At 43.2% G+C, this 144,179-nt stretch overlaps 1 protein-coding gene across 1 annotated transcript; it reads left to right on the forward strand.

Moving 5' to 3' along the window:
* Positions 1 to 51,477: 51,477 nt before the first annotated feature.
* On the forward strand, positions 51,478 to 113,758 carry smad6b (SMAD family member 6b). Its single transcript, XM_060923878.1, has 4 exons — positions 51,478 to 53,037; positions 71,419 to 71,475; positions 72,229 to 72,306; positions 112,530 to 113,758. Exons 1-4 carry the CDS (start codon positions 52,251 to 52,253, stop codon positions 113,075 to 113,077), a joined length of 1,470 nt encoding a protein of 489 aa, XP_060779861.1. The 5' UTR covers positions 51,478 to 52,250; the 3' UTR covers positions 113,078 to 113,758.
* Positions 113,759 to 144,179: the final 30,421 nt, after the last annotated feature.

Here is a 144,179-nt window from a genome sequence, read left to right on the forward strand (position 1 = left end):
GGCTGACACATAGACACAGACAACCATTCACACTCACATTCACACCTACGGTCGATTTAGAGTCACCAGTTAACCTAACCTGCATGTCTTTGGACTGTGGGGGAAACCGGAGCACCCGGAGGAAACCCACGCGGACACGGGGAGAACATGCAAACTCCGCACAGAAAGGCCCTCGCCGGCCCCGGGGCTCGAACCCAGGACCTTCTTGCTGTGAGGCGACAGCGCTAACCACTACACCACCGTGCCGCCGCAGTAGTTAATAAAGGAGAAAAACTAAAACAGAAAGCACAGGATAAAACAATATAAAGCATCATTTAACTGCCATATAAGTTGCAAAAAAAAATGTTCAAAATGCAAAGGACCCTGAGGTGTGCATAATATGTTAAAGGTAGACTGCCTTTCAGATTTTTCAAGTGTAGGTCATACAAAGAATTTTCCCTGACACCCAATTATTTTTGTTTAGTGGACCGAAAGCTACTGAATTCGAATCACAGACTTCCAATTTCATTCTTTTTTTTTAATAGAACAGTTAATGAATTTAGAGCCACATGACCCTAAATTCTCCGCTATTTCTTTTTCTTGCTTCACCATGACCCAATTCAAAATACTACGTCATGCATCACGTGGTGGGCTTTCCCCATTCCCACAAGTCATTGTGGGATACAAATTTGAACCAGGAGAGGAAAATGGAGGATGCGAATGAAACGTCAAAGACCAACTACAGTAACGAAAAGTAAGAAGAAAAGATGTTATGTTGCGAAGGAAAGGAAACATAGGACCAAATTAATAAATATCGGCGGTCAGCGAGCACCTCGGTGTGATCAGCTGTTCGTTTAGCGACAGAATGATGGAACTGTCAGTGCACAGTCAAAGGTAAACCTGTAGATGGCAGTAATGCAACACTGTGGATGCCAGCTGCTGTAAAACCCAAAAGAAGAAGAAGAAACCTTTATTCGTCACATGCACACTTCAAGCACAGTGAAATTCATCCTCTGCATTTAACCCATCTGAAGCAGTGAACACATGCGCACACACCCAGAGCAGTGGGCAGCCCAGAGCACCCGGGGAGCAGTCAGAGGTTCGGTACCTTGCTCAAGGGCACCTCAGCCCAAGGCCGCCCCACATCAACCTAACTGCATGTCTTTGGATTGTGGGGAAAACGGAGCACCCGGAGGAAACCCACGCAGACACGGGGAGAACATGCAAACTCCACACAGAAAGGCCCTCGCCGGCCGCTGGGTTCGAACCCGGAACCTCCTTGCTGTGAGGCAACTGTGCTAACCACTACACCACCGTGCCGAAAAAGAAGGAGGAGGAGAAGAAGAAGGTAAACCTGCGCATGCGGACATGGACTTTCTCTTTCTGCTTGACTGCACAAAGCGAGCAATTTCATGCACATTATTTGCTCAGGAATCTCCTCAAATTAAATAACTTCCCAGCCACAGAATGGCCTGGGTTTTTTTTTGAGATACTGCAGAAATAAACATATATCACAATGACCAAATTTCAGAGGGAACTAAATTTCACTGATTTTATGAAATCGAAAGGCAGTCTAGCTTTAAGAGTAATTGAAATCCTAAAGTGCAACTGACATACACTTTTCACAGTACGAGTATTTCCACAGTATAGTTTATAGTGTGGAGAGAAGGGGTCCAGTTGTGTATGAGAGTAAATCATGCCTTGGGATATGTTATTCCTGCTTCTGTGTCCTTTGCCATCAGTCTGCCTCTGATCAGGCCTAACAGCTTTCAAAACTGAGCTGTAATCCAAAATGGACATACATACAGTACCAATCAAAAGTTTGGACACACCTTCTAATTCAATGTTTTTTCTTTATTTTTATTAACTAAAAGACATTTCATATCGGGGCAGCACGGTGGTGTAGTGGTTAGTGCTGTTGCCTCACAGCAAGAAGGTCCGGGTTCGAGCCCCATGGCTGGCGAGGGCCTTTCTGTGTGGAGTTTGCATGTTCTCCCCGTGTCAGCGTGGGTTTCCTCCGGGTGCTCCGGTTTCCCCCACAGTCCAAAGACATGCAGGTTAGGTTAACTGGTGACTCTAAATTGACCGTAGGTGTGAATGTGAGTGTGAATGGTTGTCTGTGTCTATGTGTCAGCCCTGTGATGACCTGGCGACTTGTCCAGGGTGTACCCCGCCTTTCACCCATAGTCAGCTGGGATAGGCTCCAGCTTGCCTGCGACCCTGTAGAACAGGATAAAGCGGCTAGAGATAATGAGATGAGATGAGATGAGACATTTCATATCTTAAAGTAACGATGGATATTGTTTCTCTTTACTTAGTTGAGCGGTTCTTGACATAATATGGATTACTACAGTTGTGGAATAGGGCTATTTACTGTGTTGTTATTATTTACTATTTTCTGTTTGATCTTAAACGCATTAAGAAGGCAAGAAATTGCACTAATTAACTTTTGAGGAGGCACACCTGTTAATTGAAAAGCATTCCAGGTGATTACCTCATGAAGAGGGTTAAGATAATGCCAATAGTGTGCCATGCATTATCAAGGTAAACAGTGGCTTTGAAGAATCTAAAATATGAAACGTTTTGTTTTTTAACACTTTTTTTGTTTACCACATAATTCCATATTTGCTCCATATGTTATTTCATAGTTTTGATGTCTTCAGTGTTGTGCTACAATGTAGAAAATAGTCAAAATACAGAAAAACCTATGAATGAGTAGGAGTGTCCAAACGTTTGACTGGTACTGTATATACATATGCATTCCATCCATCCATCCATCCATCCATTATCTGTAGCCGCTTATCCTGTACAGGGTCGCAGGCAAGCTGGAGCCTATCCCAGCTGACTATGGGCAAGAGGCGGAGTACACCCTGGACAAGTCGCCAGGTCATCACAGGACTGACACATAGAGACAACCATTTACACTCACATTCACACCTACGGTCAATTTAGAGCCACCAATTAGCCTAACCTGCATGTCTTTTGACTGTGGGGGAAACCGGAGCACCCGGAGGAAACCCACACAGACACGGGGAGAACATGCAAACTCCGCACAGAAAGGCCCTTGTCGGCCGCTGGGCTCGAACCCAGGACCTTCTTGCTGTGAGGCTTACCACTACACCACTGTGCCGCCCCATATGCATTCCTATTGGGTAAAATGATGGCCACCATATCATCCACCTTTTTTGGCTGTAGGTGAAGTGCAGGGGGTCTCTGGTTATAATGTTGGTGCTGTGTCCATGCACTAGCGCAACTGGTCAGTAAACACCCTGTGTGCCTCAACAGGTGTCAACAGGAATGGAAAAACTAATTGGAGGGTCAGCAAACAACCCCCTATTCCTCAACACATATATACAGTAGATACACACATATAGTGGGCACGCTGCTCTAGCTGCTTGGGCAGTTAACATCATCTCCACACATAAAGCTGTCATACGATTTTGCATGATCAGCAGTTCAAGAAGATGCAGTGGCTTTCTTGATTTATCTCAGAGGGAGCAAGGGTAGCTACCAAGGTGGGTCTTATCAGGAAACTAACTGGTGGATGGGAATTGAGAAAAATGGGGTCATAAAAAAGAAATAGGTAATACAGGTAATACAGTAGTGCTATCCTGTGATGTCTGTCCAGACACAAACAGCCTCGGGGCCACAGGCTTTATCGCCAAGATCTAGACCTCATTCCTGAGTGGTCAAGTGAAAGAAAATCCTTCTTTATCTCAGAGGAGAGGCATCCTGATGAAAAAACATAGACTGAGAGATGGACTACATAGAGGAATCACTCTTTGTATTTTTAATAAAACCAATTAAAGAAAAAGAACCAGAGAAAATTCAAAGGATACTTATCTGAAAAGCCTATGCCTGGGAAAAAAGAACAGCTATCAGTCCTCACTGAAAACGCAATAAAAGCACTCTTGGCTTTAAGTATTATATAAATCCTTCTTCTTCCTTAAAGCATGTCAGAGGCATGGACAATATCTTTGTTTTGGCTTATGCTCTCTTGACTCCAGGCCCATCACATTTATTTAAGAGGCATGACAGGCAGTTGCTGTTCATTCATTTGACTTCAGTGCCAATGCCCCTCTGGGTGTTGGGGATGAGAGTCTGCCTGGAATGCATCCATATCACACACTCCAAATACCTCACAGTGGAAGTGAGATAATGGTAGTGGTGCTTAGACTACTTCAAGAATTTATGGTCAACACATTGTTGGCAGCTATGAACTCATAATATTTTAGGCACTTATTATTACCACATGGTCTTCACCTTCACATCCAATAACCATATGCTTCAAAAATGTATAACAAATAAACTGTCTGAAAATTTGCTTCTTAGTTGTTTAAATGTGTAAGAGTACAAAAATCAACTGTAGCATTTATTTACAGAAGAATGTATTTGAGGATGTTTGCGCATGGACCTCATTTATGAAATGAACATACAACAGAAAACTGGGCATACGGTCATTTCCGTGCAAAGTTCAGCATTTATCAGTGTGGATGTGAGCAGAGGCCACGATCAAATCTCAAATTAAGTCTCACCGCATGTATGCAAGTTTTCGAGTTAGCGTGGATGTGTAGTGATCTGGCTGAGTGAAAAATTGTGAAGCTTTTATATTCTGACTGGTATCTCAGCAAATGCAGCCAGATGTTCATCACTTAAAAATGTGTAGCCTATGGCAAAATATTATACACTGCCTGGCCAGAATAGTTGCCATTTGGTTTTAAATAAGCAAATACTTAAAAACCTTTGAGTAGAGACTTACTGCAGTGATTAATATGTTTAATCTGGGAACAATCCTTTCAACCCTAAGTAATGCAGTCAGTATCTTCTCATTTCTTATACCACCACATTGGAAAAGATGTTACTCTGTTTCAGTAGGGTCAATATATTGGCCTGTATCAAGCAAAGAAAACAAATACACTGCAACCCCGCGATGACAAACTGCTTGGGGGACGTTCAAATAGGTTGTTATACCGAAAAGTTCGTAATACTGAAATGGACCCACTTTTCACACGAAACACTCACTCTTGGGTAAAACAAGACCAACTGTGTTTAATTTATCTCATCTCATCTCATCTCATCTCATCATCTCTAGCCGCTTTATCCTGTTCTACAGGGTCGCAGGCAAGCTGGAGCCTATCCCAGCTGACTACGGGCGAAAGGCGGGGTACACCCTGGACAAGTCGCCAGGTCATCACAGGGCTGACACATAGACACAGACAACCATTCACACTCACATTCACACCTATGGTCAATTTAGAGTCACCAGTTAACCTAACCTGCATGTCTTTGGACTGGGGGGGGAAACCGGAGCACCCGGAGGAAACCCACGCAGACACGGGGAGAACATGCAAACTCCACACAGAAAGGCCCTCGCTGGCCACGGGGCTCGAACCCGGACCTTCTTGCTGTGAGGCGACAGTGCTATCCACTACACCACCGTGCCACCCATGTTTAATTTATATTTATGCTTAATTTTCTTACATATTTACAAAGTAAAAGAAATAAGTCACTCTTAAGTAAAGGCGGTAAGTCACACTTGCTGTCGTTTGCTTGTCACATCTTTTTTTTTCAGCCCATCATACTGATTACAGTAATGGATGAAGTCTCTGAGCTCTTTTTCTTTTGCTTTAAAAGTTGAAATTGAATTTTTTGGGATACCATATTCTTTACACAAATGCATTGCTTTCTCACCGCACTTTATACAGTCCAGGATATCAAGTTTCTCTTCAAGGGATAGTATCTTAAAGGTCCCATGGCATGGTGGTTTGTTGATGCTTTAAACGGGCTCGTGGAGGTTTCCGGATGTTATATCCGCAGCCTTTCTCGAAATGAACCCTCGGCACGTAGATATAGCCTCCTGGGAGAAAGCCCCATTTCAGCGCTTTTCCCAGTGCGTCGTTTTGCTAATGAGAAGCAGGAAGCAGGGAAGGGTAGAGGGTGAGGGCGGATCTTATCATTAATATTCATGACATGTAAACGTGTTACCTCTGATTGGCTAACAGCACTGTGACGCTACCTCCAGTGGGTCAGAACAAGCGGATGTGGGTGTCTTACTATGGCGAGAGAGAAGGAACAAACCGCAAAGGGAAAAATACCGCGTGCTGACGTCATTAAGGTGCGACGCGAGGAAATAAAATAAATTCAACAAATGTGTGGATTTTTACTGAACAAACAAACAAATAAAATGAACGAGTGACTTTAAAAAAAGAATGTGGGTGTCTTTGTAAAAACTGTTTTGATTGGCTATTATAACAGAGCATGCTGCATGCTTTTTGGTTTTGTAGCGCAGAGTACTTGGCTAACTGCAGGAAGCGTTTAGCTGCACAGCTAATGTAGCCATTGCAAGGCTAACGTGGCACCGATTTTAAAACACGGCAAAACATAAGCTCATAAGTTACAGTCAATTTCCAGACTAAACTCAGTTTAACAGAGCATGCTGCATGCTTTTTGGTTTTGTAGCGCAGAGTACCTGGCTAACTGCAGGAAGCGGTTAGCTGCACAGCTAATGTAGCCATTGCAAGGCTAACGTGGCACCGATTTTAAAACACGGCAAAACGACTTAACAGTTATACACTTACTTGTTCGGTGTTTGTGGCTGATGCGGCAGTGATGCTTGGTATGGACCCAGGCTTCAGTGACAGTTGATGTGCAAAACCTGCCCTGTACTGTCCCAAGTTGTGGAAACATTCCTCAGGAAAATGCTTCCGACAAACATACACCGTCTTAGGTAGACTCGACGGCGTATTATTGAAGTAAATAAAATTAAGCCACTGCGTCTTCAGGGGCTCTCCCGTCAGCAGTAAAAACAGACTCTTTTCTGTGTTGTCACATCCATGTACAGCGCAATTTCCATGTTTCGCTCGCTTAGGTGGTGCCATGTGTCCTCTATGGTCTCCTCACTACAACTGGGCGGGCAATTCATACAGTGGGTGGGAATCCAGAGGGGGGGCGTGGGGATCATCTCCCTTGCTGATGTAGGCAAGGGAAGAGTTTATCAACGCGCTGTTTTGACGCGCCATTCTCAAATATTGGGCATAGTTTGGTTTACACATTATGAAATTTCTAGCCACTGGGGTGACTTACAGTGGTGCTTGAAAGTTTGTGAACCCTTTAGAATTTTCTATATTTCTGCATAAATAGGACCTAAAACATCATCAGATTTTCACACAAGTCCTAAAAGTAGATAAAGAGAACCCAGTTAAAAAAATGAGACAAAAATATCATACTTGGTCATTTATTTATTGAGGAAAATGATCCAATATTACATATCTGTGAGTGGCAAAAGTATGTGAACCTTTGCTTTCAGTATCTGGTGTGACCCCCTTGTGCAGCAATAACTGCAGCTAAACATTTCCAGTAACTGTTGATCAGTCCTGCACACCGGCTTGGAGGAATTTTAGCCCATTCCTCCATACAGAACAGCTTCAACTCTGGGATGTTGGTGGGTTTCCTCACATGAACTGGTCGCTTCAGGTCTTTCCACAACATTTTGATTGGATTAAGGTCAGGACTTTGACTTGGCCATTCCAAAACATTAATTTTATTCTTCTTTAACCATTCTTTGGTAGAACAACTTGTGTGCTTAGGGTCGTTGTCTTGCTGCATGACCCACCTTCTCTTGAGATTCAGTTCATGGACAGATATCCTGACATTTTCCTTTAGAATTCGCTGGTATAATTTAGATTCCATTGTTCCATCAATGATAGCAAGCCATCCTGGCCCAGATGCAGCAAAACAGGCCCAAACCATGATACTACCACCACCATGTTTCACAGATGGGATAAGGTTCTTATGCTGGAATGCAGTGTTTTCCTTTCTCCAAACATAACGCTTCTCATTTACAACATAAAGTTCTATTTTGGCCTCATCCATCCACAAAACATTTTTCTAATACCCTTCTGGCTTCTCCACATGATCTTTAGCAAACTGCAGACGAGCAGCAATGTTCTTTTTGGAGAGCAGTGGCTTTCTCCTTGCAACCCTGCCATGCACACCATTATTGTTCAGTGTTCTCCTGATGGTGGACTCATGAACATTAACATTATCCAATGTGAGAGAGGCCTTCAGTTGCTTAGAAGTTACCCTGGGGTCCTTTGTGACCTCGCCAACTATTACACACCTTGCTCTTGGAGTGATCTTTGTTGGTCGACCACTCCTGGGGAGGGTAACAATGGTCTTGAATTTCTTCCATTTGTACACAATCTGTCTGACTGTGGATTGGTGGAGTCCAAACTCTTTAGAGATGGGTTTGTAACCTTTTCCAGCCTGATGAGCATCAACAACACTTTTTCTGAGGTCCTCCGAAATCTCTTTTGTTCGTGCCATGATACACTTCCACAAACATGTGTTGTAAAGATCAGACTTTGATAGATCCCTGTTCTTTAAATAAAACAGGGTGCCCACTCACACCTGATTGTCATCCCATTGATTGAAAGCACCTGAGTCTAATTTCACCTTCAAACTAACTGGTAATCCTAGAGGTTCACTTACTTTTGCCACTCATAGATATGTAATATTGGATCATTTTCCTCAATAAATAAATGACCAAGTATAATATTTTTGTCTCATTTGTTTAACTGGGTTCTGTTTATCTACTTTTAGGACTTGTGTGAAAATCTGATCATGTTTTAGGTCATATTTATGCAGAAATATAGAAAATTCTAAAGGGTTCACAAACTTTCAAGCACCACTGTAAGAAGGTCAGAGGAACTCATTTTAACGTTAAAAAACCTCAGAAAGTGAAAATTTCATGCCATGGGACCTTTAAGTTTACGAGTAGCTATGACAATAGTGCTTATGGAGTAAAGACTCAAGTAAACCTACAACCCCGATTCCAAAAAAGTTGGGACAAAGTACAATTGTAAATAAAAACGGAATGTAATGATGTGGAAGTTTCAAAATTCCATATTTTATTCAGAATAGAACATAGATGACATATCAAATGTTTAAACTGAGAAAATGTATCATTTAAAGAGAAAAATTAGGTGATTTTAAATTTCATGACAACAACACATCTCAAAAAAGTTGGGACAAGGCCATGTTTACCACTGTGAGACATCCCCTTTTCTCTTTACAACAGTCTGTAAACGTCTGGGGACTGAGGAGACAAGTTGCTCAAGTTTAGGGATAGGAATGTTAACCCATTCTTGTCTAATGTAGGATTCTAGTTGCTCAACTGTCTTAGATCTTTTTTGTCGTATCTTCCGTTTTATGATGCGCCAAATGTTTTCTATGGGTGAAAGATCTGGACTGCAGGCTGGCCAGTTCAGTACCCGGACCCTTCTTCTATGCAGCCATGATGCTGTAATTGATGCAGTATGTGGTTTGGCATTGTCATGTTGGAAAATGCAAGGTCTTCCCTGAAAGAGATGTCTTCTGGATGGGAGCATACAGTATGTTGCTCTAGAACCTGGATATACCTTTCAGCATTGATGGTGTCTTTCCAGATGTGTAAGCTGCCCATGCCACACACACTAATGCAACCCCATACCATCAGAGATGCAGGCTTCTGAACTGAGCGCTGATAACAACTTGGGTCGTCCTTCTCCTCTTTAGTCTGAATGACACGGCGTCCCTGATTTCCATAAAGAACTTCAAATTTTGATTCGTCTGACCACAGAACAGTTTTCCACTTTGCCACAGTCCATTTTAAATGAGCCTTGGCCCAGAGAAGACGTCTGCGCTTCTGGATCATGTTTAGAAAAGGCTTCTTCTTTGAACTATAGAGTTTTAGCTGGCAACGGCAGATGGCACGGTGAATTGTGTTCACAGATAATGTTCTCTGGAAATATTCCTGAGCCCATTTTGTGATTTCCAATACAGAAGCATGCCTGTATGTGATGCAGTGCCATCTAAGGGCCCAAAGATCACGGGCACCCAGTATGGTTTTCCGGCCTTGACCCTTACGCACAGAGATTCTTCCAGATTCTCTGAATCTTTTGATGATATTATGCACTGTAGATGATGATATGTTCAAACTCTTTGCAATTTTACACTGTCAAACTCCTTTCTGATATTGCTGCACTATTTGTCGGCGCAGAATTAGGGGGGTTGGTGATCCTCTTCCCATCTTTACTTCTGAGAGCCGCTGCCACTCCAAGATGCTCTTTTTATACCCAGTCGTGTTAATGACCTATTGCCAATTGACCTAATGAGTTGCAATTTGGTCCTCCAGCTGTTCCTTTTTTGTACCTTTAACTTTTCCAGCCTCTTATGCCGCTTTTCCACTACAAACGCGGCTGAGTCGGGCTGAGCCGTGCCGTGCTGAGTCGGGCTGAGCGGGGCTGTTGGAGTTGCATTTCGACTACAACCGCGCTGAACCGTGCTGGCTGGAAGTGGGTGGACACATTGGGTGGAGTTAGCGAAAGTGGGTGGACGTCAGGTGATGTCATTAAGCAGCGCAAACAGTGACATCAGTGAGCTTTTAAGCGGTAGTCTCACGACCCGAATAGTAAACAATAAACATGGAGGACATGGAGTCGTTAGTGTTGCTGGTCTTGGTGCTGTGGCTTGTTGTCACCGACAACGCCAACAGATACTGGCAAGAGCGTATAGATGAGGCGAGGCGCATAAGGCTTCAGAAATTCTCGTAATTCGTAATTCTTCTCCTTCCGGGTTTGCGGTGTTTACAGATCCCAGTGCGCTCGCGGGGCATGTGAGGACACTCCTCCTCACCAATCAGTGCACAGGGGAGTGTCTGCTCATGCCCCCAGCCTCACTCGGCTCGGTTTGGCTTGCTTCAGCCCCACTCCAAAACGGTGCGAGTTTTAGGGGCTAAGCAGGGCTGAAGCGAGCTGAGTCGTGCTGGTTTTTGGTAGTCGAAACGCGAGCCGTGTCGGGCTGAAGTGAGCTGAAGCGAGCTGAAGTGAGCTGAAAAAGGGTAGTGGAAAAGAGCCATTATTGCCCCTGTCCCAACTTTTTTGAGATGTGTTGCTGTCATGAAATTTCAAATGAGCCAATATTTGGCATGAAATTTCAAAATGTCTCACTTTTGACATTTGATATGTTGTCTGTGTTCTATTGTGAATACAATAGACCCCTTCGCAGTAAACGTCATTCATACGTAAGAGGAAATTGCGCGCGCAGCCTGGACCCAAAAAAGACTCAGCGACGGTAGAGACGAGAAGAAATATTTGGAAGAAATGCCTAGTTGTTGTGTTGTCGGGTGTCAGAATCGTAGCAGTGATGGGGTTAAAATGTACAGAATTCCAGCAGGATCTCACCCATTCCAAAAAAATCGCCGACATCTATGGCTACAAGCCATCAAACATGTAGACTGGGATGAAAGCACTATCAAAAATGCGTGGGTTTGCAGCGCCCGCTTCATCACAGGTAAGATCAGGCTATTTATTAAATCTTTCTTTTTTATTCTTTCTAGTCTTCATTTATTGATGTAGCAAAATACTTTGGTAACGTTTGTCTGATTAGCTGGGTCATAGTTACACAATGTAATGAATACTGTTAACATGTTAACTTAGCTTTGCATGCAATTTTGTTTGTAGGAGAGGTCTCACTTGACTCAAGCAGTCCAGATTTTGTGCCATCATTATTTGTGTATGCCGAAAATCACAATTTTAAAGCAAGGATGGAAAGGTAAAATTGTGTGCCCTCACTCTAAATGCCAACTTACGTTGACTGCTCTAACCTAGCTCCCGCCCCGTTCAGTTTCATTTCTGCTCTCTGCCTCTCGCTTTTTACGCAGCTCTGATTTCTCTTAGCTGCACTCTTTACACCATCATTCCTTTCATGCCATTACCTCCTGCAAATTGCTGTTTAGTGTTGGTATTTGCTGTTGTAGCTAAAGCCACATTGCAATCACATCACTGGCATAATTTGATTAAAACAAAATGAATATGAATGTCCCACTGTTAATCAAGTTGTAGTCTCGCTGTAACCAGAATGTTGATGGCAGGCTACTTTTGTAAATAAGGGTTTTTTTTTGAGTTTGACATTTTTTGTAAATAGTATGACTGCCTTCAGGTATCAGAGGAAAACTTACTAACATCGTCCGTCCACTCTTTAATTAAATACGGATCCGGTAGGCGATGTCCACTTGTTAGAGTTAACTTATTTATGTAGCATTCTCGATCTTGTAACGACAATTGTTTTGCATAATCTGACAGCTGTTTAATGCCAGTCTATGGGCAGCGCCATTGTTTCTGAGTCCAGGCTGCGTGCGCATCCTGGCAACGGTCGGTTTGTTTACAAACATGTCGGTCGGTTTGTTTACAAACGGTCGGTTTGTTTACAAAAATTATTGCATTCCGTTTTTATTTACAATTTGTACTTTGTCCCAACTTTTTTGGAATCAGGGTTGTACTTTTAGCTCATAAAGTCCTTTAAAGGGATTTTTTTTAAGTCAGTGATCGCCGTTCTTGAGAATTGTTAGCAATCGACACTTAAGCTTGGCTAGTTAAGCCTTTGTTTTATGGCATTAACACATATTGTTAACTTGAATGGAAACTTGAGTACTTATTGTTTGCCTCTGGTGGAAAGAGGAGCGCATGGCTCAGTGACGTTTTTTTTTTTAACGATTCTGAATCATTGTTACTAAAGTCAGGTGACAAAAATTTAGTTCGTTATATGTGAAAGTTCGTAGTAAAAGAGTTCGTTATAGCACAGGTGCAGTGTATGGAGATTGCTGAAATTACTTGAATTGGGTTAAGAACAGTCCAATGCATTATAAAAAACTGGAAGGATAGTGGTGAACTGTCAACTTCGCGGAAGAAATGTGGTCAGAAAAAAATCTTGACTGACGATGATTAGAGATCATTTAAACACTTGAAGTCAAATCATAAAAAATCAACAGTAGAACCCACAGCTACTGTATGTTTAATAGCCTTTTTTTTCATCTACAGTACCAGTCGAAAGTTTGGACACTCCTACTCAATCACGGGTTTTTCTGTATTTTGACTATTTTCTACATTGTAGAACAACACTGAAGATATCAAAACTATGAAATAACATATGGAATATATATGGAATTATGTGGTAAACAAAAAAGTGTTTAAAAAAATATGTTCCATATTTTAGATTCTTCAAAGCCAGTGTTTACCTTGTTGACACTTTGCACACTATTGGCATTATCTTAGGCCCTGTCCACACGGCAACGGATTCAGGTGACTCCGATACAATTGCTTATCGTTTAGGTCTGGCGTCCACATGGCACCGGCGTTTTGGGTGCCCAAAACGCAATCTTTTTGAGAACGGGTTCCAGAGTGGAAAGATCTGGCAACGTTGCCGTTGTGAAGTCGTCTGGATGAGTAGAACGGATTTGTTTACGATGACGTCACAACCACATGACTGTCAGTGCTTCACACCGGGTAGAAGTGTAACGAATATCACCAGGATATCACCAGGAAAAAGCCTTACAGAGCACTAGTGAGAGTGAAACACGAGCTTGGATATTATTATTATTATTATTATTATTATTATTATTATTATTATGTTCAGTGTTAGTTCACAGTAGTAATGCAAGAAGCAGAACAGTGACAGTAATAGTGAAGCAAAAACATGCAATTGTGCAAACACTGCAGCTCTACAGCAAAATATTCATTTATGAAATGGTCTGATTCTTAACACCAGTAGTGCCAATGATCTTCTCATTGCGATGCGATGCGAGTTGTCAACAAATCCTATAACTTGGTTCATGAAACGCGCTTACAAAATATTTTCACTGTGAATATTTATTGTGTAATGGTGCAAAGTGAGAGAGAGAGTGAGAGAGAGAGACTCTGCCCTTAGGGCAGAGTCAATCCCGCCAGCAAAAATAGGGAAAAAAAAGGAGCGATCTCACCTCTTCAGATGTTGGTTTTAGTCCTACAATACATTCCTCAAAAAGGGCGTAGAGGAGCAAATTAATCCATCAACGTGTAGCATTCAATTTATTCCGGACCATTAAAGATGCCGCCTTCCGCGTAGAATCATACGTCATCCTCGCCGCCATATTGGATAGGTCAAAGCGGAGAATAAAGATTCATGCGCTGCCTTTAACTGTACCAACAGGTTTACCGTCCAAACGAGATCACATGGGATTACCTTTCACAGGTGAGAAACAACAAATTAATCCATCAACGTGTAGTATTCAATTTATTCCGGACCATTAAAGACGCCGCCTTCCGCGTAGAATCATACGTCATCCTCGCCGCCATATTGGATAGGTCAAAGCGGAGAATAAAGATTAGCTGCGTTTAACTGTACCAACAGGTTTGCCGTCCAAACGAGATCACATGGGATTACCTTTCACAGGTGAGACTGGAAAAATACTTTTCATTGTATTTGGTCATTATAAATGTAATTTTACGAACAGATTTTCCTGACTTTGTGGCTAATATGAAGTCTCACGCATAATAGTTTATGCGCATGCGTTCTTACTTCTATTGTTCTGGTGTCTCCGAAGGGACCGTCTTACAGCGCCCCTAGAGGTGTGGCATGTGTATTGCATCGTTTTCAGCAAGCGTTGCATTGGCATATGGACCTGATATTTTACTGATCGTTGCCCATTTGGACGCGATATATTTTTAAATAACATCTCATTGCCGTTGTCGTGTGGATGTAGCCTTAACCAGCTTCATGAGGTAGTCACCTGGAATGCTTTTCAATTAAGAGGTGTGCCTCGTCAAAAGTTAATTAGTGCAATTTCTTGCCTTCCTAATGCATCTGAGATCAAAGTAAATAATATAAATACAGTAAATAGCCTATTCCACAACTGTAGTAATCCATATTATATCAAGAACCGCTCAACTAAGTAAAGAGAAATTACATCAATCATTACTTTAAGACATGACGTATCTTTTAATTAATAAAAAGAAAGGAAAACCGTTGAATTAGGAGGTGTGTCCAAACTTTTGACTGGTGCTACGCATGTAAATATTTGCAATATAACTTATTACTATTATATCCAGTATATAGGCTATACATATCACGGATGTATAAATTAAATCTTCAAACATCAGCGTGAGTTTGACTGTCAATGGCAACACTGTTGTTCACAGCAGTAATTTCTTTCCATACTGCATTTTTCTTCCTATAATACTACATTTTAGGATATTTTTCAGGCTGACAAAGAGAAATAATTTATTCAGTTGGGTTTGCACTATTACAACTTCTATTTTGAAGGTGGAAACGTTTCAGTTTTTGGCCGTATTACACTTCTCCAAGTCATAAAGTCTGGAGTGTGGCCTCTAAACCAAAAGTATTTAGGGGCGTGCTATTTAAATAATGATGGTTTTCAGCCACCTCATTTATCAACGTCTGATCATTCTTATGCTGTGATTGACAAGATGCAAATGTTTCATGAATCACACAGGAGCCCTGTCATATGATGATTTCTGCACTCAGACCTGTGCTGGTTTCTACGTTAGATTCATAAATGACGGCTCATGGTGACTAAATATGAAAGTGTTGACCATGCGGCTAAGGGTTCGGTGGATAAACGGTGTCTGCTTACCTACTGACACCCCCCTCCCCCCCAATAGGATGTTCCACTACTCAGTTATTTTGACTTTGCATTTCTGGGCTTCCATAGATCTGTCTTACACTCAACTCATCAAGGTATTTGTAGGCTCACATGACTCAAACATTTCACACTGTCTAAAAAATTTCTGATACTCTGTATACATGCACTGCATGTATCCAACCTGCATGCCTCTGAAACTGAATATTAGCACTTCCCTGGATCAGTGCTGCTAAGTTAAAGCTAAAATTGTAGCTGGGGCCATTTTAAAAAGCTCTTAATGTTTCTCACTGTGCACTGAGGCCTTGACAGTGTTTATTGAGTAATGTCCAAAAGCTGCCGGGTGCTGTTAAAGACTGGACAGGATGAAGATGTGGTGATTGCTTCCCAGCTGAGAATCATGATAGTGAGAGGATTCAATTTGTTTACCAAACCACCATAACAAGTCTGAGAGCTTTTATGTATAAATGATGATTATTCAAACGGTGTAAGGCCCTGTCCACATGACAACGGATTCAGGTGAATCCGATAAAATTTTTTATCGTTTCGGCCTGGCATCCACACGGCACTGGCATTTTGGGTGCCCCAAAACGATATTTTTTGAGAATGGTTTCCAGAGTGGAAAAATCTGGTAACGGCACCGTTGCGAAGTCGTCTGGATGAGTAGAACGGATTTGTTTACGATGACATCACAACCACGTGACTAGAAGAAGAGGTTTATGCGCATGCGTCCTACTTCTTCTATTGTTCTGGTGTCTCCGATGGGACCGTCTTACAGCGCACGTAGAGGTGTGGCATGTGTATTGCATCGTTTTCAGCAAGCGTTGCGTTGCCATATGTACCTGATAGTTTACTGATCCGTTGCCCATGTGGACGCGATATTTTTTTTACCCGCTAAAAAAAAAAATCTCGTTGCCGTTGTCGTGTGGATGTAGCCTTATACTAACAGGTTTTTTTTTTCATTATGGTGAATCATTTTGGTCTTCAAGCCAAATTGGACGATACATAAACATGATCCTGATCCCTAATGTGGGAAGAGTGAAGCTGCATCACTAAAAACAAAGGGTAGATGCTGACCACCAAGAGGCTGACAATGGTTTGGTCTTATTCATTTAGAAGGGCAGATCTGAAAGGGAAAAAGCGGATAAATTAAAAATAGAATTAAAAATAGCATTAAAGCCCAAGCAATGTTTTCCAACCTCCAGCTGTCCAGTTTTGGTGAAACTGTGCCCACTGAAGTGTCAGATTTGATGAGCATAGTGGGATCCAGTATGGTCTTCTGCATTATAAGTTCTCTATCTCTTCAATGACAGCACTCCGTAACCATGGGTTCATCTAAGCAACTAATTGAGGATATGCAAATGATGCTAACTGATGCCTACAATGCAGAGGAAAATTATTAAAAAAAAAGATAAAGTGCTTCCACCTTCAATTTCTACTGACCAAATGTCATTAAGAAAAGGCAGTTAAGACAAACTGTGGAACTCAAGGCAAGACTTCTGGAAAACCAAGAAAACTTACAGATATACCTGCTGTATGCTGGCCAGAAAGTCAAAGCAAATCCCCCATATGACACTAAGGGCCTGTAGAAAGGTTTGTTGACCCTGGAGTTGTGGTGCACTGTTCTACTTTACAACATTGCTTGCACAAATATGATCTGCATGGAAGAGTAATCAGAAGGAAGCCTTACCTGTGACCTCATCACAAAAGTGAATCTCTGATGTATGCACAACAATACCTACATAAGCCAGAGGCACTCTGTAAACAAGTACTGTGTACTGATGAAGTAAAAGTGGAACCCATTGGCCACAATCAAACAAGGTATGTTTGGAGAACAAAGGAGCAGTTTGGAAAGAACACCTTGCCAACTGTTGAGCAAGGGGATGGCTCTATTATACTTTGGAGTTGTGTGGCAACCAGGGGCACATTGCACAGGTAGATTGAAGAATGGATTCCAGCAAATTCATGAGGCAAATGTGACAGAGTCAGTCAAGAAACTAAAGCTGAAAAGAGACTGGCTTCTACAGGACAATGATCCAAAACATACTTCAAAATGTACCACAAACTCTCACACTCCCCTGACTTAAACATCATTGAAAATATGCAGGTACATGCTGTGAATGCAATAAGGCCCAAGAATATATGTAAGGAAAGAGGGTGAAATTAATTAAATAAGAATAAAAAGACTCCTAGCTGCATACAAAATGTATTTGAAAGCTGCAATTTTACCAAAGGGGGTATAACTGAGTAGTGACTTAACAGGGTGCCCTGTTAAAACATTTGCATACAATTATTATTTTATTATTTTCTCTTTTTTAAAGTTCATTATGAAGTAACAGTGAATAATAATAATAATAATAATATCCATCCATTATCTGTAGCCGCTTATCCTGTCCTACAGGGTCGCAGACAAGCTGGAGCCTATCCCAGCTGACTATGGGCGAGAGGCGGGGTACACCCTGGACAAGTCGCCAGGTCATCGCAGGGCTGACACATAGACACAGACAACCATTCACACCTACAGTCAATTTAGAGCCACCAATTAGCCTAACCAGCATGTCTTTGGACTGTGGGGGAAACCGGAGCACCCGGAGGAAACCCACGCGGACAACATGCAAACTCCACACAGAAAGGCCCTCGTCGGCCGCTGGGCTCAAACCCAGAACCTTCTTGCTGTGAGGCAACAGTGCTAACCACTATACCACTGTGCCACCTATTATTCACCTCATCTCATCATCTCCAGCCACTTTATCCTGTTCTACAGGGTCGCAGGCAAGCTGGAGCCTATCCCAGCTGACTACGGGTGAAAGGCGGGGTACACCCTGGACAAGTCGCCAGGTCATCACAGGGCTGACACATAGACACAGACAACCATTCACACTCACACCTACGGTCAATTTAGCCCATGTTTACATTAGACCGTATCAGCGGATCATCAGATTAACGTTTTTAAAACGATTAGTGTGTACACAGCAACACCAATACACGATTTGCGTGCACACAGCAATACCAATACACGGATACGCTCGGCTCCGCAGGCATCCTGCGCTCCAAATCACTCCGCCCTGAACAGCGAGTGCCCTCTGGAGGGTGCGCACTCCGGCCTTGCGCAGCTCACAGAGCACGCGAGTGAAGTGAACAAGCTGTGATTTGGGACTGAGCCGCTGTGTGTGTGTGATCCCAGCGCATATCACTTACCACTTGCAAGTGGAAGGATGGCAAGCCTAAAGACAATCATAACTACACAATGGGCAGTATTTACATCAGTATTTGCAGTATTTTCATACTTTTATACTCTTTAATGAAAGGTGATACAAGGCGGAAGTCCGTGCCGTTTTTCAGCAGTCGCGTCACATGACCAACGCCAGCGAATCAGGAAGGTGGATGTCACAGTGACGTTGTCCAATGAGACGCCAGCTAGAGCTCAGCACAGCGTATCCGCGTATTCTGAATGTTTACACAGCACCGGAGCTGACACGATCTGGATTGAATACGTGGACGCTGGCGGATTCCCGTTTCCCGGCGTTTCCAGGCGGTTTAATGTAAACGGACAGTGCATCCACGAAGAAAACGAGACAGATACGGTCTAATGTAAACATAGCCTTAGAGTCACCAGTTAACCTAACCTGCATGTCTTTGGACTGTGGGGGAAACCAGAGCACCCAGAGGAAACCCATGCAGACACAGGGAGAACATGCAAACTCCACACAGAAAGGCCCTCGTCAGCCGCTGGGCTCGAACCCAGAACCTTCTTGCTGTGAGGCAACAGTGCTCACCACTACACCACCATGCCACCTAGTATTATTATTATTATTGTGCTGCTGCCATAGGATGGGTTCTCTGGTGATCGGTACTGTCAGATATAATGGGCGTCTCCAGAGATTGTCTTTGACAGATGGATGGGTAGTACCTTTGGATCATGAGGCAGATGCTCCCTTTTGGGAGGCTCACTCCACTGGGCCGACCATCCCCATCTAGCCTACGTATGGCTCCCAGAAGTTGCATCTGTTGATGTTAGCAGCCATAGCACGGTAACTGTCTTGGCTGACCGGCTAAACTATGTCAGGCGGCCAACCATTATGGTTGGGTAATAGGAGTGGAGCCCCTTTAGGTGTTTTTTTCCAGCTCAAAATGTATGTTCTACAGACAGGACTACATTCATTCAATGTCTGGCATGTGGTAATCAGCCAAGGTTGTGTTGTATGGAGGAGAGAGTGGGCTTGTTTGTTGCACTCACTTTGTCCACTTTAATCAAATTTCTTGTGGAGACTACTAGCAGTAGTCATCACAGCTGTATAACCTACATTGCTGTGATATACTGCATTAGCCCGGATAGATTGGGGAGAGTTGCATCAGGAAGGGCATTGGGTGTAAAACCTATGCCAAATCAAATATGTGGAACAGATCCACTGTGGCGACCCCTAACGGGAGCAGCTGAAAGAAGAAGTTGTTGTTGTACATTGCACTGACATGGGTATAAAGTGTCTGTGCAACAGGGTGTAAAAAAGAACCAGTCAATAGGTCTGAATGAGGTCAATGGTTGTTAAGCTTTTATATCCTAATTATTTGTTAGTTATATTGCTGGTTCAACTAATGGGGTTATGAGCGGGAACTCAAGGACAACTGCTGTCTAAGGCTACATCCACACGACAACGGTAACGAGATGTTATTTAAAAATATATCGCGTCCAAATGGGCAACGATCAGTAAAATATCAGGTCCATATGCCAACGCAACGCTTGCTGAAAACGATGCAATACACATGCCACACCTCTAGGGGCACTGTAAGACGGTCCCTTCGGAGACACCAGAACAATAGAAGAAGTAAGGACGCATGCGCATAAACTATTATGCACGAGACTTCATATTAGCCACAAAGTCAGGAAAATCTGTTCGTAAAATTACATTATAATGACCAAATACAATGAAAAGTATTTTTCCAGTCTCACCTGTGAAAGGTAATCCCATGTGATCTCGTTTGGACGGCAAACCTGTTGGTACAGTTAAACGCAGCTAATCTTTATTCTCCGCTTTGACCTATCCAGTATGGCGGCGAGGATGACGTATGAGTCTACGCGGAAGGCGGTGTCTTTAATGGTCCGGAATAAATTGAATGCTACACGTTGATGGATTAATTTGTTGTTTCTCACCTGTGAAAGGTAATCCCATGTGATCTCATTTGGACGGTAAACCTGTTGGTACAGTTAAACGCAGCACATGAATCTTTATTCTCCGCTTTGACCTATCCAATATGGCGGCGAGGATGACGTATGATTCTACGCGGAAGGCGGCATCTTTAATGGTCCGGAATAAATTGAATGCTACACGTTGATGGATTAATTTGCTCTTCTACGCCCTTTTTGAGGAATGTATTGTAGGACTTAAACCAACATCTGAAGAGGTGAGATCGCTCCTTTTTTTCCCTATTTTTGCTGGCGGGATTGACTCTGCCCTAAGGGCAGAGTCTCTCTCTCTCTCTCTCTCTCTCTCTCTCACTTTGCACCATTACACAATAAATATTCACAGTGAAAATATTTTGTAAGTGCGTTTCATGAACCAAGTTATAGGATTTGTTGACAACTCGCATCGAGTTCGTTACACTTCTACCCGGCGTGAAGCACTGACAGTCATGTGGTTGTGACGTCATTGTAAACAAATCCGTTCTACTCATCCAGACGACTTCACAACGGCAATGTTGCCAGATCTTTCCACTCTGGAACCCATTCTCAAAAAGATTGCGTTTTGGGCACCCAAAACGCCGGTGCCGTGTGGACGCCAGGCCTAAACAATAAGCAATTGTATCGGAGTCACCTGAATCCGTTGCCATGTGGACAGGGCCTAAATTGAATTTGACAAAGTTCATTCTTTCCTCTCATCTCTGACTTCCATGATTCCCAGAACATCCCAATGCTCAGAAGGAGCTTAATCATTTTCTTCTGTATGATGCAGAATTAGCCCAGAGGGTAGATCTGCCTCCAGCCCACCAGATTCAGCCTTATTTTTACCACCAGTTTGGAAAATGCAGGGCTGCAATCACAGAGATGAGAATGGCGGTAATTACAGTCCTTTAGACTGAAATCCTACTGAAGTCATTCTCCTCATCTCTCTCTGACTGTCTCACTTTCACTTTCTTCTTCTTTCCTTCTTTCTGTCTGTCACTTTTTCACTGGTTTCATCTGTGTCAGGATTGTTATCTGTTTGACTGTTTTAACTGTGTATTTATCATTAGGGCCCATGTGGCTTCTCTCTTAGCAGTAGCAGAACTGTTGGCTTAGATACAGCTGTGGGTTCCTTAGAAAAGATAATGATGAAATACAGCAAGGCAGAAATTGATACAGCGTTTGTAGTTGGAGGGAGATTTCCAACCACAGTCACAGACATCTGTCTTATGAAATAATTGTATTTATGTCATCACTACACATCAGCACACTAAAACCTTTAAAAAGTGAGGGGCTCCTATAGAATTACTAGCTTGAATTTATGGACAGCATGTAAATCATGAATTGAATCATTTACAATGTTTTAAGTGTGGGTTCATGTGCGTTATTTACATGTTTACACATTTGTATTTTTACACAAATGGGTTGTGGTGGGATAAGGAGTTCATATTCAGCAACCAGAGAGAGACAGAGGGTGGAAAAATAACACCCCGTGGACCGCTTTTATTAAAGCGTCTAGGAATCTCCTGCATCCTTCAGCATGTGCCAAAACTCTCCCTTACTTATCAGCAGCAGCCTGCTCTCCAAATTCCTCTTCATGTTTTGCTGATCTTCGTACAATCATGTTCTGATTGTTGCTACATCTTTGGTGCTTACAAAGTCATGCATTTTAGAGAAATGATTTTTAAAACAGGCTAACATTTAAAAGCCTGAAGGTAATGAGGCAACAGGTGATACATCTTTTTCCCCCATTATAAAACTGTTGCATGATTGAGATAATAATAAATTTCTGGAATGTTGCTTTCTCTTCTCCTCTTTTCTAAATAGTGGAACTAAGTTTTGATGGAGGATGAATGGCAACAACATTCACACATACTGTGTGTGTGTGTGTGTGTGTGTGTGTGTGTGTGTGTGTGTGTGTGTGTGTGTGTGAGATAGATAGAGAGAGAGAGAGAGAGAGAGACCTCCAAGACTGTACATTATATCTGAAACTACTTTGTTGGGAGTCCAGGCTCATGTTACTTCTTTCTGCTTTTCACTTTAAATTTTTTTTACAGTCTGTAGAATCAGCTTCCCTAACAAAACATTATGTAAACTAACAGCCAAATGTTTGGAAGCAAAATGAGTTTGACCAAATGTCTATATCAATGATGATCAACTGATTCTTAACTGGTCTTTGTGTTTTGAATTCAAACGATTTTAAAACTTTGAATTTAATGGTTTTATTGGAACCCTAATCATATCCACCTGATTCTTACATTCAGGTGTTCATGAGTGCTCGATTAACTATACCAGGTGTGTTAAAGATTGACAGCCATCTGTGGCGGAGCGTCTGAAGTCCCTTTCAAATATGAAACCCATTAATATATGAGGTAAAACAACATATGATAAAGAACAAATTTTCATTCCAACTCAGTCTTCCATAAGGGTAAAGTGTGACTGTATTTAATGGGATGCAAAGTAGCATGAACCACCACGAGACATGTAAAACATGCGAGACCGGATATGATGTAAAATTCACGAGGTGTTGTGAAAAGTCCAAGCTGAGACATTAGCTGTTTAGTTAGTGGTGTATGTCCCTGAGGTTGGGTGGAATGCTGAAGCGCAGATAGGCAGGTAATGGTGTTAAACACAGTCACTTTTTATTTTTGCTCACTAGTTTTTTAGCTGGGCGGCACGGTAGTGTAGTGGTTAGTGCTGTCGCCTCACAGCAAGAAGGTCCGGGTTCGAGCCCCGTGGCCGGCGAGGGCGTTTCTGTGTGGAGTTTGCATGTTCTCCCCGTGTCCGCATGGGTTTCCTCCAGGTGCTCCGGTTTCCCCCACAGTCCAAAGACATGCAGGCTAGGTTAACTGGTGACTCTAAATTGACCGTAGGTGTGAATGTGAGTGTGAATGGTTGTCTGTGTCTATGTGTCAGCCCTGTGATAACCTGGCAACTTGTCCAGGGTGTACCCCGCCTTTCACCCGTAGTCAGCTGGGATAGGCTCCAGCTTGCCTGTGACCCTGTAGAACAGGATAAAGCAGCTAGAGATAATGAGATGAGATGAGATAAGGATACAATATTTGGATTATGTAGGTGTCCATAGTTCCATCACAATATCACTGCATTATCATTTACGTCACAACCAGTCACAACACGTTAATCCAATGGTCTGAATTCCCACTGGAGCCATGGCAAAAGATTATCGTTAATGGTACTAGGTCACCAGGGGACAGAGTAACATTTCAACTTTACCATTTTGCTCCCATTCCTACATGAAATCTTCTTCTTCTTCCGGCTTCTCCTGTTAGGGGTCACCACAGTGGATCTGTTCCTCATATTTGATTTGGCATACGTTTTACACCGGATGCAGTTCCTGACGTAATCCTCCCCAGTCTTTTCGGGCTTGGGACCGGCACTAAGTATGCACTGGCTTGTGCAATTCCAGTGGCTGGGTATTTTACCTAAGCTGCATGTCTTTGAATTGTAGGAGGAAACCAGAGGACCTGGAGGAAACCCATGCATACACGGGGAGAACATGCAAACTCCACACAGAAAGGCCCCTGTCGGCCATGAGGTTTAAACCTGGACCCTTCATTCCATTCCCACATTAAACCATTACATAATAGTAGTGATAAGTAAACAGTTTTCAGTGTGAGTGTGAATGGGGAATAAGAGGACATAATTGCCGTTGTTCTCTGGGTGAGAGGGAGGCATTACTCTCTCCCCTGTCAATCAGAGCTCATGTATGTTGAAAAGGATTTTCCTCCAAGTTTGTTCAGCTGCCCTGGCTGTGACATGAGCATGAGCAACAGTCCAAATAGATGAAACATTTGCTCGCCTTCACCCTCCATGGTTGGTAACTGTCCTGTGATAGGGGAGAGTTAGCTAATGGGTGGGAATTGGCAAATGACCAAATAGAGGGGAAAAATAGGTTAGTAATAAAAAGCAGATGTTTATTGATAACAGACATTTATAATAATACATTTTCAATTATGGGGCGGCACGGTGGTGTAGTGGTTAGCGCTGTCGCCTCACAGCAAGAAGGTCCTGGGTTCGAGCCCCGGGGCCGGCAAGGGCCTTTCTGTGTGGAGTTTGCATGTTCTCCCCGTGTCCGCGTGGGTTTCCTCCGGGTGCTCCGGTTTCCCCCACAGTCCAAAGACATGCAGGTTAGGTTAACTGGTGACTCTAAATTGACCGTAGGTGTGAATGTGAGTGTGAATGGTTGTCTGTGTCTATGTGTCAGCCCTGTGATGACCTGGCGACTTGTCCAGGGTGTACCCCGCCTTTCGCCCATAGTCAGCTGGGATAGGCTCCAGCTTGCCTGCAACCCTGTAGAAGGATAAAGCAGCTAGAGATAATGAGATGAGATTTTCAATTATTAACAAAGAGCATGAAAGTTTTTCCTCACATAACATATACTCATGTATCTCTGTAAACCAATGGAATAGTTTCCAAATATTTGGGTAAACTACTAGTGCATCTCAAAAAATGGGAATATCGTGAAAAAGTAATTTTTTTCATAATTTAATTCAAAAAGCTAACCTTTCATGTATTCTATTTTCATTATATGTAAAGTAAAATATTTCAAACCTGTTTTGTTTTAATTTGATGATTATGGCTTATAGCTCATGAAAATCAGAAATCCAATATCTCAAATTATTAGAATATTTCCTAAGATCAATCAATAAAGGATTTACAATATAGGAATCCAATTTCTGAAAAATGTGTCCATTTATACACTCAGTACTTGGTTGGGGCTCCTTTACCACGAATTACTGCATCAGTGTAGCGTTGCATGGAAGTGATCAGCCTGTGGCACTGCTGAGGTATTATTGAAGCCCAGGTTGCTTTGATAGCAGCCTTCAGCTCAACTGTATTTTTGGGTGTTTCTCATCTTCTTCTTGACAATACCCCATAGATTCTTTATGGGGTTCAGGTGAGACAAGTTGGCTGGCCAATTAAGCACAGTAATATCATGGTCAAGGTGGCATGGTGGTGCAGTTGGTTAGCACTGTCGCCTCACAGCAAGAAGGTTCTGGGTTTGAGCCCAGTGGCCGATGGGGGCCTTTCTGTGTGGAGTTTGTATGTTCTCCCCGTGTCTGCGTGGGTTTCCTTCGGGTGCTCCGGTTTCTCCCACAGTCCAAAGACATATGGTTAAGTTAACTGGCTACTCTAAATTATCCATGAGTGTGTGTGAATGATTGAGAGGAGAAAACCTCTATAATAATCCAGTAGAAGGCAACAGGAAACCACTACTGTAATTCTTCCCTAGAGATTTTGATGGCTGAAGCCGTCAGAGCAGCCACGTCACTGCAGTGATATGCCAGATAGATAGATAGAATATCATGGTCAGCAAACCATTTGGTAGTAGTTTTGGCACTGTGAGAAGGTGCCAAGTCCTGCTGGAAAAGGAAATCAGCATCTCCATAAAGCTTGTCAGCACATGGAAGCATGAAGTACTCTAAAATCTCCTGGTAGACAGCTGTGTTGACTTTCAACTCAATAAAACACAGTGGACCAACACCAGCAGATGACATGGCGCATCAAATCATCACAGACTGCGGAAACTTCACACTGGGCTTCAAACACCTTGGATTCTGTTCCTCTCCACTCTTTCTCCAGACTCTAGGACCTTGGTTTCTGAATGAAATGCAAAATTTACTTTCATCTTCAAAGAGGACATTGTACCACTGAGCAACAGTCCAATTCCTTCTCTCTTTAGCCCAGTTAAAATCTTCTGACATTGTCTCTGGTTCAGGAGTGGCTTGATATTAGGAATGTGACAGTTGTAGCCTCTTTCCTGAAGATGTATGTGCATGGTGGCTCTTGATAGACTGACACAAGCTTCAGTCCAGTCCTTGTGAAGTTCTTCCAAGTTCTTAAATCCACTTTTCTTGACAATCTTCTCAAGTCTGTAGTCATCCCTGTTGCTTGTGCACCTTTTCCAGCCAGCCTTTTCAGCAATGTACTTCTGTGGCTTATCCTCCTTGTGGAGGGAGTCAACGATCATCTTCTGGACAACTGCCAAGTCAGCAGTCTTCCCCATGATTGCGGCTGTATGTACTGAATTAGACTGAGAGATACACGGTATTTATACTGTTTGAATAGTAATTTACTCAAACTCAAAATGAAATATTCTAATATTTTGAGATTTTTTTTAATGCTGTAGGCCATAATTAAAATTAAAATAGAAAAATGCTTGAAACATTTTACTTTATGTATAATGAGTCTAGAATTATATTCAAATTTCACCTACTTAAATAACTGATGGAAAATATTGAACTTTTTCACGATATTCTTATTTTTTTTTAGATGCACTAGTGTGTGTATATAGATAAACACATTGTTTGCACTTGTTTGATTCCATATCCTATAACGTAAATAACTCTATCACTGTCATTATAATAATTTATATTACCATTCATATTGCCAGTTACCTTCTTTTAACATGTAAAACTGTATCACTCATAGTTTGACTTACTGACTAGTGTTTGTATCAACTACGTGATATACAACTATCTTGCATTTATTTCTGGCCATTTAACAGAAACCTAGTTTCATGAGACCTGCATAACTACATTCTACTTTTCAGTTTTAACTGCCAGTGCAGTATACTATTGAATCTGTCCAGTCTTAGATGTGTGTTCTCTATGGCAGTGGTTCTCCATCAAGCATAGCTAGGGGGCCCTAATTTTTTTTTTTTTCTTACAGTGGTGGAAATCCCAATCCACCATTATCAAAGTTGTTATATTTAGTATCCAGTTCTTATAGTTACTAGACTCTTTGACTAATCAATTGAATCCAATGGGTTCAAAAAAGAAAGCACTGTCTAAAATATAAATAACACTGTCTAGCACCTAATGTGTGCTATTGGTGGAAACGTCAGAAATTACTGTCAAAACAAAACAACAATTTTATGGCAACAATGAATAATTAAGATACTTTTGTACTCTTTTTCATAATTGGCCTTATACAGTATCCGTGCTGAGGAGATGGAAATTAAGTTAAAGGGGTCCCTGTCTACAGAAAGTTTAAGAACCCCTGCTCTGTGGAGCATATGGAGTGCTTTCTCCTAGTCGTGCAGCATAAGGTTTAAAATGACTGAAGTGGTCAGTGGTACCTAGTTACATGGTTTGCAGGGTTAGAGGCCAGAAAACAGGCCACTCTTTGTCTCCAATCCAAATTAATTTTTGTAAATATTTCTGCCAGCTGTTTTGGATAGGAAAAAATAATAAAATAGTTGAGAGGCTTTGTTGTTAATTAATTCCTTTGGAGTTGAGCTTTAATGACATTTATATAGCCTAGCCTAGGGGGTTTAATGCAGTTCAGAGGACTGTAGTGTTGTCCATGTGTGTGTGTGTGTGTGTGTGTGTGAGGGGGAGGGAGGTGAATTTAGCTAATGTCCAGATCATTGCTCTGCTCATAACTGTTTGCCCAGTGGGTGAGACCAAAAGCTACTTAACCTAACTCATGTAGTCGCCAAACTAACAGGAACTGGTCATTATTCCTTCGTGTATGTATCATATCATGTGGTTCAGTCAATGACAAAACACTTGGAGTCACTGAAAGTCACTGAAAACAGTGTGTGTGTGTGTGTGTGTGTGTGTGTGTGTGTGTGTGTGAGTGGGTGGGTGTGGTGCTGGTCAGCAGCCTGTGGTACAGGACCCAGTCTGGGTGGGAGGACAGAGCTACTGCAGGGCGCCTGTAGATGTGGGAGCCACTGAGTCCTGTGTTTGTGTATGGAGCACAGCCCTCTTATCTCCAGCCTGTACTGACGCCACACTCTTCCTGTTTCAAATCATTACTGTTGATTTTTCTCTTCAGTCCTGCCACAGTCGCCGCCTGGCTTGACGGCTTTCTAGTCCTCTTTTCTCTCTCTCTTTGAATAATTTGTTTGTGTGTTAAACTCAGTGAGCGAGCTAAAAAGCCAAACGTTACCCGTCTCACAAGAATGTGTTCGACTGAAAATATTTTCCATGAATAGGTGCCAAGCAGGTAACAGAAATAACTAACTTACATGGTAATTTGCATAATTGACTGTGCTGAGATCCCAAGAGTCTCTTTTTGTCTGGCAGTCAGGAAATATTCAGACACACTTATATAACTCACATAAGTACATGTTTTCTTACACACTTGTATATTTCATACGTGTGTCCATGAATACACAAACAATGTGCATAAAATTAAATCCATAGAGTTGAAAATTAACAGCCTATTATTATTATTATTATTATTATTATTATTATTATTATTATTATTATATGTATTTATTTACCAAGCTATGAGATGCCAGTATACGTTTACAGGATGTGTTCAACAACAACATTTTCTAAACAAATTCTAATTTTCTAGTAAAAAAAAATCTATCCTATACATATATTGTCAGTGTTATGTGTGACTGATTAGAATATTTATGATGTCACACTACATAAAGATGCTAAAGAAGTTAAAGTAATAACCTCTAGTCACAATTTCAATATTAAGTAGTGCTTCATTTAAAAATACAGCACTATCATTCAAAACTTTCAGTGCACAAACATATTGTTATTTCTTTACAGTAGTATTGTACTGTTATCTGCGATATAATGAGGGGAAAACTATGTAGCAGTGGAAGTAAATTGCTAAAAATACAATGTGAATTCTAAGTGTCAGTATTGCCAGTAGTTTATATACAAAATTTGTACTTTTTTCCTTTTGGAAGTTTAACATTTAACAAAAAGTTACAAACTTCTATAATTCAATTTCAGCATATTTATTGAAGTCAAAGCTTGTGTATTGAGTTTTGGATCAGCATCTCATCTCATTATCTCTAGCCGCTTTATCCTTCTACAGGGTCGCAGGCAAGCTGGAGCCTATCCCAGCTGACTACGGGCGAAAGGCGGGGTACACCCTGGACAAGTCGCCAGGTCATCACAGGGCTGACACATAGACACAGACAACCATTCACACGCACATTCACACCTACGGTCAATTTAGAGTCACCAGTTAACTTAACCTGCATGTCTTTGGACTGTGGGGGAAACCGGAGCACCCGGAGGAAACCCACGCAGACACGGGGAGAACATGCAAACTCCGCACAGAAAGGCCCTCGCCGGCCACGGGGCTCGAACCCGGGCCTTCTTGCTGTGAGGCGACAATGCTAACCACTACACCACCGTGTCGCCCTGGATCAGCATCAATGTCAATAAAATGTTTAAAAAATCAGGTTTTTACAGTAAATTACACAAAAAATTATTGGTGCTAACCACACAGAAGTGTCCGTTTGGCTGTACTGGATTCATTTTTCATAAGTGTGCACTCTCCTCTGCAGGGCTTATCTGCAATCAGGCTCAAAGCATGATCCCAGAGTTCTTTAGTGTCCAGACAAGTGTATGAGGTGAGAAGGAGAAAGGGAATGATGGCTTCCATAACAGCATAATTAATTGAAAATACTCTCATACATCACTACATGACCTACTTGGAAAATTTTAGTATGGGTGTGCACATGAATACCTTGGGGTAATTTAGCATAGCCAATCCATGTATTGGCATGTGTTATTGTGAGGTGAGAGGAAACCCACACAATAATGTGAAATTCCACACAGACAAGAACCCAAGTTCAGGATCGAACTAGGAACCCTGGAGTCATGAAGGAAAAACACTACCTGTTCACCTTGTAAGCAATGTGTGTGCCAATCACTGCACATGTCAGGAGTCTCCCTTAACACACATAATTGAACTCAAAATCTCTATCAATGTAAATGAATTGGCTGTGTTATATAAAACCTGATGGGCTGTGCCTGATGGGCTATGCTGTTGGAAGAATTCTATCCAAATTGCTTTAATAATTAAGGTAATTATAACTCTCAAGAGAGCGGCACGGCGGTGTAGTGGTTAGAGCTGTCGCCTCACAGCAAGAAGGTCCGGGTTCGAGCCCCGTGGCCAGCGAGGGCCTTTCTGTGCAGAGTTTGCATGTTCTCCCCGTGTCCGCGTGGGTCCCCTCCGGGTGCTCCGGTTTCCCCCACAGTCCAAAGACATGCAGGTTAGGTTAACTGGTGACTCTAAATTGACCGTAGGTGTGAATGTGAGTGTGAATGGTTGTCTGTGTCTATGTGTCAGCCCTGTGATGACCTGGCGACTTGTCCAGGGTGTACCCCGCCTTTCACCCGTAGTCAGCTGGGATAGGCTCCAGCTTGCCTGCGACCCTGTAGAACAGGATAAAGCGGCTAGAGATAATGAGATGAGATGAGAATTGTCAAGACAACAAATTTCATTTGTATAGAAAAATACATAAGATACAATCATCATGGCTGATCAAGCTCCAACAAACCAGTGCATTGAAAAGCCTCCAGTGAGTCTAACACTCACGCAAATGATAAAAAAAAAACTGCAGATAAATGCTAACATTTTAGCTGTAGAACACAGAAAAACATTATCTACTTCTGTACTGCACAAACTTTTGCATTTGCAGATACAAGATTATTATTATTATTATTATTATTATTATTTACAAGATACCATTATTCCTGCTGGCTAAATTATCCACGACCTAATGAGCCTTTCTAGCGTTTTATTTTCTTTTTTTTTTTTTAATGAACTTATTAAAATTAATATGATACAAACCTTTGAGAACTGATGCCAAAGTTCAGGTTCCTTCTCCAAATATGATATATGAAGGAATATGAAATATGTTAAGGACTACAATCACAAAGCAGAATGAAAAAAAAGTCATTAGATATAAGGAAACATTTAAAAAGCATGCTTTTGCTCATTTTTGGGAATACCTTTTGACTTTGGCTACAGTGTATGAATTTGTTGCCCATGTTCTTTATTTTCCTAAGAAATTCATCATGAGCGTCACTGTGTACGTTTGTTTGTTTGTTTGTTTGTTTGTTTGTTTGTTTGTTTTTAAGTGAACTTTGCAGCTCTGTGCCACATAAAGGTCCCAGATTTAAAATAAATAAATAAATAAATAAATAAATCATTCATGTTAAATGTTTAAAGGAAGATCCATTCAGTTTTGTTATGTGTTCTGTATGACTCACTATGCTGCAGTCATTTACATCATTGTATGTTTAAGTTGCATAATGTTTCTGGTGAGTTTTGGGAGGAGTCCGTCATTTCTACAGTTTCCTCTGTGTTTTTCTTGCAGAATGCAAATCACCTCCATCTAAAATACATAAACATCATGATAAGTCTGCCTGACTGGCCCTTCCACTTGGTATTTAGTGAGCGTCACCCACTTGTCTGTCTCCACCTGTCTGCCCCCCAGCCGCCAGGATGGCCAATTGTGATGGCGCCAAGTTCTGCTTTGCTCCCACCGTAAGCAGAAACAGTGCAAGTCCAGCCTGCTATCGGTTATGGTTTCTTTCCCTTTCCTTTGTTTTCCACAAAATTTCCTTCCTTGGTTTCTTAGATACTCTCTCCCCACTGATGTAAGTCCAAACAGTGGTTTATTGAGAAAGTAAACAGCTGAATGGAAGGAGGAGCCACTCTGACATTGGAGTTTATGGAGATGAGAAAAGAATGCAACCTAAATTCATACTGCAACAATATGTACAGTACATACAGTCAATATTGGCTAAGGGATGACAGTAGGTTACTTGAATTCTTTGAATACAATGAGGTCACCACAGAGAACTGGGCAATATGACAGGTAGCTATGTAAAATACGGTGATACACATTTTTCTTTTGTTCTAAGTAGAGACTCGACATACTTGTGAAAGGTTTATCAGTAATATCAGTGAAATTCATAATGCCATGTATCCTTTCTAATGACATGTGGTCTATTCTTTCCTTAAGTCTTTCACATCTTACAGTGGTGCTTGAAAGTTTGTGAACCCTTGAGAATTTTCTATATTTCTGCATAAATATGGCCTAAAACTTCATCAGATTTTCACACAAGTCCTAAAAGTAGATAAAGAGAACCCAGTTAAACAAAATGAGACAAAAATATTATACTTGGTCATTTATTTATTGAGGAAAATGATCCAATATTACATATCTGTGAGTGGCAAAAGTATGTGAACCTTTGCTTTCAGTATCTGGTGTGACCCCCTTGTGCAGCAATAACTGCAACTAAATGTTTCCGGTAACTGTTGATCAGTCCTGCACACCGGCTGGAAGGAATTTTAGTGCATTCCTCTCTACAGAACAGCTTCAACTCTGGGATGTTGGTGGGTTTCTTCACATGAACTGCTCGCTTCAGGTCCTTCCACAACATTTCGATTGGATTAAGGTCAGGACTTTGACTTGGCCATTCCAAAACATTAACTTTATTCTTCTTTAACCATTCTTTGGTAGAACGACTTGTGTGCTTAGGGTCGTTGTCTTGCTGCATGACCCACCTTCTCTTGAGATTCAGTTCATGGGCAGATGTCCTGACAGTTTCCTTTAGAATTCGCTGGTATAATTCAGAATTCATTGTTCCATCAATGATGGCAAGCTGTCCTGGCCCAGATGCAACAAAACAAGCCAAAACCATGATACTACCACCACCATGTTTCACAAATGGGGTAAGGTTCTTATGCTGGAATGCAGTGTTTTCCTTTCTCCAAACATAATGCTTCTCATTTAAACCAAAAAGTTCTATTTTGGTCTCATCCGTCCACAAAACATTTTTCCAATAGCCTGACTTGTCCACGTGATCTTTAGCAAACTGCAGACGAGCAGCAATGTTCTTTTTGGAGAGCAGTGGCTTTCTCCTTTCAACCCTGCCATGCACACCATTGTTGTTCAGTGTTCTCCTGATGGTGGACTCTTGAACATTTACATTAGCCAATGTGAGAGAGGCCTTCAGTTGCTTAGAAGTTACCCTGGGGTCCTTTGTGACCTCGCCAACTATTACACACCTTGCTCTTGGAGTGATCTTTGTTGATCAACCACTCCTGGGGAGGGTAACAATGGTCTTGAATTTCCTCCATTTGTACACAGTCTGTCTGACTGTGGATTGGTGGAGTCTGAACTCTTTAGAGATGGTTTTGTAACCTTTTCCAACAATGCTTTTTCTGAGATCCTCAGAAATCTCCTTTGTTCATGCCATGATACACTTCCACAAACATGTGTTGTGAAGATCAGACTTTGATAGATCCCTGTTCTTTAAATAAAATAAAACAGGGTGCCCACTCACACCTGATTGTCATCCCATTGATTGAAAACACCTGACTCTATTTTCACCTTCAAATTAACTGCTAATCCTAGAGGTTCACATACTTTTGCCACTCACAGATATGTAATATTGGATCATTTTTCTCAATAAATAAATGACCAAGTATAATATTTTTGTCTCATTTTGTTTAACTGGGTTCTCTTTATCTACTTTTAGGACTTGTGTGAAAATCTGATGATGTTTTAGATCATATTTATGCAGAAATGTAGAAAATTCTAAAGGGTTCACAAACTTTCAAGCACCACTGTATGCTATTATATTAGGATATTTATGCTGGTGTACTGCTTTTCCACATCAATGGGAGGTCACATTTAATCATTCTCCTAGCTTTGCTGAGAGGAGCTCATAAAACACAGTAAGCAGGACCTTTATCAGTATTGTTCTGCTAGTCCTGGGCCCCATATGAGGGTCACCTGTGCCACAGACTGCCAACAAGCACACACTTCTCAAAGTGGTGATGGTGATAATATTGATGATGAAGTGAGAGACTGCATGGGGATAATTTAATCTTTGTTCTTCAGAGAGTGCTCTCACAAACAAGGGCTCTGGGACTTATCACTACACTCCATGTACCATATGTGTTCTATTCAGAATTCTTTTTGAAGCACCGATCTGGACTTTTATCATGATAACTTGCCCTAAACTCAATTCCAATGCCCAGCCATTCCCAATAAGGCACAATCCCCTTAACTCCTGCCTGCCAAAAATGTAGATCCTTCTATCAGTGTGTCATAGTCATCATATAAGCAGATTAATAATGTCATTTTTATAAGGCAATAAGAAGATATTTTAGATACTAAAAAAGATCTGTTTTGCACAATTACTTCTCTGACCCAAGAAGGCTTTTCCGGGTACATTCCCTCCACCAGGATATCCTCCCTTTACCACTGACTGCACATTACCCATGAGGCTATGGGAGCTGCTGCTGTCGGCCGCCTATTGTAAGCAAGCCTACGTGCTGAGGTCATGAAGGGAGCCAGACTGGCAGGCAGTCTGCAGCTTCCTCTCAGATACCAGATCAAGTAAATCAGAATTAGAAGTCGTTAGTCCTCCAGGAGCCCTGATGACGGCGACTCCTCGACAAGCACTCTGTGGTACCAGATAGGCGCCCACTGTGCTATTTGGAGTCTCCTACAGTCCAAGCATTTCTTCCATTTCTCACGTGTCCTCCTCTGGTGTGCTTAACCTGACTCTGTCTTGTTAAGAAAGTGCTTGTGTTTGTACAACAGACACAGCAAAGCTTCATTATGCTGCTGTGATCCACAGCCCCATGAGCAGGGCTGTTACTCTATCACCACATAAAGAGATCCATTTTTCATAGGCTGCCTCAGGCTATAAAGATGAGAGACAAACTAATTGATTTTAACATGGCTGCCCTGTCAGGGGAGCACAAGAAAATGGACATGTGAAGATTAATCACACCAGCACAAGTATTGATAACTTGTCTGATTCATGCCCTGATATGCTCAGAAAGACAGGTATGTAAAGTAATTTATGTAACGCTCCTTTACTCTGCCTCCTTTTTTTCTTTTCTATTGTTTTATATCTTTCTGTTCAGTTCAATATAGTCATAATCCACAATAGCATTCAGCTGAGCTTACGTGAGCTCTTTTTTGTCATGTTTTAAAACCATGACATTTTTCTACTGTTGTCAGCTATGGCATTTAGCTGACTGTTTCTGCACATTGTCTTTAATTCCAATGGATGTGGAAATGGATACTTCCAGGTTACTGAGGTTTTTATAGCACAGAGGCATTTGGATAACAGTAAGTCACATAATAAATGTGAATTTAATAAATTACTTAGATGTGGCCTGTTTCTTGGATTTAGAAATACAGTGACACTGATTAAGGTTGAGGACACATTAACTCCCTCAGAGGGGACACATAGAAGCACAAAGCTCCAGTAACCACACTGTGCACTCATCTGTCCACCTTTTCCACTGCTCTCACAGGCTCTTTAGCCAACAGAACCCTGTGTTAGCCTCCCCGAGGCTTTATATGTTTTCCAGTTAATAAGCCAAAGCTTCCTGCTGGTCTTCCCTCTTTCCGAGCTCCAGTCTTGCTGTAATTTATTTCCACTAGCTGGGAAAAGAGGCATTACACCAGCATTACTGCCTATTCTCTCTGCTCGACCAAACAAGTGGCTCTTCTGGGAGAACCAGGCTTGAGCAGAGTCAGAGGTCATAGTGGAAGTGTGCCCGCTGTGGTGGAATAAATCATGTGCTGGGAACGAGTGGGTCACTTGGCTGACCCAAGCAGCACCAGAAGGACTTAAATCACCAATGGTGGAGAGAGGTAGCAAAAGCTTCATAATGAAAATACCATGTTCTGTAGGACAGACACTTACTCAGGCAAAAGGTCAACTTTCCTTGATGAACTCTTGACAGCAACAAAAGCAAGAGGAGTACATTATTTTGTTCCAATACCAATTAATATAAGAAAAAAACAAACCTTCACTGTAAAAAAAGAATAGTTGAGAATACTTGAAATTTCAAGGCAACAGTCTGCATTAAGAATTTTATGTTTTGCCAATGATGTGCCCATGATAATCCAAACCATCGGCGTCGCCAGGGGTATTTTACTGGGGCACGTGCCCCAGTATAGATCTGTAGTGCCCCAGTAAAAAAAATCCAGTGACGAAACGCTCTGAATTTTAAACTTGGGAATAGCTGCAATTTAATTAATTCATAACGTGGGGTAGGCTAACCGATGCGCGAAGAAGACCATCTACAATGCTTTTACATTGGTAGTTTTGGCTGGCCTCGCGCACACTAAGCAATGTGAAAAAAGTGTGCGCGTGACATGAGTAACATCTTGGTTGCTATGGGGACCGCAGACTCCAGCAGCCCTCAGATGCAATGAAATTCAGAGCAGGGGAAACCATCTCTCCGTGTTTTTCAACTGTTTACAGGTTAGTAGACAGTAATTCCACTGTCATTTTTGTAACGCTGTAGAATTAATATGTGTTGGGACATTGTTTTACATTGCTATTATCACAAATGTTGCAAATATTCATACTGTTATTATTAAATGATTGACCTGGATTCAGTGTCCTCGTAATCATTTTGAGTTTTACAGCTCTAGTGACTAGTTTTAAGCAGGCCGTTTCTAAATATAAATATCAATATATAAATATATATTACATAAAATATAATATATATTACATAAAATGTAATATATATTATATAAAAAATATAAATATAAATATAAATATAGTGCAAAATTTTTAGCTCGCGCGCTTCGCGCGCTCGCATACATTTCCTGTGCCCCTTTTGTGCCCCAGTATGGTCTTGGGTCTAGTGACGCCCCTGATCCAAACTATGATAAAACTGTTATCTTTATTAAGAATTCTTAATTAAGTAAATTTTCAATTCCTCATTCTGCCAACATAGATTTCTCTTTTTGCTGAACAGTGGCATTCACAGTAGTACAAAAAGGCAATTGAGGTTATCAGACTTTTTGGGGGGGCTTTTTTTACCTTTATTTGGATAGGACAGTGTAGAGACAGGAAATGAGCGGGAGAGAGGGACAGATCGGGAAATGACCTTGGGTCGGAATCGAACCCAGGATTTATGGTATGGCGCCTTATCCACCTGAGCCACACCCACGACGTGGGTTTTAAAAACTTTATTTCAATATTGAAGTTTTGTAATTGTGTAGAACAATGAAAAAAGGCATGTATAGTTTAATGATAAATTGTTGTGGCTCAGGTGGATAAGGCGCCATACCATAAATCCGGGGAACCGGGGTTCGGTTCCGACCTGAGGTCATTTCCTGATCCCGTCCCGCTCATTTCCTGTCTCTATGCTGTCCTATCCAAATAGAGGTGAAAAAAGCCCCAAAAAAATCTAAAAAAAAAAATTGTGATAACCTCAATTGCCTTTTTGCACTACTGTGAATGCCACTGTTCAGCAAAAAGAGAAATCTATGTTGGCAGAATGAGGAATTGAAAATTTACTTAATTAAGAATTCTTAATAAAGATAACAGTTTTATCATAGTTTGGATTATCATGGGCACATCGTTGGCAAAACATAAAATTCTTAATGCAGACGGTTGCCTTGAAATTTCAAGTATTCTCAACTATTTTTTTTTACAGTGTTTCTGTCCTGGTCAGTTTGCACATTTTTAGTATTCTATGTCACAGCCATACAGCTTATCTTACAATGAGATAAAACAAGGCATTGCATGTCTCCATCTTTTCTTCTATGAAAGGACTGACTGGCAGACTGGTGCATAATGGTGCGATTGACCATATTCCATAGGCCATCACAAGGGAGTGCATGGAGGTATCAACACTGCCTGTTGCAGAAGTTTCTAATATAAACATACCAGTGGTCTGACCAGATTCTAGAGGCTTCTTGAGTAAATGGATGAGGACGAAACAGGGTGAAAGGTTATGAAGAGCTGGTTGCTGGTTATATTTGCTGCCACCCCAGTGGCAGTGCTGTCTCCCATTAGAAGAAACGAACCTGACGACATGCTCTTCCTGTGTTGGCCCCAGTGTGGATCCCTCTCCAGTGGAAGAGATGTTTGGAACCTGGGTCTGTGCAGGCCACTCTATTTTAGGAGGTCATTTAAAGCTGGACACGATGTCTCCCCAGCACAGCCTGTCTCCTGATAGCCTATCAAACTGCCGGCTTTTAGAAAGCGAGCCACTGCTTACTTTTCAGGCTGACGCCAGACCAACTGGTTATCACTATGAGGACCTCCAACACCCTAGTCACTGTGCTAATGAGCATCCGATGCAGGGCTGTCGGTGAGAAAATGCACACACACATAGAAATGGATTCCAAGAGTAGAACGGGACTGATAAGGTTTATTGCATGGCAAAGCAGAAAACCTGAACAGTAATTACACATTCAAGGCAGCCAAGTTGTAAATAAACAGGCTTGTGTGTAGAGGCCACTACTGTGCCCCTTCTCTCATAAACCAAGCGTAAGAATCATTTGCTTTCTTTCAGGCTTCATTATGTTTCTTGACTATAAAGCTTCTAGACCATCTCAATATCATTATCAGAAGCATCCTAATAACAAACTCTACACATACATAAGCACACATGTTCATTCATCTTTCCAAATAAGGATACTGCTGATCTGCATTAAACTATCCTTTGAAACGACCACGTTTTCAAAAATAACAATGCAGCATAAGCAGCCCCTGTTTTCACAGGGCTCAAATTCATGCAAATCCAAACAACAAACAGCGAATGAGGTTTCACCACATCACCATCCCAAGCTTTCAGTTGAACAACAATCTGACAGATGTTTTGCATTTGAACAACAAATAGTATGAGCCAAATGGCTACCAATTTTTAGTTTTACGGAGTTTCTCTGCACCAGCTTCTGCCAAGGGGGACTTAGCGGGTAAGTGCTGGCTTGTGTGGTGGTACATAGTGAACTGCAGATACATGGTATGTGTGGTGGCCATGGCAGTCCTTCAGCTTTTGTAAATCTGTGCTATAGATGATGTCATACTTGGCGTTAGGTTTCAGCATGGATTTTTAAAAGGCTTGGATTTACTAGCATTTGGGAAACATTAAAAAAAAAAGTACAGCGGTTCACACTGTGAGTGTTTGTACTTTCTCCAGCAGCCCTTCCCTCTCCTCTCCTCCTTCATTCATGTCGCTGAAACCCAGCCACCATGCCATGTCAGCTCAGGCCTCCACATAACAAAAACACTTTCATTAAAACCCTCAGCACTCTGATTCTCTCACTTGACCCTTTGGGGAACTTTTACAAGACTCCTTATTTCAACAAACTCCATTACTGAGTGGCATTCTGGTGTACCTTATTCATCGTGCACTGTTGTTGTGCCAAGTCAGTAATTTGTTATTGATGGAGGCCATGTTAAGTGTGTTTAGGGGCTACATGTGAATGTTTTTGCCCGAGTGTGAGGACTGGGTCTTTCCAATGTGTGAAAATCTGCTCAGTGCCAGTTTACTTTGGCCCTGACTCTGTGCTTTCTGTGTGTGTTGGCATCTCTTTCTTGTGCAGTATTTTCGTCTCTAACTGTAATGTATCCCTGTTTCTTTTACAGGCAATCCAGAATAAAACTTAATGAATGTATAACTCTTCTCATACACAAATGTGTAGTGATTATCCCCACCATATTTTAATATATGCACTTATGCAGTTGCACACAGCTGTTTTGTCAGTGAGCCTTGGAGGGCCTGTAGTTCAACATATTGTACAGCTCAGACAGTTGATTTTAAACCTGACATGACAAATTCTAAGATACAAATACATCCTTGCAAAACAATTAATCTACCAGGGGAGCCTTCAGATAACAGTACAGAGAGGTATGGGTTGGTTTAGGGTGGGAGTAAACTGCCTCAAAGCTTTCTTCCTACATTGCGTCTAATTTGGGGTCGTGTGTGTATGTGTGTCTGCATGTATGTGTGTGCGCGTAAGCGGATGATTGCATTTAAATCAGTCTGGCAGAGACACTGCAATTAGAGGCTTTCACTTGGTTATCTGGCTCTCAAAGACAGACTGTCTCCATGACCCACTGAACAAATGGTGATAAAAAGCTGGAAAATATTATTCTTCACACAAGTGTGTCTCTGGCTAGGGCTCGGCTGACCTGCCTACTCGGTCCTCAGTCTCGCCGTCTCTACTGGTCAGGAAGACAGAAAGGGAAAAACACAAAACATTGAGATAACCATTCTATTGATTAGCCATCTCTAACAGCAGCTTTGAAAAAAAAAATCCTGATTTGATTGAGAGAAACTCCTAGCTGCAGTTTCAGCTCTCTGGGAGCAGCACAGGTGTCTCGTTCACCTTTTTGTCCAACACTGATTGGTTGGCTTCTTGGGGTCTGTAATTTGTTTATGTATGGAGTGGGCAGTGGTACTGCTGGTATGCTTGACTCACTTGAGACAGTTCCAGTGTGTGTTTCCAAACTGACCCTCATGCTGGGAATGTGGGGTTTAACAACATAAATAAAAGGTGGTGAAAGTGCAGTGGGTGGAATGGAGAAATCAAATAACAAGAGTATAATGTGTTCTGGCCTTCAAGCACAGCATCATTACCCAATACTGTTTCCCTGACCCAAACAACCCAGGCTCGAGTCTTGGTTGAAAGTTAAACATCTACTTTCAACATTTTGATAGCAACACTTCTAATACACCCAATTAATAGTTGTAGACAGAACAAGAGAACAAGCAATAAAAGACCATGTACCCCAAAGACTACAATGAAATCTATGTTCTTAAAGATACACAACCTATAATGACAAGTCTCTCAGTACTGCACTGAAACATGTAGCACAAGATTGTGTCCCTGGCCTAATGAAAAGCAGAGCTGAGGCGAAGGCCTGGATTCCCTGAGAGGCTAAACTGGCCCATAAAGGGCTGGATCAGAAGGAATGGGATCATGAAGCTTGGCCACTGACAGCAGGCCCCTGGGGGCATGAATTACCCTGTCAGATACAAAGAGAAGATGACACACACTCTGCCTCAGGCCTCGTCTGCCTGGACTGCCTGTCTCCAACACAACCAAATGAATCAAATTGCCTCCAATTAAAGATTTAACCATCTCTCTTTCCTTTCTGTCTCTCTTTCTGTTTCATCCCCTTTTCCCTGTCTCCATCTCAACTCTTCGTGTTCTTACAGTCCCATGAAACAAACATGCATACATACATGAGTCGTTATAGTATTTTTAGAGAACATAACTTAAAAATAGATGATGCTTTTTTGTAAGAAGCAATGCATGGCTGTATACACTCATTGTATAGATCCCCCTGGTGCCATCAAAATAGCTCTGACGCATTGAGGCATGAACTTGTTTGTCAAGCACATCCCACAGATGTTCAATTAGACTGAGATCTGGGGAATTTGGAGGTCAAGTCAACACCTTGAACTCTTTGTCTTGTTCCTCAAACCATTTAACAGTTATTCCATGAAATCGAGTCGTCCATGAGCTGATAGCCGATGAGGCGCGTAGCACCGAATTGACTATAAGCCATGTACAACGAGATTGAGTGGAATAACTGTTATATTCTATCCATATTTGCTGGATTTGGAGAAACGGAACATTTTTATTTTTAGTAAATTTGATAATTAAAAACTTTGTACAAAACGTCGGACAAAATCATTTCCTCTTAGAATGTAAACAAACCGGCAAAATGACAGTAGTAATTTCTGAAAAATGCTATAATAATAATTCCTAAAAAAAAAAAGATATGTTCTTAACATCAAATAATTTTATTCCATATTTTGTTGCTTTTTTGGTTTTGTTTTAAAGTAGAGTTTTTATTTCGTCCTCGGTTGGTTCAGCAATATGCGCCGCCATTTTCTTCTTTTTCTTTCACGTTTTTTTGGCAGTTGGCAAACTAACTTAAAGGTGCATTACAGCCACTGAATGGGCTGGAGTGTGGAACAGGAGATATGGGGGGGGGACTTTATTATTTTAGCTATTTATGTTTCTTTTAAATACTTGAAAACAAAGTGATATATCTGACTTGATGCGCTCCGCCATTTTGTTTTTCTCTACTCATGGTATATGAGCTGATAGCGTAGTAGTAGAGTAGCCAATCAGAGAGGGTGATTGCTCGTATCCAGTGAGTGTGGATAGAATAATCTTGAATATTTTTTGTAGTGTGGCAGGGTGCATTACCCTGCTAAACAAGACCACTGCCATAAGGGAATACCGTTGCCATGAAAGGGCGTATTTGGTCTGCAACAATGTTTAGGTTGGTGATATTTGTCAAAATAACATCATCATGATGAATACCAGGGTCAAAGTTTTCCCAGCAGAACACTGCCCAGAGCATCACACTGCCTCTGCCAGCTTGCCTTCTTCCCAAAGTGCATCCTGGTAAGCAATGCACACACACCCACTTCCACGTCCACATGATGTAAAAGAAAATGTGATTCATCAAACCAGACAACGTTTTTCCATTGCTCCATAGTCCAGTTCTGATGCTCACATGCCCATTGTAGGTGCTTTCGGCAGTGGACAGGGGTCAGCATGGGCACTCTGCAATGCATTGCAAGCTGCAACACATTGTGTGTTCTGACAATTTTCTATCATAGTCAGCATTAACTTTTTCAGCAATTTGCGCTACAGTTGCACTTCTGTGGGATTGGACCAGACGAGCTAGCCTTTGTACCCCACGCGCATCAGTGAACCTTCGGTAACCATGACCCTGGTGCTGGTTCACCAGTTGTTCCTCCATGGACCATTTTTGGTAGGTAATAACCACTGTATACCGGGAACACCCCACATGACCTGTCGTTTTGGAGATGCTTTCACTCACTCGTCTAGCCATCACAATTTGACGCTTGTCAAAGTCACTCAGATCTTTATGCCTGCCCATTTTTCTTGCTTACAACACATCAACTTCAAGAACTGACTGTTCTCTTGGTGCCTAATATATCCCACACACTTGTCATTGTAATGAGATAATCAATTGTTCACTTCACCTGTTTGGTAGTTTTAAAGTTATAGCTGATCAGTGTCTATGAAGCTGACATGTCAGAAAACTGCAAATTATTTATATTTTTAGAACAAAATTACTTTGAACAGTTCCAATTATATGTTATGTGATGCTGATGATTCTTTCTGAGATGAGACAGAGGGGCAAAAGATGTGGTCAAGGACAAGTGTCTGGTATTAATCTTTTAATTGGTTGATGAAGGGTGTTTCCCTTGGCCATCAGCCATATTACATAGAGGACTGTGAATATAGCTGTAGAATTTCAGCCAAATCTAGTGTCCTCCACCCCATGATGTCCACAAGGCTAAGTGTGTGTGCCTGGCTCTCATTAGTCTCTCACCACACAACACCCCCTCATGCACCACACTTCCAATTTCCTTATGAAGAATTAATGCCTCCTGTCCTGTGAACATATGGTTGCTGTCACAGGCTGGTGCATTTTATTGTTGCGTTGTCATTCTCTCCCGCCCTGCACTTTGCAAAGAGATTTAAAAAATGTCCTTCTTTTCCATATCCATGTATGTAAATAATTATATGAAAAATAATAGTCTTAGATGTTCATCTAAGCCATGTTTGACATACTCATCTGTCAGTTAACATCAGTAATCTAGTAGTACAAACTGATCTTGAACTGGACTTCCATGGGACAGAATGTTCTGAACAACTAACGAGTGACTGGTTGTTTCAGTATGCAACCTTGATGCACTTCTGTCTGTCTTCAGTCTGATTGAAATCTCTCAGAAGAACTCTCTATAACTGATCAAAGCACACACGTCTGCTTCTGCAGTGATGCGAAAGCAGGGCATTAATATATTTGCAGATCCCACTCTTCTCATCTGATACCATCTGTTCCTGTGGCATGTATCAACACATATCTCACTTAATTAAAATCTCTGTCCTGTTTAACTAAAATCTTGGGTTTACACTGAGCTGGCATGACTATCAGGTTATTACCCTAGGGTTTCCAGGGAGATTTCAGGGGATGTAGACGGTCTGCCCTAGTAATCATGAGGAAAAGGCTAGCTGGGACAGCTGGGCCCTGTTTTCAACCCTCTGACTCGATTACCTTTACTAACTGAAGAGCACTTTTGCTACATCCTTTTACAGGCAACACATATTAGGGTCAGCTGAGTGAAGGGGGAACTAGGGGATGGGGATCAAACCCTAGTTTTTCCTACTGTATACTCTCTCAAGGCAGGAGACATGCAGAATTTTTTTTTTTTTAAACTTACTCACTTTCAGTAATGGCTATGTCTTGGTCATGGTCGTGATGGATTTGGAGCACGGAAACACTGGACATTAAATGGGAACACACCCTGAATGAGAGTCCAGTTCATCACAGGAATTTAGGAATTCATTACAGAAATTAAACTGTTCTTTAATATTTTGGCTGCATAATGCATGCCATCCATCCATCCATTATCCGTAACCACTTATCCTGTGCAGGGTTGCGGGCAAGCTGGAGCCTATCCCAGCTGACTATGGGCGAGAGGCGGGGTACACCCTGAACAAGTCACCAGGTCATTGCAGGACTGACACATAGAGACAAACAACCATTCACACTCACATTCACACCTACGGTACAGTCAATTTAGAGTCACCAGTTAACCTAACCTGCATGTCTTTGGACTGTGGGGGAAACCGGAGCACCCGGAGGAAACCCACGCGGACACGGGGAGAACATGCAAACTCCGCACAGAAAGGCCCTCGCCGGCCACTGGGCTCGAACCCAGAACCTTCTTGCTGTGAGGCGACAATGCTAACCACTACACCACCGTGCCGCATAACGCATGCTTTTAATCCATCCATCCATTATCTGTAACCGCTTATCCTGTGCAGGGTCACAGGCAAGCTGGAGCCTATCCCAGCTGACTACGGGCGAAAGGCGGGGTACACCCTGGACAAGTTGCCAGGTCATCGCAGGGCTGACACACAGAGACAAACAACCATTCACACTCACATTCACACCTACGGTCAATTTAGAGCCACCAGTTAACCTAACCTGCATGTCTTTGGACTGTGGGGGAAAACGGAGCACCCGGAGGAAACCCACGCGGACACGGGAGAACATGCAAACTCCACACAGAAAGGCTCCTGTCGGCCACTGGGCTTGAACCCAGAACCTTCTTGCTGTGAGGTGACAGTCCTAATCACTGCACCACCATGCTGCATAATGCATGCTTTTAATCGAAATTACTAATTATATTAATAGAGTAGATATGTGTACAGTACGTACATGTAATATGGTTTACATTCACAGGACCAAGTACACACAGTCATTTTGTGGTCAAAGACAGACATCTTCTGCTCTATGATATATGCACACCTCAGATAATATTTTAAATATGTCCCTGCTCATTCATTAGCTCACCAGTGGGTTTCAGAAAACGGATAATTGCTTCCTTGGCTATTTTGAACGTGTCAAGCAAAATAATATACTCTTCCCAAAAATAAATATTAAAATTCAAACTAAATCACATCAATGATGTCCTGTAAACTGTTTTGATGACCTTCCAAACATCCCTCAAACAATAAGTGTGTGCTTCCTATAGATAAGAAATTATGGAACATGAATTATAAATTTACTGAACTAGACATTGTTTGTTTGCTATCTATGCCAGATGTCATCCATTTATTCCTGAAGGACCTCAGATAATCTGTCTTTTTGAGCTCCTACTTACACACACCTGAAACAGGTAACTGAGACTATAGGATCCATGATTACAAGACTCCAGTGAATTGAAAGTGAAAAGAGACGAAATGCTATAATCTAAACTGCTACAGTGGATATAAAAAGTCTACACACCCCTATTAAAATGGTCGGTTTTTGTGAAGTAAAAGAATGATACGAAGATAAATCATGTCAGATCTTTTTCCACCTTTTATATGAAATTGCAAAGTATACAAATAAAGTGAAAAACAATCAGAAATTTTCTGGGGAAAAAAGGAAATTTAAAAGACTTACAATAACCTTTTTTCATATCTTATTATTTTTTTAAAAATATTTATATTTGTATATCTCATCTCATCTCATTATCTCTAGCCGCTTTATCCTGTTCTACAGGGTCGCAGGCAAGCTGGAGCCTATCCCAGCTGACTACGGGCGAAAGGCGGGGTACACCCTGGACAAGTCGCCAGGTCATCACAGGGCTGACACAGAGGCCAAGTTTACATTAGACCGTATCTGTCTCATTTTCTTTGTGGATGCACTGTCCGTTTACATTAAAACGCCTGGAAACGCTGGGAAACGGGAATCCGCCAGGGTCCACGTATTCAATCCAGATCGTGTCAGCTCCGGTGCTGTGTAAACATTCAGAATACGCGGATACGCTGTGCTGAGCTCTAGCTGGCGTCGTCATTGGACAACGTCACTGTGACATCCACCTTCCTGATTCGCTGGCGTTGGTCATGTGACGCGACTGCTGAAAAACGGCGCGGACTTCCGCGTTGTATCACCTTTCATTAAAGAGTATAAAAGTATGAAAATACTGCAAATACTGATGCAAATACTGCCCATTGTGTAGTTATGATTGTCTTTAGGCTTGCCATCCTTCCACTTGCAAGTGGTAAGTGATGCGCATGCCCGACATGCACTGAGATCACACACACAGCAGCTCAGTCCCAAATCACTGCTCGTGCACTCCACTCGCGTGCTCTGTGAGCTGCGCAGGGCCGGAGTGCGCACCCTCCAGAGGGCACTCGCTGTTCAGGACGGAGTGATTTGGAGCGCAGGATGCCTGCGGAGCCGAGTGTATCCGTGTATTGGCGTTGCTGTGTGCACGCTAATCGTTTTAAAAACGTTAATCTGATGATCCGCTGATACGGTCTAATGTAAACCCCACCAGAGACACAGACAACCATTCACACTCACATTCACACCTACGGTCAATTTAGAGTCACCAGTTAACCTAACCTGCATGTCTTTGGACTGTGGGGGAAACCGGAGCACCCGGACACGGGGCCACACGGACACGGGGAGAACATGCAAACTCCACACAGAAAGGCCCTCGCCGGCCACGGGGCTCAAACCCGGACCTTCTTGCTGTGAGGCGACAGCGCTAACCACTACACCACCATGCTGCCCATATTTGTATATGTAAATACTTAATTTATCTAGAAGTTTTCTCTATTTTCTATTCTCTGTTTATCCTGTAATGATGCTACTGGAATTTTTATTTCCCTGAGGGAACCCTCCCAAAGGGATCAACAAAGATCTGATCTAATCTAATCTAATCTAATCTAATCTAATCTAATCTAATCTAATCTAATCTAATCTAATCTCTAATAACCTGTTTGCATAAGTGTGCACACCCCTAAATAAATACTTTGTTGACGCATTATTTTATTTTATTACACCACTCGGTCTTTTTATGTCTATCAGCATGGCACGTCTTGACTTCACAATATTTTCCACAGTTCGTTGCAAAAGCATTCCAGATATGTCAAAATGTGAGGGCATCTCCTTTATACAGCCTGTTTCAGGTCAACCAACAGTCTGGGTTCTGTCTAGGCCATTCACAAACATTGACCTTCTTTTGGTCAAACCATTTCTTTGTTGATTTGGATGGATGCTTTGGGTGATTGTTGTGTTAAAAAGTGACATCCCTTTTCATCTCCAGTTTACTAGCAGATCAACAGGTATTTGTAGCTATTCATGATTCTTTCCACCTTGATAAAAGCCCCAGTTTTGGCTGAAGAAAAGCAGCCCCCAAAGCATGATGGTGCCACCACCCCACCACCATGCTTCACTGTAGGTATGGTATTCTTTTGATGATGATGATGATGATGATGATGATGTGCTTTTTTTGCGCCAAACAAACCTTTTGGAATTATGGAATCATTGTACCTTTGGGAATTGGTCTCATCAGAACACATGATGACCATTTACACATTTTACCACATGGCTTTGGGTGATTTAGTTGGGTTTGGATGTTTTTTTTTTGGGGGGGAAGGGCTTCTGTCTAGCCACCTTACCACATAGCCCAGACATGTGAAGAATATGAGAGATTGTTCTCACAAAGAGTAATCAGTACTGCTCAGATATTCCTGTAGCTCCTTGAATGTTGCCATAAATATTGAAGGGACATCCTGTTCTTGGTCATGTCACTGTGGTATTCCATTGTGGTATTTTTCTATTTGTTGATGATGGCTTTTACGGTGTTCCATGGTATGTCTAATATTTTGAAAGTTCTTTTACACCCCTCTTCTGATCATTACCTTTTAACAAGTGAGATACCATACGGGTTTTTTAAGCTCTTTATGGACCATGGCTTCAGCAGAAGGATGAAACCAAGAAGATGTGAAGAAAATCCTGCAGAAACAGCTGATCTTTATTTGGGGTTTATCTGAATAATTTCATTGATGACAGCTATAATGTACTTACTTTTGAACACGAGATTGAATGTGATTGGTTCATTCTGAACACAGCCACATTTCTCCCAAAAATATTTTCTGATTGTTTTTCCACTTTATTTTTACACTCGCTGGCCACTTTATTAGGAACACCCATCCACCTGCTGTTTTATGCAGTTATCTAACAAGCCAATCCCTTGACAGCAGCACAATGCATAAAATCATGCAGATACAAATCAAGAGTTTCAGTTAATGTTCACTTCAAACATCAGAATGGGAAACATTGTGATTTCTGTGACTTTCACTGTGGCATGGGTGTTGGTGCCAGATGGACTGGTTTGAGTATTTCAGAAACTGCTGATCTCCTGGGGGTTTCACGCACAACGGTGTCTAGAGTTTACACAGAATGGTGCGACAAACAAAAAACAGTGAATGAGTGATAGTTGTATGGGTTGATAAGACAAGTCAGAGGAAAAAAGCCTGTGTCAACTTTTTTTTCCGAGCCTCTCAATAAGGCAATATTTCTATACTTTTCAAGGTAGATAATGCAAATAGCCCTCTGTATTTAATCTTTCATTTGTCTAATTTTTATTTCAGTTTTAATTTGTTATCTGTATGACATTTTCTTGCTACTGTAACACATGAATTTCCCCGATGTGGGATCAGTAAAGTGAATCTAATCTAATCTAATCTAATCTAATCTAATCTAATCTAAAATGGCCAGATTAGTTCAAGCTACCAGGAAGGATATAGCAACTCATAGCAACTCTACAACTGTAGTGAGCAGAAAAGCATCTCAGCATGCAAGAGCAGAAGACCACATAGGGTTCCACTCCTGCCAGCCAAGAACAGGAATCTTGGAATCAAGAACAAGTTCCTATTAAGTGGCTGGTGAGTGTATACAACTGTCCATCCATCCATTATCTGTAGCCGCTTATCCGGTTCTACAGGGTCACAGGCAAGCTGGAGCCTATCCCAGCTGACTATGACCCTGGACAAGTCACCAGGTTATTGCAGGGCTGACACAGATAGACAAACAACCATTCACACCTACGGTCAATTTAGAGCCACCAGTTAACCTAACCTGCATGTCTTTGGACTGTGGGGGAAACCAGAGCACCCGGAGGAAATCCACGCAGACACGGGGAGAACATGCAAACTCCACCAGAAAGGCCCTCGCCGGCCACAGGGCTCGAACCCAGACCGTCTTACTGTGAGGCGACAGTGCTAACCACTACACCACCTGTATAAAACTGCACGTTGTAATAATGTATTTCGGGTGGGAAAACATTCTGACATGATTTATCTTGGTTTCTTCTTTTTTTTATCATAAAAACCTGCCATTTTAACAGGGGTGTGTAGACTTTTTATATCTCCTGTATTTGTCAGTATTGAATGGAAATGAGTAGCTGTATTACAGGAACTTGTTTATTCTTTATTTAGTTGGGAATTAAGTCCAATACTTCAAAAACGCTTTCATTTTCTTGCCCTGACTTGTGATTGAGTTATAAAAGGCTGTACAGCATGCAACAGGTGCCTAGAACACAGAGTAAGCAGGGACTTCATGATCTCAATCCCTGTCCTCCATGAACCTGCCTCCTCACACACTGAAACACCACGCTGACTGATACAGCAAGGGGATGTGTGTGAGTGGATTTGTGATTGCTTTTATATTAATTTCTTGTGTTGTTCCACAACACATAACTTTTAATGAAGGCTGCAGTGAGCATTTGTTTGGTCGCCCAGTGTGGTGTAATTCAGTACAATTTTGATTACAAATTATGATAATGCATCTAATAGGAGAAAAAGTTATTATTATTATTATTATTATTATTCCTATTATTATTATTCCTAGTGACAGTGGGATACCTACTTTTCCTACTCCTATCCTTCACCTCTTCATTGCATATTGTATTCCTTTAATAAATAAGACTGTCAACACATCTAGTGCTGAGACCGTATTTACATAGCTTCTTGCCGAATAAGCGTGTCAGATGTTGTGCACTGCTTTTTGGCAACCTGCTGGCAAAAGGGGAATTTATTTCATTCACTGTCAAATGTAAGAACAGCGGTGCTGTGTTTTTTTCCCTTCTCAACCAATCAGTGTTTCCGGGAGGAGTGTCGTAAAGACAGGAGAACCAATCAGCGGCGGCTTTGGCCGAACTTTTGCTTCTTTGAGTAAGTTAACAGAGAGTGGGCGTGGCCTCGCCTGGCAGACTCCACTGAGAACCTTTAACTCTTTACATGACTCGGCTGGGCAGATTATTGTGGCAAGTGTCCAACAATAACACTCTACTCCTGTCATTCAGCATCAACGGTGAAATAGTTACACGATTTCTTGACTGTAATTAATAATATAACCTGATCTCCAGCACTGTTTTCTTTTCCTTCTTTTTTCCTCCTATTGATTACCATTGATACAATTGCTATAGACATAACAAGACAAAAACAGTGTGACTACTAAACCTTTGTTATTATATTTAAGCAGCATATTATTATTATAGCATATTATTATATTTAAGCAGCATATTGACATACTAGAGGGAAAATGATATCATATAACATTATGATACAATGTTATATAGGTTCTATAAACTTTTGTGTTTATAGTTAAAAGAAAAAGAAACATCCATCATCCATACACAAGCCTATCTTTACATTTAGTTCCCTATAAATGTGTGTAAAACAGAATATTTTCTGTTAATCTAGTTATCTTGAATGCTTGGACTATAGACTAGAGTGTCCCACAGCGTTAAGTTGAAGCACGGGACGGACGGTGCGCCTTTAAGAGTTAAGAAACTTGAAACCTTGTTTGCGCAACAATCAGTGCAGCTCAGAGCCGCCAAAGTGTCTAGACTAGCACATGATGGTAGTCAGCCAATGGCTCCACCGCTCTCCTCAGGGGCCCCGTGCGTGCGTGCGCGCGTGTTTGTGTGTGTGTGTGTGTGTGTGTGTGTAAGTAGTGGGGGGGGGGAGAAAAAAGAAAAGCAGAGAAACGGAGAAAGAGAGAGCTGTGAGCTGCAGTGTTTGACCAGGTCGGAACACGGAACACCTTAGACGAGGATTGTTGCTTTTCTGGTCTCCTCAAATAACGGATCATTTTTGGATGACTAAACCGGAGTGGGCTGGAACAGTGAGGAAATCAGCCGGGATCAGGAGTTCCGACAGGGAATTTTCTCTATGGAATTAAATCGCCGAGGAGCTTCATTCATGTGGCTATAGAGAGGCTCTGAATTGGTTTCAAAGTCCAAAACGCTCAAGTTTTTTTTTTTTTAGTTTGTGATTGTAACTGTCGGGCGTTTTATTATTATTATTATTTTTATGATTTTTTTTAATTTCTGTTCAGCGTAAATTATCCGCGATGTATACTTATTCCCTAAGAACATGCATGAACTAGTGGATTAAGCAGATGAACTCAAGTTAGTTCGGTTCTGCATGTGCACGGCCGACGGCGTTCTCTCGTGAATGCGTTTAGTTTTCATTGCATTTCATTGATTTTAATGCTACCTAATAATAATAACAACAACAACAACAACGTGCGTTTAAAGCCCATGTTGTGGATTTGTTCCCGACCCACGGTGCTCTGCTGTGCGCGCGCTGCACAGCGCTCGGCCAACCTTAATGTCGCACGAGCTCAAAAGCACTTGTGAAAACCTGCTATTGGAGCAGAATTAATAAACAAACAAACAAACAAACAAAAAACAAGAAAGCACACAATCAGATTTTTAAACTGTCGTATGTTCAGGACGAAACGCTCAGGTCTCGTGCGGCGACTCTGGAGAAGCCGTTTGGTTCCAGATAACGAGGAGGGTGACGGCAATGGCAAGAGTGGAGACTGCTGTCGGGACGATGTGTGCGAACATCCGGAAAAAATCGGTAAAACTGAGTTCGGAGCGATGACGCCGAGCGGCTCGGCCGGTGCAGAGGGTGTGTGTTCGAGCGCCGGCTGGGGGGTGACTTTGGACCAACGCAGCGGCGGCGGCGGCGGCGCAGTGGTGTGCGTTCCGGAACGGGGGAACCCCCGGTCAGTGCAGGACGTCGACAGCAGGACAGTAACGTGCTGCTTGTTCAAAGACCGGGACTCTTCCGGACCCGGAAGCTCGGAAGCGGCGGCTGTGGCTCGCGCAAAGGAGCCGAGCTCGTGCCAGTGGGCGCCCCGGAGCCCTGGCAGCTCCTCAGTCGAGAGTCCTGAGTCAAAACGGCGCTCGTTGGCAGAGCAGGAGCTCAAGGCCGCCACGTACTCGTTGCTCAAACGGCTGAAGGAGAAACCGCTGGATGCGCTCCTAGAAGCCGTGGAGTCCCGAGGCGGAGTGCCGAGCGAGTGCGTGATGGTGGCAAGGGGAGATCTGCGTCTTGGCGCACACGCAGCGCCTCCGCAGCTTCTCGTGTGCAAGCTGTACCGATGGACCGACCTACAGCACACTGCGCAGCTCAAAGCGCTCTACGAGTGCAAAAGCTTTAGCGGACGCGACGGACCGCTCATCTGCTGCAACCCCTATCATTACAGCCGCCTGTGTGGGCCAGGTAAGCACACCTGCGCTAGACTGAAGGCACGCGCTCTGCTTTCTGCACAACCTGTTCCGTCACCGCAAAAGTGATGCCGCATTAAATGCGTTCACATTCAGACACTGATTCATACTTTAACAAAAAAAAAATATATGACAGGAGATCTAATAATGTTCTGTATTGTTGTTTTTTTTTTTAACTGTACATGTTCTGTAGCATGTGCTGAACTGGTATAAGAGAGCCTTTTATTATCCCACAAGGGGAAATTTACATTGTTACAGCAGAAAAACAAGGCAGTGAAGAAGTATACAAAACTACATAATTTAGACATTAAAAAATTAACAAGTTTGCAGATATACAGTGTATTACAAAGGTAGTATCGCACAAGTAAGTCGGTATATTATTGCACAAGAGCCATTTTAACCATGTGTAGCTAGGAGTTCGCTGTAAAGTACTGATGCTGATAGTCAGTGCCCACACTATACGTTCAGAGGGGTTTCTATGGATGTAGAAGTGATCTGGACGGTATTGCTGATTATTGTGAGGAGTGACTGGTGCTGTGCTTGGTGAGGTGCCGGTTGTACAGTCTGACAGCAGTAGGGAGGAAGGAGCTGCTGTATCTCTCCTTAACACACCGTGTGGCCTGCTTTTCAGAGTGTGTGGTGTGACTCTGAGACAATCCTTGGCTATATGCTTTCCTCCAGCTTTGCATGCCAAGAAGTGTTGGGTTTGTACCATGAGCTGCACTCTTACAAAATACAATTCTTCCAGGGTTCTTTACTTGGTGTAGGGTTCTACATAGTACCATGAAGATTTTCCTCAGACTGAAAACCACAAGTTTCTGAATTTTCTCATGCGTGTGCCAGTCTGATATAGATGCTGCTGATAAATTGTGCTCTAGCGCAGGCCTGAGAGATTAAAATGGTTCCCAGGTTGAAAGTAAAGTGGCACACAGTCCTGTCAGTCAGCGTGGAAAGCCTGTTTATGAAACTGAACAAGAAAGCCTTGAAGTCTTAAACAAAACTGTATGCATTCAGAACGATTTTCCACTCAATTTATGCTCTCTATGCAGCTGCATTTCTACATACTCAACTGAAATGCTTCCATTACATGTGGCGTCTTAACATCTAAGTAATTCCAGCAGCCAAATGACCTCCTAACTAATTAACCGCTTTCTTCCAAGCCCTGCAAAAAAACAAGGATGAAATGGCCTACATATGCATTCCAGCAGACTGTGCTAACTAATTAACTACACTGTGCTGTAATATATATATTTTTTTAAAACTTGTAGGCGTAATGTCAATGAGTAGCTTATAATGGTGACTTGCATCACTTTATATGGCAAACATGTGGCCTATCTAGTGCAAGCTAGTCATAGTGATACAGGATACAGTGTAGAAGAAAACGAGGTTTGTACTGTATGAAAGTTCTGCTTTATGATAACACTAACTTGAACACAGAAGCACTAAGCTGAGTAAAGAAACTGAACAGCTTAAAAATGGCCATTTGGATTGTGCATACTGGTGTGTATTATGCCACTTTCTAGTCTGTGCCTTTTGCCTTGCCAGTTATCTCAGCCATAGCATGAAAAAAAGGAAAGAAAACTTAGTTTATATTCTTCACGGATTTACATCAATCTGGTGGATACTAGTTAGCACTGTCGCCTCACAGCAAGAAGGTTCTGGGTTCGTGGCTGGTGGCAGCCTTTCTGTGTGGAGTTTGCATGTTCTCCCCGTGTCAGCCCGGGTGTGTTCTGGTTTCCCCCACAGCCCAAAGACATGCAGTTAGATTAACGTGGGGCAGCCTTGGGCTGAAGCGCTGTAGTATGGCTGCCCACTGCTTCACATGGGTTAAATGCAGAGGATGAATCTCACTGTGCTTGAAGTGTACATGTGACAAATAAAGCCGCCTTCTTCTTCTAAATATACCCAAGGTGGGCTGCACATAACAGAAGAATTCCCTCCAGTTCATTCCTTGCTCAGTCCCTTTAAAAACTGAGTAAGATTTAAAGATTTCTGATTAATAGTGAGATGCCACTTTGTTTGTTTGTTTGTTTGTTTGTTTACTACAGTAATTGCTAACAGGATGCTGGACTTTTAAGACCCTGCCAATGTGATACGGGTTGTTTTACAATCAGGGTACGCAAGCTAAAAATCACATTTAACACTTATTATCTTCAATATCAAAAGGCTTGACTAAATAAACTTGGTTGTTTATTGTAGCCCTGTGATAGCTCTATTTACCATGCAAAAAAAAAAAAAAAATTGGTGATAACGTTATTTTTGGTGAATGTATGGCAATGTGTGTCATATTTAGCAAAATTACTCGTGTCATTTAGAAAAAGTGCTTTTTTGACCACAGGTGGCTCCAAAAGGGATGCACTTAAATCATTCTTTATACCATAAAACAAATATTTGGTTCTATATCATTGGAAACATAGTTAAGTTTTAATGTTGAATGCCAGTAAGTTTTCAGACTATTTTGATCAAATTAGTATGTAATTGTGTCAAAAAAAATGTCCTCTCCGAGACAGCTAATTTTTTAGTATAAAATAACGTATCTAAAATGATTATTTTCATCCTAAAATGTGGTCAAGATATTGGGACATAAATATTAGAGACAGGGGCGGCACGGTGGTGTAGTGGTTAGTGCTGTCGCCTCACAGCAAGAAGGTCCTGGGTTCGAGCCCTGGGGCCGGCGAGGGCCTTTCTGTGTGGAGTTTGCATGTTCTCCCCGTGTCCGCGTGGGTTTCCTCCGGGTGCTCCGGTTTCCCCCACAGTCCAAAGACATGCAGGTTAGGTTAACTGGTGACTCTAAATTGACCGTAGGTGTGAATGTGAATGGTTGTCTGTCTATGTGTCAGCCCTGTGATGACCTGGTGACTTGTCCAGGGTGTACCCCGCCTTTCGCCCGTAGTCAGCTGGGATAGGCTCCAGCTTGCCTGCGACCCTGTAGAAGGATAAAACGGCTAGAGATAATGAGATGAGATGAGATATTAGAGACAACTAACACAAAGCTTACAGCCTTATATTTAAAAGCACTATGGAAGTAGTGGATTCTGAATTGTCCAAAAAAAAAAAAGTCCTCTCTGAGAATCACTTCATTTGTTTCTCCCATCTTATAGCAGATTACACAAAACTACCATACACACATGTCAAAAAATGACCTGAAATCTGTTCTTTAACTTGTCCTTCACTTAAAAACTGGTACAAGAACCAGTTTGAATCGATTTGAATTTTGACACAAACTTTGTACCCTGAGTGTAAAACAACCCTTACACTTCCATTGTTGTTGTTTTTTTCTTTCTTTTTAGAGTCCAGCACCAGCACTGCGTTCACTAATTTGAAACCCGAACCGCGCTTTTGATCACTGATCCTCTGGCGCAGAGGTGAGAAGATCCCCGCGTGCTCCTTTCCATATCGACATACCTCGCGCGCGCTCATGCGAGTTCCGGTGAAGTCGGGGTCTCTTCCGCCCTGAACCGACACCTCTACTCGACTCACAAACTCCACTCAGTGAAAGTTCACCAAGGCAGCCGAGTTGTACCGACTAGCCTGCTTTTCTCCTCATATTTAATGGTCTTAACGTGCCATTTCGACGTTATCTCACAGCAATTTAAACTTTAACAACGCCTAAGTATGTGTCTGGGGGGAAGAAAGAAAGAAAGAAAGAAAACCCACTACAGTTTAATTGGTTTATCATAAAATCACAACATGTAAGCAGGAGCAAGTCTATACTAAACGGAACTCAGAAGCGCGCGGACAAAACCCCTTTTCTTCTTCTTTCATTTAGTTAGGCATTATCCCTTTTGAAATGAGATCAGTTTCAAGTTGCGTTTTAAAAGCCCTTTTTGCCTAAGAAGGTCCCCCTCATGCTATTTAGGCGAAGGAGTGGTGATAATATACAGTTTGCATACTGCTGGCGCCAGACTGACTAGCTGTGTGTATGTGAGTGACTGAGTTTAGGATCCTGGCAATTACCGCCGCCGCTCTTAAAGAGACAGACGCTATTATGCCCCCCCCCCCCCCCAACTCTTCTTCTTCTTCTTCTTCTTCCTCTAGGCGAGGTCACGTGCTCGCGAAATTTTCTATGGAACGCCAAACGGCTCATAAACATTAGTGGAAGGATACGGGGCAGGAGTCGGGGAGAAGACGTCATCTCATCTCATCTCATTAGGGGTGTTCACACGGCAACTTTTACTCCGGTGTAGCACCGGGGCTGCCCCGGTAGAGCGTTCACACGGTACAAAGTTATACCGGTGTAGCCCCTGAAAGCCGGCATGGTGGTGTAGTGGTTAGCGCTGTCGCCTCACAGCAAGAAGGTCCGGGTTCGAACCCCGTGGCCGGCGAGGGCCTTTCTATGCGGAGTTTGCATGTTGTCCGCGTGGGTTTCCTCCGGGTGCTCCGGTTTCCCCAACGGTCCAAAGACATGCAGGTTAGGTTAACTGGTGACTCTAAATTGACCGTAGGTGTGAATGGTTGTCTGTGTCTATGTGTCAGCCCTGTGATGACCTGGCGACTTGTCCAGGGTGTACCCCGCCTCTCGCCCGTAGTCAGCTGGGATAGGCTCCAGCTTGCCTGCGACCCTGTAGAACAGGATAAAGCGGCTAGAGATAATGAGATGAGATGAGCCCCTGAAAGCTGCTTAAACCGGTGCAAATCTAAAGGGGTGTTCACACGGCACATATTTGCATCGATGCTGCACCGATGTATTTTGTTGCGATATATCTTACACCGGTGTAAATTTTGTGGAGCGTTCACACGTCACAAACCTGCTTACTAGAGAGAAGCGTGTTAGCACCGGTGCAGCCCCACTTGCGGTCACACGGCAGTTTTTGCGACCGTGCTATACAATAGTAATAATGCGGAAATGAAATATGCGCATGCGTGAAAATGTACTTCCTTTTCCCGGTTGTCATGGCATCACCAAGCGCCGGGAAAACAACGTGGATGAAGACACCAGTGTTGCCAGATACTGCTGATGTTTTCCAGCCCAAAATATGTTCAAATCCGCCAAAATGCACTTAAAACTGCCCAATCTGGCAATAGTGGAAGACACGCAGTTCTGTTGTTTTGTTGATATTCGCCATTTTGGAAGCGCAAAATACCAGGATGCAAGTTATGCAATGCCCGGATGTAATCAACTCTCCTCACACGTAGCGAGTCTACCCCTGTAGCGTTCAGACGTCCCATTTTATATCGGTGCTGCCCCGCAAACTAGCTTTTACTCCGGAGTAAATTTCTTAAACCACCTCCCGAGCAGGGTTAGATTTGCACCGGTTTAAGCAGCTTTCAGGGGCTACACCGGTATAACTTTGTACCGTGTGAACGCTCTACCGGGGCAGAAAGTTGCCGTGTGAACACCCCTTAACCCTGCTCGGGAGGTGGTTTAAGAAATTTACTCTGGAGTAAATGCTAGTTTGCGGGGCAGCACCGATATAAAATGGGACGTCTGAACGCTACAGGGGTAGACTCGCTACGCGTGAGGAGAGTTGATTGCATACGGGCATTGCATAATTTGCATCCTGGTATTTTGCGCTTCCAAAATGGCGAATATCAACAACAACAGAACTGCGTGTCTTCCAGTGTTGCCAGATTGGGCTGTTTTAAGTGCATTTTGGCAGATTTGAATATATTTTGGGCTGGAAAACGTCAGCAGTATCTGGTAACACTGGTGTCTCCACGTTGTTTTCCCGGCGCTTGGTGATGCCATGACAACCAGGAAAAGGACGTACATTTTCACGCATGCACATATTTCATTTCCGCATTATTATTATCGTACAGCACAGTCGCAAAAACTGCCATGTGAATGCAAGTGGGGCTGCGCCGGTGCTAACATGCTTCTCTCTAGTAAGCAGGTTTGTGACGTGTGAACGCTCCACAAAATTTACACCGGTGTAAGATATATCGCAACAAAATACATCGGTGCAGCATCGATGCAAATATGTGCCGTGTGAACACCCCTATTATCTGTAGCCGCTTTATCCTGTTCTACAGGGTCGCAGGCATGCTGGAGCCTATCCCAGCTAACTACGGGCGAAAGGCGGGGTACACCCTGGACAAGTCGCCAGGTCATCACAGGCAGGGTTTTTTCTAGAAAAATTTAGTATGAGGGCGCTCACCATGGCGAGGGAGCGAAGCGACCAGGGGGGATTGGTGCCGGTTGTCCGTCCCCCCCTCTGCCGTGCGAAGCCTTTGAAAAATTGAGGCTACAATGGGACATTCTGAGGCTATCTGAGAGGGAAATTGTAACAAATTGTCAACATTGAAAAAGAAAAGTAATATTCTTCTGCCCCGGACAGTCTTTGGCTTTCTTCCGTTTCATGCCGCGGGATGACATCTTTAAATGCCCAAGTGTCAACAAAAACAACTCACGAACTACTTCTGTCAAAAGCTCCCGCGCCAGTGGGTGAAAGGTCATTCAGTCTCGAGAAATCTCGCTCTACAAGTCAGCTGACCTTGTATGTAACCCATGTCAAATCTCGCAAGAGCAGCCGCGACAAGTAAACAACATGGCGCCTCAGTCTGGAAAACGCCAATTTGGATTGTTTTTGCACCGTCTGGCGGTGTATCTACTATGATTGGAATATTTTTGGAGTAATTATAACATATTTGATGATCAGACACATTGTCACGTGGTGTTGCTGGTATGTTTTCACGGAGAAAAGATCGTTTTGAGAAAGATTGCATGTTGTGCAGTAGCATAAAGTGCATGGCCTAAGTGTGACTTGGGGTTCAATCGGCATTTCGGTAAGAGGGCGCAGCGCCCCTGTCCCCCGGTTTAGACGAAAGCCTGACAGGGCTGAGGCATAGACACATACCCCTTTTCCACCAAATCAGTTCCAGGGCTGGTTCGGGGCCAGTGCTGGTGCTGGTTCACAACTCGTTCAACTTGCGAGCCAGCTGAGAACCAGTTTGCTTTTCCATAGCTCAAGGTGCTAAGGGGAGCCACATCATTATGTCGCTGTATACGTCAGTTACGTCACTGTATACGTCAGTTACATCGCTGTATACGTCAGTTACGTCGCTACGTTTGCATAAACCTTGGCGCGAACATCGAAGCAACAACAACACGGAGAAGAAGAAGCAGCAACAACAACAATAATGGATGACTTCGCGTTTGTACAGCTGCTGCTTCTCGTCGCTTAAAAATGGCAACCTTTCGCGGTCTTGCTATTGTTGTCGGTCTTAACAACTCCGCCCCCCCGCTGACATAAGCGGTTCTTTCCTCTGGCCCAGCAAAGAGTTGGTGCTAGCCTGGAACCGGTTTTTATGGCCCCAGAGCCAGTTCTTTGTCAGTGGAAACAGAAAACCCAGTTCCAAACTAAGCACTAGCCCCGAACCAGCCCTGGAACTGCTTTGGTGGAAAAGGGGCAACAGACAACCATTCACACTCACATTCACACCTACGGTCAATTTAGAGTCACCAGTTAACCTAACCTGCATGTCTTTGGACTGTGGGGGAAACTGGAGCACCTGGAGGAAACCCACGCGGACACGAGGAGAACATGCAAACTCCGCACAGAAAGGCCCTTGCCGGCCACGGGGCTCGAACCCGGACCTTCTTGCTGTGAGGCGACAGCGCTAACCACTACACCACCGTGCCGCCAGAAGACATCATGATTACCTGATTAAGAATAGGCCATTTGCAGGAATTGGTCACGTGTCAATTTAGTAGTTAGCACAGTCGCCTTACAGCAAGAAGGTTCCGGGTTCAAACCCAGCGGCCAGCGAGGGCCTTTCTGTGTGGAGTTTGCATGTTCTCCCCTTGTCTGCGTGGGTTTCCTCCGGGTGCGCCGGTTTCCCCCACAGTCCAAAGACATGCAGTTAGGTTGGCGTGGGGCAGCCTTGGGTTGAGGTGCCCTTGAGCAAGGTACCTGACCCCTGACTGCTCCCCGGGCACTCTGGTGTGGCTGCCCACTGCTCTGAGTGTGTGCATGTGTTAACTGCTTCAGATGGGTTAAATGCAGAGGATGAATTTCACTGTGCTTGAAGTGTGCATATGACAAATAAAGGTTTCTTAGCAACAAGCCCGTGGTGGGCAAGCTAACTTGACTTTCTTGACAACCATAAGAGTTTGACTGGAGATCATAGCCGTAGCCAGCTATGAGGCCACCGTGGGCCTCGGTCAATTTTAAGAGCTGAAAATACATTTGTACACTAAATATTCAACTGAATAAAAAAATAAAGAATAACATTAAAACGTCTCCATAAAAAGTGCATTGTTAATTATGTTAAACGTTGATTCTGTCTTCTGTGTCTGTTTCGCGCGCACGGCTCTGAGACCAAGAACACAAAAGCGAATGAGTGCGTGACTCGGGGGAGGAACACAGTGCGGTAGACGCGGTTTTTTCATGGTAACCATCAGCGCACTTCCATGAAGCTGTTAAATTTACATTTTTGAAGCAGTGCAGTTTTGACCTCATTGCTTGGGCCAGATCAAACCATTAAACAAGCTTAAATTATTCTTACTCTTGCCACATACATGTTTTTTTTTTTCAAAACTGATGATATTCAGTTCAAACACCATTAAAAGTAATTTCAGGAATAGATCTCTTGTGAAGGCGGCACAGTGGTGTAGTGGTTAGCGCTGTCGCCTCACAGCAAGAAGGTTCGGGTTCGAGCCCCGTGGCCGGCGAGGGCCTTTCTGTGCGGAGTTTGCATGTTGTGTCCGTGTGGGTTTCCTCCGGGTGCTCCGGTTTCCCCCACAGTCCAAAGACATGCAGGTTAGGTTAACTGGTGACTCTAAATTGACCGTAGGTGTGAATGAGAGTGTGAATGGTTGTCTGTGTCTATGTGTCAGCCCTGTGATGACCTGGCGACTTGTCCAGGGTGTACCCCGCCTTTCGCCCGTAGTCAGCTGGGATAGGCTCCAGCTTGCCTGTGACCCTGTAGAACAGGATAAAGTGGCTACAGATAATGAGATGAGAGATCTCTTGTGTGACGTGTAATTCACCCCTCTCATTTAAATATGTCAAATTTTTCACGCACATCATGGACCTCTGTGATTTTAAAATGCTGGCTATGGCCCTGCTGCCGATGCGAAGCAATCCATTTCTATAATAGCTGTTTCTACCTTTTCTACTGTCTTTTTTTTTACCTGAATTTTCATCTGTACTTGGAAAAAGTTTGTGGTTTTAACTTCCGTCATAAGTTAAAGCGAATCACTGGCTGTAAAAGAGAGGGTTTTTTTTAATTCAAATCGGTCGCCGCCGAAAGAAATTCATGTGCGAAATGGCAGATCTCTCAGGTACGTTTATAACTTATAATTTCTCCTTTTCTACCTTTATCATTGGCTTAATGTGTGAAGATTCTTGAAAATAAATACAGATATATATTACACGTAAAGTTTTAGGATATAAAATGGCCTTAAGTGCAAATAAATCTGCTTCTTATCGGCTAAAACACATCTACAGATATATCTGGATTTATTTTCAAGAATCTTCTAACATTAAGCCAATGATAAAGGTAGAAAAGGAGAAATTATAAGTTATAAACATACCTGAGAAATCTGCCATTTCGCACGTGAACTTCTTTCGGCGGTGACCGATTTCAGTCCAAAAAACTCTCTTTTACGGCCAATGATTCGCTTTAACTTACGACAGAAGTTAAAACCACAAACTTTTTCCAAGTACACACGAAAATTCGGGTCAAAAAAGACAGTAGAAAAGGTAAAAACATCTATTATAGAAATGGATTGCTTCGCATCACCAGTCAAACTCTTATGGTTGTCAAGGAATGGCAAGTTAACTGCTATGGGGAAAATTGACACATGACCAATTCCTGCAAATGGCTTATTGGATAGACAGGACTTAAACAGAGGTGGACAAAGTACCCAAGTTCATTACTTAAGTCAAAGTACAGATCCCACTGGTTAAATGTTACTCCGATATAAGTGAAAGTTGTCCAGTCAAATTTTTACTTAAGTTAAAGTACTTGCTTTTAAAAATACTTAAGTATTAAAAGTACATTTTCTGTCAATGCATCGTTGTATTATTGCCACAACGCTTACAAAACCTAATGCCGTTACCAAAGACAGAAATGTGAATTCACAAAATGAACGCATGCTGTGCCATCATGGTGGTTTAACGTTAAGCTAGCTAGTGAGTGATACCCTACCTGACATGCTAGCAAACTCTTTTCAAACTCGAACTCATATTGGGTAGCTAACGCTACTAGAAAAGAGAGATTTCTACATTCTACATACATATTTGGCAAGATTATGCTAAAACATTTCTGAAAGGACTTCAGATAAGTTAACATTATTCATGTTAGCGTAACTCCATTTTTACATGCTAACTACCAGTGTTCAAGATAGCTAGCTATGTGTAAATGTTAGCCGTGGACAAAGCGATGGCAACTTGGTGGGCAAATCCATAGAAAGTCATTTGACTAACCAGACTGCACAGCTATTGCAACGTTATCGCTAGCTCTAAAAGCACAGACAACTTCGTTGCAAGTTTTCTCTTGGAATAAAATGTTTATATACCTCAATATGCTTCTGCAGGTCGGATGGCAAGTTTTTGTAGGCCGTGTTGTGGTTCATTTTCGGCAAACAAAGCAAACATTTAAAACTAAACGAATCTTTAATCCTTTCAGAAAACTGAAACATGGGTTCATGGGCCATGAGTGTGTGCGTTCCCCAAAAGAATCGCCTCCTTCCATTCTGCCATCAGCTGATCATGTTAAATAACGCTGTTGAGAAATCGTTGAACTTTATTTTATACAGTCTGTGGACGTGACGTGACCCTAGTGATTACTGATAGACTGTCTCAGTGTCACCTGTGAAAAAACCAATCACGTTTTAGAAAAGAAAAAAGCATCCACTTTCAAAGTTGCTTCATAGGAACGAGTAACGAGGACCTTGATAGAAATGTAGTGGAGTGAAAAGTATGATATTTGCCTTTCAAATGTAGTGAAGTTAAAGTCATAAGTTTCCAAAAAAAAATACTCAAGTAAAGTACAGATACTCAAAAAGTGTACTTAAGTACAGCACTCAAGTAAATGTACTTTGTTACTGTCCACATCTGGACTTAAAGGAGATATGCAGAGCCTTTATTTTTAAATAAATTTCTGAGTGGATAGTATCTCCATCCTTGACTCCTGTATGCTGCATAAATGGGAATTTAAAAAATATATTTTTGAGAGTTAAAATCGACCGCAAAGTTGGCATTCGAGTTGCCCCGCTGAGCCAGCCAGCCCTGAGTGCGTGACATTACAGCGGTAACCGGTTTTAAGGCCGAGGCCTTTTACAGCTATAAACCAAAGTCATATAAATAAAAATTGATGGTGAAAGTAAGAAATCCCGTTACTGACTTGCTCAACTAAGACTGATTTGACTTCACTGATTGTGGGTTGACTCTCATTAAAACAGGCTGGGTGTTATAACTTATGCAACATACATGTACATGCATGCATTTTCACTGATAGAACGTAAAAGGCTAATTAAATAATCAGATGAACTGAGACAATCACATTCTGAAGCAAATTAAATAATCTCATACCGGTAACTTAGGCTACATCCACACGACAACGGCAGCGAGATTTTTTTTTTTAAATATCGCGTCCACATGGGCAACGGATCAGTAAAATATCAGGTACATATGGCAATGCAACGCTTGCTGAAAACGATGCAATACACATGCCACACCACTACGTGCGCTGTAAGACGGTCCCATTGGAGACACCAGAACAATAGAAGAAGAAGTAGGACGCATGCGCATGTAACGGGTTTATTTTTTTCCACTTGCCATTGTGTGTAGTGGTGGGGAAATTCTGCGCTGGCCCTTTAAGGGCGCAGGTAGTTATGGGAACGAGGCGCTGGCCTCTTTCAGTTTGTTTTGGAAATGTAAGCGCCAATGCCACTGGACGTTTGCAGCCCATCCTCAGCAGTGTATTTGTGTCTCATTTCTTCAGAATAAAAAGACTGGTGAACAACACAACGTCTGTTACACGCATAAACCCCTTCCTCTACCCGGTGTGAAGCACTCACAGGAACAAACACACAACAACAAGAAGATGGCTGCAACTACGCAAGGAAATCGTGCCTTCTGTGTGTACAAATTAGTTTTATTAGTGTGCATAGTTTTATATAACTTAATTTTCTTATTGTGTGTGAACATTTTGAAAAGCATTTTTATATAATTTATATAACTTTTTATATTGTGTGTGAACATTTTGAAAATCAGTCTTATCCAATAAAAAACGAAATTCAAGAAATGGTTCAGTTACTTGTTTATTTAAAAGAAAAGCTGTATACAAAAGTGAATGCAATGCAGTGGTTCATACAAAACAGCGAGAGTGCTGCTTGTTCTAGTCATGTGGTTGTGACGTCATCGTAAACAAATCCGTTCTACTCATCCAGATGACTTCGCAACGGCGCCGTTGCCAGATTTTTTCCTCTGGAACCCGTTCTCAAAAGATTTTGTTTTGGGGCACCCAAAACGCCGGTGCCGTGTGGACGCCAGGCCGAAACGATAAACAATTTTATCAGATTCACCTGAATCCGTTGCCGTGTGGACAGGGCCTTAAACACACAATACAAGTTACATGTATTAATCTAAATGCAGGTAAACAACGAGTTATTTTTTCATCCAAATGAGAGTAGGAGCTTACCCGTCTGTGTTCTCGCTTCTTGAAGGCCGATTGTTTTTGAAACAAGCTGACTTTCAGTTAATCGTTCAGTTCTCCACTCATTCGCTTCTTCCACATAAGGGAGAGATGGCAGCAATATCCTGTTTAGAAATCAGACGGCTGCTCCACTCATTCACTTTTCTTCATACTGTGTATTCCACCATTACTGCTCAGCTCAGGCAATTACTAAAACCCGGGACAGATCGGAACGTCACCGGTTTTAGCAACAACCACGGGGAGGTCACTGCCCGAGCGATATGTCCCGTCCCGTTCCGTCCCGGGTTTTAACAACAACCCTCGGCTCACTCCGGGAGGACTGGTGCAACTGAACTCACTTTCCTTTAATAAATAAATAAATTCCTTTTCTTGTAGTTTTCTTTTTCTTTAATTGTTGATACTCTACCCTCTTTCAGTACGAGCTTATAGCCAACGCTACTCAACAGATCAGAGGTCTCGTACGAGTCTTCAGTAAAATGTGCAGAGCAGAGGAGAGACCACTTCGTAGGTGCCCAATGTGCCCGTGAACTTCTCGCAAAATGCATCCAAATCTTTGCAGTTTGAACATTCTTGGGCCATGAATGCAACGCAAATCCAGCTTCTGTCATATTGCTGTACCGGCCAAAAACACATCTACGTGGCATGGCAATAAATTAGCTCAAAATGGAGGATCAGAGTTGCAGTCAGCTCTGTGTTTTAGTATAGCGGAAATGGCGATGAGACCGATAGACTTCCTGCTGTGACGTTACGGACGTCAAGGTCATTCACTCAGCCCGCTACCTCTATGAATCACTTTAATCATAAAAATTACTATATTAGATTTATTTTTAACGCTTAAAACTGTTCCTGTGCCATTCTTGAGGTCTCAAGGCATTTATAAACGAAAGTGAAGCCATGGCTCTGCGTATATGCTTTTACTATTCTCTTAAAAAATTAGGCAAACACCCAACTGTAGCCATCTGGAATCAGTAGTTAGTAGTGGTAGGTTTAGTTTATTGACAAATAAATCGCAGCACAAGGCTGAATTACATATCCATCCATTAAAATTAATAAACAATAAGAAGTCCATAATGCTAAATTGTTGATATGTTCATATATACAATTATAAACAAATTAAAATTTAAATATATCATTAAATTTAGAATTTAAATGTAATATTAAAATTGATATAGAATCTAAAATTAGTTCCTTTTGAGGCATGAAGTAGTAATAAAAGTATTCTTAAATCTGTTGGTTTTCCACTTGAGATAAAATGGCCTGTTTGTTCTTAAGGTATAGGCGGAGTTGATCTGTGGAGGCAGCAACTTTTCCAGTCGGTTTTCCTTGTCTTTTAAAACTGCGTCGAATGTTCTGCTACATATGGAATCGCAATAGTCTTTCAACGCCGGGATGCCAGCGGGTTCCAGAGTGTCCTCATAAGCGATGCCTGGGCAGATAATAGAGAGGGCTCTTTTCTGTATGCCTTCCAGTTCTTGTAGTAGAGCGTGTAACACTTCACTGTAAGAAATATGAACATGAAAGAAATGAGCTTTATAAATCTCTCAGAATGGTTAATCATCACAATTTCGCTTTACCTGGTTCATTAGGGAGAGCATCAAGTCAGATGTATTATTATGTTATCAAATTTCTGAAAGATTCAGAATTAGCTAAAAGAATATAAGGGGCCTTTTTAAAAAAAATTATTATTTTTTTTCCTCCCTTATATCTCCTGTTCCACACTCCAGCCCAGTCGGTGGCAGTAATGCACCTTTAAGTTGGTTTGCCAACTGCCATAAAACTTTAAAGAAGAAGAAGGCTCATAAACATGGCGAATTTACACGCTGAGTTTGCAGTAAGCCTATTCTGTCGCTTGGTGTGGTTTGGGCATTATTTTAGCTATTTACTGGTTTTCTCTCAGAAGCCCACATCAGTTTGCGGTGATATCTGAAAGTTTAAATCCTATAGTCAAATAGCATGACACTGCAACAATGTTCCAGTGGTTATATTTTGATCCAATTCCAGATAAGCCACTTGGGGCTGGACATAGGAGAATGTAATTGGATATTGGCGATGTCTAACTTGACAAATGATGATACCTCTCGTTTTGGAAACGGATAGAGTCATAGAGACAATTGTGAACAGATTATGAAACAGGCTAACATTACCCAATATGTACATTTACATAATACTTTTTCTTGTCACCTGAGAACATGAATATCCATCCATCCATTATCTGTAGCCGCTTATCCTGTGCAGGGTTGCAGGCAAGCTGGAGCCTATCCCAGCTGACTATGGACGAGAGGCGGGGTACACCCTGGACAAGTCGCCAGGTCAACGCAGGGCTCACACATAGACAAACAACCATTCACACTCACATTTACACCTACGGTTAATTTAGAGCCACCAATTAACCTAACCTGCATGTCTTTGGACTGTGGGGGAAACCGGAGCACCCAGTGGAAACCCACGCAGACATGGGGAGAACGTGCAAACTCCACACAGAAAGGCACTCATCGGCCACTGGGCTCAAACCCAGGACCTTCTTGCTGTGAGGCTACAGTGCTAACCACTACACCACCGTGCCACCCCGAGAACATGAATATAGTGTACATAATTGGACCTTAAGGAGCACTGATGGACCTTTCAAAGTCTCTCTCACGCCAAAATCTGGTCTTTCCAGGCAGTCTGCTGTCCCAGTAATAACCAGCTCTTTGAGGCATATGGGTGCGGCGGCGATCTCCGTTTCGATAGGCCTCGGCCTCTCGCCTATACAGCTAGGGTTACAGTGGGGGGCTAGTCCTCTGGTAACCGCGAGAGTTTGGCTTCCCCACTCGCATCTGTATTGCAGCGTGCCTTGCCAGATGGCAGTAGGTACCATTTTTATGACAGTCTTTGGTGTGACCCAACCATGAGTAGAACTTGCGATCTCCCAATCGAGAGGTGGACATGCTAACCACTAGGCCAACTCACGGTGTGATGGACCTTTACCAGGTCAAAAAATGGGATTTCTTCCTGTTTTGGGTGTGCCTGTGTTCAGCTTCGAACTTTATTTGCGATGTCACACTTCACAGTAGTGGTAATGGCTCGTATGAAAGTAGACACCCAGAACTTTTAAGAATTTGCAGTTTTTCATAAGTGTTTCTTTTTTACCTGGCCTACTATGTTTAAAAGTTGTAATGTTATTGTGGCAGTTGTATACAGCGTGTTACAATCAAAAAGCTTTAATTGTGCTGGCCATTTTATCTCTGTACCAATGTTTTTGTTAAGAGGTGTGAATTGTTTGCCCAGCAGGTGGCTCACACTCTTCCCTTTTCCCATCACCTTGTTCACCAGCAGCGAAACACAGAGTCACGATACTCTACACACAGAAATCCAACAGTGTCCTGACTAATCTTATAACAGAATTGCGGGGATAAAATAATGAATTTGTTTATACTGATTGAAAATGTCTGGAATGCCATTGTCCTGCTAGAAAGGGTTAAAGCTCTACTCTAAAGGTTAATTAAGGGTACGCCACATACACTTTCGCAGGTAAAAGATACATACTAAAGTTACGAAAGATGCACCCTTGATGATACCACTCCAGCAAGATGGAAAAGTACCGTTCTGCACTTTTATTTCTGAGCTTACAAAAAACCCCTCTGAATTATGATTGTAGTGATTGGGGTAGGCTATAGATGAACTATCAAAGGCAGCAGCTAGCTTAAATAGGTTACTTGTATCAGAAATTAAAACAAGATAATATATAGGGTCTATTATAAAAGCATTTACATATGAGGAGGCACTTAGTTATTATAGAATGAAGTTCTAAAATCAACATAAAGTGGATTTAATTTTAACCTGATGTCTAAAATATGACAAAATAAAAAATATTTTAGCCATGTACTATCTTATCAGCTTCTTCTAGGCTTTTGTGCTTAGACTGGCTATTTCAGGTAACAACGAGCGATCACAGCACCCCTGTGGATTTCTGGGCTTTATAGTGGACACGTTTAGACTGAAGAGGCTTATAAATATATAAAAAATTTATATTTGCGCACAGCTCAAACCTGTACAGGGACGAGAATGGAAAAAAAAATTCCACCCAAATGATTGATGAGAAATAATTTACCGTGACAACCCTGTTGTAAACACTCTTATGCATGGGGGCGAGGCAGTGTAAACAGTTATCACGATTTCTCGAACAAAAGGATAATTGTAATTAATTTTAGATATTGCCCAGCCCTAAACCTATTTTGTCTGCTTCGTCAAATAAAGTGCCAGAGCTTTCAGTAAAGGAAAATAAACAACTGCTTGTTTCACACTAGTTCTCACGCCTCGTTATATGTCTGGTGTTTTCTGTTGCAGATTTATTTTAGGGTGTAAAAACTGGTTTCAAACACTTTCAAGTCTAAAAAATATTTGCATCAAAAAAAATTTTTGTTTGAGTATTAAAAGTTTATTTCAAAGCATCATTTTAATCTCATCTCATCTCATTATCTCTAGCCGCTTTATCCTGTTCTACAGGGTCTCAGGCAAGCTGGAGCCTATCCCAGCTGACTACAGGCGAAAGGCAGGGTACACCCTGGACAAGTCGCCAGGTCATCACAGGGCTGACACACAGACAACCATTCACACCTACAGTCAATTTAGAGTCACCAGTTAACCTAACCTGCATGTCTTTGGACTGTGGGGGAAACCAGAGCACCCGGAGGAAACCCACGTGGACAACATGCAAACTCCACACAGAAAGGCCCTCGCCGGCCACAGGGTTCAAACCCGGACCTTCTTGCTGTGAGGCGACAGCGCTAACCACTACACCACCGTGCCACCCGGCACTTAAAACATATAACATTTCTTTGCTTGTTGATATGTTAATCTTTATATACTGTAGTAGCGCTAAGAGAAACTAGAGCATGCATAGTGAGCGCTTAATCAGTGCAATAGAGCATGCGTAGTCAGTGCTTAAAGGAACAGTCCACCGTATTTCCATAATGAAATATGCTCTTATCTGAATTGAGACGAGCTGCTCCGTACCTATCCGAGCTTTGCGCGACCTCCCAGTCAGTCAGACGCAGTCAGACGCGCTGTCACTCCTGTTAGCAATGTAGCTAGGCTCAGTATGGCCAACGGTATTTTTTGGGGCTGTAGTTAGATGCGACCAAACTCTTCCGCGTTTTTCCTGTTTACATAGGTTTATATGACCAGTGATATGAAACAAGTTCAGTTACACAAATTGAAACGTAGCGATTTTCTATGCTATGGAAAGTCCGCACTATAATGACAGGCGTACTAACACCTTCTGCGCGCTTCGGCAGCGCAATGATACGGAGCTCAGAGATCAATGCGCTGCCGAAGCACGCAGAAGGTGTTAGTACGCCTGTCATTATAGTGCGGACTTTCCATAGCATAGAAAATCGCTATGTTTCAATTTGTGTAACTGAACTTGTTTCATATCACTGGTCATATAAACCTATGCAAACAGGAAAAACGCGGAAGAGTTTGGTGGCATCTAACTACAGCCCCAAAAAATACCGTTGGCCATACTGAGCTTAGCTACATTGCTAACAGGAGTGACAGCGCGTCTGACTGCGTCTGACTGACTGGGAGGTCGCGCAAAGCTCGGATAGGTACGGAGCAGCTCGTCTCAATTCAGATAAGAGCATATTTCATTATGGAAATACGGTGGACTGTTCCTTTAATCAGTGCTTTTTCCTGCCATATTTATGAAGTGCATAATAAATGCTTCAGTAATTATAGGATAAAACCTGTCTGTGATTCTCTGTTGTAATTCTTTTCTGTTCTTCTGCAGAATCGCCTCCACCTCCTTACTCAAGGCTTTCCCCTAGTGACGAACACAAGCCACTGGGTAAGTATCCCTGCAACAAACACACTAGCCACACACACATCTGAAACTCTGATGTCGTTTTTAACTGTATAAGTGTATATCGAATAATTGCAATAGGTTTTGTTAGGAGAAGCTGTCTTTTAGTAGCAAAAAGGCTACAAAAGACATGTAGTAACCTGCCCTTTGCAGTGATGCCATCAGCTGTCACCCGCTAGTTGAATCCCTGGCTATAGAGAGGGATGGAGAGGAAGCAAGAGTTCAACAATGTGAAGAATTTTAATGGTGGCAATTAGACACAGTGGCCGGGAATCTGTGGTGGTCACTGCAAGAGTGAGCAGTGGCTGCAGCCAGCATCCGACAGGCCCATTTCCAACATGCCAGTGTGGAGGCGGGCAGCCTGGGCTCAGGCCTGACTGTGTGCTGAGAACCAGTGGAGCCTGGCTCAGGGTTGGGCTTTAGGCTGGGATATCCCCCACGACCACAATGAACTCTTGGGGATTGGCGCCATTTTAAAAGGACTGGCTGCTGCTGTTTGGTCATTTTTGTTGTTCATGGCTACTTTATTTGACAACTCATAGCCCCATGGCCACTATTTGACACATTCTGCTCTGTTTTTGTACATGCAAAGTAAGTTATGTGGAGGATGTGATGATATACAATGGAAATTATTCTGAAGTCTAAGTCAAAGCAATTAAATGGAGTACTGGTAAACAGTGGAAAGGGCTGCAATTGCTTGACAAGCGTTTACACACTAATGTTATCCTGTCCTCTCAGATCTGTCAGATTCCACACTGTCTTACACTGAAATGGAGGCTGCCAACTCGCCAAACATCACCCAAGGGGAATTCTCAGGTGAGTCCGGTTTATGTTTGGAATGTATGTGCAGGCCTTGGATAAATATGCCATCGCTTAAGTGAGAACATTTGTGTCAATTGTCAGTGCTTTGCATTCTAAATACAAGCATGGCACATGCCGCCGTCAGATTTCGATGCTGTTTTTCTAAATGCATATCACTGTTCACTACCGCGAGTTGACCTAGAGACTTTTCGGTTTTTTTGCACTGCTTGAAAGAATAGTTTGTGAAGTGAATCATCAAATAAGCCATTGTTTAATTACACATACATTGTCTAATACTTGTTCCGAACAATTAGTTCTGTAATCAGTAAAGGCACTTGAGTCAGTAGATGAATCTAGAACTTCACTATGCTTTAAACGCTTTATGGAGTGTTAGTCTCATGGGAATATGCAAATGTGTTCAAGGTATACAGTAGATGGAGGCAGAAACATTTGTATGTGTGTGTGTTTGAGACTATGAGTTCCCATTCAGTCGAGCTAAATGTGCAAACTTTGCAGGTAATTTGGTTTTTATGTTGTGCTTTACTCCTCCTCATTAAAGGGCATTAGGAGAAGGGAGAGCGCACCGCAGATAAAGCTCTCATTGTAAAGCCGTCTGAGGCGCAGTGGGCCGTGCTGGCTGGCCACAGAGCTGGCCTCCCCTCCTGTTTTTCTTTCAGAAATATTTGAGTGGGATCAAATTGTAATAAGATCCAAGCTAGCTGGGACACACACAAGTTCTCTCTCTCTCTCTCTCTCTCTCTCTCTCTCATATATATATATACACACACACACGCACACCAGCTATGGCACACACAAATTCACAGCAGGCATGCTCACATTCAAATAGCACATGTTTGACCCCCTACACACACACACACACAGACGCACACACATGCTCACACAGTTACAGCTCTATCTAGACATACTGAAAGTGGGAAGGGGAGTTGGACAGGTTTCTGCTCCTGTGAACAGGGCCACACTAAGAGAAAAGAAGAGAACCAGCCCCGTCCTGTCTGCCGATGTGAGATGAAACACTCCCCTCTCATGGCATGAACTCAACATGCCTGTCTCATAAAACTGGAAGCATATTGTGTATGCGTAGGATCATGGCCACAGCGGAGGGAGACACTAAGACCTCACCTCGTTTCTCTCCCAGGCTGGGAATAGCATAGCTCATATTCAAACAGCACATGTGAATGGAGCGCTTGGCCAGATGAAGGCTCTCACTTCACATTCCCCATATCCCATCACCACTACTACTCGGCCTGGCGACACTCCCTGTGTCAACAAACGCTGGTTCAAACACTAACTCTGATTCTGGTTCGCTGTATGTCATGCTGCGTGAGCCGCTGCAGTCCTTCACGTTATTGCAGTGTGCATATAGGGCCCTTTTGCTCACCCGAACCGAGGTGAATTTTTCTCCCCTCACGAGAAGCAGACTTCAACTGGCCCGAGCCTGCATTTTACAAATGTAAGCTTTTTGCCCTTCTTATGCTTCAATCATGTTGAAATATATCACAACCCAGCAGTGAGGTCATGTTTCCTCCACTTCTGTCCTATTAATGTGTGCTTTGTGTAACTAATTGTGTTGATCTTTGTTTGTGCAACGCACAAAACTTCCTCAAAAGTCAAGGCTGAAGAATTCCCTCAGCACTCAGGAGAAGAGGAGAAATCTCTCCTCCCCCCCTCCCCAAATCTCTCCTCCCCCTCCCCCCAAGCACTTATAAGCACACCTCCACATCCGTCTCCATCACCCCACCCTTCTGGCATGCAGAGAGTGGAGATCAGTGAGCAGCAGTCGACCGTGTGGTCCCCCACCCACACGCAGGAACTAGTAAAGCTCTTAAAAGTGGGGCCTGGGGGTAGACTGTGTGTTTTGTGGGGGTAACTGCTTGCTGCAGATTGTAGCCCATGGGCTACTGTAATACCTGCTCCTAACACTTATAACCCTTGCTGTTTGACAACCACTGCAAAGCATGTCTGAACTGGATAGATAGCAGAGGTGATTTTTTATTATTATTTTATTTATGTATTTGTTTGTTTTTGGAAAGTCAAAAGGCAGAGGTTTTCCATTTTGAAAAACAATTGCTGAATACAGGATTTGCATTTGTTTTTACTGGATTATAGCCTCCAGATTTGCATCTTATGTCCTTTGTTTGGGGTTCATCTGTATCTGATGGAAGTTTTTTTTTTTTTTCCCTAATGGTAGTTGTGTGGATGGAAGAATAATTTAATGATTAGTTGTCTCACAGCTTACTAATTAATTCTGCCGTACAAAAGCAAACTGCAGTATCTGCATATTGTGTCGGTGGCAAAAGACGGTCCAATAACGAATAGGTGACACTATTGGACCGCCTTTTGCCACCAACACAATGTGCAGATACTGCAGTTTGTCTTTGCACGGCAGAATTAGACTTGTAAATTTTTTTAATTTAATTTAAAAGGTGTATTTAATACCTCATGATGTTGTGGTGAAAGTAGCTTATTGCTAATTAATAATTAGTGTTAGTATTATTAGCAATTGTTTTAGTAATTGTTGAAATTAGTATTACTAATTAGTATTAATATTAGTATTGTTTTAGTATAAATACACAGGTGAGGTTTTTTTTTTAACCTTGTTAAAAAATCATTTATTTCCAACTTCAAAAGCGGCAGGCAAATGTAATGCGCGCAGACTTGTGCCGCTTATCTGTGCCGACTCACATGAAATACTTTTTGAAATCACAATTCCTCCTTACCTTTGAATAGCTTTAGACCAAAGTTCATAGTATCTTTCGTGTTTTTAGGAACAACATTTTCTTTCATCATTTGCAATTCTTCCTCACTTACAGTGGCAAAGCGTTTTGCCGCCATTTTGCCGAGTTGCTCGAGGTGATTATCGAGAAATAGTGCGAATTTCTCGACCAATCAGCACGTGTGATTTTCTACAATCACCTCCATATTTATACTAATTACTAATATAATCACAACACATCATCAACATTACTGTTATTATTATTATTAGTAGTAGTAGTAGTAGTAGTAGTTGTAGTAGTAGGCTTGACAGACATCTGAAACTTTTATCAAAATCAAGTAATGTTGGTGAACTTTAGCAAAATTGTAGCAAATCACATTTACTACTTCCACCATCTTTGTTGGAGGAGGTTATGTTTTCGCCTCCGTTTGTTTGTCTGTTCCCAGCATAACTCAGAAAACAGTGAACAGATTTTGATGAAATTTTGAGGAAAGGTGAGCCATGAGCCAAGTATGCGAATCCAGGATTTTTTTTTTTGTCTTTTCCCAACGTAACTCAAAAAGTAGTGAACAGATTTTGATCAAATTTGTTGTATTATCCTAGGTTCAAGTGATTTTGATTTTGATGTTGATAATATGTGGCTTGGCAGAGGTATGCACTCTACCCTTCTAATGCCCTTCTAATTGATTTTTCGGCCATTTATTAGCAAGGCTATGTATGAAGATGAAATAAAATGACTCACTTTCACAGAATTAACTTTGCCTTTAAAACAACTATTGTACTGTAGGACATTATGTGCTGGAAACAAGAGTCCAGTTATTTTGAGTAATTTATCAGCTGTTTTTTGTCTGTAACAGTGGTGTTTTGGGGGCAGTAAAAGGTTACAGTTATTTATTTACTTGATTAGGAGGGCTGTCTGTGTTCATTATTACAGGGCTATGTACTGCGTCAACACTTCCCTAAGAAAGACGTCAGACCAGTGTCAGGTGGACATGACCCCAAGCCACAGGGCTTCCTTTAGACTGATTAACTGACTAGTTCTTCAGACAATCCCTTGACTAATCAATTCTGAAAATATTTACATTCATATACCCCTAGTATTGTGCTGCCTCTTGATTTGCAGAATAACTCTCAGATGTCAGAAAAGTGTTGTCTGGAATTACACAAAGACCATTTTAATTTTAATACTTAAAGGAATCTTGGTGCCTGTAGTAGAGCTATGTTTATTTCCTACATTTTTATGGAGTGTCCATCTTGTTTTGTCAGATCAGAGGATTAAATTGGCCTGTAAGGAACATTTCACTTTTTATTTCTCTTTCAGTTTAGGTTAATCTTCACTGATGATCTTAAAGCTTAGCAATGGTCTGTAGAGATCTCGCAATAAGCTGTCTGAGGTCATGCAGGTGAATATTTCAGTTTACGGAAGTCTTTGACATTAATGTCCTGAGTGTGTTCCTGATCTGCTTAGTGTTTCTCAAAGACATATCCATTATTAGTTTATCCAGCCGACAGGCGATGAGTTTATGCCATCGTGTGTTGTCCGTCGCCCGTCCGGTGTCATCCACGTTTCACGAAAATCACTTCTTCTCTCTCAATTCTTCACAGATTTTTATTGTTTTTGGCAGGAAGGTAGGTGTGCTTGGGGTGCATATAGCTTCTATGCAAATTTGCATAATTGCAATTAATCATGAAGATATGGAGTAATTAAGCCCTAACGAGCAGTTTCCACACAAATCGCTACTTCTCCCTCAATTCTTCACTGATTTTGATTCTTTCTGGCATGAAGGTTGGGGTACCTAGGGTGCATATAATTTCTACCCAGATTTGCTTCATTACAATTATTAATGAAGTTATGGGCTAATTAAGCCTTAAGGAGCAGTTCAACAAAAATCACTTCTCGGTCAATTCCTCGCCGTTTTGGATACTTTCTGGCAAATATGTCGGTATTCCTAGTGTGTATATAGCTTCTATCGGGAGATCGCGAGTTCTACTCACGGTCGGGTCATACCAAAGACCATCATAAAAATGGTACCTACTGCCATCTGGCAAGGCACGCTGCAATACAGATGCGAGTGGGGAGTTAAACTCTCGCGGTTACCAGAGGACTAGCCCCCCCACACCGTAACCCTAGCTTTGTAATAGGCAAGAGGCCGAGGGCTACGGAAACGGAGATCGGCGCCACCCTGTGTGCCACATGGTGTGGGAAGGACTTTGATATAGCTTCTATATATAGCTTGTATATAGCGTATGTAGCTTGCAACATTTATTGAGCAATGTGGCCCACTTAAGATCGTTCCTTCTGGACTCGACGGGGTCAGAGTGAGCTACGCCGTCATTGACGGCCTCGTTTAATTGGAAATCCAATGTGCTGGAAAACTACAAAATGATCAGAGTACATTCATGTTGTTGTGCATGTACCGGTAGGTCAACCCTGGTGATTGGGTTGTTTGTTATGAAGGATACATCTTTTTTTTTTTTTTGCTACTGTTTGGGTCTCATACTGTTTCCATTTGTATTTGTTGGTTTCACTCTGGATTTGTGTGCCTGTGACATCTGTTTTTCGATGCCTAAATGTGACCAATGACATCTTGGTGCACAAAGTGTGTTTGTCAGCTTGTGTTTACTCGACATCAATGAGCAGTTATTAAGTCTTCATTTTTCATAGCATGGTTACTGAACATATGGTCCTACTGTGGTATATCTGTATCAGGGTGTGTGTGTGTGTGGGACAGTGTGTGCCAAATCCTCGACTGGGTAGTCATGCAGAACACCTGTTTCCTCACTCCGCACTTATGGTCGTGTGGACATTAGAATGATGCCCTTTGAAGTTTTTTCTCATTGCTTCCTGTATAACTGTGTGCACGAGACTCAGTGTTTCCCCTCAAACTTGGGTTTTTGTGATCTATGTGTTTCACACGTTCAGACTTCTGGATCGGTAACAGCGCGAAGTTGTTGCCTTTTCTCTGCCAATGTTCCTGCTGCTCCCTGAACCTCTCAGGCCTTTTGATCATTTGCAAGTCTATGAATACAAGCCAGGCATAGTATTTTGCATTTGTGTGGAATTACCTTACAAAACAGTGATAAACAGACCAGGTGTTGGGGTTTGTGTATTCAAGGAAGATGGCCTGGAGTGATCACTGCAGCCACGGCATCGTTTCAGCAGCCTCAGTGTGACATCACAGCTCCCTTAACAAGCACGGTGGAGTTTAGCTGCCAGACGTCAAAAAGGAAGCTAATCCAAACTGTTTACACGTGCACATCTGTATTAGTAGACTTTTGTATGGTATTACACCACCATTATGTGCATCTGTTGAGTGACTAGGAAGTGAAAGGCAGCGTTTTTCTAGATGTTATTATTGTCTAGATCTGCTTAGTATGCATTAGTCTTGTCTTTTTGGCTGGACAGAATTGTCTTTTCATTTTCGCTGGGAAAGTCCAAAAGCTAAAAAATACAGGGTGTTTCAAAAAACGTGATATTATTTGAGATGTAAATATCCCAGAAACTACATAGTCTAGGCAAATGAAACTGAACAGGCTTAATGTTGAGCGATATAAGATTTATTCCACAAAATTTGAATGAGAAATTCAAAGGTATGTGGATTCCATGAACGATTTCACAAATTTTGAATATGCACGCCGTCTGACACACACACACACACACACACACACACACACACACACACACACACACACACACGGCCTTCCTCTTTGAACTTTTTGTGCCGTGTCCAAATCTGCATTGCAGTTGATGCATTTTTAGAGAATTCTCTCATAAATGCACGCTGCACCGTCTTGTTCGACTGTGTTCGAGCGTACTCGAACACACACAACGCCTTTTCTTTTCCAGTGAATGGCATTTCTATACCTGAAAAGCTAAAAACAAAAAACATGAAATATAAAATTTTGGCCTGTTTCCACACATGCTGTTAAAATTTGAGGTCAATTGAATGAGGACTGGCAAAGTTATTAGAGTGTGAAATGATATCTAATTTTTTTAAACACCCTGTACAATATCATCGAGTTCTTCTTTCTGTCTCTTTCTGAGGTAGAGGGATAGTTCTTCGGTAACGCAATTACATTCACAGCAAAATGTGGTAACTTGTTTTAGTTACAGTACTCAAGATAACAGTATTAAATAAAAATTTCACACTGCATGGGGTATCTTTTGACCGTAAAAAAAGCATCGAAAAATTGGCTATGTTTGACTCTGAACGCAAAATTTTTTACGAGGAAAGAAAAGTCAGTAACGGAATTACGTCAGAAAAAAACTGAACTTTCATTTCTTAAAATTCAAACGAAGATTTCTCTGAAGCAACATTTCTATAATTGGGGTGATGAATTTTAATTATGGTTTTCAGTACATCATTGATTCCCACTAGGCGCTTTATAGGCCTTGGGGCACTCCTGATATCCTTGCGTCAATCAGTTGCATGAAGACTGTCTTCTCCATCACAGTTCTCCTTGCCTGATGGGTAGCTATACCCAATAACTTTTCGACATTGTTCCACACTTTCTATGGCGTTCTGATGTCAAATAGCACCTGCTTTTGGAGAGCATCATTATCAAGCCTGCAGATGTGTCCAACGTATTTGAGATGTTGGCGGTAGCAGAACTCGTGGATAGGCAGTGTGTTTGTTATCTCGCGAAGGCGTTTGTTTGAGATTTTATAACTCCAGTCCAGTTCGCCGTCCACTTCAGTCCGTTCTTTCCTGCTGGGCGCATTTCTACGCTCATATCCACCTTTCACCATTTTTCTCAGGAAATCATGCCGTACAATCTCAATTTTATCCAGTTCCCTTTCCGTCAGAGACCATGCTTGAATACTGTATAGAAGGCGAGAGTGCACACACGTACGGTAGTTAGGAATTTCCTTCTCGTTGTTAACTTTACATTTTGCCTTGAATGCCATACTTTAGCAATATCACTGAGCTGACAAGTTCAGGCAATCTTGATCATTTCATAGTTTCGGCCTCTCTGCTGAAGAATTGCCCAGAGATGTGTCTGAATAGCCATTGGAGTTTAACCCTGGCTTCTTTTTTTTTTTTTTGGTAATCAAATTAGCTGTGATAGCTAAGGTTAGGATCTGCTTTGCATTTTCTGATCCCACATCCCGAAGCCATGGACTGGAGATGGAGAGATTGAGATTCAGAACCATAGAGTTTTCAGTCCAGGAGGCTGCAGCATAGGTGGAGCCGCTGTTGTCTTGTGTTATTTAACCAGGCTCCTGTTTAGCTGAGTAGGGTTTAAATCGACGAGCCTAATGCCTCCAAGGCAAATATGTGAGTGAGCGAGCGAGCGAGTGACTGAGTGAATGAATGATGATTATCCACAGGTAGTAAGCCTTATTTTAAACTGTGTGCATCATATTGTAATAGAGTGTTTGTCTGTCTGAGTAGAGCAGTAAAGCAGTTTGAGTTACACTAGAACTGCTGGGGTTGTGTTTTTGCCTGATATAAGTAGGGGTTTTCTGTTGCAGTCTGATAGGCCAACAATTAGACACAAACATGCACCCACACACACACACACACACACACACACACACACACACACACACACACACACACACACAGAGATGGAGTTTTCTGCACAGGCTGAATAAACTCACATGCCTGCCTGTCTAGGTCAGTCTGAACCACCTCTGAAGTTCATCTTGTGCGTGCGTGCGTGCGTGCGTGCGTGTGCGGGGGTGTGTGTGTGTGTGTGTGTGTGTGTGTGTGTGTGTGTGCATGTGTGGGTGCATGTTTGTGTGCTAGAAAGAGAGACAGGGATGTGCATGGCACATTTAAACAGTAATCAAACCATGCGACATCATACGGATGGAGCACTGATTAGACTGCACGCATAGATTTTGTTCAGGTTTAAAAACTGTGTGTGTGTGTGTGTGTGTGTGTGTGTGTGTGTACATGTTTGTTTCACTACCCCTGTGAGGACCTTCCATTGACATAATTATTATTGCAGTTCATTAATGCTGTGCCTGCACCTCAACCTAACCCTAACCTTAACCTCAGTAATGAAAAAAAAACTTTTTGGCTGTTTTATTTATTTATTTTTAAAATACACACAACAGTAATTTCCTTATGGGGACCATCCCAAATGTCCCCACAAGGTCGAACTTGTCAGATTTTACTAGCCTTGTGGGGCCATTTGGTCCCCAGTAGTATATAAAAACATACACGCATACACACACGCGCGCGTGTTTGTGTGTTTTCCCTACAAATTGAGGTCATTTGCTTATTCAGTGGATACTGAAAATAGCCAGAACGTTCTTAAAACCATTCTTTTTTTTTTTTTATTGCACATGCTTTGTTTGATCAGACGTCAGCGAGAAATGATGGCCATGTTCGGAGCCTTTGAGTCCAAGTTTGTTATGGAAAAGGCCTGCTTTTGTCCTCTGAATGGAATTAACACCATTTGGATGTCATTTGGCTGGACCATTTACAACACACTGTGATGTACTGTGTGTTATTTACACCATAGTTCTGCTTTTTTAATTTGAGCCCTTGTGAGATGTTGTTCTATTTTCTCCAAGTCATGCAAGCCTGTGTACCTGTAGGACTTTAGCCATCACTCTTATCACCTGCTCATGCAAGATCTCCTTCATGTACTGCCTATCTAACCTTGTCACATTTGATTGGTCTGAAGGGCCACTTTGGCCACACCAGAGCCCCTTTTTTTCTACCTTAGTGTGTCCCAGTGGGCTGCTGCCCCTCTTTATCTCTTTCCTTCTTTCTCTCTCTTTCTATCTCCTTCTCCTTTCTGCCTGGCATGAGGCCTCAGGTTTCCACCGCAGCCCCCGAGCCTGGCCGCACTCCCTCAGGGCCTTGAGAGCTCCAGGATACGGGATGTGGAAATAATGTGACTCGAGTACTTCCACCCTGCCTCCAGAAAATCAGGTTCTGCGGATTGTTTATTTGAGGGGAAGGAGGCCTCGGCCAAACATCCTGTTTTAAAAAGCCTGCCTGGGTTTTGTAGCGCCGGGGTTTAGGGCCCCGCTCAATCGCCCCTTTGACGGTAGGGGGAGGCTCAGGAATGTTGAAGAGAAGGCCAGTGGCCTGGAGGTGATGTGATAAAGAGTAAGTGTGTATGTGTGGCTGATATTGTGCGTGCGTGTACGAGCATTTGTACGTTGGCGCTCATTAACAGACCTTTCCTGAAATGTTCTGTTTTGTGTTTTGCATACAGAGTGTGTGACGCTGGGCTTCCTGAGTAAACATGTTTTTGTCTCTCGCAAACACACAAATAGCAAAACAGAACCGCGCTGTCAGTGAGGCTGCGGGGCTCTCTTCAAGTGTGTGTTCCGGTCCGGAGAGACTGATTTCCTCTTCCCCTTACATAATACACATAAAGTCCACACACACACACACACACACACACACACACACACACACACACACACACAGAGTTATCAGTCATTGGAAGACAGCTGTATGGGCTATGGGAGTCACTCTAATGTTGTACTGTACAGCTACCAGGCTCCTGTAGTTTCACTCAGATCATACCAGGATGGATTTCTGTGCTGATTCATAGATTTTTTATTTTTTTTGTAATTTTGTCATCTCAGCATATTTAGTCCTAAAGTACCAGTAACTATTTTAAAAGAGCAATGAAATGGATCATCAACTCTTCCTTGTTTGTTTTTGTAATCACAATGTGTGTGTGTGTGTGTGTATATATATATATATATATCATCTCTCATCTCATTATCTCTAGCCGCTTTATCCTGTTCTACAGGGTCGCAGGCAAGCTGGAGCCTATCCCAGCTGACTACGGGCGAAAGGCGGGGTACACCCTGGACAAGTCGCCAGGTCATCACAGGGCTGACACATAGACACAGACAACCATTCACACTCACATTCACACCTACGCTCAATTTAGAGTCACCAGTTAACCTAACCTGCATGTCTTTGGACTGTGGGGGAAACCGGAGCACCCGGAGGAAACCCACGCGGACACGGGGAGAACATGCAAATTCCACACAGAAAGGCCCTCGTCGGCCACGGGGCTTGAACCCGGACCTTCTTGCTGTGAGGCGACAGCGCTAACCACTACACCACCGTGCCACCCCATATATATATATATATATATATATATATATATATATATTTATTTATTTTATTATTTTTTTTTTTTATTCGGGCGGCACGGTGGTGTAGTGGTTAGCGCTGTCGCCTCACAGCAAGAAGGTCCTGGGTTCGGCGAGGGCCTTTCTGTGCAGAGTTTGCATGTTCTCCCCGTGTCCGCATGGGTTTCCTCCGGGTGCTCCGGTTTCCCCCACAGTCCAAAGACATGCAGGTTAGGTTAACTGGTGACTCTAAATTGACCGTAGGTGTGAATGTGAGTGTGAATGGTTGTCTGTGTCTATGTGTCAGCCCTGTGATGACCTGGCGACTTGTCCAGGGTGTACCCCGCCTTTCGCCCATAGTCAGCTGGGATAGGCTCCAGCTTGCCTGCGACCCTGTAGAACAGGATAAAGCGGCTACAGATAATGGATGGATGGATAGTTGTATTTGTGTGTGTGTGTGTGTGTGTGTGTGTGTGTGTGTGTAGTTGTGTACTCTGCTTGACCCCTGGATGTGGGATTGGAATGAGATCTTGTGGATATTAGATTAGAATCTTTTGTTTGCTCTCCAGGTTGTTTGAGTGTTATAAGGATTTCAAGATGTGAAGCGTTTACAGAGTGAGAGAAAGAGACGGAGGGGAGTGAGCAAAAGAGATTGGAAGTGAGACACAAATTGTTTGGACCTTTTTTCTTCTTTTTTTCCTGCATACTTTTATAACAGCACAGCAGTGTAACGGATGTTACCTTTTAGCCCGTCTGCATCCAGTGTTTTTGAAGATTGCAAGTAGTCACGGATCATGGTCAGGCATCTTCACGCTGTTTCAGGGCCCAAGTGTAAATGTTCATCAGTCATTATTCCTCGTCAAACAGCCTGGCCTTTACGTGACTGATAGGCAGTGGCTAATCTAGTGTGCAGTGCGGAAATGATAGGCTTTCAAATCAGTTAAAAGTAAACAGAAAGTGTGCTGCCGCATGCTGTATTTATTTACCGGTCATGGCAACGCTATCAGGAGCTGGTCAGAACCTCACCTAAATCGTGTGGCTTTTCATTATGGGACATTTTCAACTTTGAGTTCGCATGGTGTTTCTGCTTGACGTCATTGTTTTGCCTGCCTAACCTTGAAATAAACCTTACGTAAGTTTTAACATCCAACGTGACCCATTAGACTTAGTATCAGCGGCAAACTTTCTTTGCACAGCTGCTAATCTGTGTATATACATTCCCTAATACACACGAGCGGCTTTGGTTTTCAGACAGCTGCACGCGTAGCCTGACCCGCTCGTCCCGCAATTTAAAAATACGGCGCATTTGCACAGGTTATCATTTTCACCAGGAGATTTCCTCCCATGCGCAGCAGTGCCAGTGAGCTAATCCTCCAGCATGCTGTGAGAAGGTTGGCTATGCTGGTCTCTCTGCGCTCCCTCCTCCTCACAGCGCTCCCGCACTTCTCCAATGGAGCCATTCATCCAGGCCAGGCCACGGGGTTAGGACAACAAATAAAGACCCAGCCATGCCATTAAAAATGTATGGAATGTCCAACTGTTGGTTTAGTATTTTAGCCAGCCTCTTCTCAAGGCTGCCGAGAGGACGAACAATGCTGCGTTTGAGTGCTGGGTGCTCTGAAAGTACCCGGCTGGCCCGGGCTCAGGGGAGTGGACGGAAAGAGGTGGCAGTTGTGGATGCTGACGTTGTGTTTTCTCTACATTTTGTCTCCTGGCTGGTTTTTCAGGACTGGCAATTCTAAATTGGTAAGGAGGAGAAGGGATGGGTTGTTGTGTAAACCTTCAGTGTGACCAGCTGACTAAAATAAGGTGAATATTTTTGCTCCCTTCCTCTCCAGAGGAACTTTGACAGTTGTTCCGGGCTGATGGTGGCCAGTATTTTTAAAACAGCAAAGAGCTAGTACATTCTTCTGCGCCTGCAGAATGCTCAGTGAGGATTAAACGAAGGGGCCCATGCAGACCACCTTCTCCACACTCACCCTCTACTGAGAGAGAGACACACACACACACACACACACACTGACTGACTGTGTATGTATTTGAGAGAGCAAGCTTGGAATTTTAATGTCTTCATATGCTTTTGCCTATTTGCTTGGCTTGTGATTTGCTAACGTGTAATCCGAGCAGCGTGCATATATTTGCCACGGAATTGGATTTGAATTTCCTGTTGTGGTTGTTCCCACTTTCATACACTCTTTTCCACTGCTTGAGCCAAGCAAAGATGATGTAGCCCCCGTCCTAAAAACGGGCCCTGTAATCAAAAGACTTGAAAGCAGCTCAGACCTGTCAGTCTAATTGATATTGGCAACTGGCGTGGTTCTAGATTTTTCCACAACATCACAGCCGATGAGGAAACTTGTTTGTTTGGTGCTTGGAAATATTATTCCGTTGAACCAAATGGCATCCAGCATCCAGCATCCATCATCAGAGGTGCTCTTCACAGAGCTAGGATTTTACTTTCTGCTGATCTGCTCCAAATAGGTTCTGGGATCTGTGTGCTGCACGGGCGATTGCTCTAAGACAACGAGGGAGGCTCAGCCTCCTCTAAAAATGACGAACATCGTGTAGGATGAATTGTGCTAGGCTTATGTTATAGCCGACCTTATAACATTGCTATTTCAGATCCAGAATCATAGAAATATATGTGCTCAACCCACTACAGTGCGAAATCATTCCGTTATAACTTTCCCCAGTTCGCCTAATGTGTGCGTGAGTTTTTCCCCCTCGTGACAGCGCGATGCAGCCCAGCTTCAGTGGATTGGGAGCTCTGTGCTTGTCAATCTCAAAATGCAAGACGATTATTGGACAAATACCGCGAAAATGCCCGCCCACGGAGTCTCACGGACTCCCAGCCTCAATGGACTTCAACGGCATTTGGGAGCTCTGCGCTTTTCAATCTCAAAATGCAATCGGTTATTGGACAAATACTGCGAAAACGCCCGCCCACGGACTCCGAGCCTCACATGGGAGGGACATGGCAGTTTCCGCGAGGAGACTGGTGATTGGTGAAAGCGGCCGGATATTTTCTTTTATTGACAGCTCGTTTGAACTATAGACAAGCAGCGGTACAGTGTTGCCAGATTGGGGGTTTCCCTCCCAATTGGGCGGTTTTAAGTGCATTTTGGCGGGTTTTGAACATATTTTGGGCTGGATAACGTCAGCAGTATCTGGCAACATCAGTTCAGTCCCATGCGGATTCGCAAGTGGTGTGGTGTATTGTAAGAGATCAGCTTACATTTCGATTTCATTCATTACATACGGTTTCTACCAGCTTTTTTAGTTTGTATATATATTTTCATTGTAAATAAAGTGTAAATATGGTGTTGTCAAGTTTGCTATCTTAGTTCCAGAAATTTCGTTTATTTGAGTGACTGAACTTGAACTTGAGGGGGCTAGTCAGCTAGCAAGAAAGCTGCGCACGGATGCCAAGCATTGCCGATTTAATTTTGGTGAAGCCATTTGCCAGTCTTCCTTTCGAGGAAAAAATTAAAATTAAAGAGCAGGGTAGACCAACGCCTCAAACTGACTTGGTGAAAAAGGTAGGGAATAATACTCGTTCATTTCAGCTCTCCTGGTACGAGAAAGTGAATTGGCTAACAGCAAGTGACCCACATCAACAACAGCAAATAGGCTACTTTAGTAATATGTCATGGATGGACCAAAAATATAGAATCTATTTGAAATGTTTATGCTGAGTATATTATATTGGAATATATGTTTTTCTGGATATGAATTAAACACAGCTACAATTTGGAAAACATTTTTAAACAAAAACACAGCCGAGGTGAATTTTTAAACAACATGCCACAATTTTAAAATATAAAATGTTAAAATATACCCCCCCCCCAACACCACCATCATGTATATTGGACAGTAGGCTAATGGGCCAAAAGAACCTGTTATTTCACAGTTTGTGACCCTGCCAACAATCAGCCAGATCAGAGGCAAGAGTATGGGCAAAACTGATGTGTTTTTTCTTTTAAAATCTGGAAATATCGTAACCGACCAGCCTCCCCTGTTTGAAAGACTACCAGCCGCCACTGGTGTGCTGCTACATAGAATGTGAGTGAGTGAGTGTTTTGTTGCACAGGGGTTTTTGCTCAGATAAATGTGTTTTCTCTTAAGAAAGTAGCCAAGTAAGGATTCTTAAATGAGGTTCTGAATGAAAGTTGGAGCAAGGAAAAATAGTAAGTAAGACTGTGTCAGATTAGATCATCTGTTGAGGTCTGGTAGTGATCAAACTACAGTCAGGTGATGAAGACAAAAAAAAACCCAACAACATGAAGTGTCTCAGTAAAGTGTATTAGTACAAGCCATGGCCTAATGGTTAAAGAAGCAGCTTGAGGACCAAAAGGTCGCCAGTTCAATTCCCTGGCCCAGTAGGGCACCTAACAACAGGGGCGGACTTACCATTAGGCAAACCAAGGCGGTTGCCTAGCAGTCAGCCCCGTCACGGTAAACACCAAACAATATATATGTAATCTTAATTTGTCTCTGATATTAAGTAGTCAACAATATAAATGGAAAAACACACCAAAATAGCATCAGAATATCGAATTCATGTGTATATAGTATTTGTCCCAGCACACACACACACACCCTGGTTGCTTTACATTGGACTAGTCCATGATCTGATGACGTAGACAGGTGCGCGACGGAAATTCAAACCAAAGCAGAGGGAACTGTAAACAAGATGAAGCGCAGTTATGAGAGTGGTTGCGCTAAACGAAAAAAAAGGGCACAAAGCAAAAATAATGCAGCTGCACTTCTGAAACTAACTACATTTTTCAAATCGCTTGAGTCTGCTACAGCCTCAACCTCCGCTGTAATAGTAAGATCATTTTGTATCTCTGGTAATGTGTATCTGGTAATATGTATCCATTGTGTTCTACTTCTGATAAGAATAAGATCATTTTATATCTGGTAATATGTATCTGTGGAGTAAAAATAATAATTGGATTTCAGATATCCTTGTTTTATTAAAATATGGAGATTGATGCAAGGCTGACACTTGCACGATTCCGTGAAACGCATTGGCACGACTCGAGTCGTGCCAGTGCGCAAACTAGTCGTAAACTGGCGTGAAGTGTGCGTAAACCCGTCGTGACTGCGTGCCATGTCGGGACGAGAATTTTGAAATGTTCAAAATTTTGGTCACGACAAAATTTTGCGACCGGGTCGTGAACTATGCGCAAACTGTTCGTGATCTCGTCGTGAACTCGTCGGGACGATGCGGGAGGATGCGTGCCAGTGCGTGGAAGTGCGCGCCATGCCACGACTGTCACGAACTGCCACGAATAGTTCACGAACAGCTCACGTCGAGTTCACGAGTAGTTCACGACATGTTCACGAATTAGTGCGCGTCGCAGCGTGGCCATGCCTTCTCACTGACATGGTCACGCATTGATGGCACGAGCAGTTCACGACTAGTTTACGCACTTCACGAACAGTTTGCGCATGGCACGAGCAGTTCACGACGAGTTCACGAGCAGTTCATGACAAGTTCACGAGCAGTTCACGACTACTGCGCGACAGTGGCGCTCGCGTCGGTGCGGGGGTATATATAGGGCTTCCCGGACACTTCTCGCCATTCCAGAGATCACCAGCGAGGAGACAACTTGCAGTAGACTGTCATACTGTCCAAACTCATGCCTTCTGGTCAACCATTCCCAGACCCACACTTTCCTTTGTGTCTTTCTTCGAGGTGGGGTTGCCTTTTCTTGCTCTTCTGCCTCTTCCAGCCTTTTCTGCTGCTCTTCAACAATGGCTAGAGCAGCTGCCAGGTATAGGCATCTTCTCTTCTCTGCAATGATTGTGTCTCTGGTATTCAGCATGTTGTCTCTTCCACAGCCAATTCAAAAATGACCAGGGGTTGGGGAGGCCCCCTTTTTATATGGCGTGCCCAAGTCGGCACGACACCGTCCGAATTGCGCAAACTCGTCGTGCCAATGCGGGAAGTGCGTAAACTATGCGCTAGAGGTCTGCGCGGGTAGGATTTTTCAGTCCCGCTCCCGCCCGCGCCCGCATTGTGCAGTCCCACTCCCTCCCGCGCCCACAAAGAATTATGATTTTCAGTCCCGCTCCCTCCCGCGCCCACAAAAAAATTATGATTTTCAGTCCCGCTCCCGCCCGCGCCTGCCATATTTTGTCCCACTCCCGCCCGCAAATCCCGCATGATGCAGACGTTCGCGTTATTTCTCAGGAAAGTTCTTGTCTTGACACAACGTGATGGTGCCCCGCCCCCTACTTTGAGTGGATTTGAGCATAAATATCTACAGCTCACGTTTGTTATTGTTGACCTTATTTCTGAATTCAGCATGTAGTATCTCTAATAATAATAATTAGTGCTGTCAAACAATTAAAATATTTAATCGCAAATCACACATTTCTATCACATGAGAAACCATTGAAATTCTCTGATCAGCATAAAAAAGTGAATGGGCTTGCTTTGTACCAATGTTTTGTTTTTTTTATTGCAAAGCAAAGCTAGTAAAAGAAATGAATTGATTTCCTGCTTGCGTTAGTCTACAACTTTAATCAGAGAGACATGTTACACAGTGATGGTAGGCTTGACTCAATGCTATCCCAGAAATCCTTCCTGTAATATGCAAATTTGGCCGCCTCTGATTGGACAGCCAAATTTGCATATTACAGGAAGGATTTCTGGGATAGCATTGAGTCAAGCCTACCGTCACTGTGTAACCTGTCTCTCTGGTTAAAGTTGTAGACTAACGCAACAAGTAAATCAATTCACTCATGGTTCTCTTGCTAGTTGGGTGTGAACTGCGAGTCATTAGAGTGATCAATGGCAAGTTTAAGATGCTATTTCTCACTCAATCCAGCAATCTAACTTTCTCTGCAAATTTAGGCATTTTAAAATGTTTTTATTAATGCCAAATAAAATATCTAGCACGAGTTATATATGACAGGCATAAATTACTAATTTATAAATTTTATTTCAAGCACGTTGTTAGTTAGCAGGACTGCAGCTTATCACCGCTCCCACCTGCGCGCGCATATGTGCACTCCCGCCCGCGCCCGCAATGAGCTTTCAAAATTTGTCCCGCGCCGCACTGCTTTGCGGCGGGTCCCGCGGGACTCCCGCGGGAGTGCAGGGCTCTACTATGCGCAAACTATGCGTGAACTCGTCATGCCAGTTCGTGAATGTGGACGGGCACGCATTCGTGAACTCGTCGTGAACTATGCGTGAACTAGTCATGAACAGTGCGGGAGCCTCCCAGTTCGTGCCCCAAAATGACACGACTTGCCACGACAAAATCGTGGCCAAAAGTCATGCAAGTGTCAGCCTTGCATGACTCTTAAAATTGGCTATCTCTCTCTACTGTCTCTTCTTCTGTTGTTTGCCTTGTCGCTCTCTCTTTCTGGTTTGATCTGAGCAATAAACTGTCAGAATTTTGGCAAATGCTGGAGTAATCTCAAACCTGTTTCACTGTGGAGCTTATTTGGGGCACATTGTTAGTGGCAGTTTGCTATCTTTTTTTCTGAATTTACAGCAAGGAGATATGGCATGTGCCAAGTAGGGATGACCATTATTCTGTATGTGTGTTTCAAGACTGACTTGTGAGGGCCCCATGTCTGTATTTCGCCTAGGGCCCCAAAATGGCTAGAACCGCCCCTGCCTAACAAGGTACCTAACCCCCAACTGCTCCCCAGGCTGCTCTGGGTACGTCGTACGTCGCCCTGGATAAGAGCGTCTGCTAAATGCCATTAATGTAACATACAGCTTTGGCATGAATTCTGGAACTCTACTGAAGTAATGAACATCACTCTGACAAAGACTAATCACTCTTACTCAGATTAGTATTTTGATGATGGTGCCGGAGAACGCTGTCATACACATCTGGCCAAACTCTCGCATTGGTGGTCAAAGATCTGGTGACTGCAAAGGCCATAGCATATAATTTGCATCATTTTCATACCATCAAACCATTCAGTGAGCCCTCGTGCCTTGTTGTCATCCTGGAAGAGACCACGTCCATCAGGATCGAAATGTTTCATCATCTGTTAAAGGTTCTCAGTCGGTCAGTGTCCCTTCGCTGTAGGAGGCAAGTCAATCCAAACCATGCTAGCATAGCAGAACCATTTATTTCCCTTTAAATTGTCTCGATATTCATTTTTGCTCACACAATGCTTCTGACCTCATTAGTCGCGTAATGAAACATACCATAGCTATGTTGTTCCCCCAATGCCGTTTTGATCAGTTAACATTGCAGGACGTGGGGAAAAAGAGTCCTTCTGAGCCACAGCAGCCAGCACATCATCTCTCGGTCCAGAGCCTGGTTTGCTCTCCAAATGTAATTACAGTGCTCAATAGAGAGTTTGTGCTGCCATTCAGTGCCCTTTACTGAGGCCTTTCTGAACTCATTTGTACACAGGCTATTTATGAACAGGGAAAAGATCTGGTTATCCTCACAGGGCTGACAGTGTTGTCTAATGCATGCTTTTAGTTTAAATGTAGATTGTGTGTATAGTGTGATAGAAGGGTGTTATTCAATTTGTTCCCCTCTGGCGTTGCCTCGTTGACATGCCTGATAACTTGTGAATGATCAGAAATGCTCCCTTCCACATTTTCATTACGCTTTAGTGCTCTTGCACTAGCTGTCCCAAAGTGTGTGTCCCTGAGTTGTTGTAATTGAAACAGAGTACTCGAATAGCGCCGTCCTGACAGAACCCATTTTCCTGGCGCTTATGCAATCCAGTCAGTTGATCAATAGTCCGGCATCCACCATGCCAAGTGTGTGTCCATCACCTCACAGACGCATCATATCCAAATACACAGCTTTCGTTTTAAATGGACTCAATTTTACGCTGGCCTGAAAGCAAATCTGCGTTGTTCTATTCAGCTGTCAGAGCTCATTGCCTGCTAACACGTAGAATGTGTTTGGATTGTAGCGCAGATATATGGGTTACAGTTCTCACTGAATTCAGTGGTTTGAGACACACCTGTGGAAGCTGCTCATGGGATAAGCGTAATGTGAAGCGAGTTTCAGTTCACACAGAGCTCCATGCTGTCACTCAGTTGGCAGATTGTACGCAGTGGCGGATTTAGGTATGGGCGACATGGACAGCCACCAAGGATGACATCTTGGCAGGGGTGGCACAGGGCATCCGCACAAAAAAAAAAAAAATCAGAACAGTGACATTTGCGTGATCGATTTTCTTTCGCTCATTTGCACGTCACATCATTGATGTCATGTCACTTTGTGGGTCAGTTAACGTGTCGGAGTGGACTCCCTGATTCTAGTTTGTGAAACAGACAGGTTACTTCCTGGTCTCCTATTCAGAAGTACTAGATGGGGAGGGGGAAGGGGGCGGTTGACCTGAGCTTTCCCCACTGGACGCCCAAGGTAGTGTAGTAGCCTGCAGCAAATGATTTCACATAACTAGGACGTTATTAATGATTCATTTCATTGAAGTGACATCATAAATGTTTGCTGTGTTCGCACTGACTAGGTACTCAGTACTCTTGAGCTCAGTAAGGAGAATTTACAATGCTGTATGTTAAATTAAAAGATGTCTATGTTCTGCTAGTGTAGTGGTTAGCACTGTCGCCTCACAGCAAGAAGGTTCTGGGTTCGAGCCCCGTGGCCGGCGAGGGCCTTTCTGTGTGGAGTTTGCATGTTCTCCCCGTGTCTGCGTGGGTTTCCTCCGGGTGCTCCGGTTTCCCCCACAGTCCAAAGACATGCAGGTTAGGTTAACTGGTGACTCTAAATTGACCGTAGGTGTAAATGTGAGCATGAATGGTTGTGTGTCTCTGTGTGTCGGCCCTGCGATGACCTGGCGACTTATCCATGGTGTACCCCGCCTCTCGCCCATAGTCAGCTGGGATAGGCTCCAGCTTGCCTGCGACCCTGCACAGGATAAGCGGTTACGGATAATGGATGGATAGATATATTATGCTGATCTTTTGTATCTTTTATAATATGTTCAGTCCTTTTGGGTGTCTTATGTCTAGAATTAGCCAAGCAGGTTGTATGGTTCATTTGCTCCCTATTTTGAAAGTTTCATAAATTGTGCAGAATAGCATGTATGTTTCATTGTGCAACAAATGTTTTTAGGCTGTCAGACTGATCCAGGCTCCTATATTTCAATGCAAATTCAGGGCTACTTTTGGAGCATCATGTGTGTCTTATTTTTGTATGTACAGTGTAATATACACATACACACACACACACACACACACACACACACATATATACTAGTGCATCTCAAAAAATTTGAATATTGTGAAAAAGTTCAATATTTTCCATCAGTTATTTAAGAAAGTGAAAATGTTATATATTATAGACTCATTACACATAAACTAAAATGTTTCAAGCATTTTTCTATTTTAATTTTAATCAGTATGGCATACAGTACAAAAACATAAAAACAACCCATCTCAAAATATTAGAATATTTCATTTCGAGTTTGAGTAAAAGAGTATGAACACAGTGTATCTCTCGGTCTAATTCAGTACACACAACCACAATCATGGGGAAGACTGCTGACTTGACTGTTGTCCAGAAGATGATCACTGATGCCCTCCACAAGGAGGGTAAGCCACAAAAGGTCATTGCTGAAAAGGGTGGCTGGAAAAGGTGCACAAGCAACAGGGATGGCCGCAGTCTTGAGAGGATTGTTAAGAAAAGTTGATTCAAGAACTTGGGAGAGCTTCACAAGGAGTGGACTGAGGCTGGTGTCAGTGTATCAAGACCCATCACGAACAGACATCTTCAAGAAAGGGGATACAACTTTCGCATTCCTAATATCAAGCTACTCCTGAGCCAGAGACAATGTCAGAAGTGTCTTATCTGGGCTAAGGAGAGAAAGAAATGGACTGTTGCTCAGTGGTCCAAAGTCCTCTTTTCAGATGAAAGTACATTTTGCATTTAATTTGGAAATCACGGTTCTAGAGTCTGGAGGAAGAGTGGAGAGGCACAGAATCCAAGGTGTTTGAAGCCCAATGTGAAGTTTCCACAGTCTGTGATGATTTGGGGTGCCATGTCATCTGCTGGTGTTGGTCCACTGTATTTTATCAAGTCCAAAGTCAACACAGCCATCTACCAGGAGATTTTAGAGCACTTCATGCTTCCATCTGCTGACGAGCTTTTTGGAGATGCTGATTTCCTTTTCCAGCAGGACTTAGCACCTACCCACAGTGCCAAAACTACTACCAAATGGTTTGCTAACCATGATATTACTGTGTTTGATTGGCCAGCCAACTTGCCTGACCAAGAGAATCTATGGGGTATTGTCAAGAGGAAGATGAGAAACACCCGACCCAAAAATACAGATACACTGAAGGCCACTATCAAAGCAACCTGGGCTTCAATAACACCTCAGCAGTGCCACAGACTGATCACCTCCATGTCACACCGCATTGATACAGTAATTCATGGTAAAGGAGCCCCAACCAAGTATTGAGTGTATAAATGAATATACTTTTCAGAAGTTGGACATTTCTGTATTGTAAATCCTTTTTTTTGATTGATCTTAGGGAATATTCTAATAATTTGAGATACTGGATTTCTGATTTTCATGAGCTATAAGCCATAATTATCAAAATTAAAATAAAAAAGGCTTTAAATATTTCACTTTACATGTAATGAATATAGAATATATGAAAGTTTACCTTTTGAATTAAATTATGAAAATAAAGGAACTTTTTCATGGTATTCTAATTTTTTGAGATGCACTAGTACACACACACACACACACACACACACACACACACACACACACACACACACACACACTTTCCTCCAGGTGCTCCGGTTTCCCCCAAAGACATGCAGGTTAGACTAATTGGTGGCTCTAAATTGACCGTAAGTGTGAATGGTTGTGTGTCTCATCTCGCCCATAATCAGCTGGGATAGGCTCCAGTTTGCCCGCGACCCTGTAGAACAGGATAAGCGGCTACAGATAATGGATGGATGGATGTTTGATTGTTTATTTGTGATTTGTGTTGTTCCAAATCTGTAAATCTCTGAATAAAAATGGTGAATGCTTGAGGAGGCCATACAAGCTAGAACCACCACTGATTGTACACATACCATGGCAAACGTCAGTAATTAATAAATGAATTAAATTTGTTCTCAGCTGATACTTCATCTTCTTTTGTCTGCTCCTGTTAGGGGTCGCCACAGCGGATCATCATGATCTGCATATTTGATTTGGCGTAGGTTTATACACCGGATGCCTTTCCTGACGCAACCCTCCCCGATCTATCCGGGCTTGGGACCGGCACTAAGTATGCACTGGCTTGTGCAACCCCAGTGGCTGGGTATTTTACCTCATCTGCAAGTCTTTGAACTGGGGGGGAAACCGGAGCACCCGGTGGAAGCCCACGCAGACACTGGGGAAAAAAGCTCCACACAGAAAGGCCCCCATCAGCCATGAGGTTCGAACCTGGAACCTTCTTGCTGTGAGTCAACAGTGCTAACCACTGCAGTTCTGACATGCTTTCTGTAATGCTGTGTGTTTTCTTCAGACTGAAATCCATCTGTGTTCACACTAGTAGACTTTTGAGCTGAGATTGAAACTCCGATTGTCTCAATTTTTTGCTAATTATTTATGAAGCATATAATCAATAAATACATGCTGACTGATTTGAGGAAATTTCTCAGACCAATACTACAGCATGGGTTCTTCAATGGGTTGCCACTTCTCTCATCTCACAATATTAGCTCCTAATTGGGTTCAACAGTGTAGGCGCACAAATGAGGACAGTACAAACCCGGAGCAGCATGACTTGTCTCTTTCCTGCCTGACCTAAAAAGCCTAGCGTCTAATACTGAAAACTTAACATCTATTTGGTCCTCTATTTGTTATGCATTTTTGGTCTTAACTCTTTTGGAAATGATCAAGAAACTTTTTTTAGTATTTTAGCAATAAAATATGTTTGTGAAATATACTTTGAATAATTGCTAACATTCATGAAATAAGATTTCTTGTTGGTGGACCATACTGTATACTGTATTTATTGTTACTTCAAGAATGAATCTAGGATCAGTTTGGGCTTTTCATTTATGACAAACCAAAATAAGAAAGCCACGCATTAGTGTCTTTTCAGTCTGACATGCAATAGGGGTGGAATGTTATGGACAATCTACTGTATCCTAACCATATAAATCACGTTTATTTGATATGTCTTGGTGTCTGCTTACAGCGTTGCATCCCATATTCTGCGACTGGGGCATTGAGCAGCTGTGGGTCTTTTTCAGTTATTTGTCTTGAGAAACCGTTCGGATACTTGAACTACTTTTGACAGGTTTGTTGACACAATTTAGAAATAGTTTTCTCTGATTTTCATTTTGCATGCTTTTTTTTTCCTCTCTAAAACAATGGCTTAGTCCATTTCCAGGGGCGTTACACAAATACTGTGGTTTGTAATGTCGCTGTGTATTACATTAAATATTTACTGTTTCATTCATTCAGTCACACCTTTACATGTGCATACTCGGCCCTTCCAGAAGAGCTCGCGCACTAGTTTCGGTGCGCTCACATGCCCTGTGTGTCGAAGTGTGAACACAAGAGGGCCGCAGCCCAACTCTGTGCATGGCAAGAGCCAAGTGCTGGGCTTTACATGTGGCTGAGGTGTGAATCTTGCGGTCATCTGACCGCGTATCCAGGTCCATCGTTAACACCACAGGGTCTTTTAGGAAGGATTACAGCAGGGTGATGCACTGGCTGAGTAATACAGTCACATCCTCGAGGGATTCCCTGTTCTTGTTCTTGATTATGTCCATGGGTTAGGCATTATATTAGCGCAACCCTATCTGAATAAGAAGGTGACTGGGATTAGTGTGTAGCTCTTTGTGAGCTTCTGTTGCTTTGGCCTTTTTTTCCCCTCTGGCCTGTGCACACTCAGACTTGCAAGAGGAAGCAGAGCGAGAGCAAGATTGAGAGCGAGAAAGGAAAAAAAGACAGACAGAAATCTATCTGAGTAAGGGCGCAGGACCGGTTAGTGCGTCTGGCTGATAGAGCAGTCTTTGATGGCAGCGATAGCACAGACGCCAGCCTAAATGTAGCCTTAGCCAGTTGTAAGTTGCTTTGTAGCGATAGTCGTCTAAAAACATCAGCGCCGTACCACATAGCTGGAGAGGGTGGGTTGGTGGAGGAGTGTTGTTTGGGGTAGTTTTTCCCTCTCAGAGCAAACCCATATCCCCATACCTCCTCCCCACCCTTTCCCCAAAATGTAGCCTTTCCATACAGTCAGAGTAGGAAAAAGAATGCTCCAGTCAGTCTGGCTTGGCGTCAAAAAAAAAAAAAAAAATTGTCCGTCGTAAACTGTCTGTTCTTCTGTCTCCCTCTGATTTGCCTTCGCCCCTTTTTCCTCTCTTTCTCTTGTACACACATATACAAACACACTTCTGAAGCTGCCTCTCCCTCTGCCTGTCAGCCGAGTGGTACAGTCTAATAGCTGGAGGGGAATCTAATCCTTGGCACAGGATAAGAGACTCCAACAACCCTTTCTTTCTCTCTCTCTCTCCTCCCCTTTCTCTTTCTGAGCAGCAGAGGAATGAGTTCATCTTTTCAGAATTCCCTGGTTTAGAGAGGGATGAAAAAGAGAGCAATGTGGGTCTGCAGTTCGGCGGGAAGAGAAGACAGGCCCTCTAAACCATACTGCTCTTCTCCTGTCTGCTCTTTTTCTCTTTCTGGATGTGAGTTTAGCCCAGGGCTCTTCTTCTTCTTCTTCTTCTTCTTTTATTCTCTGTATGGTGCTTTTAAAAGCATTACTGGATAATAAGAGAGGATTGCCATTGAAACTCTCGAGACCTTTTTGTGTACTTAGTTGTACTTAGTAGTAATTACTCCCAGATTGGGGGGCGGGGTGTCTAACCCTACCTTTTGTCTGCTTCCTTTTTAGCTTCTTTTCATATTGTCCAACTGCATGCAAAGTCTCCGGTGCATCAGTACATTTGAGGATGATTGTCGAGAAACAATATAACTAGCATGCCACTAATGTCTATTTTTATTTTATTTTTTTGTTTACATCCTACATCTATTCAGAACTGAATTGAGAACATGTATCTGCAGTACGTAGATCCTGTCTTCCCACCTCGAGGATCAGCTCAAATATTGTGATGCCTTGAGACTGACCTGGAGCACGTATACTATGATTCACTACGATACAGGTTGTCAGGTATGAACCGTGCCCTGCCGACTGAGGAAGTGGCATGACCCAGCTTTGATACTCCTCACTCCTCAGCAAGTGTATAAAAGAGGACAAGCAGCTGTACATGTCTGGAGCGGTTTCCATGGAGCACTTTGCTTGTTGGGGGAACAGCCTCGCTCTTTGCCCCGCAAAGCACAGGATGAGAAAAGAGCCATGAACTGCATTTGTTTACCTAAGTGATTGCACTGGTAGTTTTAACAGGGCATTACGTGGAAGTGTAGACACTCAAAGGGAACGCCTTTGTGCATTTGTGCGTGCACGTATGTTTGTGTGCACTTTACTTTTTGAAGTAGTTTGAACAATGAAGCAAAACAAAAGGCTGGACAGAAAGAAAAGGCCGTGTTCCAGATAGCTGCGCACTTGCTTTGAAAGTAGCTCGCGCCATGTGCAGGAGTCTTTCTCTCCGTTTTTCTTTCTAAGTCTAAAAATCACTCATGTTGACTGACCTGTATTATTTACACTCCGCTGTTAACACCCTTGATCCACTGTTTGAGTGTGCAGTTTACCATTAAATCGTCCTGAAAGCTCTTGGCTTTAATGTGATTCAGTTTTACAGATCAGCGTTGCAGAGCACTTCAACAAAGGTGTAGCACTTTTTTTTTTTTCCCACGAGTGATTACCAGCCTGCATTTACACGCAGTATAAGGACTGTGATTACCTTCGTCATCTTTATTGGAGGAGGCTATGTTTTCGCCTCTGTTTTTTGTTTGTTCCCAACATATCTCAAAAAGTAATGAGCAGATCTCATCTCATCTCATCTCATCTCATTATCTCTAGCTGCTTTATCCTTCTACAGGGTCGCAGGCAAGCTGGAGCCTATCCCAGCTGACTACGGGCGAAAGGCGGGGTACACCCTGGACAAGTCGCCAGGTCATCACAGGGCTGCACATAGACACAGACAACCATTCACACTCACATTCACACCTACGATCAATTTAGAGTCACCAGTTAACCTAACCGCATGTCTTTAGACTGTGGGGGAAACCGGAGCACCCGGAGGAAACCCACGCGGACACGGGGAGAACATGCAAACTCCGCACAGAAAGGCCCTCGCCGGCCACGGGGCTCGAACCCGGACCTTCTTGCTGTGAGGCGACAGCGCTAACCACTACACCACCGTGCTGCCGTAATGAACAGATTTTGATGAAATTTTGAGAAAAGGTGGGCCATGCGCCAGGGAACAATTTTGATGCAAATCTGAATACATATGTGGATCCAAGATTTAATTTTAATTTTTTTTTTGTCTGTTCCCAACGTAACTCAAAAAGTAATGAATGGATTTTGCTGAAATTTGGTGTATAGCTTTAGTATTATCCTAGGTTCAAGTGATTTTGGTTTTGATGTTGATAGTATGTGGCTTGGCAGACGTATGCACTCTACTGAGTGCCCTTCTAGTTTGTTTGTTTGCCCCTGTTTTCCTGAAGGTCATCTTTTCTTGGTGAAATGAGTTCCATAAGTGAATTCCAAATTTAGGCTGTCTGAGGGCGCTGTCTCTATGCTGGCTGCTGACAGTGTACGTCTTTTCGGAAACTGATGCTGAGAGGAGACAGTTCTGAGAATATAATGGTGATAATAATGGCCGCTACTTTCCTAATAGGTAAACGGAGCTGTTCCGAGGTGGCGAGGTTAAACAGATGCAAAGTGGAGTAATTGCTTCCAGCTTTAGTGTGTGTGTGTGTGTGTGTGTGTGTGTCAGGGATTTGCTCTATGAAAATACCACAATTGTATATTTTATATGCAAAGAAATGGAACCTTGATTGTTTTTCATGACCACTAGCAGTGACTTCGACTTTTATCTAAGTTTCTGAGGAGAATCTGAAATGGGACATGCGCATATATACACTATATTGCCAAAAGTATTTGCTCACCCATCCAAATTATCGGAATCAGGTGTTCCAATCACTTCCATGGCCACAGGTGTATAAAGTCAAGCACCTAGGCATGCAGACTGTTTTTACAGTTTGGAGCCGGCCCCTTCCTCTTCCAACATGACTGTGCACCAGGGCACAAAGCAAGGTCCATAAAGACATGGATGACAGAGTCTGGTGTGGACGAACTTGACTGGCCTGTACAGAGTCCTGACCTCAACCCGATAGAACACCTTTGGGATGAATTAGAGCGGAGACTGAGAGCCAGGCCTTCTCGTCCAACATCAGTGTGTGACCTCACCAATGCGCTTCTGGAAGAATGGTCAAAAATTCCCATAAACACACTCCTAAACCGTGTGGACAGCCTTCCCAGAAGAGTTGAAGCTGTTCTAGCTGCAAAAGGTGGACCGACGTCATATTGAACCCTATGGATTAGGAATGGGATGTCACTTAAGCTCATATGTGAGTCAAGGCAGGTGAGCGAATACTTTTGGCAATATAGTGTATACATACATACATATACACACACACACACACACACACACACTAGTAGATATTGCCCATGAACCTGATTTCCTCTGAATGGCCCAGTGGAGAGTTGAGTGGACACATGTGATATATATGTTTTCACTGTGTTCTGTGAAAATGACGTAAATCGCTCCCCGTGTCTCCTCAGTGACATAGATTCAGCCCTAGCAGAAGCCTCCGACGAGGAGCGCTGATTGCAAGGTCCTGGACAATCGAAACTCTCAGGCGAGTCAGGGAAGGGATTCCCCACCGAGGCTGCACGCAGTGTGTTAGCGTGAGCATTAGCACAAGCATGTAGCCTATGGGAAATTAATAGTCTGTTGGATTAACACTAATCCCATGTTTTGGAAAATCGAAGATGTTGTCTTGGGTCCCTCTGGGGTGTCAGCAATACATGTGCAAAGCATGGAGTATGTGAGTCCAGCTGTGTCGATTTGCATAGGTGAACAGAAATATATACATACACAGGATGTTTCAAAAAATGTGATATTATTTGAGATGTAAATATCCAAGAAACTACATAGTCTAGGCAAATGAAACTGAACAGGCTTAATGTTGAGCAATATAACATTTATTCCTCAAAATTTGAATGAGAAATTCAAAGGTATGTGGATTCCATGAACGATTTCACAAATTTTCAATATTCGCAAACACACCCAACCGTCTCTTCCGATGCTGGTGGTCGTCCAGATCCTTTCGCCCTGCACAGACAGCCTTCCTCTTTGAACTTTTTGTGCCGTGTCCAAATCTGCATTGCAGTTGGTGCATTTTTAGAGAATTCTCTCATAAATGCACGCTGCACCGTCTTGTTCGACTGTGTTCGAGCGTACTCGAACACACAAAACGCCTTTTCTTTTCCAGCGAATGGCATTTCTATACCTAAAAAGATGAAAACAAAAAACATTAAATATAAAATTTTGACCTGATTCCACACATGCTGTTAAAATTTGAGGTCAATTGAACGAGAATTGGCAAAGTTATTAGAGTGTGAAATTATATCAAATTTTTTGAAATGCCATATATATATATATATATATATATATATATATATATATATATATATATATATATAGTGTGTGTGTGTGTGTGTGTGTACACTACCGTTCAAAAGTTTGGGGTCACTTTGAAATGTCCTTATTTTTGAAAGAAAAGCACTGTTCTTTTCAATGAAGATCACTTTAAACTAATCAGAAATCCACTCTATACATTGCTAATGTGGTAAATGACTATTCTAGCTGCAAATGTCTGGTTTTTGGTGCAATATCTCCATAGGTGTATAGAGGCCCATTTCCAGCAACTCTCACTCCAGTGTTCTAATGGTACAATGTGTTTGCTCATTGCCTCAGAAGGCTAATGGATGATTAGAAAACCCTTGTACAATCATGTTAGCACAGCTGAAAACAGTTGAGCTCTTTAGAGAAGCTATAAAACTGACCTTCCTTTGAGCAGATTGAGGTGGGGTTTACATTAGACCGTATCAGCGGATCATCAGATTAACGTTTTTAAAACGATTTGCGTGCACACAGCAACGCCAGTACACGGATACGCTCGGCTCCGCAGGCATCCTGCGCTCCAAATCACTCCGCCCTGAACAGCGAGTGCCCTCTGGAGGGTGCGCACTCCGGCCCTGCGCAGCTCACAGAGCGCGCAAGTGGAGTGCACGAGCAGTGATTTGGGACTGAGCCGCTGTGTGTGTGATCTCAGTGCATGTCGGACATGCGCGTCACTTACCACTTGCAAGTGGAAGGATGGCAAGCCTAAAGACAATCATAACTACACAATGGGCAGTATTTGCATCAGTATTTGCAGTATTTTCATACTTTTATACTCTTTAATGAAAGGTGATACAAGGCGGAAGTCCGCGCCGTTTTTCAGCAGTCGTGTCACATGACCAACGCCAGCGAATCAGGAAGGTGGATGTCACAGTGACGTTGTCCAATGACGACGCCAGCTAGAGCTCAGCACAGCGTATCCGCGTATTCTCAATGTTTACACAGCACCGGACCAGACACGATCTGGATTGAATACGTGGACCCTGACGGATTCCCGTTTCCCGGCGTTTCCAGGCGTTTTAATGTAAATGGACAGTGCATCCGCGAAGAAAACGAGACAGATACGGTCTAATGTAAACTTGGCCTAAGTTTCTGGAGCATCACATTTGTGGGGTCGATTAAATGCTCAAAATGGCCAGAAAAATGTCTTGACTATATTTTCTATTCATTTTACAACTTATGGTGGTAAATAAAAGTGCGACTTTTCATGGAAAACACAAAATTGTCTGGGTGACCCCAAACTTTTGAACGGTAGTGTATGTTTCAGTTCTGGCAGTATGACAGTAGGGCAACTGATGCACTAGTGCACCTGAGTTTCACTAATGGATAACCGCTAGTCTTACTACTCGAGATCTCTGGGGAGAGACAGGACAGGAGCTGTGCATCCTATTTGCTATGTGCCAGCATCCTGAGGTACCTTAAACAGCCCTACAGTACCGGACCTCGAAACTCTCTAACATCTAAAAGTGTCTTCTTTAATACACTGCTTTAAGAGGTGTGACAAAATGGTGGCAGATTGATGCATACTGAAAAAGACAGCAAGAGAAAATGTAGCTAAGTGAGACAGAGACCACAGAGGCTGTACTGATTATTTCCAAACAGGACTGTGTGTGTTGGATGAGGGAGAATATGAGAAAGAGAGAGAGAGAGAATAAATATTCCTGGGAAGGGAAAAGTTATTAGAATTTCCTTAACAAAACAGTTCCATCAACTCTCTCTCTCTCTCTCTCTCTCTCTCTCTCTCTCTCTCTCTCTCTCCATGCTGACATAATCATAGTGCAGCACAGCCAACACACACACACACACACACTTCATTCCAAAACAAAAACACTGCCTGAAATTCTCCTCAACTCTCACATACTTAACGTGCATAGAACAGCGATACACTCATACACAAATGCTCACGATACAGTTAGGAAAAGTCCTGGCTTCCTGTGATATTTTTTTACACCCCTTCCCAAGCTAAACATTAAATCCATTATTAACCTTTGTTCCTTACAACTCTCTCTCTCTCTCTCTCTCCCCCCCCACGCCTTTTACACAGCCTGTTTAACGTCGAGAATCTTACACCTTTTTTCCACCCCGCGTTCTGTATAAAACACCCGAATGCAGAAACAAGGGGTCTGCGTTGTTCCGCCACTGAGCCAGAACGATTGGTAGTAACAGAGATGGAATAAACATCTGTGTAAAAGGGACAGCCGGAACGGCAGGACAGGGGTGACGTTTTTGACATTTACATTCTACTTTCCGTGACCAGCACAAATTCAAACATCTCCGTCTATGGCATCTAAGGTCCACACACCTTTCTGCCTCAAATCGCTTCCTACTTCACTTTCTCCTCCAACATATTTCTGATCACACAAACATTTTGCTCACATGAGTCTCTCCATTCCTATTCCTCGTTACCGTTCACTCTGATTCTCTCTTGCTCTCTCACGCTCTCTCTCTCTCTCGTTTTTGAGCGCAGTTTTCTGTGACACATTTTCTTCCCAGAAAAGCTACCTCGATTTGTGCAAACATGTTACGTATATAGAGGCCATTACTTCCCATGTGAATTATTTAACAGGAGTGATTACATATTGCATATGATACTCAGCAGTTTTGCTTGTGTTTGAAGTGTGGTATAAATGTGCATGGCTACCAAAAGCACCTCAACACTCAGTTCACCTGCTGTTGTTTTTAAAGCAGCACCGGTATTCTTCGTTTGCAACCACGTGACCAAAACTGACCAAAATTGACCGCCGCCATGTTGGAGGATATAAAATCAAACAATATAGTGTCTGTAAACAGCGTTCCAAGCGATAACATAACTTATGACTAATTTTAACTCACTGGATGGCCCTTTCAAGAGAGTTACATTTAGAAGCTTGTAGTCATTTCTCAAATCTATTTTAAAAACAATCATTTTGACTGCTTTAAAAGATAGGGATCTAACACACTATATAGCATATTTAGTTATAAGAGAGCACTCACTGGGCGAGGAGGCTGCAGTGTTTGAGGTAGTGGATTGACATGAATCTTGTTCAGTTGACTCTGTGATCGTTTGGGAAGATTCTTCAATAATTTTGTGTTTCTTTCTGTGCTTTGTAAGCCTGGCATTTCAAGATACCGCTTTAGTACCATCTTTGATTTTGTTGTGGCCCGTATTTTGTGTTGGAGCCCAGTCTGGATCTGTAAAATTGTAAAGATCAGCTGGTTTCCCTAGTGGAAAGAAAAAGCAAAATAAAAGCAGCGTCATCAAAAATGATATACAGCTCTTTTTAAAATGAAATAATCATAAAAGCCTTTGATTGTTGGATCACACACTCGATGATCATGGCTTTGTCACGTTTGACAGTGGCAAGTTTCTGCACTACCAGGCTATTAAACGATCCAATATTTCTCTCATGTGGTTTTCGCTTTCTCATCGCTTAGATCAGCCCGGTTTAGGTTGGACAGCCATTGACGTCTATGCTCCATGGACAACTTTCTCTTGTTTTTTTCTCCTTGATTATTAATAACTGCTGGAATTCTAAAGAACTTATAAAGTCCCTTTGTCTCAAATAGAGTTGTGTAAAAAAGAGTAGGTAGCAAAGAAACAAAAGGAATTCTTGAGCGTAACAACCTCCCGAGCATGTCTTCTATTGTAAATGTGCGCTGCGTGAGTTTGTGTATATCCTCCAACATGGCCCACTTCCGGTTCAAAGCCTCATGCATAATTAGCAATGACTTCAAGTGCAAACGAAGAATTCTCAGGGTATTTGTATTTCTGACTCATAGATACGTCACCGGGCGGCATGGTGGTGTAGTGGTTAGCGCTGTCGCCTCACAGCAAGAAGGTCCGGGTTCGAGCCCCGTGGCCGACGAGGGCCTTTCTGTGTGGAGTTTGCATGTTCTCCCCGTGTCCGCGTGGGTTTCCTCCGGGTGCTCCGGTTTCCCCCACAGTCCAAAGACATGCAGGTTAGGTTAACTGGTGACTCTAAATTGACCGTAGGTGTGAATGTGAGTGTGAATGGTTGTCTGTGTCTATGTGTCAGCCCTGTGATGACCTGGCGACTTGTCCAGGGTGTACCCCGCCTTTCACCCGTAGTCAGCTGGGATAGGCTCCAGCTTCCCTGCGACCCTGTAGAACAGGATAAAGCGGCTAGAGATAATGAGATGAGATGAGATACGTCACCCTAGACGCCGATGCTCTGTTGCGATGCATCACGCCTCTGGTTACAGAACGCTGGCTCACAATGTAAATACACACACTGGTGCGGCTTCATGCCAGCTTCATATGGCTCGGTGTAAATCATTGAAACCAGAATATTGCCAGTATTACAGGATATCTGTGTAAAAAGGGATATTCTCTCTCTCTGTCTGTGTCTTTATTATAAATCATAAAAAGTCACATGATACACTTGTGTAATTGACAAACTAATTATTTCACATTTTTGGTTCAGTGTTATATAAGGTATATTATGGCTTATATGCTGTATAAGCCATACCTCTATGAGCTGCTATGTCTCTGCTGGGAGGAGGGCTGCGTCCCACAAGACATGCGTGATTCACTTCTTGTCACCCTCCACAAGAACAAAGGTTACCGCGGCGACTGCAACAACTTCCACGGAATCTCACTCCTTGTCATCATCGGGAAAGTATTTGCTCGTGTCATCTTGGGACGCCTGCAACCTCTTGCTGTGCGTGTCTATCCAGAGTCACAATGCGGATTTAGAGGTGGTAGATCTACAGTGGATATGATCTTCTCACTACGCCAGCTTCAGGAGAAGTTCCGGGAACAGCAGCAGTCTGTCTACATTGCCTTCATCAACCTGACGAAGGCCTTTGATCTAGTCAGTAGAAGTGGTCTTTTTGCAATCCTCAAGAAAATCGGCTGTCCCCTGAAACTTTACAACATGGTTACATCTTTCCACAATAGCATGCGAAGCACAGTCCGCTTCAGTGGAGCAACTTCTGATTCATTCCCAGTGAGCAGCGGAGTAAAGCAGGGCTGCATTCTGGCACCAACTCTCTTCGGGATATTCTTCTCCATGCTCTTCGATTTTGCATTTGGTGACTGTGACAAGGGCGTCTATCTCTGCATCAGAACAGACGGTAGGCTATTTAACCTTGCCAGGTTCCACACTAAGGCTACATCCACACGACAACGGCAACGAGTTTTTTTTTTTAAATATCGCGTCCACATGGGCAACGGATCAGTAAAATATCAGGTTCATATGGCAACGCAACGCTTGCTGAAAACGATGCAATACACATGCCACACCACTACGTGCGCTGTAAGACGGTCCCATCGGAGACACCAGAACAATAGAAGTAGACGCATGCACATAACTGCGCATGCGCACAGTGACTATCCCTGTCACTGTCACACGCACACACTTTCTCACTCCCTATCCTATGGATATAGTCCCTTTAAATCACGTGCTCATTTTTTGAATGGAGACGCGGAAAGAGGAATGAATGGGGGTAGATGGAAGCCGGTACGCCAACATTCTGATATCCTCCAGAATTCTTTAATGGTCCGGAATAAATTGAATGCTACACGTTGATGGATTAATTTGTTCTCCTACGCCCTTTTTGAGGAATGTATTGTCGGACTTAAACCAACATCTGAAGAGGTGAGATCGCTCCTTTTTTTTCCCTATTTTTGCTGGCGGGATTGACTCTGCCCTAAGGGCTATTCTCTCACTCTCTCTCTCTCTCTCTCTCTCTCTCTCTCTCTCACTTTGCACCATTATACAATAAATATTCACAGTGAAAATATTTTGTAAGCGCGTTTCATGAACCAAGTTATAGGATTTGTTGACAACTCGCATCGAGTTCGTTACACTTCTACCCGGCGTGAAGCACATGTGGTTGTGATGTCATCGTAAACAAATCTGTTCTACTCATCCAGACGACTTTGCAACAGCTCCGTTGCCAGATTTTTTCACTCTGGAACCCGTTCTCAAAAGATTTCATTTTGGGGCACCCAAAACGCCGGTGCCGTGTGGACGCCAGGCCGAAACAATAAACAATTTTATCAGATTCACCTGAATCCATTGCCGTGTGGACAGGGCCTAAGACGAAAGTTAAGGAGGTCCTCATTCGTGAGCTGTTGTTTGCTGACGACGCGGCACTGTTGTCTCACACTGAGGCTGGCCTCCAATGATTGGTGGATCGCTTCTCTTACACCTGTAAAGAGCTTGGGCTAATGATTAGCATCAAGAAGACTAACATTCTTGCGCAGGGTGCTGACTCCCCTCCAGCCATTGTCGTTGATGACAGCTATGTAGAGGCAGTCGAGTGCTTTACGTATCTGGATTCAATGATCACTGGTTCCCTCTCCTTGGATGCCGAAGTCGGTGCAAGAATCAGTAAAGCCACAGGTGTCATGGCAAGACTGAACAAGAGATTTTGGTCCAACCGCCAGTTATTTTCAAACACCAAACTTCACGTGTACCAAGCCTGTGTTCTTTCCACTCTACTGTATGGCAGCAAGTCTTGTGCACCATATGCCAGACAAGAAAAACGGCTTAATAGCTTCCATCTCCGCTACCTCAGGCGCATCCAAAAGATCTCTTGGCAGGACAGACTGACCAACACGGAGGTCCTCAAACGTGCTGGCATTCCAAGCATCCACACTCTGCTGATCCAAAGGCGTCTCAGGTGGCTAGGACATGTGCACCATATGGACTCAGGGCACATTCCCAAGGATACCTTGTACAGGGAATTGCGCAAAGGGACTTGTCCTGTTGGAAGACCTCACCTCCGCTTCAAGGATGTGTGAAAAAGGGACTTGAAATCGGCGGGTATCAACATCGCGGCCTCATGGGAGTCTTAGAGGGCTTTTGTGAGAAACGGCTTGCAGAAAGCTGAAAGGGACAAGAACGAGCATCTCGAAGCGAAAAGAGACGATTGTAAAGTGAGGGCAACATCCTCAAGAGCTCCATCTGAATTTGTTTGTGCCAGATGCACAAGAGACTGCCACTCCAGAGTCGGCCTATTCAGCCACTCTAGAAAGTGCAGCAGCACCTAGTGCTACGCCATCATCCTCTAAGACGAACGGATGCCTACTATTATATAAGCTATATTGGTTGCATCCAAAGTTCTTTACTTTACAAAATACTATGAACAGTTTGCACAAATCTTATCATTCCACTTTTGCTTATCATAAATATTTAGGGAGTAATAAAGTCAAAATAAATTAATTTTCGTTTACACTCACCGGCCACTTTAATAAGAACTTGTTCTTGATTCTGAGATTCCTGTTCTTGGGTGGAGTGGAACCCAATGTGGTCTTTTGTTGTTGCATGCTGAGATGCTTTTCTGCTCACCACGGTTGTAAAGAATGATTATATGAGTTACTGTATCCTTCTTGACAGCTCAAACCAATCTTGGATGGGTTTACCAAAAGCCTCCTAACCCTAAGAGCATCTTAGGCCCTGTCCACACGGCAACGGATTCAGGTGACTCCGATACAATTGCTTATCGTTTAGGCCTAGCGTCCACACGGCACCGGCGTTTTGGGTGCCCAAAACGCAGTCTTTTTGAGAACGGGTTCCAGAGTGGAAAGATCTGGCAACGTTGCCGTTGTGAAGTCGTCTGGATGAGTAGAACGGATTTGTTTACGATGACGTCACAACCACATGACTGTGAGTGCTTCACGCCAGGTAGAAGTGTAACGAACTCGATGCAAGTTGTCAACAAATCCTGTAACTTGGTTCATGAAACGCGCTTACAAAATATTTTCACTGTGAATATTTATTGTGTAATGGTGCAAAGTGAGAGAGAGAGAGAGAGCGAGAGAGAGACTCTGCCCTTAGGGCAGAGTCAATCCCGCCAGCAAAAATAGGGAAAAAAAGGAGCGATCTCACCTCTTCAGATGATGGTTTAAGTCCTACAATACATTCCTCAAAAAGGGCGTAGAAGAGCAAATTAATCCATCAACGTGTAGCATTCAATTTATTCCGGACCATTAAAGACGCCGCCTTCCGCGTAGAATCATACGTCATCCTCGCCGCCATATTGGATAGGTCAAAGCGGAGAATAAAGATTCATGTGCTGCGTTTAACTGTACCAACAGGTTTACCGTCCAAACGAGATCACATGGGATTACCTTTCACAGGTGAGAAACAACAAATTAATCCATCAACGTGTAGCATTCAATTTATTCCGGACCATTAAAGACGCCGCCTTCCGCGTAGAATCATACGTCATCCTCGCCGCCATATTGGATAGGTCAAAGCGGAGAATAAAGATTAGCTGCGTTTAACTGTACCAACAGGTTTGCCGTCCAAACGAGATCACATGGGATTACCTTTCACAGGTGAGACTGGAAAAATACTTTTCATTGTATTTGGTCATTATAATGTAATTTTCCGAACAGATTTTCCTGACTTTGTGGCTAATATGAAGTCTCGCGCATAATAGTTTATGCGCATGCGTCCTTACTTCTTCTATTGTTCTGGTGTCTCCGAAGGGACCATCTTACAGCGCCCCTAGAGGTGTGGCATGTGTATTGCATCGTTTTCAGCAAGCGTTGCATTGCCATATGGACCTGATATTTTACTGATCGTTGCCCATTTGGACGCGATATATTTTTAAATAACATCTCGTTGCCGTTGTCGTGTGGCTGTAGCCTTAGCTAGGAAAGACAGCATTCATTGTGCTGCTCGCTCTATCATTTAACGATGATCTTTGTGCTGCAGTGCTTTTGGGAAACTCAGGCCTGGCCATTTTCCTCTGACCTCTCTCATCAACAAGGCGTTTCCACCCACAGAACTATCACTCATTCACTGTTTTTTGTTTTTTTCGCACCATTCTCTGTGAACTCTAGAGACTGTTGTGTGTGAAAACCCCAGGAGATCAGCAGTTTTTGAAATACTCAAACCAGTCCATCTGGCTCAAACCAACACCCATGCCACAGAGAAAGTCCCACTTTGAGACCACAATTTTTCCCGTTCTGATGTTTGAAGTGAACATTAACTGAAGCTCTTGATTTGTATCTGCATGATTTTATGCATTGTGCTGCTGTCAAGGGATCAGCTGATCAGAGAACTGCATAAGCCAGCAGGTGTGTGGGCGTACCTAATAAAGTGGCCTGTGAGTGTATAATAAAGCTCCACATTACGATTCTAACATTTAAAATTCAGAATAAAAATACAACTTAATCTCTGTGGCATGTTTTTAAGAATAAATATTACCTTTGTACCTTCATAACTTTTTTGTATCTCTGACTGAAGCAGGTGGCGTATTGTCATGTATCACAGCTCCTCTAAAGCCTTTATATGTCGCTAGAATGTGTGTTGTGTGCGGTGTGTCGACTGCTCGTAAAGCAGTGCTTATGTTCAAAGTCTCTGAAATGATAGCAGACAGAAGGCTGTAAAGGCTGCTGAGGAGGGAAAAAAAAAAGATACCTTGCAGGCCTGTGCAGGATCTGGGGAATTCACTAATGGTAATGTTCAGGGGCCCAGTGAAAAGGGGCCATTTTCATGTGCTCTGTGAATGTGTGTGTGTGTGTGTGTGTGTGTGTGTGTGTGTGTGTGTGTGTGTGTGTGTGTGTGTGTCCATATATCTACTCCTACACAGCTACACAATTCTTTCTCTTCCAGATTAGAGCTGGAGATTAAACTGAGCCCAGAATGTGTGCTGTATATTGCATACGTGTGAGTTTCTGTTGTAGCAGTGTGTGTTTGCTGTATGGCTCTGTGTAATAGGCTGGTCGTTTATTAGGACCAGAGTGTAGCCAAGAAATGAATGGGGCCGCAGAGCGGGCCCTTTAAATCCACTCTGCCAACAGACTCTCTAAAACAAAATAATGGCATCACTCGCCGTGCAAGTTAATGGGAGCTGATAGGGCAAAGCCTGGGAGGTCAGGAGGTCGCGAGCTTGGGCTAAGTCGTCAGGGAGCTGAATGCCATTCCCCTGGCCCACAGCAGGAACAAGGGGGGAGGGAGAGAGAGGGACAAGACCTCCATCCCCCACTCTTCCTTAGCCACCTTCAGACACTCACCGGAATGTACCGGAGAGAGAAGAGAGACAGAAAAAGAGGGATGAGTTGTGGGGGAGGGGCGGGTTGGATATGCGCTTCTAATTCACTTCTGCACAAGAATAATATACCAGAGGCAGAAATGTCCACCAACTGTGTGCAGTTTCATGGAATATGGAAGAGAGAGAGAGAGAGAGAGAGAGAGAGAGTGTGTGTGTGTGTGTGTGTGTGTGTGTGTGTGTGTGTGTGTGTCCGTCCAGGGACTTATAACTCAATGGGAAAGCAGAGGGCTTTGGCACTGAACACAGTCCACAGACTCCTCCACCATGAAAAGTGAATTAGCGAGCTGATTTACAGAGATTTACAGTTCTGCTCTCTTCCTCTCTTTTTTAAAAGCTCTCTGCAGGTATTCCTTGACTAGAGATTCGATCACACCGGGGAGAAGATTTGTTAATAGATCTGTTAATAGTTAGCAAACAGCAGGTAGTATCATTTGAAGGGCAAGACATTTGAGAGATTGAATTTTTTTTCCTGGTTATTATCCAATTATCATGATTTCATGGGTTCAAGATGTAATAAGGCCAATGGTTTTCACAGACAGTCGTCAGATTTAATCTTGTGACGAGCACTGGTCAAATCAGAAGCCTAAGAGCGGTGCCCCCTTGAGGAAGTGCAAAAAAGTACATACATCTCATATAACTACCTGCTGGGCATGTATGCAGATAAACACAGGGATTTCAATTTCTAGGAATTATTTAGAACATGAGTTACGACTACTACTACTACAAGTAGTAATAATAAGGATAATAATAATAATACAATTCTATATGTTATAACCCAGCTTTTTTCTCTCTCTGACAGATGCCAGCTTGTCGCCGGACGCCTCTAAGCAGAGCCACTGGTGTAGTGTGGCATACTGGGAGCACCGGACACGAGTGGGTCGCCTGTACCCAGTGTATGAGCCCTCAGTGAGCATCTTCTATGACCTACCTCAGGGCACGGGCCTGTGCCTAGGCCAGCTGGGCGGCGAGCACCGTGGTGGCACTGCCCAGCGCACACGCAGCAAAATCGGTTATGGCCTGCTGCTCAGTAAAGAGCCGGATGGTGTGTGGGCTTACAATCGTAGTCAGCACCCCATTTTCGTTAACTCACCAACGCTGGAGGCGCCAGGAGGACGCGGCCTGCTCGTACGCAAGGTCATGCCCGGATACTCCATCAAGGTGTTTGACTACGAGCTCTCAGCTCGGCTGCTGCTGCGCCACGAGGCTGAGCCTGCGCTACCGGACGGCCCATACGACCCCAACAGTGTGCGCATCAGCTTTGCCAAGGGCTGGGGACCGTGCTACTCGCGCCAGTTCATCACCTCCTGCCCGTGCTGGCTCGAAATCCTCCTCAACAACCACAGATAACACACAAACAGATAGACATTGAGAGCCAGTCACAGACTCAGAGCCAAAAGATGCACCCAGAGACTGGACACACCCCACAAACTATCCCAAATATCGTCTACTTAGATTTAATATAAAGTTTTATATATTATATGAAATATATATTATACTTGTAAATACTGGAGTCATTTTTACAATGTAATTATTTATGTATGGTGCAATGTGTACATGGACAAGTGGAAAAAACCGAAATGCACTTTGGCTTATATATATTATATATATATTATATATATTATATATATAAAATATCTATAAAAATAAAGAATTTTTCAATACCATTTTGAAAAATTATACAGCAAAATTAGACAAACCTGGTTTTGGTGTATAGTTTTTACATATTACTAATATCCAGACAAAAAGCTAACACCGTTCACACATTGATAATAAAGTATTCGCATAATATTTGTCTGGATCTGCTCACTTCTTTCTGAAATGAATGATAAGAATTTTCATTTACATCACCATTACAATGCTATAATGCATTTAGTGGGCGTGTGCAATGTACTACCTGTATGAATATACTTCAGAAGGTGTGTACAGCGGGTGGAGCGGCCCTCAGGCACTGCCACAGGCACCAAAGAGTCGAGCAAATAAAAGGAGCCAGTGAGAAAGTATCCTCTGGAGACTGGCTTGTTTTACTCACCAATGGCTGCTTTGTGTTCCTTGTGAATACGAGTGAAGTGAAGAGTGCGTGTTTGCGTACTCTAGTGCTGACCACTGTCACTAGGACGGTAACTGTATTGTACATCGTTCTTTTGAAGTAAGCTTCTTGACATCTCCATGAGGGAAGACATGAATTCTTATCAAGTCAGCATTATCCAGTGGTGCTTGAAAGTTTATGAACCCTTTGGAATTTTCTATATTTCTGCATAAATATGACCTAAAACATCATCAGATTTTCACACACGTCCTAAAAGTAGATAACCCAGTTAAACAAATGAGACAAAAATATTATACTTGGTCATTTATTTATTGAGGAAAATGATCCAGTATAACATATCTGTGAGTGGCAAAAGTATGTGACCCTTTGCTTTCAGTATCTGGTGTGACCCCCTTGTGCAGCAATAACTGCAACTAAACGTTTGCAGTAACTGTTGATCAGTCCTGCACACCGGCTTGGAGGAATTTTAGCCCGTACCTCCGTACAGAACAGCTTCAACTCTGGGATGTTGGTGGGTTTCCTCACATGAACTGCTCGCTTCAGATCCTTCCACAACATTTTGATTGGATTAAGGTCAGGACTTTGACTTGGCCATTCCAAAACATTAACTTTATTCTTCTTTAACCATTCTTTGGTAGAACGACTTGTGTGCTTAGGGTCGTTGTCTTGCTGCATGATCCACCTTCTCTTGAGATTCAGTTCATGGACAGATGTCCTGACATTTTCCTTTAGAATTTGCTGGTATAATTCAGAATTTATTGTTCCATCAATGATGGCAAGCCGCCTGGCCCAGATGCAGCAAAACAGGCCCAAATCATGATATTACCACCACCATGTTTCACAGATGGGATAAGGTTCTTATGCTGGAATGCAGTGTTTTCCTTTCTCCAAACATAACGCTTCTCATTAAAACCAAAAAGTTATATTTTGGTCTCATCCATCCACAAAACATTTTTCCAATAGCGTTCTGGCTTGTCCACGTGATCTTTAGCAAACTGCAGACAAGTAGCAATGTTCTTTTTGGAGAGCAGTAGCTTTCTCCTTGCAACCCTGCCATGCACACCATTGTTGTTCAGTGTTCTCCTGATGGTAGACTCATGAACATTAACATTAGCCAATGTGAGAGAGGCCTTCAGTTGCTTAGAAGTTATCCTGGGGTCCTTTGTGACTTCGCCGACTATTACACGCCTTGCTCTTGGAGTGATCTTTGTTGGTCGACCACTCTAACAATGGTCTTGAATTTCCTCCATTTGTATACAATCTGTCTGACTGTGGATTGGTGGAGTCCAAACTCTTTAGAGATGGTTTTGTAACCTTTTCCAGCCTGATGAGCATCAACAACGCTTTTTCTGAGGTCCTCAGAAATCTCCTTTGTTCGTGCCATGATAAACTTCCACAAACATGTGTTGTGAAGATCAGACTGTGATAGATCCCTGTTCTTTAAATAAAACAGGGTGCCCACTCACACCTGATTGTCATCCCATTGAATGAAAACACCTGACTCTAATTTTACCTTCAAATTAACTGCTAATCCTAGAGGTTCACATACTTTTGCCACTCACAGATATGTAATATTGGATCATTTTCCTCAATAAATAAATGACCAAGTATAATATTTTTGTCTCATTTGTTTAACTGGGTTCTCTTTATCTACTTTTAGGACTTGTGTGAAAATCTGATGATGTTTTAGGTCATATTTATGCAGAAATATAAAAAATTCTAAAGGGTTCACAAACTTTCAAGCACCACTGTAACTAACTCACTATAGCTGTTTCTCTCACTCTCTCTCTCTCACACACACACACACACACACACACACACACACACACACACATTCATGCACATTCTCTGTCAACCTCAATTTTATGGAAAAACTAAAAATAAAAGAATGGGTTAAAATATGAAAATTACTTTATCCTCTGAAAATGGAGAAATGATTAACATTGGAAGTGGCTTCAAGTAAACCAGAGCTTAAGAGACCCTTTTTTTTTCTTTATACATCTCATGTATGCCAACTGGTAGCCGTTCAACATCTTTACACTGGCAGTCAAGAGATTTTCTTTGACACTTTAACAACTATTAGTGTCACAGACAAAACAAAAGTGTACAAAAGTGCAATTAAATAATGAAAATATTCAACAAACTTTCCACCAGAGACCTAAATATTTGCATCTGTGGACGTAACTGGCAAGAGCTCAGATTCTACAGGAACTTTATTGCCTTATTAAATGCAGATGCTTTTGGAGCATAAATCATTTAAACTTATATAAAAAATGCTTATATAAGTTGCAGGGCAAATATATATTGTGTAATACTTGTGCTTAATTATTGATCTAGACTTTTTCATTTAGGTCAAGGTTGTTTCCAATATTATAATGGAGTCACAAACACTTCTCAATTAACTGTTAAATATTTTCATTTTGGAGTATTTTAGAGGCTTTTAGGGTGTACTAAAACTTTTGACAGGCAGCATATTTTGAGTCTGATTTTTTTTTTATTATAACCAGGTGAGACCAATATCTACCTCCTATTTCACTCCTGAGTTCAGAGCGCACCTCCCCGCAGCTCTCGGGCATCAATCATATGTCCTGTAGCTTTAACTGGTGGGTAGAAAGCTGCAACCTTGAGTTCCTTCAGTTCCTTGAGAACCTAACTGGTTGCTTCGGAGGAGCAGGGAGGAGTTGAGTTGTGAGGGACATGGCCTGGCCCGTTTTCCTCATCTGTGGTACAGCTCAAGCTAAATCCAGCATGCTTGCCTGCCGAGAACTGAATATCTGCAGCGGGTGGTTTATGGACCCGGTTGGCCTTCTCACAGTAAGTGACCAGAGAGACGGCTTCATGCTTGTGTGCACTGATAGATGGCCTGAGCGTGCACACGCTGAAAACATCCAGTAAGATGTAGGTGGCTGAGCTGGTTTCCTTGTTAATTTTGGGTGCTGCTTTTCAAAAGTTCAAAAGGAGAAAGAGGGAGGTTGAGGTTTAGAAGAAGGAAACTGGCCATGAATTCTCCTTCCACAATCCAGATCGCGTAAAGCAGCAATTCGATTCCAGGACCAAACATTGCTTTCCCTCAGCTGCCTTCTGTATTCAACAATAATAGTGCCAGCACCTCTGGGGAGTCCTGGCTGGACCTTGCACTGCTCTGACAAGTTCAAAGAGATTTACTGTAAGTACTGAAACCAGCAGGGGACAGACGGACCATGTCGTGCAGAGAGTGTGACTGGACCGCTTAATTGAAACATGTTGAGAAAACATGGTCCGCGCCTTGTGGTCCGTTAATTCGGCCCATCCTCAAAGGTGCAGGGAGTGTGGTGAAGAGGGCACTGCCTCTGTGTCGTCTCATGCAAAGCCATAGGCTCCACAGCCTGCCGTTCCTCCCTTGGTGCAATGTCTGCCGCCAACCCCGTGCCGAGTTCAAACATCCCAGAGCCAGAGGAGTGGCTCTTCTGCCTACAAGTGGGGGCCATTATCCTGTGCTTTTATGTTTGCCTTATGGGAAGGGTGCCTGGATCAGCACTAGGGGAAGGAACTGGCAGGTCACTCTGCCAGACAAACTGAGAGCGTGATACACACATTACACAAGGTACTGTACAGGGTATGAGAAGGAGGCCTAATTAGAGTGGGCACAGCAAAATCTGGAGCAGGGGACGGAGAGAGAGTGAGAGAGAGAGACAGAGAGGCCTGGGAAGGCTCCCTGCTCCTCATAGTTGTGGCAGAGCTGCAGCTTTTAGTCAGGGAATAAGGGAGGGAGTGTGCGAGGGAGGGATGAGAACGGAAAAGCCATGTAAGCAGCTTTGTGAATGCACTGCTACCTCAGGGATGGTATTGATTAAGGGCCCTTGTAGAGCTCGCACTCACTCTCTGAACTAAACAGGGCCAGGCCCCAACACAATTCAGTTTGCTTATTTTGATATCAGATCCTGAGTGTTAGTGACTCACAAAGAGTGGAAAAGTTTTTCGAATGAGACTTTCTTTTGATGTGAATTAACATACGATAAAAGTCCTTAATGAGTGTATTTTAACTTTGCCAACTTTATACAAAGCTCTGGGGTTTTTTTTTTTAGTGTAGCCTACATCTTTGCCTGTAAGTGCACTGAAGACTTTGCAACTTTTTAAAGAACATTTTAGAAACCTTATGATTATTGCCTCTGACCTGCCAAAGCCTTGTATGTCATAGGCTTTAGATGCCAGGACTTTAGTCCTGCTCCTACACACTGTTCTTTGATATACACAAAATACAGCGTAGTACATGTACATCTCAGACGGCTAAACAATAGATTAGAACAAAGCCAAACCACTAAATCATGTTGTCTGTCGTCGCCCAAATGAGGATGGGTTCCCTTTTGAGTCTGGTTCCTCTCAAGGTTTCTTCCTCATGTCGTCTGAGGGAGTTTTTCCTTGCCACCGTCGCCGCAGGCTTGCTCATTGGGGATAGATTAGGGATAAAATTAGCTCATGTTTAAAGTCATTCAAATTCTGTAAAGCTGCTTTGCAACAATGTCTATTGTTAAAAGCGTGATAAAAATAAACTTGACTTAATGTCTTTTGCAAAACAAAACTAAAGGAGGTTTAAAAAAAAGGGTTCTGAGTAGGCATCAGTGGAATGGTTTGATATTGAGTGTACTATTGATGTCGTGTGCAAGGAACTGTTGACAAACTCGGACACTGTTATGGAGTGACAAAATGGCATCAGCAGAGAAAAGGATCCTAATTTAGTAATTTGTTGAATGTTTTAATCATTGCACCAATTATTTTTCCAGTCCATAATGCAATTTAGATTCATCTGTAATTCTGAAATTCTCATAATACAGATCCTGGCAATATGCCGCTCTGAGAACACAACGGATCCGGGGTAAGCTTGCATGGGAGCTTTTTATTTGAACTCGTGTCATTAGCAAAGTAGTCAGTCGGTATCATTAATGTTTTCTGCCCAAAACAAGTAACTTTACAGCTTGCCAGTTTGCTCACCACTTTCTTCTTGGTTCTGACCTTGTTCTGCTTACAGTCTCACACATATACACTCAGCTCACTGTTCTGGGAGAGAAAAGAGAGGTTACATAAATATATGTGGGAAAACAGGGCGCAGGTCTGCCATGTTAGTCATTATCCCCAAATATCTCCCTCCCAGTACAAACCCACACCCCCATGTGCTACATCTAAACATGCTACACCATCTGCCTAACCTTTTGCAGCTATAGACAAACTGCTCTTGAAACACTGCATGAGTCACTATTCTCACTAGTTATTCAGCACTTGAAGACCAGCAGCTCCAGGATAGGTAGAGACTGTTCTAAACTTATTAAATAGTTACGCAATTTACTTTTTTTTTATGATGAAAATACATCAGATGTTTTAGGCAACGGGAAGGTAGGAAGGTAGGAGTAGACATTTTTCACCTCATTTCACCTGTCTGTTCACTGACCTACACTGTAATCACTGTGGTTAAAGAATCAACACAGAATATATATCAGAAATGTTTTGTTTACAATCATTTCAATGCTCATAAAGGTAAAAACACATTTAAAACATGTAAACTGAACAGGCGTAGATTTCCCAATAACATTGCACTTTAGGGCTAAAGAGTGAGTTTAAAGACGCTCTTAAGAACGAATGTTGTCTCTGTACATGGTTTTCCCAAACTCACTTCTTAGGAGTCTTAAAGGCAACTTTACTAAGAGCGTCTTTACAATGTGCTTCCTCGAGATTGGCATTAGTAGTTGCGAAAGGCATTCATACTGTAGTTGCTGAAGGTATTAGTCATTGCGAAATCCACTCAATGAGGTCACATGGCATTCTGTTTTAACCAAAAACCACTGAAATATCTCATCTTATAATCTCTAGCTGCTTTATCCTGTTCTACAGGGTCGCAGGCAAGCTGGAGCCTATCCCAGCTGACTACAGGCAAAAGGCGGGGTACACCCTGGACAAGTCGCCAGGTCATCACAGGGCTGACACATAGACACAGACAACCGTTCACACTCACACTCACACCTACGGTCAATTTAGGCTACATCCACACGACAACGGCAACGAGATTTTTTTTTTTAAATATCGCGTCCACATGGGCAACGGATCAGTAAAATATCAGGTTCATATGGCAACGCAACGCTTGCTGAAAACGATGCAATACACATGCCACACCACTACGTGCGCTGTAAGACGGTCCCATCGGAGTAACCAGAACAATAGAAGAAGTAGACGCATGCACATAAACCCCTTCTTCTGTAGCATCAGCCACATAAAGTTTTGATTATTAATCAGTAGCGTAAAACGAAAGACGCGGAAAGAGGAATTAATGGGGGTAGATGGAAGCCGGTACGCCAACATTCTGATATCCTCCAGAATTCTTTAATGGTCCGGAATAAATTGAATGCTACATGTTGATGGATTACTTTGTTCTTCTACGCCCTTTTTGAGGAATGTATTGTCGGACTTAAACCAACATCTGAAGAGGTGAGATTGCTCCTTTTTTTTCCTATTTTTGCTGGCGGGATTGTTTTGGTTTTTGGAAAGCGCACGGGCGGTGCGCGGTTTGGTACTGCTTCCGCAGTGTTTGGACTAAAGACTCTGCCCTAAGGGCTATTCTCTCACTCTCTCTCACTTTGTACCATTACACAATAAATATTTACAGTGAAAATATTTTGTAAGTGCGTTTCATGAACCAAGTTATAGGATTTGTTGACAACTCGCATCGAGTTCGTTACACTTCTACCCGGCGTGAAGCACTGACAGTCATGTGGTTGTGACGTCATCGTAAACAAATCCGTTCTACTCATCCAGACGACTTCGCAATGGCGCCATTGCCAGATTTTTTCCACTCTGGAACCCGTTCTCAAAAGATTTCGTTTTGGGGCACCCAAAACGCCGGTGTCATGTGGACGCCAGGCCGAAACGATAAACAATTTTATCAGATTCACCTGAATCCGTTGCCGTGTGGACAGGGCCTTAGAGTCACCAGTTAACCTAACCTGCATGTCTTTGGACTGTGGGGGAAACCGGAGCACCCGGAGGAAACCCACACGGACACGATGCAAACTCCACACAGAAAGGCCCTCGCCGGCCACGGGGTTCAAACCCAGACCTTCTTGCTGTGAGGCGACAGCGCTAACCACTACACTACTGTGCCGCCCCCCCTGAAATATAAAGTGTTATGTTAATATGTTGTATCGTCATTAAGCATTACATATATAATGTGGTGATTAATAATTGAAACTATTTTACATTTTTGGACAATAACTTTTATATATATATATATATACACACACAATGTTAGAGGTGTAGAAATGTGTCTCATTTATGACACTTTAATTAGATAATTAACCTAACCGCATGTCTTTGGAGGAAACCCACGCAGACAACATGCAAACTCCGCAAACACAGAGGCCCCCACCGGCCACTGGGCTTAAACCCAGAACCTTCTTGCTGGGAGGCGACAGTGCTAACCACTACACCACCATGCCACCCAACAATGTGACATAAATTCAATGTGACATTACGATATCCATACGTAATTCCATAATGTTTTGCATATATTTATTTAATAATTAACTCGATGTACTTGCAATGTCCAAGAAAAATAATTGAACACCGGCAGCAGATTCAACACCATTTTCCACCCATTGATTGTGAGAGACCTTCGGAGGCACATGCACATTCTGTGTATTCAGCTGCGAGGAGACGCTCTTTGTTGTGAAAGAGTGAGCCAGGTCCATCGTAAGTTAATAACGATATAAAGTGCTACTTTGGCTACAACATTGTAAAACCATATTAGCTTAACGATGGATCTTCAGAGGAAGTTAAAAACACTCTTAGCCTTAAGAGGCTTTCGGGAAACCCACCCCAGTGCTATTCCCACTTATTGCCAATCATATGCTCTTCCATCTTCTAACTGTTAGTTTAACCCCAGATTGTATTCACATTAACAATCATAATGCTGCTTGTAAACCTCATGTTAATGGCTTACTGCATGTCACAGAATTTGTCACTTCCTAACTCACTAACTTCAGGGATCTTTCATGTACCATTGATATCAACCAGCAGATTGAAAATTTCACAATGTAATGTCATGTAGGGCATACAGTATATTGCATTTATTGTACCTTTAATCTCATCTCATCTCATTATCTCTAGCTGCTTTATCCTGTTCTACAGGGTCGCAGGCAAGCTGGAGCCTATCCCAGCTGACTACGGGCGAAAGGCGGGGTACACCCTGGACAAGTCACCAGGTCATCACAGGGCTGACACATAGACACAATCATTCACACTCACACCTACGGTCAATTTAGGCCCTGTTTACATTATTTCGAATCAGCGGATCATCAGATTAACGTTTTTAAAACAATTCGCGTGCACACAGCAACGCCAATACACGATTCACGTGCACACAGCAACGCCAATACACGGATACACTAATCACATGACTAATTAGACGGCACGTCACATGATCCCAGTGCATATCAGGCATGCGCAAGTCACTCACCACTTGCAAGTGGAAGGATAGCAAGCGAACACCTTCTCCAGCAGATAAACACACCTGGCTGTGATGTTCATGTTCTCACTGAGTTTAAGCGCCTGAAGGAGGTTGAAATGTGTAAATAAACCTCAGTGCAGCTCAGCGCTTCCTCCTGCGCTCCAAATCACTCCGCCCTGAACAGCGAGTGCCCTCTGGAGGGTGCGCACTCCGGCCCTGCGCAGCTCACAGAGCGCGCGAGTGAAGCGCACGAGCAGTGATTCGGGACTGAGCCGCTGTGTGTGTGATCCCAACGCCAGCGAATCAGGAAGGTGGATGTCACAGTGACGTTGTCCAATGACGACGTCAGCTAGAGCTCAGCACAGTGTATCCTCAATGTTTACACAGCACCGGACCAGACACAAACTGGATTGAACACGTGGGCTCTGGCGGATTCCCGTTTCCCGGCGTTTTAATGTGAACGGACAGTGCATCCGCGAAGAAAACGAGACAGATACGGTCTAATGTAAACTTGGCCTTAGAGTCACCAGTTAGCCTAACCTGCATGTCTTTGGGGGAAACCGGAGCACCCGGAGGAAACTCACTCGGACAACATGCAAACTCCGCACAGAAAGGCCCTCGCCAGCCACGGGGCTTGAACCCGGACTTTCTTGCTGTGAGGCGACAGTGCTAACCACTACACCACCGTGCCGCCCTTGTACCTTTAATATGACCATCAAAGATTTCTACAACAACTGCTCGGTCAGGATTTATTACTGCAGTAAAAAGGTTTTCACAACAACAGGGTTCCTATATTTGGCTTATAGAGCTGATAAAAGACTTTTGTGCAAAATGTCCTGCTCTTTGGTAACTTTGTGAACCATGCTCCAATTTATATATACAGTCATATAAAGCACAGCTTCCTGACGTTAAAGCTTAGAGGAGAGTTCTTCAGAGAAGAGGAAAGATTCTGACTTGTGTATTTTTATGACTGAGGTACAAGTACAATTACAGCAATGAGGATGTGCATCCTCAATACTGTCCCACATATTAGCTGTAGCCCCAGTCCAAACCGTGCACATCTGGCTTCAGCACACAGACAGCAGAGTAATAGCACGTTAGACACTGCGAGAAAGAAAGAGATCACACCGAGTGGCTGGAAGATTTCCTGCTCCCACTCTCTCATGAGGCTGACTGCGGAAATCTTCTCACCTAGGCCTAGAGCAGCCTAATTATAGACAACAACCTGACAGTTGTTCACAGTTATGCTCCAATACAGGTCGATGCATGGTGACTAAAACATGCACTCACATGCTCATCCATAATGTGTCTTTTTCAAAGGAATAGGGGATCCACAGAGAGCAAATGAGAGAAAGAGAGAGGGATATCACACCCTAGGTAAGAGTAGGGCTTGTTGTCTGTGAAGATTCTCAATCATCCAGGTCATAGTAAACTGTGGGTGGTAGAAATGGGCACCTGGACTTGCTTGAAGATTCTTGAAAACATTTCACCTCTCGTCCAAAAGGCTTCCTCAGTTCTGTCTGACTAATAGGGGCTTTATCCTTCAGTGTGTGGACAAAATGTTTTGTTCTGAATACATTATAGATGTAGATGTTCCAGATCTCATCTCATCTCATTATCTCTAGCCGCTTTATCCTGTTCTACAGGGTCGCAGGCAAGCTGGAGCCTATCCCAGCTGACTACGGGCGAAAGGCAGGGTACACCCTGGACAAGTCCCCAGGTCATCACAGGGCTGACACATAGACACAGACAACCATTCACACTCACATTCACACCTACGGTCAATTTAGAGTCACCAGTTAACCTAACCTGCATGTCTTTGGACTGTGGGGGAAACCGGAGCACCCGGAGGAAACCCACGCAGACACGGGGAGAACATGCAAACTCCGCACAGAAAGGCCCTCGTCGGCCACGAACCCGGACCTTCTTGCTGTGAGGCGAAAGCGCTAACCACTACACCACCATGCCGCCCCGATGTTCAAGATGAAGAAGCAAAAAACCTACGACAAATACATCCATCCATTATCTGTAGCCGCTTATCCTGTGCAGGGTTGCAGGCAAGCTGGAGCCTATCCCAGCTGACTATGGGCGAGAGGCGGGGTACACCCTGGACAAGTCACTAGGTCATCGCAGGGCCGACACTTAGCCCATGTTTACATTAGACCGTATCAGCGGATCATCAGATTAACGTTTTTAAAACGATTAGTGTGCACACAGCAACACCAATACACGATTTGCGTGCACACAGCAACGCCAATACACGGATACTCTCGGCTCCGCAGGCATCCTGCGCTCCAAATCACTCCGCCCTGAACAGCGAGTGCCCTCTGGAGGGTGCGCACTCCGGCCCTGCGCAGCTCACACAGCGCGCGAGTGAAGTGCACAAGCCACGATTCGGGACTGAGCCGCTGTGTGTGTGATCCCAGCGCATATCACTTACTACTTGCAAGTGGAAGGATGGCAAGCCTAAAGACAATCATAACTACACAATGGGCAGTATTTTCATCAGTATTTGCAGTATTTTCATACTTTTATACTCTTTAATGAAAGGTGATACAAGGCGGAAGTCCGCGCCGTTTTTCAGCAGTCGCGTCACATGACCAACGCCAGCGAATCAGGAAGGTGGATGTCACAGTGACGTTGTCCAATGAGACACCAGCTAGAGCTCAGCACAGCGTATCCGCGTATTCTGAATGTTTACACAGCACCGGACCAGACACGATCTGGATTGAATACGTGGACGCTGGCGGATTCCCGTTTCCCGGCGTTTCCAGTCGGTTTAATGTAAACGGACAGTGCATCCGCGAAGAAAACGAGACAGATACGGTCTAATGTAAACGTAGCCTTAGAGGCAAACAACCATTCACACTTACGGTCAATTTAGAGCCACCAATTAGCCTAACCTGCATGTCTTTGAACTGTGGGGGAAACTGGAGCACCCAGAGGAAACCCACGCAGACACGGGGAGAACATGCAAACTCCACACAAAAAGGCCCCCGTTGGCCACTGGGCTCAAACCCAGAACCTTCTTACTGTGAGGCAACAGTGCTAACCACTACACCACTGTGCCGCCCTACTACAAATACAGCCCTTCCCCAAACACATACGTACATGAACAGCTGAATGGTAATGAAGTGCAAGCGCTTCTGAATTGACAGGCAACATGATGTGATAGACCAGTAAAGCTGCCCCCTTGTATTGATTGGTTGGTTGATCAGCACATGTTTTCTTTTTACAGATCCTGGAGCATTGCATAGAATGGAGCAGACATTTTACTGAAGCTGCTAGGATGCAAGAAAAGCATTGTTAAGTATTACTGACAAATATTGCTAATCCTAGCCTAAATCCATTGCAGGATAATACTAGGACTACTCGGATAAGGATACTATTCAAAGCTATATCTGTTCCTACTTTTGCAAAGACCTGACAAATCATGATACCATTACACATTCATTCATTTATTTTGTATACTGCCTGTCCGTTGCGGGTCACAGGTGAGCTGGAGCCAATCCCAGCTCACATTGGGTGAGAGACAGGGTACACCCTGGACTGGTCACTAATCTCTCATAGGGCTAACACAGAGATACAGGCTACATCCACATGACAACGGCAACGAGATGTTATTTAAAAAAATATCGCGTCCAAATGGGCAACGATCAGTAAAATATCAGGTCCATATGGCAACGCAACGCTTGCTGAAAACGATGCAATAAACATGCCACACCTCTAGGGTCGCTGTAAGATGGTCCCTTTGGAGACACCAGAACAATAGAAGAAGTAAGGACGCATGCGCATAAACTATTATGTGCGAGACTTCATATTAGCCACAAAGTCAGAAAAATCTGTTCGTAAAATTACATTATAATGACCAAATACAATGAAAAGTATTTTTCCAGTCTCACCTGTGAAAGGTAATCCCATGTGATCTCGTTTGGACGGCAAACCTGTTGGTACAGTTAAGCGTAGCACATGAATGAGGCATCTTTATTCTCCGCTTTGACCCATCCAATATGGCGGCGAGGATGACGTATGATTCTACGCGGAAGGCGGCGTCTTTAATGGTCCGGAATAAATTGAATGCTACACGTTGATGGATTAATTTGTTCTTCTACGCCCTTTTTGAGGAATGTATTGTAGGACTTAAACCAACATCTGAAGAGGTGAGATCGCTCCTTTTTTTCTCTATTTTTGCTGGCGGGATTGACTCTGCCCTAAGGGTTATTCTCTCTCTCTCTCTGCACCATTAGACAATAAATATTCACAGTGAAAATATTTTGTAAGCGCGTTTCATGAACCAAGTTATAGGATTTGTTGACAACTCGCATCGAGTTCGTTACACTTCTACCCGGCGTGAAGCACTCACAGTCATGTGGTTGTGACGTCATCGTAAACAAATCCGTTCTACTCATCCAGACGACTTCGCAACGGCAATGTTGCCAGATCTTTCCACTCTGGAACCCGTTCTCAAAAGATTGCGTTTTGGGGCACCCAAAATGCCGGTGCCGTGTGGACGCCAGGCCGAAACGATAAACAATTGTATCGGATTCACCTGAATCCATTGCCGTGTAGACAGGGCCACAGATAGCCATTCACACTCACATTCACACACATATGAGCAATTTAGAGTAGCCAGCTGACCTAATCCACATGTTTTTGGATTGTGGCAGGAAACCAAAGCACCCAGAAGAAACCCACGCAGGCACAAGAAGAACATGCAAACTCCAAACAGAAAGGCCTCGGCCAACCAGCAGGTTTGAACCCAGAAACTGTTTCCTTTGAAGCGACATTGCTATCAACTGCACCAACTTGCCACCTACCATTACACAAACCATGATAAATGTACTGGGGTGGGTTTCCCAAAAAGCCTCTTAACACTTAGAGCAGGGGTCATCAAACTACGGCCCGCGGGCCGACTCCGGCCCGCCACTCCCCTTTGACCGGCCCCTCAGCCCCTCTGCCCTCCACCACTTGAACCGGCCCTATGAGGCAATCCCCAAAAGTGGTCATGGCCTATTTTTTTAAATTGCTTTTTGGCAAATAATAACATGTCTGCATCTTGTATTTTGTTGATTTTATCAATTAAAATTGACATTTAGTTATAAAATTAACTATTCATATTTTCCGAATTTTCGTCATATGCTCGCGATCAAGCAGTGACAGGCAGCGCACGCGCAGAGAACTGTCAGTGTTCAGGACAGCAAAATGGCTAGCGGTCAGCGAAAAGCTGACAGAGTGCAGAGTTTTTAAAGAACAGTGGACCACCGATTATTTTTTCGTTCAGTGTAAGGACCGTGCAGTTTGTCTTGTATGTAAAGAAAGTGTGTCAGTTTTCAAAGAATATAATCTGCGTCGTCACTACGAAACCCGCCACAAATGCCGCTTTTCCACTACAAACGCGGCTGAGTCGGGCTGAGCCGTGCCGTGCTGAGTCGGGCTGAGCGGGGCTGTTGGAGTTGCATTTCGACTACAACCGCGCTGAACCGTGCTGGCTGGAAGTGGGTGGACACATTGGGTGGAGTTAGCGAAAGTGGGTGGACGTCAGGTGATGTCGTTAAGCAGCGCAAACAGTGACATCAGTGATCTTTTAAGCGGTAGTCTCACGACCCGAATAGTAAACAATAAACATGGAGGACATGGAGTCGTTAGTGTTGCTGGTCTTGGCGCTGTGGCTTGTTGTCACCGACAACGCGGACAGATACTGGAAAGAGCGTATAGATGAGGCGAGGCGCATAAGGCTTCAGAAATTCTCGTAATTCGTAATTCTTCTTCTTCCGGGTTTACGGTGTTTACAGATCCCAGCGCGCTCGCGGGGCGTGTGTGGGCATGTGAGGACACTCCTCCTCACCAATCAGTGCACAGGGGAGTGTCTGCTCACGCCCCCAGCCTCACTCGGCTCACTTTGGCTCGCTTCAGCCCCACTCCAAAACGGTGCGAGTTTTAGGGGCTAAGCAGGGCTGAAGCGAGCTGAGTCGTGCTGGTTTTTGGTAGTCGAAACGCGAGCCGTGTCGGGCTGAAGTGAGCTGAAGCGAGCTGAAGTGAGCTGAAAAAGGGTAGTGGAAAAGGGCCTAAAGAGTATGCTAGTTTGCGAGGGCAAACAAGAGAAGACAGGATTCGGAGGATGAAATGCGGACTGGCTGCACAACAGAATGCATTCCTTCGCCAAACCCAGATCAACCAGGTTGCTGTCCGAGCTAGCTATAAGGTAGCTCACCTACTAGCTACCCATGGAAAGCCGTTTACTGATGGGGACTTTGTTAAAGTATGCATGCTTGCTGTGGCCGAGGAGGTGTGTCCCGACAAGAAGGATGCGCTCAACGCGGTGAGTCTCTCCGCACCTACTATGACCAGGCAAACCGAAGATTTGGGGGACAACGTGTATGACCAGCTGAATGAGAAAGCGTCAGAATTCGAGTTTTTTACTTTGGCCATGGATGAGAGCAATGACGTGCAGGACACAGCACAACTGCTGCGATCTATTGATCTATTGCTCATATTATTATAAGTTCACTGTTTTTTTAATGTATTTATTTTATAGGCCTATTTATTTGACCTTTATTAAGTGCTGCACACAATTATTAATATTATTAATAATATCAACAGGCCTACCTACAATTTATAATTTTCCACTCACCTTTGCCAGTGTCAATCACCTCAACTAGGCAGATGTTTCTTACCTTGACAGCTTTGATGTTATTTTTATTAGAAAATAAATAAATAGAATATCTGTGGTATTTCAAATTAAAACAAAGTGTGAAGACTCGATTACTACTTTTGCAAACCACTAGTAAAGATAAACAAATATGTGCCAGGAATCAAGTGTTGATATAGTAGTGGGGATATAGTAGTGGGGATATAGTAGTGGGGATATAGTAGTGGGGATGGCTGTGCCAGGCTAGTAATCTCTACTACACAATGAGGCCTGCTGGTGGTCATATTTGTCTGGGTCATACAATTCTGTTATATAGCTGACCTGACCCCGGCCCCCCATCACTGTCAGGAACGACAATGTGGCCCCCAGAGAAAAAAGTTTGGTGACCCCTAGCTTAGAGCATCTTAACTAGGAGAGAGAGTGTTCATTGTGATGCTCGCTCTACCATTTAACGATGATCTTTGTGCTATGATGCTTTTGGGAAACCTACCCCTGTTCAATATTCAAATATTTAAGGGGCACTGGTTTAAATTTCAGCTCTAATTTTTAGAAAGTAACGTACAACCATAACGAAACAACTACTTTACTCCTTCACCTTACATCAATCTGTGACCATGTACACAAAGCCATACCTCGCAGAGTCGATAGTGGTGAGCAGAGAGTTAGCTAACTTTCCATCTACTTACAAACTCAATTCAAGTCTTGACTCCAGCTGTCTTTCACACAACCCTGTTCCAAATACAGAATGAAACACAAAGTTAACTTGAAAATTCAAGACACAATGGACTATTCCAATGGATTCAGCTTTTTGCTGCTAGTTGTAGTCATGCAAGAAGAAGAAACCTTTATTTGTTCACATGTACACTCAAGCACAGCAAAATTCCTGCTCTGCATTTAACCCATCTGAACCAGTGAACACACACACATACCCTGAGCTGTGGGCAGACATGCTACAGCACCCAGGGAGCACGTTGGGGTTAGGTGCCTTGCTCAAAAGCATGTCTGTGAAAGTTCTCAGTCATCCAGGTCATATTAAACTGTAGGTGCGAAAGAAGGCAACTGGACAGAATTTCAAGCAAGTCCAGTTGCCTTCTTTAGCACCTACGGTTTGCTCAAGAGCACTTCTGCCATGATACAGATGGAGGGGAAAGCACTGCTCTACTCTACTCATTCTCTCAACTCCCCTCACATTCTTCCTGCCAGTCCCAGGAATCGAGCCAGCAACCATTGGGCCCAAGGCTGCTTCTCTAACCTCCAGGCCATAGCTGCCCCAGCAGGATAACATTACTTCCACTAAAACAACAATAATGTAGAGATAGCTTTTGATGACAGATTTTCAAGCCAACCACCAGAGTTTAACCGCAAATGTTTGCCTCTGGTGGCACGGTGGTGTAGTGGTTAGCATTATTGCCTCACAGCAAGAAGGTTCCAGGTTTGAGCAACTGGACTTGCTTGAAATTCTTGAAGATATTTCACCTCTCATCCAAAAGGCTTCGAGCCCAGTGGCCAATGGGGGCCTTTCTGTGTGGAGTTTGCATGTTCTCCCCATGTCCATGTGGGTTTCCTCCGGGTGTTCCGGTTTCCCCCACAGTAAAGACATGCAGGTTAGGTTAACTGGTGGCTCTAAATTGACTGTAGGTGTGAGTGTGAATGGTTGTTTGTCTCTATGTATCAGCCCTGTGATGACCTGGTGACTTGTCCAGGGTGTACCCCACCTCTCGCCCACAGTCAGCTGGGATAGGCTCCAGCTTCCCTGCAACCCTGCAAAGGATAAGCGGCTACATAGAATGGATGGATGTTTGTCTCTTTGCTCTCTCCCATTGACCAGTAGCATCTAGATCTGAATACCACCTCACTGTGGACTACATTAGTCATTGAACAAACAAAAACACTCATCATTCTCACATATGTTTACTCAGCTTTTAAATAATGAGAAATAAAGTTTGCTAATGTTCGCTAAATAATGCTATCAGTAATAAAAGTTTTACACTTTCACCTATCCACAACTTTATAATGTAAATAATTAACTTTATAATTAAGTAATTAATGGAAATGAACCAAAATGTGGTAAAGATGAAATAATACATATACAATATGACTGAACCACATAACTACTTATCATGGGTGCCGCCAGGGGGGAAAAGGTTAGAACAATTCTAGGGGCCCAGCACTGCCATGGGGCCCTTTAAGGGGCTGATAATATGCTCTTAATGATTTTAATAAGACTTTTGAAATAACAACAATGCAATATTCCATCTGGTAAAATGAGCTAATTGAACAAGGTTGTCTATTTCTTGAGTTCTTCAACATATTGTCATTTAACCCTCCCCCTTTTGCGAAATGGTACGGTCCAGTTCTGGTCGAAGCACGATGCGTTAAATTTGTGTGCTGATCAGTGCAACGCTACTTGCTGCTGTGTCGCGGTGCAGCAGCCAGCCAGCCAGCCAGCCAGCAGTGGAGTGCGTACAGTCTATGATCGCTAAATATGAAGAGTGGCTGTCAAAAACGTAAAGAAAGGCAGCTGAAAGCTGAGAGGGACCGGAGAGGCAGGCAACTGGTCACTCAGTTTTTCCCAAAGAAAGGTAGCTATCGCTCACATGTGTGTTCAAAATATTAGCGAATGGTAAATGAACAGTATGAACGTGGTTGGATTAGCCTATCAAGAGAACACTTTTACAGTTTGTACAGTGACATTTTTTCTATTTTAATAACTGAACTGACTTGTGTGATAAACAAGATGAAATATTACGTTATGCTGGTGCTAATAACTAGTGCTAATAACAGTTTCATAACTAATGGGGTGCCCTAAATATGCACAGATTCAGCCTCAGGGGGACCTCCGCCCTACCAAACCACTGAACCCCCCTTTGGAGAAGGAGGTAAGCAGCAATACAACCCATAAATGCTTTAGGATTGAAGTTTTTAATGAGCGAGCGCCATATACAGTTTGCTAGATTAAAGTGTTGCTTAGCAGTCACATCACACATTTCACTACCAATTGTCCTAGCACAAGAAGGCATGTGGCAAAATCTTGAATTTTCATTTGTGATTGTAAATGCACCAGAATTAGTCACTGACCAGTTTTCATCTAGTCCCTGGTAGGTTAATACATAAAATGTAATAACAAAGTCACAAACTCAAGGTCCATGGGCTATCAAAAGTCAAATAATGACAATAGTGCAATTGTGACAAGGGTGGGCAAAGTTGGGGGGCCCAAAATTCTAATCTTTCATGGGGCCCAAAATTTCTGGCGGCACCCCTGCTACTTATTCATCATTAATGCTAACCTCAGTTAACCTCCTAGGGCTTAGCGGTCACATGCGTGGACAGCACTTTTTAGAAATTTGGAACAAGAATCCACATATGTGGACATACTTTTTCTCTAAAAGTACATCTTATCAAAAGATGATGCTTAGTTTTTATTCTAATCAGGTTCTAATGAGCCCAAATAGCAAAGAGAAATAAAAAAAATGCATGTAAAAAAACAGCTTGGGCCTTAGGAGGATAACATTACTTTACCCTGATAGCTGATACTCTTAAAAATCCCACAATTCTGGAAAAAACTTTCATATCCTCCTCGTGCCCCTGAATGTGTGTAAAGCTACACATAAGACGAATACTTAATGTATATGAAAAATAAGAATATTTGATGCAAACATTGATTGATTGGCTTATAATCATATAAATTGCTATGAGTTACCGCACATTTTATAGGTGCATTATGCTGTCAAGTTTAAAATCGGTTGGGTAGTTCAATTCCAATACACAAATGTAATGACTTTTTTTTGTAAAAGCCAAATTTAATATTTCGTATTAACTCTTTCATCACTACGTAACTTTTTCCAGAAGGAAACCATAGGTGCTAAAGAAGGCAACTGGACTTGCTTGAAATTCTTGAAGATGTTTCACCCCTCATCCGAAAGGCCTCTTCAGTTCTGTCTGACTAGTGTGGAGTTTCAGGTATTTATCCTCTAGTGGACCAAAAGCAACCCTAAGGAGAGTCGTTGAGGTCATATGGGTCTTTGACCCTCTCAGTCATCCTGTAGGTGTTAGGGTCACTGGGGGCTGGGTGTGAATGGTGTTAGCAGCCTAGAGGGTCGTTAGGGTGATCTGCAGGTCGTTGGCTTTCTCTGCCATCATGTGAGTCATTGAAGTCAGCTGAGTCTTGGTGTGGATGTGTATTCAGTTTTCTGGGAAGCATGCCAAGGACTGTATTGTAGGTGACTGATAAGTGGTGTCTCAGACCACCTCCTGTGTTCAGTGATGGTCGTTCCAGGTTCATGAAGATGGCTTCTTTTACTCCGCTTTCAAACCATTAAGGCCAATTTATGCTGACAACCCAGTCCTCGCAGATGGCGTCGCAGATGGCGTCGCAGATGGCGTCTGCATAGCCCCCCCCTTCGCACCTCCCAAAAATTGTGACCACCGCAGAAGCCTCGCAGACAGCGTCGCAGACAAGAGGGCTCTGATTGGTCCACTCTACATCCGCTGTACATGCACTTCCGCTTCCCTACTTTCCCGGTTTGGTTTGTTTTCACGACCACCATTTTTAAAAACACGAGCGAAGATGGAGCAGCACGAAGAGCGGTTGATCGAGGAAGTGAGGAAGTACGTATATCTATACGACTCCAGTTCTAGTCATTATAAGTAACCGGAGGATAAACACTCCACTAACCACACCCACCAACTACTCCTAGCGATTTCGCGACTTCACGCCCCCTTGCGTTGTGGCGGTGAATAACATCGCGCACGCCTGTTACTCCCCGCTCAACGATAAATTACAACTGTCTGCGAAAAGCTATCTGCGAAAGCCTTGTCGCAAGAGCATGCAGAGGCCCTTAGCCCATGTTTACATTAGACCGTATCAGCGGATCATCAGATTAACGTTTTTAAAACGATTAGTGTGCACACAGCAACACCAATACACGATTTGCGTGCACACAGCAACACCAATACATGGATACGCTTGGCTCCGCAGGCATCCTGCGCTCCAAATCACTCCGCCCTGAACAGCGAGTGCCCTCTGGAGGGTGCGCACTCCGGCCTTGCGCAGCTCACAGAGCACGCGAGTGAAGTGCACAAGCTGTGATTCGGGACTGAGCCGCTGTGTGTGTGATCCCAGCGCATATCACTTACCACTTGCAAGTGGAAGGATGGCAAGCCTAAAGACAATCATAACTACACAATGGGCAGTATTTGCATCAGTATTTGCAGTATTTTCATACTTTTATACTCTTTAATGAAAGGTGATACAAGGCGGAAGTCCGCGCCGTTTTTCAGCAGTCGCGTCACATGACCAACGCCAGCGAATCAGGAAGGTGGATGTCACAGTGACGTTGTCCAATGACGACGCCAGCTAGAGCTCAGCACAGCGTATCCGCGTATCCGCAATGTTTACACAGCACCGGAGCTGACATGATCTGGATTGAATACGTGGACCCTGGCGGATTCCCGTTTCCCGGCGTTTCCAGGCGTTTTAATGTAAACGGACAGTGCATCCGTGAAGAAAACGAGACAGATACGGTCTAATGTAAACTTGGCCTTAGTCTTCTCCGGCTAGAATGTGTACATTGCAGTCCTGAAACGAGTGTTCTTTGTTATTGAGATGAAGATAGACTGCAGAGTCCTGGCCTGAGGAACTGGCTCTCCTGTGTTGAGCCATATACTTGTGAAGTGGTTGTTTCATTTTCCCAATGTACAGGTCTGTGCATTCCTCACTGCATTGAATTGCATACACTACGTTGTCTTGTTTGTGTCTGGGTATTCTGCCCTCAGGGTGGACCAATTTCTACCTCACAGTGTTACTGGGTCTAAAGTGTACTGGGATGTTGTGTTTGTAGAAGATCCTCATGAGTTTCTCAGATAGTCCAGAAATGTAGGGAATGACATTGCATTGCATTTGTTCTTGTGTTTATTGCCACTAGAGTTGCAGACCTAAAGCTAGACTCGTCTTCAAGCATTTCAAGCAAGTCCAGTTGCCTTCTTTCGCACCTACAGTTTACTATGACCTGGATGACTGAGAACCTTCACCGACATTTTTCCAGAAGGGGTTTCCCGACTACACTGAGACCGGAATAGCGGTCTGCAGTGGTGAAAGGGTTAACAGTATTAAGAAATATTAAATATGAAAAAATAAGGAAAGCAAGCAAACATAATTCCATAAATTAACACAAATGAGTGCTGTCGTTAAATTAAGAACATCACTTGGATGGGCTACAATGACTCAGGTGGTGTACGAGTCAGTTCTGTTTTCTATCACACTTTCTTTTAAAAAAAATGTAGCCAATGCAAAGTGACCAATCTGGTATGTCTCAAGTTGTAATGTGTTAATGTGCTATACTCTCTCAGGTGCCATCATTGAGCACATTGACGCTCACGTCTTCCTGTTTTTCCAACATGGCATGGTCGCATTCTGCCTGGCAGTCACTGAGACTTTTTTTTAAGTGGTTTATCTGCAGGCTCTGCTTGGATATGACATGTCAGATAATTTCCTTTTCATCTCACTTAATTCACATCTAATTCAGCAAAAGAAAGCCACCATCTCATCTCATTATCTCTAGCCACTTTATCCTGTTCTACAGGGTCGCAGGCAAGCTGGAGCCTATCCCAGCTGACTACGGGCGAAAGGCGGGGTACACCCTGGACAAGTTGCCAGGTCATCACAGGGCTGACACATAGACACAGACAACCATTCACACTCACATTCACACCTACGGTCAATTTAGAGTCAGAAAGCCACCATTTCTAAAAAATAAAATAAAATTCTAAATCCAACATAATTTTTTTATTTGATTTGACTCATGAAAATATTTACATACAACTTTACTAAAAAGTAATAAATGAGCCCCATAGTTAGCAGAGTTATATCACCCAGCTACAGTGGTGTTTGAAAGTTTGTGAACCCTTTAGAATTTTCTATATTTCTGCATAAATATGACCTAAACATCATCAGATTTTCACACAAGTCCTAAAAGTAGATAAAGAGAACCCAGTTAAACAAATGAGACAAAAATATTCTACTTGGTCATTTATTTATTGAGGAAAATGATCCAATATTACATATCTGTGTGTGGCAAAAGTATGTGAACCTCTAGGATTAGCAGTTAATTTGAAGGTGAAATTAAAGTCAGGTGTTTTCAATCAATGGGATGACAATCAGGTGTGAGTGGGCACCCTGTTTTATTTAAAGAACAGGGATCTATCAAAGTCTGATCTTCACAACACATGTTTGTGGAAGTGCATCATGGCACGAACAAAGGAGATTTCTGAGGACCTCAGAAAAAGTGTTGTTGATGCTCATCAGGCTGGAAAAGGTTACAAAACCATCTCTAAAGAGCTTGGACTCCACCAATCCACAGTCAGACAGATTGTATACAAATGGAGGAAATTCAAGACCATTGTTACCCTCCCCAGGAGTGGTCAACCAAAAAAGATCACTCCAAGAACACCAGGATAACTTCTAAGCAACTGAAGGCCTCTCTCACATTGGCTAGTGTTAATGTTCATGAGTCCACCATCAGGAGAACACTGAACAACAATGGTGTGCATGGCAGGGTTGCAAGGAGAAAGCCACTGCTCTCCAAAAAGAACATTGCTGCTTGTCTGCAGTTTGCTAAAGATCATGTGGACAAGCCAGAAGGCTATTGGAAAAATGTTTTGTGGATGGATAAGACCAAAATAGAACTTTTTGGTTTAAATGAGAAGCATTATGTTTGGAGAAAGGAAAACACTGCATTCCAGCATAAGAACCTTATCTCATCTGTGAAACATGGTGGGGGTAGTATCACGGTTTGGGTCTGTTTTGCTGCATCTGGGCCAGGACGGCTTGCCATCATTGATGGAACAATGAATAGACCCTTCCCACTGACGTCACCGGAAACCGGAAGTAAACAAACCCTGCGCCATATTAGAAGACCAACAAACTCGTGATTAGGGGGAAATAACGGCAGCGCGCGGAATTTAAACCCACGAGGCACTTGATTCATCATAAACCTACAATGGTAAACTTTTGTGCTGTGTTAGGGTGTTCCAACAAAGCTGATGGGAAAGGTGAAAAGAAGTCTTTCTACAGAATACCAGCTGTGATTGAGACACAAGCAAACCAAGGAGCTTTCTGCCAGGAGACAGAGAATAAGTGCATTACTGAGTGTCTGTGAGCAAAGGAGAGCCTGAATGTTGCAACCTCCCTATTGGCTGTTTATGGAGCACTTGCATGTGATGTCACAGCCGATCCAGATTGTGACAGACGCCATCTTGTCGGTCAAACACCATATTTCCGCCTTCTACTTCTACTTCTGGTTCTACTTCTGCTTTTACTTCTACCTTTTCTTCTGGAAAACCCTACTATAAACAATTCTACTACAACGGCTGCGGCTACAAGCTCTCCCTACCTGTGCACGTTTTTTATGTTTTTTGTGTGTATTTTTGCGTGTTGTTCATCTGTACCGGACTTCAATATCCACTACAACCGTATGGACTTACTGGACATTGGTTTCCAGCAGAAAATGACGGTTTGTAGCGATTTCCATCGCATGCACAACATTCTGGACGAGATAGCAAGACCAGCGGGGTCTCCGTGGATTGTTATCGGAAGCAAAGTGAAGGAGGCGGCGCCGGGAGCGGAAGCAAAAGCGAGGCTGCAGGCAGAGCCAGCCTGTTGACTAAGCTCAGAAAACAACCACTCAAATCTCCACTACTAAGCCTCTACCTCTCCAACGCCAGATCCATGGTAAACAACACGGACGATTTGGAATTACAGCTGGAATTACCTTATTCTATTCTATAAATCGGCTGGTCAGTGCTATACTCAATACTTAAGTGACTTACCCGTCCAATGAGGACTGAATATTTTCTTGTTTACAAGATGCCACATCTGAGTCGCTGACAAATCCTGAATTTCTGTAAAGATAACTGTCCAGAGATTTATAAGCACGCAGTGCTTCACCACTGAACAGCGAGGGAAAGTTAATGAGGTAATTATACACATCTGGGTATTCCGCTGGCAGTTCAATATCCACTGACACGGTCGTGAAAACTACGTCCGGTAAGCCATAAGGGTCACTAATCTGTAGATCGTTTATTTTAGACATATATCTAGTTATCTATTCATTAGAAAAATGAGCCGTGTAGTCCGTCGGTTGAAATTGATCCATTCTGTACACCAGTGCAGCAGTATTCAGCGGTGTTTTTTACCGACAAGATGGCGTCTGTGTACTTTCCGGTCACGTGACTGCTAGATCTCTATTGGCTGTTTGTAAAAATGTATCAATTGTTGCCCTTCATCGTAGACTTGAGAGACGAGACCTGACGAGTTAGTTCGTTGGTAGCAGAACAAAATGTCTGGACACAAATCGGGTTTTCAGAAAAGGAAAGAAAATAAACGCAGGGTCGAAAATACAAAAAAGGAGGCAGAAAAAGCAAAACGAGTTAAGGTAGGACAAATGGTTACTTTTCTGAGGCAGCCCGCCATGGCTGCAGGCTTTCAGTTGTGTCATTGAATGGTTACTTTTCTGAGGCAGCCCGCCGTGGCTGCCTGCAGGCTTATTTATTATAGCCTATTTAGTTAAAATAGTTGATATAAAATGTTTATAGTTATAGTTATGTGATGGTTGTCCTCAGTGTTCGAACTATGCCGATATTTTCGGGGGGTCCCTTTTTTTCCCTGGGGGGTGCTTGCGCTTGTCTCGGAGCGCGGCTCTCCAAACACGAGAAGCCTATCTTACGCACATATCACGTGGACTCCACACCTCCACACACGCATCGCGTCTGAAGTCATAACTCATCAGGGGAAATCGTGTCCGCATTGGCATGTTCAAAAAACAACCTCGTGTCAACAATGACACCACACGCAAGAACAAAAAAAACAGTCAGGCTACTCAACAACTAACCTGGCAGCAGCAGTCGTTGTCATATTGGTTTATTTTATCTTTGATGTAAACACAACACTTCGGATATGCAAATGCTTCCCGTTACACACGATTGCTATGTCAATAAACATCATTTTGCCAATATTTTAGAGACCCCCCCAACATTTCCCAAATCATGTTTTCAAGGGATCTCATGTCTGTTTCAGGGGATCTCGGATCCCCCGAGTACCCCCGTAGTTCGAACACTGGTTGTCCTGATTTAGACTGGTGTGTTTTTTTTTTTTGTTTTTTTTTTGGGAGGGGGGGGTTGCGCGATGTTGCACCCAGGTCCAGATTAGGGCAGAACCGGCCCTGGCTACATTTCAGGTGTAGTTTGTTTTATGTATGTATGTACTTGCATAGATGTGTACTTGGTCTTCCAATATGGCGACTACCGAAATCTCGCGGCGCGGTGACGTCATGCGGGAACCCTCTATTCTGAATTATACCAGCGAATTCTAAATTCCAGCATAAGAACCTTATCCCATCTGTGAAACATGGGGGTGGTAATATCATGGTTTGGGCCTGTTTTGCTGCATCTGGGCCGGGACGGCTTGCCATCATTGATGGAACAATAAATTCTGAATTATACCAGCAAATTCTAAAGGAAAATGTCAGGACATCTGTCCATGAACTGAATCTCAAGAGAAGGTGGGTCATGCAGCAAGACAATGGTCCTAAGCACACAAGTCGTTTTACCAAAGAATGGTTAAAGAAGAATAAAGTTAATGTTTTGGAATGGCCAAGTCAAAGTCCTGACCTTAATCCAATCGAAATGTTGTGGAAGGACCTGAAGCGAGCAGTTCATGTGAGGAAACCCACCAACATCCCAGAGTTGAAGCTGTTCTGTACGGAGGAACGGGCTAAAATTCCTCCAAGCCGGTGTGCAGGACTGATCAACAGTTACCGCAAACGTTTAGTTGCAGTTATTGCTGCACAAGGGGGTCACACCAGATACTGAAAGCAAAGGTTCACATACTTTTGCCACTCACAGATACGTAATATTGGATCATTTTCCTCAATAAATAAATGACCAAGTATAATATTTTTTCTCTCATTTGTTTAACTGAGTTCTCTTTATCTACTTTTAGGACTTGTGTGAAAATCTGATGATGTTTTAGGTCATATTTATGCAGAAATATAGAAAATTCTAAAGGGTTCACAAAATTTCAAGCGCCACTGTATGCATCTTATGAGAATTTTAAAGGCCATTTTACACCAGATGCAATAACCGTGTTGTGTTAGGTTGTCATTGTTAGTTCAGTCATATGTCCACTTTAGCTAGGTTGTAGGGCCATATTAGTACTGTAGCAATCATCGAAGTTTGTTTTTCTTCTTACCAAGTGTGTCATTATTGTAATTAGGCTGACACACTACGAATTATAAAAGTCATGCTGTACTATGCAGTCTAAGTCCATAATCCAACATTTACCCATTGTTTCTGTGTCACTGGGCTTTTGTTTGTAGTTAGCAACCTGTAAATAGCCCAGCAAGCTAACCTACATGTAGGCACCATTAGCTGCAGTTAGCTAAAATTATGTACACGAAAATGTTTTATCCAATTATTACACTAGAAAAAGTAAACTATTTTATGAAACGATTTTTTTACATAAATGCAGTTAATTATTCAAACAAGTGATTGCGCCACCTCTCCAGGAAAAACACAGCTAAATCACTTTCCAACTCCATCCCTTTCATGCTCAACAGATGTTTCCACACTGTAAAGCATTCCCATACTAAGCATTTAGTACTGTGTTCTGCCACTCCCTATATGAAGGGACCTTATAAGAGTGTCTTTAACAAGATTGACAGAAGGGGCACAAAGCCTATCAGTGTAAGGAGGATCATGTTGGGATGTTGGATTTGCTCTGTCCTTACTAAAGTTTCCCTCACATAGTTTCTTCTGCTGTAAAAGTCCATGGCCACATGGCAGTGAAAAGGTTGCTGCTGAGCCTGAGGTGCTTTCAGAGGCGGTTTCAGGATCTCAGCCCCCGCCCCCACCCCGCCGGCAGTAATTACAGGGTAAAGAGCGGCCTCGCTGACGTACACGCAGGATTTATTTTAGAGAGTTTCCACAAAAGTTAAAAGAATGCCACAGCACTCCCTCTGCGCACGCGCACGCACACACACACACAAAGCCAAAGGCAGGATTCTGACAGCATTAATCAACAGACACTTTTGCCCTCTCTCTGCTGCGCTCTTAGCTCTAATAAGTGATAGGTTTATGAACAGTGACACACAATAGGCCTTGTTTTTTTTATTTTGCGGTTTCAGGTGGATGTTTCTTCCATGCTTAAAAACCTTTATTCAGCAAAGTATGCAGTTGAGTCTTGTGTTTTCAAGTACAACCATTGATTCGCTATGTACCACAGGTTTATAGGCTATTTAGGCTATGAGCGCTTTCTAGTGCCATGCCAAAGTTCAGAAAGTTGTAAGGCTGAATGATCTATTCATCCATCCATCCATCTATCTATCCATCCATCTCTCTGTCTCTATCTTCTGGTTCAGTAGCATGCAGTGATGACATTGCTTGAAGTTTCTGCTCCTGAAACCTAGCCAAGATTCTCTTTTCTCCCAGCAGATTTAGAAAGCCATTCGGCCTTCAATTAACCCCTACCATGGGACAAGACTCCATTCACATGGCTTCAGACTAGAATTACCTCCTTTTTCTTGGAAAAATGTCAGCTTTTTGTCTGTGTGTGTGTGTGTGTGTGTGTGTGTGTGTGTGTGTGTGTGTGTGTGTGTGTGTGTGTGTGTGCGCCCAGTGTCTGATAAAGCTTAGTTTCTCAAAAGTAGCACTGCAGAACAATGACAGTCATCCAGCATTTTCACACTCTATATATCATGCAATGTAATGAAGATTTTTCCATTACAAATCTTTATGGGAAATGCAGTCCAACATACAGTATCTTGACTAGGATTTTTTTCCTGGCATCTAGAACAGATGTTATATAAAACCCCAATTTCAAAAAAAATCAGGACACTGTGTAAACTGTAAATAGAAAAAGAATGTGAAGATTTGCAAATCATGGAAACCCTATATTTCATTGAAAATAGTACAAAGACAACTGTGGCAGTGGGGGCGTGGCCGAGCATCAGTCTGTGAATGGAGGGCGGAGTCAGGGAAGGTGAGTGGTCGTGTCACTACACCTGTTGTCAATTAACGTGTGTTTGTGTGTCTCCTCCAGTGACTGCGCCCTATAAGAGGAGAGTGAGATGGGGAGGTCGGCGCCGAGGGCTCGATAATAGCCTGTGTGTGTGAGAGAGTTTGAGCTGTGTGCTGAAAAGCAGCAATAAAGAAAAGAATTAAGAATGCAAATAACTGCCTGCCATGCTTCTGTGCTCCACCCACATCAGGGTCTCGCTACAGTGGTGCTGAAACCCGGGACGAGTGCAGAAGGGAACAGCCCCATAGAGTCTTCGCCGTTCAAGGACCTGATCCATGCCCTCGCCACAGCCCAGCAGAACCAGCACCAAGCGCTGGTCGCCCTCCGAAAGGAGCAAGAACAACGGTTCGAAGCCTTGGTGCTGGCCCAACAGGAAGACCGCCAGGTGTTCCGGCACCTGCTCGCGTCGGTGGGGCCCACGACTGCCACTGGAGCGGACCCTCCCCACCTCACCCTAACTAAGATGGGTCCACATGACGATCCAGAAGCCTTCCTCGTGCTCTTCGAGCAAGCAGCGGAGGCGTGGGGTTGGCCAGTCGACCAGCGCGTGGCACACCTCCTCCCCCTGCTGACGGGCGAGGCACAGCTGGCTGTGCTGCAGCTCCCCGCTGACAGCTGGCTCGTGTACGCAGACCTCCAATGAGCCATCCTCCAGCGTGTTGGCCACTCCCCAGAGCAACAATGGCACCGCTTCCACTCGCTGTGCTTGGAGGAGGTTGGCCGACCGTTTGCGTTTGGGCAACAACTCCGGGACGCCTGCCAGTGGTGGCTGAAGGAAGACAACCATGACGCCGAGGGAGTGATCGACCTGGTGACACTGGAGCAATTCATCGCATGACTTCCAGAAGGAACGGCGGAGTGGGTCCAGTGTCATCGCCCGGCGTTGCTGGACCAAGCTATCGAGCTGGCAGAGGACCACATGGCAGCAGTTCTGATGGCAGGAAGGCGTGTCTCCTCTTCTCCTCTCTCTTCTCTCTCTCCCTCTCCCTCTGCTTCCCGTCCTCGCCCAATTCCCCCACCGCGGAGACGGGGGCCGGCTCCCCCCAGCCAGCCCGGCATACCCATGGTGTCCTCCTGTTTTCCCCTTCCTTGTATGTGTCTCCTCCCCCCCAGGTGAATGATGTCCATAACACCGGTGCAGAGGGAGAGTCTAGGCCGGTGTGCTGGCGCTGCAGGGAGCCGGGACATCTCCAACATCACTGCTTGGCGATGGAGGTGGGCGTGGTGGTCCGGGTCCCCGACACGCCAGAAACTGCCCTCGATCAGGCTGGAGCATATCGTATACCGGTAAGTGTCCAAGAGGATACGTACCAGGCTTTGGTAGATTCCGGCTGTAACCAGACCTCAATCCACCAAAGCCTGGTGCAAGGTGAGGCATTGGAGAGAGCATGAGTGATGAAGGTGTTGTGTGTGCATGGGGATATTCACAACTACCCTTTGGTGTCCGTCCACATTCTATTTCGAGGGGAAAAGCATAGTGTAAAGGCGGCAGTTAACCCTTGTCTCACCCACTCGCTGATTTTGGGGTTTGATTGGCCGGGTTTTAAGGCATTAATGATGCACATAGTAAGGAGTGGGTCCTGCAGTAATCCGTCTGGGGAAAGCCCCGGAGTAGCATTGGCGGGAGAAGCTGTCACAGAGCCATCTACGTCAGTACTGCGTCAGGGCGATACACAGAGTGAGGAGTGCCCCGCCCCTCCTCCCTCTCTTGGGGATTCCCTTGGGGATTTCCCGTTAGAGCAGTTGCGAGACAGGACTCTGCGGCATGCATTTGACCAAGTGAAAGTAATCAATGGTCAAATTCTCCAGCCAAATGTGACGCCGGCCTTCCCCTACTTTGCTATTATTAAGGATAGGTTATACCGAGTGATGCAGGACACTCAAACTGGTGAAAAGATAACATAATTATTAATTCCAAAGAGCCACCAGGAACTCATATTCCAGGTGGCTCACTTTAATCTCATGGCCAGACACTTAGGGCAGGATAAAACACTAGCCCGAATAATGGCCCGGTTCCATTGGCCAGGGATTCGCGGGGATGTCCATCGGTGGTGTGCAGCGTGCCACGAATGCCAATTAGTAAATCCTGCAGCCACTCCAAAAGCGTCATTGCGCCCTCTCCCTTTAATCGAGACCCCATTTGAAAGAATTGGGATGGATCTCGTCGGGCTATTAGATCGGTCAGCACAGGGATATCGCTTTATTTTAGTT

Source organism: Neoarius graeffei, chromosome 6, assembly GCF_027579695.1.
Source record: "Neoarius graeffei isolate fNeoGra1 chromosome 6, fNeoGra1.pri, whole genome shotgun sequence".
Taxonomy (NCBI): Eukaryota; Metazoa; Chordata; class Actinopteri; order Siluriformes; family Ariidae; genus Neoarius; species Neoarius graeffei.

Coding starts and splice junctions, on each gene's coding strand:
- smad6b (XM_060923878.1), top strand. CDS start 52,251: ATGTTCAGGACGAAACGCTCAGGTCTCGTGCGGCGACTCTGGAGAAGC. Junction 71,476..72,228: donor TGACGAACACAAGCCACTGG/GTAAGTATCCCT, acceptor CTGTCCTCTCAG/ATCTGTCAGATTCCACACTG. Junction 72,307..112,529: donor CACCCAAGGGGAATTCTCAG/GTGAGTCCGGTT, acceptor TCTCTCTGACAG/ATGCCAGCTTGTCGCCGGAC.